General features: G+C 41.1%; 2 protein-coding genes and 1 pseudogene across 2 annotated transcripts in view; 2 read left to right on the top strand and 1 right to left on the bottom strand.

Moving 5' to 3' along the window:
- Nucleotides 1-18,101: 18,101 nt before the first annotated feature.
- On the top strand, nucleotides 18,102-18,585 carry LOC114040077 (annotated as a pseudogene).
- A 24,029-nt stretch (nucleotides 18,586-42,614) lies between these two features.
- Nucleotides 42,615-112,921, top strand: CNNM1 (cyclin and CBS domain divalent metal cation transport mediator 1). The gene is given in 14 exon segments (XM_027858056.1): nucleotides 42,615-42,725; nucleotides 48,453-48,548; nucleotides 48,551-50,291; nucleotides 65,534-65,677; nucleotides 71,192-71,332; nucleotides 72,604-72,773; nucleotides 80,265-80,364; nucleotides 80,608-80,655; nucleotides 84,918-84,980; nucleotides 93,935-94,095; nucleotides 107,877-108,064; nucleotides 108,230-108,375; nucleotides 110,666-110,788; nucleotides 112,347-112,921. Coding segments are annotated over 14 exon segments (3,312 nt in total). The 3' UTR covers nucleotides 112,427-112,921.
- A 12,917-nt stretch (nucleotides 112,922-125,838) lies between these two features.
- The window catches only part of GOT1 (glutamic-oxaloacetic transaminase 1), a 24,694-nt gene continuing 6,353 nt past the window's right edge, over nucleotides 125,839-144,179 (bottom strand). The window contains exons 2-9 of the mRNA XM_027860417.1: nucleotides 138,417-138,598; nucleotides 134,441-134,564; nucleotides 133,908-134,020; nucleotides 133,479-133,583; nucleotides 132,698-132,848; nucleotides 132,404-132,569; nucleotides 130,922-131,064; nucleotides 125,839-126,468 (exon numbers count right to left, since the gene is read on the bottom strand). Of these exons, the coding sequence (XP_027716218.1) occupies nucleotides 126,329-126,468; nucleotides 130,922-131,064; nucleotides 132,404-132,569; nucleotides 132,698-132,848; nucleotides 133,479-133,583; nucleotides 133,908-134,020; nucleotides 134,441-134,564; nucleotides 138,417-138,598 (1,124 nt within the window). The 3' untranslated portion in view covers nucleotides 125,839-126,328. The remainder of the gene's footprint in view (nucleotides 126,469-130,921; nucleotides 131,065-132,403; nucleotides 132,570-132,697; nucleotides 132,849-133,478; nucleotides 133,584-133,907; nucleotides 134,021-134,440; nucleotides 134,565-138,416; nucleotides 138,599-144,179) is intronic.

Raw genomic sequence — 144,179 nt, 5'->3', positions numbered from 1 at the left:
GAGCTCAGGGAACTGGCACCAAATGGAGTGGGAGGATCAGCAACAGCCATGCCAGTGGAGCCAACTAGTGGCTCTTGCCCTTCTGAGCGCTAGAGAAATTGGCACAGCAGCGAACCTTGAGCACTGACTAAGGAGCAGTCTAGTTCTATCCCTTTGTGGGTACTGAGAGTCAGACAGGTCAGACACCGTGGGTCCAGAGTCATTCATTCAGTCAACCAGCACTCATTGAGAGGTCGCCATGTGCTCCGAGGATATAAAAAAATGCAGAGAGAGTCATGGTTCCCGCCATCAAGAAGCTCACATTCTGATGGGAGGAGACATGCAACCACTTGTGTATGTGGAAGATCTATACAGTGTAAAAGGAAGGCACTAGCAGCTGGATGGGCTTCCAGTAGAAGTCGGGATTTGAGCTGAGTCTTAATGGAAGCCAGAGAAAGTAAGAGTTGGAGGTGAGAAGTGAGAGACTGCCATGGCAAAACCATCCAGTCAAGTGGTGGTAGTTTCATGTATGAGGAGTGAGCAACAAAGAAGCGGGTTTGTGCTTGTCTAAGGTCGCAAGGAAAGGAGTAGAGTGTAAGAAGATCAGGTTATTAAGGGTTGGAAATGCTAAACAGAAGATGACAAATTTGATTGAGGAGGTAATAGGAAGCCACTGACATTTCTTGAGTAGAGGGAGTGATATGGTCAGATCTGCCCTTTAGGAAAATCACCTTGGCAACTGAATGGAGGGTGGACTGGAGAGGTTTGAAGGAAGAGGAAAGTTTTGCTGACAGGTGAGAAGTCCATTCTGCATTTTTTGCCAGGTTAAATAAAAGCTTGTCCAGGTAGAAAACTACAGGTGTAAAATATTACATATAATATCATATCTGAATGATTCATTTACTGAACTGGGTTTTTACCTTTCTTTTCCTTTCTAATAAGGGGTGGTTCTCCGGGAAGGAAAAGTAATATATTGGGAAATGAAGGTGATATAAGAACAAAATATATCAATTGTATTTTAATTAATTGATATCCTAAATCAAATAGAAACCTACCCTACATTTCATGTCTTATTAGCCGGAATATTTGAAGGAGATCTGAAAGTCCTTTTAAAGAGAGCAAAATTAACGAGATAATCGTGTGCCCAGTGTTTTCTTAAGTAGAGGAATGAGCAAGAGACATTTTATAAGGTGATTCTCCCCTCCCAAAAAAAACTGTACCTGAATTGGTTGTATCAATGGCTGGAACCCAACACATTTGAGTAAAAATTCTTGAAAAATTATAGTCCAATCCAGAATTACCTCTAGAAATGCTGGAAATAACTCATGAAAATGCTTATGGTGCTTGGAACTGGAACAATAAAAACACAGCAAGCCCACCTGCCACTGTCTTAGCTCTGCCCATTATGTCTTCTGCCATATTAAGCCAATTTATCCCTCAAAAATTCAGGTGAGCCCTGGGAGTTCATCTATAGAAGTAAATACCATTTGCATGGATGGGGTTTTTGTGAATAGATAAGAATAGGTCATTCCCCTGAAGATTAAATATTTTATTAATGAGCATGAAAAATCACCAAACGAAGCAATAATAGCTTTCAAGTATTTTATTCCATTTTATCCTCACAACAATCCACAAAGAAGGGCAGACCATCTTTAAGTAAATAAAGAAAATTGGGCTACCAAAAGATTAAGTAAGAGAATTAGTACGATACTGGGGGGCTCAATTATTGTCTTTGTAACTTCTAACCTAGTAATCTCATTACACTATACTTCTAGTGAGTTCCCCTAATTAAACAAAAATAGAGGATACATATTTCAGATGCTCTTAAGATTATAGTTTCAATGTTCTGTGACTTCAAAAGCTTCTAATTAATATATCAGGCATGTAGTGGTTACTTAATAAATGTTAATTAATGCTAATGATTACTTGTATAATGTAAAATGTATGTCAGTCAGTTTGCATTTACATTACTGTAGTCATAACTAAAAATAACTCTAAGAAGCAGTTGAACTCAAATCAAGTCAATTCAATATAACAAGCATGTTTTTAAAATGTCATTGTGCTAGGTCCTGGAGAGTCCCTGCCCTCAAGGAGTTTATATTCAATGGGGGGGGGTAGCGGGAATGAAATAATCAATAATAATTCTACTGAACAGATAATGGAACACAGAATGGTGGGAGACAGCCAATGCCAAATACTGCATATAAATGAGGTTATTCTCTGTGTCAGTTGATTTTAGTGGAATGTTTTTCTCTGATCCGATAGAGTTCTGGGAGGAGGTCATGAGGGAGATCAGAAAATTTCTGTGGGATTTTAAAAAGGCATCAATTAATTGACAAACAACTAAATGTAAGGAGTACATGAGTCTGACTTCTTCAATTTTCATAATACTTTCTCGACCTTCTTAGGATCCTTTTGCATGACCACCAGCATTTTCAATCACTTGGAGTGGTTTGCCATTTCCTTGTCTGGCTCATTTTACAGATGAGGAACTGAGGCAAACAGGGTTAAGTGACTTGCCTAGGGTCACCCAGCTAGTGTCTGAGGTCAGGTTTGAACTCAGGTCTGTCCACTGTACCACCTAGCTGCCCCTCTTTGGAGCACATAGAGAAGAGCAATCTAGAATGAGAAGACATGAATGGTACTTGTGAATTCTATTCAATCAATGGCAAAGATTACATTTTTAAAAGCCTGTGGCTAAAGAAGTAATGAATATGATACATACAGAAAAACAGAAAGAATTACATGAACTAATGCAAAGTGAAATGAGCAGAACCAGGAAATTAATATACACTATGACTCCAACAATGCAAATGGAAACAGCAACAACCCAACCAAAATGAAATGCTATGAAACTCTAGGCACCGTATAAGTGAAATTATAAGGGGAGATTTAAAAAGGCCCCTTGCCCCTCTTTTTTGGTAAGGTAGGGGGCTACAGATAGAGAACGCTGCATATAATGTCAGACTATCCTCATTCAATTTTTTCCCTTCTTTTATATTCTTTGTTATAAGGGGTGGCTCTCTGAAAAGGGGATTCATTGGGAAATACAAATAATGAAAACATAAAAGGTGTCGATAAAAATTTTATTTAAGGAAATATTCTATGGGTGTGAACAGACTGTAATTGATTACCAGCAAAGAATTGTGCAGTATGGGGTGTCCCTAAAGTCTTGGTATACTTTTCTGCTATTAAATGTTAAAACTGCACCAAGACTTTTTTGGTAACCTGTATATCATTAAAGAAATAAATGAATGGAAAAGGCCACATAGCAAGAACAAGGGATAATAGATGTTCAGCCCACATGCTCCACTGTTACTCATGAAATGTCAAGAAATCTGGAGGAAGAGCCCTCCTAAGCACATTAGGTGGACCTCACTATGGAGAATTTATTGAAGGACACATTATTGTTGAATCGTTTTCCAGTTGTATCTGACTTTTCATGGCCCCATTTGGAGTTTTCTTGACAAAGATACTAGAGTGGTTTGCCATTTCCTTCTCCAGCTCATTTTACAGATAAGGAAACTGAGGTCAACAGGGTTAAGTGACTTGCCTGGGGTCACCCAGCTAGTAAATGTCTGAGGTTGGATTGGAACTCAGGTCTTCCTGACTCCAGGCCTGGTGCTCCACCACCTAGCTGCCTCCCATTGGAGGATATGGGCAAGAACTATTCAAGATGAGAAGACATGAATGGTTTTGGTCTATACTTTTGGAGGAAATACTCCCATAGATGAGCTCAAAAATCATGGAAGTATCTAACTCTGCTTTTCTGAAACCAAACCAGCACAGCTGCCAGGCAGTATTTCCCAGTGAATACCTACAAACAGTGTTTTCATTTATTTTCTTTATTATGTAGAATGAAAACAACTTGTGAATCTGAGTTAGCCTAGTGAAGTCATTTCAACCTTTTTCATAATCTACTATTGACTTCACTAATTCATTAAATAAGCATAAGGACTATATAATTACCGGGAAACGTACAGATAAATAAGCTATTGTCCCTGCCCTCCAAGAGCTTATCATCTACTAGGACAGATAAAGTATATACCCACGTGCCTAGGTAATAGAAAGTAGACTGCAGAGCAAGAGCTGGAGCTGGGAGTGATCCCAGAAGCCAGCTAGTTCAATCTCCTGTCCTTTGTTGTTGTTGGGCCATTTTCAGTCATGTTGGACTCTTTGTAAGCCCTTTGGGGGCTTTCTTGGCAAAAATAATGAAGTGCTTTGTCATTTCCTTCTCCAGCTTATTTTGAAGATGAAGAAACTGAGGCAAACAGGGTTAAGTGACTTGCCCGGGGTCACACAGCTAATAAGTGTCTGACACTAGATTTCAACCCAGGAAGATGAGTCTTCCTGACTTTAGGCTCAGCACTCTATCCACTGTACCACCTAGCTGCTCTTCCTTTCACAGCTGAGGAAACTGACCCAGGGAAGTTAAGTGACCTGTCCAAGTTAACACAAGTATTAATTATCAGAGGTAAGATTTGAACCCAGATCCTTTGATACTGAATTCAGTTTGTTTCACTTTACCGCACTTACCATGCATATAAATGCCTAGGAGAGGCAGGAAAAATATGAGAGCTCTTAGGAGGAAAAGATAATTTCTAACTGGAAGGATCAGTGGAGATTTTTGAGCAAAGGTGGCATTTAAGCAGAGATGAGAATGGGGGGAATGGGACATTCTGAGCAAAAAGATTGACATGATCAAAGGTGCCAAGACAAGGAGGGACAACAGAGGACATATTTGTGGAAGAGTAAGTAGGAATCTAAATTTGGTGGAGATTCTGCCCCCACCCAGAAGTCACTAGGATATAAAGACAGAAGGTTTCAATGAGATATCTTTAAAATACCTGATCACAGTTTTAGAAGGGACTTTACACTGGTCTGTTTGGGCTAAAGTAGAGCCCATGACAGAACGGACCTCAGTTTCCTCATTTAAAATAAAGGACTCGCACTGGACACTGTCTGAGGATCCTTCAGCTCCAAATTCTATGAGAACAGTACGGCCACAAACGGAGGGTGCATCTCCCGATTCTTACCTAGTTATCACAATTATAACTAGGGTGGGATGATCAGGATTTTATGCCAATGAACCAAAATTTACTAATACTCTCTAGCAGCATAGAAACAACTGAGCTTAGTCCTTGGTTAGCGACAATAATTGGGAATAAATAGTTGGCAGTTGGGGGGGCATGATCCAGCCTGGCTATCCCATTCCCACCTCTTTAGCTGGATCTCTTTCTCCTGACAACAGGATGCTGATTCAGCGTCTTTTCCCCAACATGGCCCTATCTCTTCCTGACCACTACCAATTTAACAGAATAGGTCTCATAAAATTGATTTGAGGGGGCAGCTAGATGGCACAGTGGATAGAGCACCAGCCCTGGAGTCAGGAGGACTTGAGTTCAAATCCGGCCTCAGCCACTTGATATTTACTAGTTGTGTGACCCTGGGCAAGTCACTTAACCTTGATTCCCTCACCAAAAAAAAAATTTGATTTGAGGGTGTATGTTGTGCTGCTATGCCAAAAATGTTTCTCCATTCAAATTGTGAACCAATGCTTCACCTGAGCAGGATGGAAAAGTAAATTATTTTACATGTTTATGCTATCCTCTTTATTGCTCAATCTGTTTATTCTAACTACTGTAGTCCTTTCCACTATTTCCATATCTATTCCCAGTCTCAGAGGGGCCACTCCCTCATCAGGTAGGGAAAATTTATTGCAATACATCTGTTAGAAGAGGCAAATAGAGTGCTTGATTTGGAGTTGTAGGATCTTCGATCGAGGACTAAAAGCCCTTTAAAGGTCATCTCGGTCCAACCTCCCCCATTTTAAAGATGAGTAAACTGAGACCCAGGGAGATTTAATGACTTAGCCAAAGTCATATGGCAAGTGTCAGAGGTGGTGTTTGAAACCAAGTCTTCTAACTCTAGAGTCAATGAGTCAGTAATGCCATACTCCCTGGGTTCAAATCCGAGCTCTGGCACTAGCCATGGACAAGTGATGACTCTCTCTCCTTAAGTTAGAGAGGAAATTCTAATAGCAGTGAAATCACAGGTCTTCGACCTTTGTCTGTTAGGGTTTCCAAGTACTAGGTCAATATTGACACATTATTTCTGATCCCCTCCTCTGTCCCTAACTTGTTTATCAAAGGAAAAGGGAAAAAGTCATTCAAGGGCATACAGCATCTCCTAGATGCCTGGGTATATCTATCACCATTATCTATGCTCCACTTTGAATGGTGCCTCCATTGCTAATATCTATTACCGTACATATAGGTGTATAACTGTATCAATATGTAATTTGCCATCAGATTGTGACTGCAGCATTTCATACATCCCCAGTTCATTTTTCCTTTTTGACCTGTTTCTCGTTTCACTGAGTTTCTCTTCTGGGAATAACCATCAAGGCTGGGTCTGTTAGTGTCTGTAAAAGTGAAAATCCTGGAGTGCCATCTGCTGGCCAAAATGCTTTAAGTCACCCTGGAACGCTTCCTAAAACTCTCCTTGCCTTCATCTCAACACTACAATGCTTCTGTTCACCGGCAAGTCAAGACGTCACCTTGTAATGTCATTGGTCCTCTTGGAAAACAAAAGACGAATAACAACAACCACTTATTTGCTATAAGAAAAACCACAAAAATAAGCACGAAAGGCGGAAGGAAGAGAAAGAGAGCTGGAACTGGAGTCAAGAGATCTTGGTTCCCACATTTCAGAGTCGATTGACTATAAGCTCTTCCCAGTCCTCATCTGTGCAATGGGTATAACAATCCAGGCCCTTCCAACCTCAAAAAAGAGGAAAAACGCCTTGCAAAACCTAGGCAAAAGTCAGCTATTCCCATTATTATTATTATTCCCTGACTCTCGCATGTTGTTCCCAGTTCATAGTAGTTACATCTAAAGACAGGAAACATAAGAAACATCATGGTGAGTGGAATGTCAGAGAATCAGAAAAGCTAAGTAGCTTTTCCAGAGTTGGGGAGCATGAAAGAGCCAGGATTCAAAATCAGACCTCTCCTAACTCTAATTCCAGTGTTCTTCCCACTACATCCCACTGCCTCTTTGTTGAATGACCCAATAAGTAATTTTGCTTCCCTAGAACTCAGTTTCCTCATCTGTAAAATAGTGATATGATATTTAAACTCTACTGACCTCATGAAGTTGATGTGGAGTGAGGGCTCTATAAACTTTAAAATCAACATGAGCTATTTTTTTAAAAAACACTGCTTGAAATAGACTGACAGGCTTAATCCATCTAAATCTTTTCCAAATAGATGAGAAGATATCCTATCTTAATGATCTCCATAAGAGATTCTATAACCTCTATGTGACACCAATTTCTATGTAAAATAAACCCTCACAGTCAGGAAATCCCTTATCTCTAGCTAAAACCCTATGTTATAGCAGAAATCTCTTGTTCCATCTTCTGGGAAGGTGGAGAAAAACTGATCACTGAAAGGGGTCAGGGGGCATAGGCAGGAATTTTGTGCTAATATGGCCCCAGAACTATTATAAAATATATAAAAATGTCAGCAACTGTAGGAGAGAAAAGCATCCAGTTGCAGCCTGAGTGCCCCTTTTCCTACATGAAAGTCCCCAAGTTTGGTTAAGGACCTACATCACTATTGCTTCAGGATTTCGAAAGATCCGTAATTTCATCAATTCTGTCATTCTCTCTAGCAGATCTGAACCCCTCTACACCTTAGTGGATGGCTTTCATAAGTTACTGGGACCAAGTCCCTCATCACTTCATCCATCTTCCACCAGCCCCAAAGTAATTTCCCTAAAGCACAGGCTGACCATATCACTCCCTTGTTCAAAAAACTCCAGTGCTCCTATCACTTCTAGGTTAAATATAAATACAAATTCTTCTGTTGATCATTTAAAGCCCTTCACAACTTATCTCCAGCCTACATTTCCAGCTTTATTATACATTATTCTCCTTTCTGTGCTCCATGGACTGGCCAAACTGGCCTTCTTACTTTTCCTCAAACACCACAACTCCCACGTCTATGTCTTTATACTGGCTTTCCTCTATGGAGGGAATGCATTTCTTTCTCATCTCTTCTTCTTAGAATACCTAGAACACCAGCTTTGCTTTATAAGGATGAAGGCGTCTTCCCGGATCCCTCCCCTCCCAGTTCCTAGTGTCTCCCCCACCCATATTACCTTGTATTTAGTTTTTATAGGGTACAAAGGACTAGCCAATGAACCCAGTCCTTCTGAGCATGTGCAGAACTATTTCTGGTCTTTACCATATGATGAAGAGGATGCTCTTTGGCAACTGCTGCCTACCTCAAACTGGATGGACAGTGGGAAGGATTGGAAAGGCACTCTCAACCTCGTCCTGCCTCTCTCTTAGTTTGGCCTTTATCTTCATTCGCCTTCTTTCTGGCTAACAGTGTCTAATGAAAGGCAATGCTGTGTGGAGGGAGGCCTCGGGCTATCTCCTCTTCTGAGGCCAATAAGCAACCGGTAAATATGAGCCTCAATTCTTTGCCTCTATGTTCTTTTGTTTTAAGAGAAGGGGATTAATCTGAAAGGCACAGGTGAGCGAACCATTTAGGTCTAGGAGTTGATTCTATGTCAGATTCTACTGGCAATCCAGCATTACTATCCTGAGGAATGAACCTTCAGGATCCAGCCTAAAGACTCATCTTGCAGCAACGCCATATTGAACATGAACTTGGTGGGACCCATACTATGCAGAAAATGTGTGACATTTGAGCCCACTCTCTCTCAAGGGACCAAAGTGGTAAACAGGAGCGAATGCTCCCAGGGTGTTGGGAGAAAATGTTTGTACCTCTGTTCTGGCTATATCTTTGAAATAAATTTCCTTTGTGAAATCTAATTGATGTTAATTGGTTAAATTAAACTGGGCACTAGTCAATAGTGGTTATCAGTAGGGGAAATACACTTGGGATGGGAGCTAGAGCTGATGGGGTTAGACAAGAGACGTCCCCTGCAACCCCCTAGTGCTATCCCTAGAACACTGGGGGGTAGGGGTGGGAGTTTTAGCCAACTTGGTTTTGGAATAGTGACTCCAGAGGGTGCTTACCCCAATAGCTGTATATCTCTACATGTTGTCTCCCCTGATAGAATGTAAACTACTTGAGAACCTGGAGTTTCATTTTTGAATTGGTGATTTGCATCCCCCAGGCCTCACACAGTGCCTGGCAAACAGTATTCAGTTAATAAATGCTTCTGATTGGTTGATTGATTGATGGACAGTCTTCTGATTGAGCCATTTAGCAGCCATCTTTTTTCCATTTGGTAAATAAGTCCAATGTTTATTGAGTAAGGAACTTTCTCCGCTTTTTTAGGCTCTGTGTTGTGGTGATTAATTTGCATTGGTTAATTGTTATTGTTCAGGAAGTGAACAGAATAGAGGGCAGGAAGGGGGTGTGATACAAAATAAAGCTGTAAAGATAGGTTGGGGTAAGGTGGTGAAGAGCTTTAAAAGTCAAACAGAAGGATTTATATTTTGTCCTAGAGGCAATTGAGAATCATTGTAGTTGATTAAATAGGGGAGTTGCATAATCAGATCTCCAGTAAGGAAAAGCACTTGTATGGAAGAGTGGATTGGAATGGGGAGAGACGGGTCAGGGAGACTACAGAAGAGGATATTAGAAAGCTCGGCTAGAGTGATGAGGGCTGCAAGGAAAGTGTCGGCTTTGTGAGTAGAGAATAGGAATTGGGTAAGAGAGATGTCATGGTATGGTGGTAGAAATGGTGAGATTTAGTATCTGGTTGGATATGGGAGTTGAGGGAGAGTGATGAAAACTGGAAGAATGATGGGGCTTCTTCTCTGGAGACAGAGAAATGAGGAAGAGAGGTAAGTTCGGAGGGAAAGATAATGAGTTCTGTTTTGGGCACCTGGAGCCTGAGGTGTGTCTGGGACACCCAGTTTGAAATATCTAATAAGCAGTCGGTCCAGCCCCCTTATTTATAGATAAAGAAATAGGCCCGGAGACATTGACTTGCCCAGGATTACACAGGCACTAAGTATCTGAGGAAGGATTTAGACTCAGGTCTTCCTGCCTTCAGCCCTAGGTCTCTATCCAATATTCCATTGTGCCTACAGGGATCATGAAACTGAGGCTCAGAAGAGGAAGCAATTTGCCCAACGTCATCACTAGAAAGAGTCAGAGCCAGTCCTGGAGACCAGGTTTTTCAGCTATGTTCAATGCTTTTGTTACTATACTGTGTAGGAAAATGCCCTGGGCACAAATTGTCAGAAGAACACAAAAAGCAAAAGGTATTTTTACATAACAAGTCTGAGTTGTTCCCGGCACCATTGTCAAGCATTTTTCTTTGAAAAAATTTAAGTATTTGCTCTTTGGTATTTATTGAAAATTAAAAAATCTACTTATCAACGCATTCTCTACGTTTGATAAGAATAGACATCAAGACAGATTGGTGAGGAGTGAAGGGGATAGGATGAAAATTGTAGGCTGGTGCATTAGTAGGACAAGCTGTTTTCGTGGAAAGAGCACTCACTGAATTTGGCACCAGAAGAACCGAGTTTTAAATCCTATCCCTGTCATTTACAAGTTCTGTGACTGAGCAAGTCCCACGGTCCCTCCCAGCCTCTACTTTCCCATCTGTAAAATGAGGACAACTCTTAATACTATCCTATTTACAGGGTAGTGGTGGGGCTCAAATGACATGATGTATGTAACGTGCTTTGTGATAAAAATGTAAACTGCAATTATTGTTAAAATGATTAGTACATACTTGTAATATAATTTATTTAACATATTATAGCATTATGGCATTATGTTCTATTATAGTATATTATGCTATATTAAATTTTTTGTTGTTCAGTTGTTTCAGTCATGTCCTACTCTTTGTGACCCCATTTGGGGTTTTCTTGGCAAATATGGGAGTGGTTTGTCATTTCCTTTTCCAGCTTGTTTTATAGATAAGGAAACTGAGGCAAATAGGGTTAAGTGACTTGCCTAGGGTCACATAGCTAGTAAATAGCTAGATTTGAACTCAGGAAGATGAGTCCTCATGACTCCAGACCTGGAATTTGATTCACTGTGCCACCTAGCTGTATTAAATTACTTTATGCCATATTCTATTGCATTTTATTGTATCATATCATGTCATGTCATATCATATCATATCATATCATATCACATATAACACAAAATCTGTGCTGAGCCCAAGGGAGGTGGGAGTAAGGTAGGGCACTTTCTCTCCCTGTAGAGGTAGCTAGGTGTCATAGTCAATAAAGGAGTTAATAAGACCTGAATTCAAATCTTACCTTGGACACTATGTTCCTAGGAATGTCTCTCTACCTTTCTCAGTTTCTCTTTCCTTATTTCTAAAACAAGGGATCATAATAGCACCTGTTTCACAGGGTTGTTGTGAAGATCAAATGAGATAATATATGTAAAGTGCTTTGCTTCCCATAAAACATTCTATGTATTATATGTTATTCTTATTAAAGGATCCCCTACCTCCAGACCCACCAGGAGCTTCTGGTGTGGGCTGGGTTCAAACTAACCTAAGTCTGAACCCTAAAAAGAGAGATCAGGATTTTGTTTCTCAAACTCTCCAGTTCTTTATAGAGCTATAGAGACCTGGAGACCTGTAGAAAAATCACTTAATGCTTAGATTTGACTTTTGTCTGGAGTCTCCCCAGAAAGGGAGTGAAAAGGCACTCAGTGTACAGTACGGATCAGGTAGAGGATGGTTATTTATTTCTTCTACACATAAGAAATGCCTAAAAGTTAAAAAAAGCAACCTAACAAGCACATATGGACTTAAACATGAGTGGTAATTTATAACTATTATTCTATTCTCCTTGGGGGTTGATACTTAAAATATCAAAACATAACACATTTACACATTCATCCTGGCATTGTATCATTTGAATAGCTCCCTCAAGCTAAATGTCTTCTGTCAGGTCAGGCCAGAGGTCGGGCTCCACCCAAGATTGGTGGTCATCTTCTCCAAGAAGCCCTGTAGTAACTGTATGGTACACTTTTATCAAGGGACCCAACAGAGGAAGGCCCAGGGTAAATATGTCAGCAGTAGGGGTACAGCTCCAAATACTTATGAGGCACCAGAATAAACCTAGCTCCAGGTATGGTCCAATGAGGTATACTCAGTGTACTCTAGCCAAAGCTATTGTCCTTCAAGGAAGGATTCTCTGATTATACTTATTACATATTAATTCAAAGATCTTATTTCATCAGTAATGGGTATTTTTTCCATGTTGATCAAATAGCACTTTTAAGCCAAAGTACAGTCATTGGGAATTGCCATAGAGGAGAAAAAGGAGAAGAAGTAAGAAGAATAAGTATTTATATTGTGCCTACTATGTGCCAGGCACTATACTAAGCATTTTTTTTTAAACAAATACTTTCTCATATCATCCTTATAACAACCATACCAGGTAGTATTGACAATTAGGCAGTAATTGGCTGTGATGGCCCACATCCTTTCCTTGGTTTATTCTGGTAGCAGGAAGAAAGAAACAAGCATTTATTAAGCACGTACTATGTGCCGAGCACTGTGCTAAACACTTTACAAATATTATCCCATTTGATCCAACAACCCTAGGAGATAGGTACTATTATTATTCCTATTTTGCAGTTGAGGAAACTGAGGCTAACAAAAGTTAAGTGACTTGCTCAGGGTCACATAGCTAGTAAGTGTCCGAGGTCAGATCTGAACTCAGGTCTTGTTGACTCTAGGCCAAGCACTCTATCCATTTCACCACCAGCTGCCTTTGAAGTGTTGAAAAACAAAATCATCTAGTGGCCAACTTCCTGAATGTTACTGAACTTTACTAGGCTCGTCCTCATATAGCTGGTATACAAGTACATCACCAGACCCATCTTCAAAACCTCTCCCATTTGGTAGGACTTGTCCAAGCTCTCAGTCCACTAGGGTAGCCTTTGAGAATGAAGGGTCACCGCCATCTTGCAGTGAGGTATAGGAACCATATCAGTGGATTCTGTGCTAATCTCCCATATATTTAAAGGACATCATTTGGTTCTGTTCTTTTCTTTGCTTGGGGAAGCATTAACTAAATTCTCTCCTGGACCCAGAGCAAAGACGCACAGTGCCTTGCTATATTTATGCCCTTTCCCAAATATAGGTTATCTTTTTTTCCTAGCCTAGTGGGAAATAGTTTTGTTTTAAAGCAGAATTGTTTCATTGCAGGACAGGCTGTGTGCACAACAAGCCCGAAGTGGTTCAGAAAATAAACAGAAGAATTACTGCAGCCACCCTGCTTATTTTTGCACCTTTCTAGGATTTCATAGGTCAAGTGACATATGCTCTGAGGCCACTGGATAGACTGTGCTGTGTTTGGGGAGGGACGGTGTGGTTTACATTACTCATCATGAGTGTAATGGCAGACTGGTCAATGATGGCTCAGTCCTGGGAGTGTGACAGCTTGGTGAGCCTACTTCTAGTAGTACCTGATGACAGGAAATGGAGGGATTCTGCTCTTCGCTTCAGAATATGTGCAGGTATTCTATGACTGTTTCCAGTCTGCTAAACACATTGTGAAGAATCTAACTTTTGAGTGGCTGCTAAGCTAGAACTGGGCCTGCATTAAAAAAAAGACTAACCAGACAAAGCAAGTCTCTCTTTTTCTTTCCTGCCTGGCTGTGTTTGAGTGAGGAGGCAAGAGCTACTGTAAGCCTTCAGGTGGAGGGTGGAGGAGGGGAGAGAAATAGAGAGGAAGAAGAAGAAGAAGGAGGAGGAGGAGGAGGAGAAGGAGGAGAGAGGAGAGGAGAGGAGAGGAGAGGAGAGGAGAGGAGAGGAGAGGAGAGGAGAGGAGAGGAGAGGAGAGGAGAGGAGAGGAGAGGAGAGAGTTATATAAGAATCCTGAAAGCATCAACTCCCCCTATAACTTCCACACTCAATCTTTTGCTCTCCAGTCTTGGTACTGCCAGTTTCTTCAGTCTTTTCTTGAAGGTCCCATTATCAACTCCTTGAGCCATTCTTTGTGTTCTTCTCCAAGACTGTACCAAATCCAAATCTGTTCATTAATAAGGGTTTTGGTGCAATATATCCTCAAAAGGAGTCAACAGTGAAATATAGCAGCCAAGAAACTATTGCAATCCTAGACCATGTGTAGAAGGAAGTACGGTACCTAGTATATGACAGTCTTGCTGTTTTTTGCCCTGGTCAGACCACATCTGGAATACTGTGTTTATTTCTGGGCACTTTATTTTAGGATGGACACTGATGAGCTGGAGAATATCTGGGGAGAGGGAAGGGTCAACCAGGATAGTGAAGGGCCTTGAGATATCTTAAAAGGATTGGTTAAAGAAACTAGAGGTGTTTAGCCTAGAGAAGACTTGGGGGGACATGATAGTGGTCTCCAAGTATTTGAAGGGTTGTCATATGGTGGAGGATTAGACATGCTCTCTTAATCACAGAGGTTAGAACTGGGACAAAGGATGGATGTTGCAGAGAGGTAGATTTTGACTCTAGGTAAAGCAAAAATTCCTAACCATTAGAGCCATCGAAGGTATAATGGGCTACCTTAGCAAGTAGTGGGTTCCTCCTCACTTAGAGTCTTCAGTAGAACCCGAATGACTATTGGAGATCTGTCAAGTAGAGATTTTGCCTCTAAGGTCTCTTAAGAATTTGAGATTCTGTGAATAAGTCATACATTGAACCATTTGGAAATAAAGACCATCTTTTTTTCAATCACAATTTTTTCAAATATGTTGTTTCTCAACCCTTCTTATAAACTTCATTGTCTTTTTATAAGTAAAAAGTAAAAATTTAAAAAAAGGAATCAGGTTTAAAATAACTCTTAAAAGTAGGTATTGCTAAATGTATCAGATTAAAATCTTTGTCTCTCTAATAACTTTGTCCTTCCCCTTGCATAGTCACAAAAATCACAGGTTTTGAGCTCCTTTTTTTCTAATTGCTTTTCTCAACAGTGCTGTAAATTTTTCATAATTTACATGGAATGGGATGACAGGGGAAAACTGATTCTCTTCTCCTAGCTTTAGAGGCACCAGCCAGGAGGGATGGAGAAAAGAAAGACTGAAGAGGAGAGATTGATGTGTTCCTGGGAAAGCAGGCTTCTCTTGGTCTGTATCTTCGCCTCATGTCATAGAGCATGTTGGGGGTAATGGGAAAGCAGCGGCTCTGACACTGCCTCTTGAACTAGAAATGGGGAGTTTTACAGCCCTTCTGGTTTTGTAAAAATGCCCTCATAAACCGTAAGGGAAAAACCTTCATTTGCTTGACAAATGTGTTGGAGTTAGGCTTTGGGGTCTGACTGTAAAAACCCCTAAATGAGAAGTCCCTGTTATCTGCCTGGGAAAGTGGAAATGAGTCAGGGAGGGAACATGTTTCCATTATAGAGTAAATGTCTCCTCTGCTTCTTACTGTGGGAGTGAAGCCTCCAGCAGACTCTGCCTTTACATCCTCAAACCAATGTTTTAAGGATAACTGACATTTATAGAGGGTTTTAATATTAGCAAAGTGCCTAATTCAAGGTTTACAGCAACCATTAGGGGAAAAAAAAGGAAGGAAACAAGCCTTTGTATTGCACCTACTATGTGCCAGACACTGTACTAAGAGCTTTATAATTATTATCTCTTTTGATTGTCACAACCACCCTGTGAGGTAGGTGCTGTAATTATCCCCATTTTACAGATAAGAAAACTGAGCCAGGTGGAAGTTAAATGACTTGCCCAAGGTCACAAAGCTAGTTAGTGTCAAGCCTGGATCTGAATTCAGGTCCTCACCTGACTCCAGGCACAGCCCTTGAGATTATCGTTATTATCAACCACATTTTTTAGATGAAGCTTCCTGAGGGTAGGTATTGTTTCATCCTTTGACCTTTACCCTTAGCACTGACACAGAGCCTGGCACATAGTAGGTGCTTAATAAAGACTTTTTGATTGATTGATTGATCCTATCCTATCCTACATAGAGGACGGAAGGCAGGATTGGAATACATGCTAGCTGTGTAACCATAGGCAAGTGCCCCAGGCAACCAGAAATTATGGATGGTTTCCATTTAGGGAGGGCATTCCCAAGCGTGGAATGAAGGCTATCCCATGGAACACTCGGTGACTCCTGATTGGTCCTCCTGTGTCTCTATGTCCAAGGGCCATTCACAAGCCCAAACCCATGCATGTGTACTCTATAGATGCCAGTGAATTCCCTGTACCAAAGAAACCATAGGTACTTACTCCAAAACATCTGCACTATATATTATGTGCTGTGTACCTCAGTGCATTCTTTCTTTTTCTGGGCTCCCAATGACTACAGAGCCTACTTAGGTAATAAGATTTAGGACTTATAGATTAGGTAAACTAAACCTTCATTTTACAGATGAGGAAACTGAGGCCCTGAGAGTCAGATTTGAACCAGTGTCTTCTGCTTCCAAGTCCTATGCATTTTCCCTTTCTTCAGCTTCACTAATCTTTGGGTAATTCCTCAGGGCAGTCACCTGGAATTTCCTAATCTTAGAGAAAATATATTTCAGAGCCTTTTTTATGTACCCTAGAGTTAACGAAAAATCTCTATTGTCATTCATATCTGTTCTGAGGATCTGAAAAATCCCCTAACTAGGAGATGGGATAAACTGCTACCTTTGGTAGCAGCAGATCAGACATTATATTGGATCTTTCCTCTTTGGTGCTTAGGAAGGCTCTGCCAGTATCTTCAGTGCATGACAGGCAAAGCTTTTCTTTGATTCAGGCTTTGAGAGTGCCATTGAGGTCCTTCTGTGCTCCCACCCAAGTGCACCTTATTAGCTGCTGGGGAGTGACTGAGGCAACAGAGAGAATTGTTATAATGAGAAAATACTGTACTGTTAATAGCAGGAGAGTGTCTGTACATTTTAAATTAAACAGAAATGGCAGTGACTATGACCATTTAGCACTTTTATTATACGATAATGTGCTGGGAATGAAAATCGTAAATTTTACTGCCATATTAGCCCAAATCCTCTTTAAACTGCCAGGATACTCTCCAGTGAGTGAAATTCACTAGCAAGAATGTGGACAGAGATTGCCATCTTGTGGACAATGAAGTAATTACAGGGAAAAATCCTTAAAACAGATAGAAGATGGCTGAAGGTTAATTTGTCCTCCATGCAAACCAAAGACGATCACTCTGGGGGAAAATGGCATAAAAATGATCAACTCTATCATCTTTATGGCTTTGGAAGAGAACAACCCCACAAGATTTACATAGCAGTGTCAATAATAAATTAGAAGTGTCTTGTGATGGAGGGAGAATCATCTTGCTAGCATTCTGTAGCCAACTAAAACCTGTCTCTATCAGTAAAATATGTTTCTGTACTTTCCTGTAGAGAAACTGCTGGTCTGAATTTAAAACTCATGGGCGTATTGACCTGAAGCAGTAAATACTAGCTCTAAGCTCTTTTTTTCTTTGCAAATAACCTTTAAGAACTGAGGAAATAAATAAGGTACCTAGATGCCTTCCTTTGCTCAAATATTTTTCCATTCATTGTGTTGTTGCCAAATCTGGACCAGTGAAGAGAATAGAGAGAAAATAGTGAATAGACATTGTTCAATGTGTAGTACAATTTAATCACAAGAAAATAAATGGAAAATTCCTTTCTATATTTGAGACCAGGCTATAACTAGTTTAAATTGTAATGTGTCGATCTTCTATGTATGAATTATATATTTTAATTTTGTAGTAATAAAACATGCGTTTAAATTGAATAAGATTCAACAATAACTTGAAGGAATTATTAAAGTCATTTTTATAGAATTTGTTAATGATGAAAAGCTGAGAAAGATAGCTAATCCAAGCAGATTGTAGGGCTTTGAACTGGAAGGAAACTTAGATATGCAGGTGACACAGAGCTGGTAGAGGCAGCTGACACACTGGATGGCAGAGATAGGATTTAATATGACCTTGGCAGTCTAGAAGTTTGGGATGAATCTAATTACATGGGATACAAAGAGGATTTCTTACATTTGGGACCAACTTCACAAATACGAGATGGGGAGTACCTAGGGGTTTTAGTGGACTGCACTCTCACTATGAGTCAATAATGTGATATGGCAGCCAAAAAAAAGCTAATGTGAACTTGAGTTGTTTTAAGAGAAGCATAAAGAGGATGATTGAGGAACCTTGCAGGCTTCAGCATGGCAGTGGTACCCTCTGATTCCTGGCAACCAGCCAAAGTCTTCTTGGAAACCAGCATGGGCACTATGATGTTGAAACCATATTGGAAGCATGTCTCCAAGACCTCGAAGGACTTTGTGATTTCTATAATGGTGATGAGTTTCATAGGATCATCAAAGACATCATAGTTCAGGATAGTGATCCAAATGGAACAGGCAGAGGTGGTGCATCTGTCTATGGCAAGCACTTTGCAGATGAACTTATTCAGAGTTGAAATTCACAAGGGATGAAATTCTTGCAATGGTTAATGCATGGCCAAACAACAATGCCAGTCAATTCTTTGTGACTTTGGCCCCCACCCAATGGCTTGATGAGAAGCACACCATTTTTGGCCATGTGTGCCAAGGCATGGGGATGGTGAATCAAGTGGATAAGGTAAACTCAAATGCCCAGAACTATTCTGCTAATGATATGAAGATTATCAAAGCTTACCCATCTGAATAAAATCAGAGTCTAGGCAGATGTTTCCAGTCCTAATAAGTCACATTGTCAGTTCCTTGGAGATGACTCAGCTGGCCAGTCCCTAGGAGACCTATGGATATCAGGATAAAATGACCTCCTCACTCTGACTTATTTGTTCTTCATTAAAATCATCATTGGATTTAGCTACATAGTTTCAGTTTTGTCCTGCAAATTTAGCCCAGTGTCTCACATACACCAGAGATGAGAGTGAATTTTAATAAGGCACTTCTTTCCTTCTTCTCAGCACATAAATGTCAAAACATTTGTACATACACACATTACTGCAATTGACCAGAACTGTTCTCTCCTGTACTTGTCACTTCTGATTCATCTGAAGAAGAATTAAAAAGAATCAGTAGATATTGAGAGAGAGAGAGAGAGAGAGAGAGAGAGAGAAAGAGAGAGAGAGGGAGGGAGGGATGGAGGGAGAAGTGTGGCTTCCAATTGTAAAGAAGCTAAGGGACTAACTTCCATTTCTAAATCTATGACCCTATAATCCTATGATGAATATTAGGAAGACCCACAGTTAATTTTCTTTCACTTGGGGAAATCAGTTCTAATCCCAGCTATTCCAGGAGCTCATTGTGGGCAATCCAACAGTCTCAATATACTCTGCCAGAAGTATGTTGAGCCACTTCTGGACTATTGTGTTTAGTCTGGGGCACTAAAGTTGATGAAAGACATTGATAAGATGGAAAGTGACCAGAGGAAGAAAGCCTGAATGATGAATGGTCTTGAATCCATATCATACAATGCTTGACTAAAGACACTGGAGATGTTTAGACTTGGGAAGGACATGAGAGTTGTCTTCAAGTAGAGGGATTAGACTCGTGCCTGGCCCCATAGGGCAGAATTAAGAATAACTAGTGGGAGCTGCAAAGAGGCAAATATAGCATTGGTGTCCTAACAGTTAGAGGGATCCATTGGTGGAAATGGATGCCTTGAAAAGTAATGGCTTTCCACTCCTTAGAAGACTGCAAGTAGAGGCTGAATGACTAGTTGTCAAGTATGTTGAACTCAAGATTCCTTTTGGGGTATGGATTAAACTAGATAGGCGTGGGGGTCCTCTCCAGTTCTCACATTCTGTGATTCTGTGAGGGTCTAACTCCTTTATTTCATAGTTGAGAAAACTATGGCTCAGAATTAAAATTCAGAATGGTAAGGGCAGGCTGAAACTGTGGGCCAAGATGAAATTGAACAAGGACAAATGTAAAGTCCTACCCTGAGGCTCAAAGAATCAATTGCACAAGTAGAACTGTAATACCTAACATTTATATGGCTCTCTAAGATTTGCAAAGAGCTTTACAAATATTATTGCATTTTATCCTTGCAACAATCCTGGGAGGTAGATGCTATTATAATTATATTATTATAACATAATGTAACATAATATAATATAGTAATAGATAAAATGATATATGATTATAATATATAATTAATTGTTTTATTATTATATAATCATTTTATTATATTTTAATTATTAATTTAATTATACCTTATTAACATTATTGCTATATTATGTATAATTATTAATATAGTTACATACTATAATAACTATAAATAGGAATTTGTTCTCTTAAGGAAATAAGAGGTGAGGGTGGCAAGCTTACCTGGGGTACAGATGTTTAAGGGAGGAGACTTGAACTGGCCACTGTTGATGGACTGGCCATGATTGTAGAAGGGATCAGTGAAGTAAGGGGAAGGGGCTAGTGATAGTGATGACCAAGAGGAAAAAGCATGCATCAGGAGGAAGCCATTGCCAGTGAGAGTGGTTCCAGATGGGGAGAAGCTCACCTGCAATGTAAAGACAGAAGGAGAACTGCTCAGGACATTGCTCTCAGCACTTTCTAAGTGTCAGCATCCTGGGGCAAAGTGTCAATCATTCTGCCCTAGTTATATAGCTCTGGGCACACATGCAAATTGAAGCAGGTCTAACTTAGAAGCAGTTTATGTGAAAAAGATCTGGTGGGCCTGGTTTGCTGCAAGTTCATTGTGAATAATTGGTGTGATATGGCTACTAAAAAACTAACATGATCTTAGGACGCAATAGTGGCCAGACTGCAGGAAGTAAGAGTGTCATTGTACTCTATGGTGGTCTGGGGGCCATGTTTTAAAGTAGCTTGGACAAATTGAATCCAGAAGAGGGTGATGAGAATGGTGAGCAGCCAGGTGACTGTATCAGATGAAGAATGATTGAAGGCACTCAGGATGTTTAGCCTGGAAAAATAAAGAGTTATTGGGGGAGAGGACAGCCATCTTTGAATAGCTAAAGTGCTATCATGTCTTACCATGTGAAAGAGGGAATAGACGCTGGGTCTGAAGTCAGGAAGAACTGGGTTCAAAGTCAGCTTCAGATACTTACTAGCTGTGTTGTCCTGGGCGAGTAACTTAACCTCTGTTTGCCTCAGTTTCTTCATTTGTAAAATGGGGATAATAACAGCACCCACCTCAAAGGGATCAGATGAGATAATATTTGTAAAAAGCCCTTAGCACAGTGCCTAGCACATAATAGGCACTATATAAACGCTTATTCCTCTCCCTTTCTCTACACCAATTCTGCGTAGCTACAAATGACAGACTCAGAATTAAGGAACAGATACCGCATTGTAGAAAGCTGGGTTTACCTGTACATGTCCTTTGCAGAATGTGTTGTGCAGAAGAAAGAACACTGGATCTGGTATCCTAGACCTGGGTTTGAGTCTTTACCCTTACCCTGGTATTTGCCACTGGTGTGACCTTAGACAAGTCATTTAATCTCTCTGGGTCTCAGTTTCCTCATCTGTAAAATGAGGTTTAATGATATGATCTCTAAAGGCCCTTCCATTTCTAAATCTATGACCCTCTGATCCTATGATGAATATGAGGAAGACCCACAGTTAATTTTCTTTCACTTGGGAAAATCAGTTCTGGCCCCAGCAAGGCTAGGAACTCGTTGTGGACCGCCAGGCGATCCATCATTTCCTTGGTTCTAGTCCCAAATCTGCCACCAGCTTGCCATGAGACCTTAGTCAAATCACTTCTCCAGGCCTCAGTCTCCTCATCTGCAAAGTGAAAGGGAGTCACCAAATAATCTCTAAGCCCCTTCCAGCTCTAACATTCCGGGGTTAAGTCCGTGCAATGATTCTCTTCTCCTGGGTGGCTGCCTCTTTTCCTGATAGGCCAGAACATAAGACACCCAGAGTAGCTCATTGGCCTTTCAGGATGCTGGCTTACCACTCACATCAGCAGTTAATTGACTGGCATTGACATTTGTAATGACCAGTGCATGGCCAGACAACAATGGCAGCCAATTCTCTGTGACTTTAGTTGCCACCCAGTGGCTTGGTGGGCGGTACGCCTTTTTTGGCCAAGTGCTCCAGGACATGGGGGTGGTCAATCAAGTGGGTAGGGTAGACTCAAATGCCTAGAATTTTCCAGTTAATTGACTGGTACTGACATTTATATGACACTTTGAAGGTTTGCAAAGCACTCTATATCCTTCATGTCCTTTGATTCTCCCCATATTCCTGTGATGGAGGTGCTACAGTTAGTAGTATCTCCATTCTACGGATGAAAAGACTAAGGTTCAGAAATTTTAAATAGTTTGTCCATGATCACACAGCTAAGAAAGTCAGTATTTGAACCCAGATCTTCTGTCTTCAAATCCAGAATTCTTTGCCCTATACCACAAAAGTGTTAGTTGTGTTACCGTTGTAAGGTTCAAGTAGTGAAACAACATCTTAGCCCTTTTTAAGCCCTCCACTATCCTGATATAGTTAAATCCTCCCTTTTGCCTCCTTGTCTGATGTGAATAGCAGACAGAGGGTGAAGACCCTCAGAAGATTCACAAGGGGCCAGGATGCCTCTCAGAGCACTTCAAGATTGGCTAGACTCCCACTCCCTTATTTTATAGATGAGGAAACTGAGTCCTGGAGAGGTTAACTGACTTGCCATAATACAGGTAGTACCACAGTTATATTAGAGCCCATCTCCTCTGCCCCCAAATCCTGTACCAAATCCTGACACGTAGTTGCTTAATAAATATTTATTGATGGACTGACTGAGGGCCTGAAAGAGCTAATGCACTTCCATGAGCAAACTTACTAAATATTTGTACTAAAGAGAGACTTCGGTCCTGGGTGTCTGGGGGATGAATCCCTAGCCTGAAAGAGTTACAGAGGAGCAGGGCCCTAAGGTTTTGTTCCAATAAAATGCTTAGCTTAGATTCCAAGGATTGAAACAACAGTAACTGATAAAGTCATCAGAAAACACAACTTAGCCGGGTAAACTGTACTTATCTGTTAGCAATTCGGCAATTTGGCTGGCCTAAATCCCCAAGATCTTCATTTATCACCAGAAAAAAATATCTCATTTCAGAACAATAGTCCTGGAATTGTCAAGCGAGCCCCTGTGTTAAACTCAGGTTTCTTGGTAGACAACAATACCAATTAAGGAAAGGAAGGGACCCAGAAAGAGCTTCTTTTCATCATGGGGCTGCGTTGTTCTCTGCTGATAATGCAGAACGTGATGGCACATATATGGGCTATCGGAGAGAAATGGCACGAGGAAATTACCCAAAGAAAGACAAGAGCTTCGACCCCAAGCATCCATCCTGATGAAGAAGCCTTTGGCACCACAAAAAGAGAGGTGGACCAGAGTTTAATGTTCTCATTAAAGAATCAAGCCTTTCTTCCTTCACCTCGGGGAGATGTCTCAGCTCACAGAGTTTCCGAGATTGCAAGGAAGAGCCAATTTTCAATTTATTAACATGTCTGAAAGACTTGTCTTCCATTTGTGAGTGCTGTGATGTGTTAGAACACCCAAAAAAGCAATTTGTGAGGGGAGCATTAAAGCAAATACTAGAAGGCAAAGGAGAGTGGAAATTGCTGGTTACCATAATTATCAAAGCCATATGTATAAAGTGGGGAAGCCATGGCATCATGGATAGAGAGTTGGTCTCAGAGTCAGGAAGACCCAGGTTCAAATCCATCTCCGAAATATGACATTTGAAGACAGCCATAATTGGCCTCCAACCTGCCTTCCCAAATAACAACAAATCCTCTGAAGTGGTTGCATTATTCCAATTCACTCTCTTTATTTCCACTGGGCTGGAACCACTTAGCATATTTTATATCATTATAACTTCAAATAGTGCAAATGCAAATATATGCAAGCGCTCTGGGGGATTCATTATTTATACTAATCAGGACCTAGCTATAATCATAATAATAGCTAAGATTTAAATTGCCCTTACTATGTGCCAGGCACTGTGCTAAGCTCTTTACAAATATCTCATTTGATCCTCACAACGACTTGGGTAGGCGGTATTATCATCCCCATTTTAGGGATGAGGAAACTGAGACAAATAGAGGTGAAGTGACTTCCTTGCCCAGGGTCACACGGTTAGGAAGTGTCTGAGGTCCTATGTGAACTCAGGTCTTCCTTACTCCAGGTTTGGTACTCTATTCACTGAGCTACCTAGCTGGACACTCCTTTATGAAAAGCCATGTGGTGGGTAGGAAGATGCTGCTGTTGGTAGAGTACTGGAGTTGGAATCTGGAACATATGAGTCCAAATTCTATCTCTAACATTATTGCTGTGCAATCCTGGGCTTAACCTCTTAGTGCACCTAGACAATTCTCTAAAACTATGTTACAGGTACATATAGGTAGAGGAAGTTACCTACCAGAAGGTCCCTACTCAGATGAGCTCAAAGATCCAGTCAATAGGAAATGCATCTATAAGGCGGAGGTATTTCATAAGCTTTCAGTCATGTCCCATGAGGGTACATTGTAGAATTAGGAAAACAACAAAGAGAAGAGTCATAACTAAGGTAAGGTAAATGAGTTTTTATCCCAAGGTGCTGAAATTTATAAGGTACTGACAACACTTTCAGTCCTGCATTAGTGTAGAAACAACTCATCTCAGCAATGAGTTGGCAAGAATGATTAAACTAAGAAGCTACGGACAGGGATTCTCCCTTCCTGTTGGTAGCTGTACCCTAGATGAGCTCCAATCTAGCCTGGTTCCATCTTGATCCTTCCTTCCCCCACAATAGAGGCCTCATAATGTTGCAGAGTCCCTTCCCACATCACTGCCCACAGAATTAAAAAAAATTGTGCTGCTTGCCCCATGCATAAAAAGTTTTAGTTATGGCTCTAGCATGGAACATCAACTTGGGAGTTAGACAAACTGGGTTCTTATTCTGACTCTGAGACCAATAAACTGTGTGTAATCTTGAGCAAATAATTTCATTTCTCTGGGCATCCGTTTCCTCCTCTTTAAAATAAGGGAATTAAGACAAGGTAGCCCAAATCCAGCATTTTCTGTTTACTTTCATTTTGTGAAATTGGGTTATTTCATCTTAAATCCAGGGAGAAACAATCCAGAAAAAATAATGGAGAAAAATAAATTCATTGTTAAATTTGGGAACTTGATTTTGACTAGAGGAAGTTGAGAGCACCATCTGCTAGGCCATATAACCTAATGTACAGAGTATTGCTTCAAGTTCCAGCTCTGACACTAACTCTTTGATCACAGGCAAGTCATTTGATTATGCTGAGCCTATCTTCTGATCAGTAAAATGAGGTGTTAAGAAAAACAACCTCATGGGGGGAGGGGGCGGAGCCCACAGTTAATTTCTAGGAATAATATTATGCTACGAATGGACAACTGAACCAACCACGTCACTGCATGGTCTTACAGTGCTGTGACATGGCACAGTAACAGCAACGTGGTGTGATGACCATCTTTGTTAGACTTAGCTCTTCTCAGCAACGCAATGATTTTAGACAATTCCAAAAGACTCGTGATGGAAAATGCTATCCAGATCCAGAGAAAGAACCATGGAGTCTGAATGCAGATTGAAGAATACTATTTTCACTTATTTTGTTTTTTGTTTTTTCTTTCTTGTGGTTTTTCCCTTTTGTTCTGTTTCTTCTTTCACAACATGACTAATGTGGAGATATGTTTAATATGATTGTACATGGATAACCTATACCAGATTTCATGCCATCTTGGGGAGGGGAGAGGGGAGAGAGGGAGGGAGGAAAGAATTTGGAACTCAAAATCTTATAAAAGTGAATGCTGAAAACTATCTTTACATATAATTGGAAAAAATAAAATACTATTAAGTAGGAAAAATACTATTAAGTAGGAAAAAAAGATGTTACACCAGATAAGAGATAGAGAACAAGAAATGCAAAATGGATAATTTTTATTACATTTAATTGAAAAGTTTTTGCACAAACAAAGCCAATGCATTCAAGATTAGGAGGGAAGCAGAAAACTGGGAAAGAATTTTTACAACCAGTGTCTCTGATAAAGGCCTCATTTCTAAAATATATAGAGAACTGAGTCAAATTTGCAAGAATTCAAGTCATTCCCCGATTGATAAATGGTCAAATGATATGAATAGGCAGTTTTCATAGAAAGAAATTAAAGCTACTTGTAGTCATACGAAAAAATGTTATAAATCACTATTGATTAGAGAAATGTATATCAAAATAACTCTGAGGTACCACATCACACCTATCAGATTGGCTAACATGACAAAACAAGACAATGATAAATGTTGGAGAAGATGTGGAAAAATTGGAACACTGATGCATTGTTAGTGGAGTTGTGAACTGATCCAACCATTCTGGAAAGCAATTTGGAACTATGCCCAAAGGGCTATAAAACTCTGCATACCCTAAAGGGTATCCAGCAATACCACTACTATGTCTGTATCCCAAAGAGATCATAAAAATGGGAAAAGGACCCACATGTACAAAATATTTGTAGTAGCTCTTATTGTGGTAGAAAAGAATTGGAAATTGAGGGAATGTCCATCAATTGGGGAATGACAACAAGTTGTCATATATGAATGTAATGGAATGCTATTGTGCCATAAGAAATGATGAGCAGGCAGACTTCAGAAAAACCTGAAAAGACTTATATGAACTGATGCTGAGTGAAGTGAGCAGAACCAGGAGAACATTATACACAGTAACAGTCACACTGTGTGATGACTGACTTTGAGAGACTTGACTCTTCTCAGCAATGCCAGGATCTAAGACAACTCCAAAAGACTTACAATGGAAAATGCTATCCACATCTAGAGAAAGAACTATGGAGTCTGAATGCAGATGGAAGCATACTATTTGCTCTCCTTTTCTTTTGCTGTTTTGTTTTGTTGTTTCACTCTCATGGTGCCTCCCTTTAGTTCTAATTGTTCTTTACATCATGACTAATGGGAAAATATGCTTAATATGAACGTGTAAGTAGAGCCGATATCAGAATCCATGGTGAGTGGGGGGGGCAGAAGGGACAGGGAGAAAATTTAAAACTCAAAATCTTATGGAAGTGAATGTTGAAAACTAAAAATTAATTAATTATTTTAAAAAAAGATGTTACAAATGTTAAATGAAATAAAGTATGTAATAGCACTTTGAAGAAGCACACTGTTATACCAAAAACAACAACAACAACAACAACAATGTTGTGACATGGGACTTGGTTAAACTGTATGGGCATTTCAAAGTAATGCCATAGGTTGGGGAAATGTTATATGCAATCTGCCTGTTGAACCTAATAAGGAAAGTAAGGCAAACGGAACAAGAATATAAGTGGAAATGCAAAACACAAAGAGAGAGGTGAGAAGTCCTATGGAGAGTTCAGATTTCCATATCTTTTCAGTTGGCAGAGCGCTTTCCCCATGACAACCTTGTGAGATACGAAGGACAATTCTCATGTTTTCTCATTTTGTCGTTGTGTTGTTCAATTACGCCCTTTTCTTCCTGACCCCATTTAGGGTTTTCTTGTCAAGCAAACGGTGTGGTTAGCCATTTTCTTCTTCAGCTCATTTTATAGATGAGGAAACTGAGGCAAACAGGGTTAAATGACTTGCTCAGGGCCACAGTTGGTGTCTGAGTTCAGTTTTGAACTACCAAAGATGAGACTTCCTGACTCTAGGTCTAGCTGTCTAGCTACCTATTTCACATATGAGTAAACTGAGGCTCAGAGTTATCTGAGGAGAGGCAGCATGGCATAGTGGATAGAACACTTAGCTTGCAGTTAAGAAGATCTGGGTTCAAATTCCACCTCAGACACGCATTAGCTGTGTGGTCCAGGGTGCCTCCTTTAATCGCTTTGTGCCTCAGTTTCTTCATATGTAAAATGAGGTCATTGGAATTGATGTCCTCAAAGGTTCCTTCTAGCTCTAAATCTATGATCTTATCACAGAGCTGGGACGCAACCCTAAACCTTCTGACTCCTGGTTAAATGTTTTCTATCACACTACAATTAGATAGCGAGACTGGGTGCCGGGATGGGTTATCTGGAAATTCCCTGTCGGCAAGCCTTGATCAATTGATTTTCCACAAACTAATTGAGGACAAGGACCAGTCATTTTGCACCTTCATTTCCTCAGCATCCACCAAGGTCTCTTGCATATAGTAAACACCCAACTTACATTTGTTGAATTGTTCATTTCCTCAGCAGTCTCTTATTATTACCAATCCAGTGGGCATCTCATCTTACTTCTGCCATCTAGTGGTGAAAGAGAGAAGCTGCAGGGCAGTAAACCTTTCCAAACCCAAAAGGAGGGGACAGGAGCAGAGAATCATGAATTCAGAGTTGGAAGAGCCCTTCCGGGTCACCTTGTCCAAAGCTTAGTGACCTACACAAGGTCTCTCACAGGGGACAGAAAAGGGCAGAGGGGAAATTCAAATCCAGGTCATCCTCTCTGACTGCACACTTTCCAGTGCCCTGTGGTTTGGTCATTTTTCAGTCGTGTTCAACTCTTCATGACCCCATTTAGGGTTTTCTTGGCAAAGATACTGGAGTGGTTTTCCGTTTCCTTCTCCAACTCATTTTACAAATGAGGAAACTGAGGTAAACAGATTAAAAGTCTTGCCCAGGGTCACACAGCTAGTAAGTGTCTGAGAGCAGATTTGAACTCAGAAAGATGAGTCTTCCTGACTATAAGTCAGACACTCTACCCACTGTGCCACCTAACTGCCCCATATTCTATACACATTATATGTGTATTTTTGCATATATACGCAGAATGGCTAGTTGATACTCTAACCCGCACATGGAAAACAAAGGGTCTCAGAGCAGTACTGCCTGGTCATCGGGGCATCTGGGTGTGCAGTGGAGAGAGCACTCAACCTAGCGTCAAGAAGGCCTGAGTTCAAACAAACAAACAAAAAACAAGCCAGAGGTTGAAAGTAACAGAGAAAGTGGCAGTGATGGACATGATGAAGAGGTATGTAGTATAAAGTATAAAATCTGATGATCCAAAGTAATAATACATAAAAATACCACTCGATGATCACAAAATGTTTCCTCCTATATCATCTCAATGGTCTGTGCAACACTGTGAATGAAGAAGGTTAGGTATTATTATCCTTATTTTACAAGTGAGAAAAATGGGTTTCAGAGAAGTCCTTTGAATTGCCCCAGGTCATACAGCTAAGTGACAAGAACCAGAACTCCAACCTAGGGTGTCTAAACAGAGCTGCAGCTAAGGTTGGGTGACAGGGCCTCTGTCCGGGCACATTAACATTTAGAGTGCATTGATAATAACTGTACTCCTTCAGCAGGTAGAATCAACTATACTTAGAGTTAAGTTAGCAAAATAAAATAGTTAAGATAGGAATCTATCATATGACTATACCCAGGGGTGTGCTGGTAAATGTGTAACAACCACCTCAACCCCCCCCCCAAAAAGTATGGTTTGACACACTTTTAAGTTTAATCTGAATTATCAACACTTTGTCACTTTCTTAAGTCCAAACAATCAATAAAACAACAAATCAAGCCCTGATTTTGTGGTATTTGCCCATTTCTGAGATGCAAATGCTCACACTGAAAATTTAACAATTGCTTCTTAAGAGATGCTTCTAGCTAGTGCCAGCACACCCCTGGATATTCCCCAACCCAGTGAACTTTTCCCCAGCTCAAATTCTTTCTGCTCCTTTCCCCAGCAGGACCCCACCTTGTGCCTCAAGGCTTCAGGCATGTTTCATAGTATGTACCCCATTCTCCTGAAGTTATAATTACAGTTCTGCTTCTGATTTCAACTCCCATGGTCTTTCAGTTACACCATTCCCTTTTCAAAATGAGAACAGAACCAAGCTCTTCAAGCAAGCCAAGGGCTAGTGGAAAATTGTGTATCTTAATTGTGTATCGAGTACAAGTATATACTAAAAATAAAATTATTCCCCCTCTTTTCAGGGAGGTCACTTTATATTCACATTTGCCTTAATTTCAGGTCAACATGGCATTGCCAGGGACTCTGATTATAAGTTAATAATGTTGTAAGTTAATAATAAGTTATAATCAGGGACCCTGATTATCAGCTAATCATGTTCAGCTCCAAGTGGTTCAGAAGCCAGGGTACCATTAAGTATACTTGACTAGCTTCTTATTTGGTTAAAGGACAGTGGGGCTGATAGATGAGAAAGCAAAGACTCAAGAAGGTAAGTGACTGCTCCACAGTCACATGGCAAAGTATCTGAATCCAGGTTTCCAAACTTTGAGTCTGGCTCTTTTTCCTGGTTACACGTTAAGGATGACATCTATTAATTAGCACACAGATGGAACCAGTGGGATAGGCAGACACTGAGTCCATTATTCAGGGTTAGTTTTTATTAGGGCCCCTTCTCCAGCCCCTCCCTTACTTCTCATTCCCCACTTTACAAAGATTCTCTTCTCTGTTTTTGTGTTCCGGCTTACTCTTTCTTTTGTCTTCATCCTCTGATTCGCACTTCCATTTGGCTACAAATTTATGAGAGGTCTAAAAAAAAAAAAAAGGTTGTGTATGTCTATGCTGTGACCTGGGAAATGTCCCACTCTTCTCAAAAATCACCCCTCAAAAAGCATCCTGTACAGGTGTCTGGGTGGAGAAAGAAACGCTAGATCCACTCTCAAAATCACCAGTAAGCTCCATTCCCCCTTCATTAGTTGAAATTGACCAAATGGATTGGAAAAAAATCCAAGAATAACATAAAAGGACCGAAGGACAGGATCTTGAAATAACAACAGAAGACTGTCATAGCCTGCATACCATGTTGGATTGAAGAGATCCTTCCCCAAAATAGAAGACTTTTTTTAAAAGTAAGGATTTGAAAACATCCATATTATTACCCAAATACCTCCCTGGAATTCTCCTGCAGAGTAAGAGTCTTGTGAACTTGGAATCTTTTGAATTTGGCAATAGCACATCTTGGCAGATTGAACCCAATAAATCGTACACACAGTTTTCTCCTTGAGAACAGGGGTATAAATATATTGAACACAAAGGATTAAAACATACAATAATTACTTTGGGGAAATTTTAGAGATCCATTGAAGAAAAATTCATCCAGGACAGTTTGGTTTCTCACTCGTGGGTGAGGGGTTGACTCTTAATCATCTCCAAGTCCCAGATCTCTTTTGGTAAAACATCACATGCCTTGGGAACTAGGCTAGGACTAGACTTCCCTTCTGAGGAGAGAAGTTTGGGTTTTTTCATCTTTTTCTTTTCTTTTTTTCCCTTTTTTGCTATTGTTAGTTTTTTTCTTAATAGTTTTCCTGGGATGGGACAGGCCCTTACAAGCACCATGGCAGGCAGGCACCTATACAAAATTTGGATAATTGCATTTGATTGTTGAATTTGTGATTTTTTTTTTTGTTTGGGGGTGGTGGTGTGAGTGTAGCCTCCAAGTTCAACAGCTATGGAAGATCTGAACCCTCAAAAAAAACCCCTATTAGTTTGAGGAGTATCTCAGAACTGTATATAATGGACATTGTTGAAACTCAGTGCATGACACTAAGGGAGATAATCAGAAACTCTGCCTAGCAGACAACTGCTGGACTAATGTGTCCCAAAGCTACTCAGTTTGGTTTAATGGGACTGATCTATTTGCCCAATCCTAACCTCTCTTCTAACTGCCAGTATCATATCTCTAACTGCCCATTGGACATCTCCAACTGGATGCCTCATAGATGCCTTAAAATCAACATGTCCAATGAATTCCTTATCATTCCTCCCAAATCCATCCCACATCCCAACTTTCCTTCGACTGTGGAGGACACCCTCATCCTCCCAGTCACCCAGGCCCACAATCTGGGAGTTATCCTCAAACTCCGCACTCTCTCATACTCATCATGTCCAATCTATTGCCAAGTTCTGTCAATTTTACCTTCACAACATCTCTCGTATATGTCCCCTTCTCTCCTCTGACACTACCATGGTGTGTCAAGGGTGAAAGAGGAAATGCCTGCAGAAACAAAGGTTTGAGCTTTGGAGCATACCATTTATTAAACAGTGCACGCCAATTGCATAACAAATGGGGACCAGGCCTCCTCAACTTTGGCACTAGATCCAGAATACAGGGGGAAATAGATTTTTATGCATTGAAAACAGTCAAATAAGACAAATTAATTAAAAGAAAACAATTAACCAGGATACAAAATTAGGTAATCTGATTTCTAACTGGAGGAAAGATTAGGGACTTTCCAAATCAGGAGGGAGAGAGCCAACCAAGTGCAATTCCCTGAAATTAGTAAAAGAAGTGTCCCACCCTCCCCACCCCATGTGTCTATAGTTAATCAAAGGAAATAATAATTGATTGACCAATTTGGGGCCAGTTTTCAGATAAAACATAAGGGTTGCTTAAGATGTACGATTGTGAGAAAACTCCTTGCATCAGTCTTTTGATCTGACCAGGTTTCTGGTCAGCATAAGGACTAGTCAGTCCTTAATTAAGGGACTCTAAGCAGCAGGTGGAGGGGGTCCATCTTCTCAGTCACTCAGGGCTAGGTTCAAACAATGCAATAAAGTTTTCTCACAATTCCGACAACTGAATACAGTTTTCTCACAGGACAGAAATTAGACTGAGTGGAAAGGGAACTGAGCTAGCTCCAGAACTGAGTCACAAAATGGAGTCAGTGTGATTTGCTCAACTCCCCCAGGCATATGCCCTCATCATCTCATGCCTTCTGGTTGGTCTAAGTATCTCCCTACTCTAATCCATCTTCCAATAAGCTATCAACATGATCTTCCTAAAACACAGGTCTGACCATGTTATCCCCCTATTCGGTAAGCTCTGCTGGCTCCTTGTTACCCCCAGGCTCAAATGTCAAATACTCTTGGCTTTTCAAACCCTTCATAACCTTGGCCCTTCTTACCTTTCCAGTATTCTTACACCGTACTACCCTCCACATACTCATCAATCCAGTGACACTGGCCTCCTTGCTATTCCTTGACCGTGACACTCCACCTCCAGCCTCCAGATGTTTTCACTGATTGTTTCTCGTGCCTGGAATGCTCTTCCTCCTCATCTTCACCTCCTGGCTTCCCTAGCCTCCTTCAAATCTCTGCTAACATCCCACTTTCTGCAAGAAAACCTTATCAGTCCTCTTCGATTTCACTTCCTTCCCACTGGGAATGCTCCCAATCAATCTTGTTCACAACATGTCTACATAGTTGTTTGCATATTGTCTTTCCCATTAGACTCTGGGCTCCTTAAGAGCAGACATTGTATTTTTGCCTTTCTGTGTATTCCCAGTGCTTAGGACAGGAGATACAAAATATCCCCTAAATAGACATTTAAATAAATGCTAGTTGACTGGACTGATTTATATGAAAAATACTTCTAGGAACTCTTTGTGGTGGTGAAGAACTGAAAACTAAAGGGTGCATATCAGCTGGGGAATTGGCTGAACAAATTGTGATATATGAATGCAATGAAATAGTATTGTGCTGTAAGAAATTATGGAGAAAGTTTCATAGAAACCTGGGAAGGTCTCTATGATCTGACACAGATCAGAATGAGAACAATTTATAAGAAAACAACATTTTACAAACAAATAATTCTAAAGGTTTAACTCTGATCAATGCAATGACCAGCCATGATTCCAGAGATCTCATGATGAGATATGCTATTCACCTCCTGATAGACAGGTGATGGACTCAGATTGAGACATACATGGTGAATAAGAGACTTAATTCTGCTTGACTATGCTTATTTTTGCAAGAATTTTGTTTATCTTTTTTTCCTTTTTTGGGGTGGGGGAACATACATTTTTGTTAATAGGATGTTATGCACGTATAACCTATATCAGATTGCTTACCATCTCAGGAAGGGGAGCAGGAAGGGAGGGAGGGATAGAATTTGGAATTCAAAACTTTTAAAAAATGTTAAAGAAAATTTTTACATGTAATTGGTGGGGGTGGGAATAAAATATTATTTTTGAAAAGAGGATATGTTTCAGTAATGGAGGCTACCCCCAAATTGAATTGCTTGCTTTCCACTATTGTGGGATGGATGTTATAGGAGAAGCCAGCCTTTGCACTGGCCTATAAGAGGGAATCTTCACTGTGGACTCACTCTCTTTCTCATTCACTTCTCTAAAGACATCCTGAGAATATGGCAAAATTAGGTCCAGGGCAAGAGAGCTCCCCCAAACAGGAGCTGTTAATAGAAGCCTTGGGCCAGAAGCATACAGAAGCTCTAGATGTTCTCACATACGTGGTCCAAGAGGAGGGTTTCTTCATAAAGTCAAATTCCTGGGCCTAGCCTTGGAAAAGCAATGGTGAAGCCTTTCAAATCCCATGGTAGCCATGAAAAGGGGAATCGTGTAGCCCAATGGTAAGAGTTCCTGGCTGCTTCTCTAGCAATCCCAAGTTGGAGTCCTAGAATCCAACCTTCTATCTAAAGAATGGAGATTTCTTTAACAGCGTGGTCCCAGAGTCTGGATTTCTAGCCACAGATGGGGGATTTCTTGAGCAGTACTGAGCTCAAAACTTACTTCTAGTCTATTAAGAGGAGGGGAATTTCCTGAGGTATGTGCCTCTTGGCAAGAGGCTAGTATAATATACAGGGTTACCCTGGTGCTGGGAGAACTAGCATCAGGGAATAAAGTCATGATATAGGAGAGCAAGGGCCCTGGACTTTCTCTTCCAGTATCAACATGAATTACTCAGGGGTCCAATAGGAATCGGAGGGTTTCCTGTTTAGTAGCTTCAAGGGAATTTCCCTTTCAGGGGAAATTTAGTTTCCCAGGACAGTATTATAAGACTTATATGGATCTCTGTGGGGTAAAGGAGAAACTCACCAAAATGTCAAGGGTTCTTTCCAGGAAACTCAAGTTCATTTCCCTTTTGGGGGGAGTCTAAACTGCAGGGTAACAATAAATCTAAGGGGCTTTAGGAACCTAAAGAAAGTAGGACTCACTAGAGAGGGAAGAGAATTGTACTGATTACTCACGGTTAGTGTGAGTCATTCTACAATCTGTGTTTTCAACATTTGTTTATGTGATCCTGTTGGTCCTTTGCATCTTCTGTATTTTGCATGGGATGGGAATAAATGTTATCCCACACCCAGTAAATGCAATGTTAAGTCAAGTTGTTAGGTAGCATCTAGGTGGACGGTACCCTTTTTGTCCACAGCCATGGAGAGCTAGACATGAGGTATATTTGGAGACTTTGCCTAGTAAATTCTGAGTTACAAAATAACAATGATTTGGGAGACTGCCCCACAAATCAACTTGAATCACATAAAACCAGAGCTTGGGGCCCTTGGCTATGGGTTATAGGTTATAGGCCAGGGGAATTCATAATCCTTAGCCAAGAAATGTCTTTAAGGCTGGTGGGTCAAAATAAGAACTCTTCTAAGGGAGATATAAAGTTTAAATTAGACAGGTCCAGACTTTTGAGGAGTTTAGAGATGATCTAACAAATACAGACTTCCAGACTCAGGTGCTAAAGCAATTAAATTGTATGTACAATTCCATAATTTTTTGGGGGGGGGCATAGCTCCAAATTATTATCTGGAATGGTTGGACCAATTCACAATTCTACCAATGGCACATCAATGTGCCTGTTTTCCCACAGTCCCTTCAGCATTTCTCATTTTCCAATTTTTTTTCTTGGCCGGTCTGCTGGGCATGAGGTAGAACCTCAGAGTTCCTTTAATTTTACTTTTCTCTAATTATTATCACTTTACTATTTTGAAATCCTTATGAATAGTGATAATGTGCTATTATTTATTGTTCACTCACTAGACTTATGTAGACCATCAGGTAGAATTTTTTTAAGAGTACCTTTTCCTTACAGTTTGCCATTTATCTTAGAGTTTGCACTTTCTATTTTGGATAAATGACTACATCTGAACTTACCAAATGAGATGATATTTGTAAAGCATTTAGCACAGTACCTGGCACATAGTAGGTATAAATGCTTTGTGGAGTATACCTTATCTTTGCAGGTCTGACTGAAGATGTGTGGGGTTCTTTCTGTTCTAAGAGCAGCGAAATATCTTGTCACAGCACAATTCTTGAAGGTCCAAGGGACTGCTTGTATCGCTTTCTGCCTACCACTTGCTTGTTTCCAGGTGTTATGAATTAAGACAGTATGCCATGGCCTCTTGGTTGCCAGGGAATTATAGCAGTAACTTGACTTAGGCATTCTCAGGAGAATCCACACGTGCTCAGGAATGGTCAAGGTGGCAGCCATCACCGACCTTCTGACACAAATTCATCACTCCTCAAACTCAGTGGTCTTCTCTCTGCTCTAGAGCTTCTGCTGTCTCTCTGTGTCCTTAACAAGTTTCTCAGCTGTAGAGCAGGTACTGAGATGTATGCTTTGGTAGGAGATGTCCATCACGGGAAGTTCCTTATCCAGTGGTTCTCAAAGTATGGTATAAGAACCTTCCAAGGGATCTGTGAGGTCAAACTATTTTCATAATAATGCTAAGATGTTTTGATTTCTAATACAATACATTTTAACAGACATAACCCACAAATAATTAAGCTCTTTGAGATGGGGAAGAGGTCCTCGTTAATTTTTGAGAGTGTAAAGGAGTCCCAAGACCAAAAAGTTTGTGAACCACTGCCCTAAGTCAATAAAATCACAGCTCAAGTTTCAAAAATGTTTTAAAAGAATTTGGGTAGCTTACAGCAGAGGTGTCAAACACAGGGCGATCTGGCTGCATGTGATACCCCCTCTCCACCCTCATCCCCACCCCAGTGTGGCAGAACCAGTTTAAAATGTAATTAGGAAATAATAAAATAAAAATACAACAGACACAGATAATGTTAATATGTGGTTTCTAAGTCAATATGCAGCCCACAAGGATCCTTATGTTTGATTTAGCTCCCCTCCCCACCCCGCTCCCATTTCTATTTGGGTTCAACCCCACTGATCTTGTCTAATCCCAAATGCATTTTTCTACACTCCTTCACTGGCGTGGTCACACCTAACACTGCACCAACTCTCATAATTATTCTACCTCCAAAGGGAGAGAAGGTGCTGGATTTGAAGTCAGAGGATTTGGGTTCAAATCCTGGCTTTGCTACTTACTACTCCATGTGATCTTTGGGCTGGAGTTTCCTTGTCTGTGAAATGATGGGGTTGGACTCAATGACTGAGATATGCCGGTAAATACTTAACAACCAGCTGTGGTGGGGGAGGGGCAGGGAAGGGGAGGATACTGTAAGAGGACATACTTTCACGTTTTTTTCTGCATCATTAGCCTTTTCCCCATCACTTTAAATCTAGACAATCAACCAAGCAATACATCAAGCCCTGATGCGTAGCGTTCACTGATTTGCAAGGCATAAATGTCCACATTTGACAATTTAACCATTGGCTCTCGAGAAGCTGGCTCTAGATCACCCCTGCCTCTAAACACTCCATAACTATGATCTATGATGTAGATCTTTAAAATTCCACTCTCCATTTGCAGTCTTCTACACTTCCATCTCTTCCACTCCCTCATCCTCAGCCTTCTCATCGCCTTTATCATGACCTTCAGTCCCATCTCTCAGCCCTATTCTTCCAGTCCACCTCCTTGTAATCTAGCTTTCTTTGCCTCAACCCCATGGCTGCTCCCTCCCCTTCAAGACTCACCCAGGGGTATATACAATGCAGAAGAATGAAGCTGCATATGGGAGAAGCCATGTAGATACTAGTACAGATACACATACAGATTCCTAGTACTACCCCCTTCTTAATTTTCTCACTTCCTAATTCTTTTTTCTAAAATAAACATCTTTTATACAAAGGGCCCTTGCTATCTTTCAGATGCTGGACAAATCACTTAATTTCTCTGGACCTCACTCTCCTAATCTGTAAAATAAAGGGACCGAATAAAGGGCATGATTTGTAAAATGTTCTTTCCAGTTCTAAATCCATGCTGATGCAAAGATGGGACTCCTGCCTGCAAAGAATTTAGTCTGGTAGGGGAGCTGGCAGGCACACAAATAACTACTTTATAAAGTAAATTTGGCTAAGCACATAAGAGAGTTACAAAGTGCTTTGTGAGGTGAGAGGAATAAATAATCACTTCTGATTGGAGGATTCAAGGAAAGATTCACTTTGTTGCTGACATTTAGGCAGCTTCTTGACAGATGGAGGTGGCATTTCAAGAGATGGAGGTAGGGCAAGGAAGGTATTATTAGTACATAGAACAACAGCACAGGCAAATTTGAGAGAGAGAAGTTGGTTCATAGGTCAGGTTCGCTATATTATTTTTAATATATAATCTCACAATAACCCTGTAAGATCCATACTTTTATCCCCATTTTACAGATGAAGACACTGAGATTTAGAGCCTAAGTAAGTTGGGAGCAGTGGGAATAGAAAGGAGGCCCCAGAGAGAACAGGCAGCTGATTGGATACGGCAGCTGAGGGTTGAGTCAAGGAACACTGACCTGCAATGTGGACAGACGTGGTGTTGATTGGTTTCCACTAACTGACCTTCTCATGGGGAAGAGCTGGAAAGGGCAATAAAGAGGGTGGAAGATGAGAAAATCTTCATCCCTTTCTCACCACTCCTTAGGGCTAGCCCTGGTCACAAAAATGAAAGCCATTGAGAGAGTTCTGTGAGGTTCTGAGATGCACAATTGAGTTTACACGCTCTATCCAGAAACTTTGCCGTAATGATTGTCCAGAAGCACAATTTGGATCACATCACTCTTTCTGTGGCTCCCTATTGTCCACTGAATAAAGTCTGACTCCTTAGCATGACATCTGGAATATAACTCCTATAATTGACTGCCGGGCTTACCTTCATGAGAATAAATGTGGTATAGTGGGTTGAGTGCTGGACTGGGCTGGAAGGTCTGAGTCCGCACCCTATCTCTGACACATAAGCTATGTAACCATCGATAAGTCATTTGTTTCATTTGATTCATCTATAAAATGGTGATAACCTTACCTTATGGAGTTATTGTGAAGTTCAAATGAGATAATGCATTTAAAGTACTAGATGAATGGTAGCTATTATTATTACTCCAGACTTCAGCCAAACTGGACTATGGGCCATGGCATGAAACTGAACTATGAGCTTGGCTCTGTGTGATCATTCCTCTGTCTCCCCCTTCCTTCCCAATCTTTATGTCTGACGGTTAGTTGGGCCAGCAGGGGACACATTAACTAAGAGACTCCTTCTCACCCTCTAAGGCTTTGGGAGAAAGCCCACTTTGCTCAGAAGGGTGCAGGCAGACATTCAGGCCACTTCACAGGCCACATTCACCAGCAGGAACTTATCCTGTTTAGTTGCCCTGGAGCAATATATATATGGCATATTTCATTAGGAAATAAAATTCTGAGTTTAGCCCTCCTAGATAAAAAATGTTTTACTGGGCTTTTTCTTAGCCCAGAAGTTAGACTCAAAAGGACCTCTAGGTCTTCTTCTTAGCGCCATCTTGTCGACTTCCATTGTTCCATGAGAGCCAAGTGGAGGAAGAAGCAAATGCATAGGCTGAAACGCAAGAGGAGAAAGATGAGACAGAGGTCCAAGTAACCAGACTGTGCTGACCACGGAAGCCACAGGAGCAGAGATGGAATGAGCTTTGGTGACATTCTCAGGAAGGCAGAAACCTTTGGGAGACATCACCCCACCCTACGAAGTGTCTCCTAGCTCTACCATCATCTGATAAGGACTCTTACCACCATCTGAAGACCTCCCTGACAAAAGGACATGCCATCATTTAATGCAAATTCCATCTACCTGCCTCTGGACTTTGTGCCATGGGACTTTTGTCATTCTGGACTGATTGTTTTCTTTGTGGAATAAGTGTAGCACGCCTGTATAATAAATCCTCACTACCTTCTTGTTTAAAAAAAAAAAGACCTCTGGAACTAGACATCTTGTAAGTAAGTAATCTAGTTCCTGCAGGAAGGATTCTGGGAACAGGAATGAGCACTAAGAGCCATTAAGGATGGGTGGTGCCACTTTTGATTGAAATGTAGAATGAATAAATGGAGCAATATGAAATCAATCTAGGAAGGGGTTGGTGCCAGATTGTAAAAGACTTTAAAAGACAGAGTAGCTTGTATTTTATCCTTGAGGCAATAGGGAGCCACTGCCATTTTTAGAGCAGGAGAACAACATTGTTAGGCTTTCAGAATATTATTTTGGCAGCTGTGTGGAAAATAGAATAGTGAGGAAAGAGACTGGAAGCAGGAAGACCAATTAGAACACAAATTCTTAATCTGGGCTCCACAAGAAATCCATGGATAGATTTCAGGAGGTCCATGAAGTTGGGGAAGGAAAAAAATAACATCTTTATTTTTATTAACCTTTGGTTGTCTTTGTAATCCTATATATTTTATTTTATGCATTTTAAAAACACGATTTTGTAACTGTGGAAAATACTAAATAAGTAAAAATTCATTAACAAAAAAAACATGATTCTAAAAAGGGGTTCATGGGTTTTCCCAGACTGCCAAAGTCGTCTATGGCCCAAAAAAAGATTAAGAACCCCTCAATTAGAAGATCATAGAAATAATATAAGGAAGAGATGATGAAAGCCTTAACTGCCCAATGAGTAGAAAGACATTGGCCGATGTGAGACTGGTTTTGGAGGCAGAATCCAGAAGACTTGGCAACTGATTGGGGGTGGGGGTCAGAGAAGAGTGGTAAGGGAGAATGAACAGGAGAGGAGAACTGTGAAAAGATGGTAGTAGACTCAACAGAAACAGGTAAGCTAGAAAGAAGGGTAGGTTTGGGTGAAATAATCATAAATAATAACTCCCATTTATGTGGCCCTTGGAGGTTTGTAAAGCACTTTGCATCCATGATTTCATTTGATCCTCACACCCACCCTGTGAAGGAGGTGCTTATCTCCCTCCTTCTACAAATAAGGAAGACCAGCCAGTTCCTCCTTCAGGTTTATCGTTATCTTCCAGGACATCTGGAATATTGCAACAGCCTTCTGGTTGGTCTGCCTGCCTCAAGTTTCTCCCCACTCCACAGATTCATCTGCCGAGCTGATTTTTCTAAAGCTCAGGGCTGACCATGTCATCACTTTCTCCCTATTTCCTCCAGGACCAACTATACTCTTGGTTTTGGCTTTTGCCCCTTCCTGTCTATCCTGTCTCCTTATACTTTTCTCCCCTTTCCCTGTAGCGATCAATCCACCTCCAGTGGCCTTGTTCCCATTCCTTGAACATACCAGCCCACGTCCTGGCTCCTGCCTTTGTAAGGGCTGGGCCCCACACCTGCAGTGTTCTGCTCCTTTATCTCTACCTTTTAGCTTCCACGACTTCCTTCAAGATTCAGCTCAAATCCTGCCTTTTGCTAAGAGGCCTTAAAATGTCCTCCTCTGCTCCCAAATTGCTAGCACCTTCACCTCTGACATCACCTCCCATCTACTCTTTATACATGTTGTATGTATCTAGTGATTTACACGTTTGTCTCACCATTAGAATGTAAGCTGCTTGAGGGCAGGCGCTGTTTTTTGCCTTTCTTTGCCCCAGCACAGTACTAAGGCATACTTCCTGGCACACGGTGCTTGTTGACTGACTGACACTTCTACCCAGTCACACTAGGAGTGGAAGGTAAAAATGGAGCTTGGAGCCTTCCTGGAGGTAGAACATAGAGGGAACTAGGGGCAAAGTGAGGTCTGGGAGCTCAGAGCCCAGGCAACGACCTTGACCAGGGGTGAGGACGAAGCACAGATCAAACAAGTGTCAGAGCCGATAGGAACCACAGAGGTCATGTGGTCTAATCCACTCATTTCACAGATGGGGAAACTGAGGCCCTGAGAGGGGCAAATGGCTTATGGAGGCACCGAAATTGGGTCTACCTTTTAGGTTTGGGACAGTTGCCCTAGTCAGGAGTGAGACAGAAGAGGCAAGAAGAGCGATAGGTGGGTGTGTGCGGGGTCCAGATGTGAATTCTGCCACTGCTGTGTCCTCTTCAATTGACATGACTAGCTTTGGGAGCCCAGCCTTAGTACTTGATAAGGGAGCAAGGCCTGGGCCCAAATGGAATACTCGAGGACCCATCCAAAGTGTTCTCACCTAGTGCTATGTGCCCCATATAACGGGATATGTGAGAGGAAGGGAAGAGTCCATGAGGGAAAGAGTGGAATGTAATGACCCGAGCTCTGGATCTGAAGTCAGGACCTCTTCTCATCCCCTTAGTCTCCTCCTGAAACGAGGCATACTTACCTGATCTCATGTAACGTGGAATATAAATTTCTTGAGGCCAGGAATGATTTTTCCCTTTGCCTTTGTATCCCCAGCATGTAGCACAGGGCTTTGTTTAATAAATGTTTATTAAATTATTAAGTGTTTAAAAAATGCTGGTTGGGAGCACTGGCCCTGAAGTCAGGAGGACCTGAGTTCAAATCCGGCCTCAGACCAAACACTTGACACTTACTAGCTGTTTGACCCTGGGTAAGTCACTTAACCCCAATTGCCTAAAATAAATAAATAAACAAACAAATGAATAGATAGATAGATAGCTGAATGAATGAATAAATGAATGCTGGTTGGATTGCATTAGACTCATCTAGGCTCATACTATGTGTCTGAGGTGGGATTAATACCCAGTTCCTTCTTGCTCTGAGGTTAGCACTGCCACACTTCTTTCTATCCCTCCCTTGGATTTAGATCTCCCTAAATCCTCTCCTACCACTGACAGAGTGGCCTTGGATATTGTGAACATCTCCCAAAAATCTTGAAATACCTGCCACATGGGTAATGAGCACCAGATTCACAAAGAAACAGGCTGTGCAAAGGGCGAGGAGTGCACATACACAGGCACATGCTAGGTGCTCTGCTGGAAGTGGACGAGACGGAAACCGCCATGACCACAAAAGTGTACAGAGGCTGGAACGTGTTGGACCCAATTGTCGATCTGAGAGGATGCTGGCCAGTAAGAGATGTGGGCATTTTGTGCTGAGAGGAAACAAGAAGAGAAAGGAGCCAAATGATCCAGTTCTAAGCTTCATCTTTTTTTAAAATAATAAAAACAATTAAAATATCAAAACTATTAAATTTTTAAAAAAGAATCTTTCCTTGGGTCCAAGCATCTGCATGACTACCCCTCAAAAAAAACCCCACAAAACAAAACAAAACAGAAACAATTAATTTTGCATGCTACAGTGGAAAGAACCTTAGTCTTAGAGTCAGATGTCGGGTTGAAGCAAAGCCAGAACTAGCAGAGAGTAGCAGGGGCCTTGCCCCAGTTGCTGCCATTCAGAGTGAGGTGTGGGCTTCCTCTCCCTGGTAGAGTGCCAGCTAGCCTCAGGTTGCTTCCTAAATCAGCCCAGGGCTGCCATCCCTCAGGGTTCCATGGGCATCCCACCTTTCCCCTGGGGCCAGCCTTCCCACTAGGACAGGCTGCTTCTGATGTATCGCTTGGAATAGGGACCCCCACCATGAGGAAGAACTGGACCCAGCATAAGATGAGTGGTAATGGGGAAGATCCCTTGCCCCCACACCCTCAGTAGTAAATTCCTCTCAAAATCTTCTTATACATCTCTGCCTTGCATTTCCACTGTATCCTCTGTCCCATCCTCTATGGTCATCAAACTCAGCTTGCTTGGATCAAAATCCTACCCCTGAAGCTTACTGCCTGTGTGACCTTGGGCAAGTCACCTCTTTGGGTGTCAGTTTCCTCATCTGCAAAATGAAAGAGTTGGACTTAATGACTTCTAGAGTTGGCTGAGATGGGTTCAGAAATCTCTAGCTCTCTGACCCCATCATCTCTTCCTCTCACTAGCTCTCTCCTGAAGGCCAATATATCTTTGAACCCTCTCCAAGACTGTTCTTTCCCTCACCCTCTTATGGGATAGGCTCTTTCAGACGCTCCCTCTGCCACTGCCCCTCAACAATGTCCTCCTCTCCCCTAAAGTTCACTCCATTCTGTCTAGATCTTGATTCTTTTCTCTGGACCCCCTGGTTACCATCCTCCTCCTCAAACACGTGGCTCATGGTTTTCTTATCTACTTTGGACCCCTGTCTCCTTTGAACATCCAAGACTCAGCCCTTCCAACTTCCTTTGCATTCATTTCCTCAGCCTTTCCAACTTCCATGACCGCAGTTTCTAATCTATCCCTTCTCCTCCTATCAACTAACTTTGCCCCAAGTGCCAAAATTCTTAGTTATAGCTCTGAATTCAAGTCCTGGCTCCCATACTGACTATGTGATCTTAGGGAAGTCACTTAATCTGAGCTTTAGTTTCCTTATATCTAACATGGGAATAATAAGACCTGGGCTATGGGCCTCCCGGGGCTACTGGGATAATCAAATGAGATAATGGATGGAAAGCAGCTCTTTCTAATTGTCCTGTTAGCCATGCAGGTGCTGAAACTGTAGTGGGAGAAAAGACCTTTAAAAACCATGAACAAAAATACCCTTTCCATTTCCTCCCCCATTTATGAACTAAATACAACTGTCTTTTTCTACCTCTGACTCCCTTCCCTCCTTTGCTTTTATTTTGTTGAACCATGTCAACCAGCTTTAAATTGTTCTTATGACTCTTCTCCAAATTCCCTCCTGTTAATCGGTGTTTTTCTGGTAATGAGGTGTCCAAAACGGAACGCAGTCGTCCAGGTGCTGTCTCCCTAGGACTCCACAGAGAGGGCAGTCATCTCCACACTTTGTGACATGAGGCTGGTCTGCTGCAGTCATAATTTTCTTGCAAGATCCTGCTGTAGACGTGTATCTAATTTGCTGCTTAGCAGCACCCAGAGGGCCTCTTTCAGGCATTACTCTTTTCCAGGTGTTGCCCTCCCAATGAAAATTTGCCTTAATGATTATTTTCCCCTAGATGCCTGTGTATATTTTTTTCCCAAGTTCAGTATCATTTTCTTTCCCATATTTCTAATCTTAAAAAAATTTTTTTCACTTGGGTTTTATTGGCACTTATAACATGGCTTAATTGAGTGTCATCTGCAAATTTAATTAACACATTTGAGACAGGATGTTGGAGAAAGGGGTTACTAAGGGACCCTCTTGCTATTCCTTTATGACTAGGTGCCGGCATCTAAAGTGAGAGACTGAACCCCTTTCACAGATGTAGTACACAGGTGCTCTTTTCATTTGCTTAAAAAATTAAAACTACATCCGGTTTCCTGAACAAATCTTCCTGCATAATCAGCCTGAGTCCCTCCCCTAAATGAAAACCATTGGAATCCCCACCCCTAGCCTTTGACTCCATTAAATTGTCTTCTTTTCCTAAGATTATCCTCCTGGAGACTGGATGGTCATGAGGACAATCAATTCCTGTTCAGCCACCACATCGGTGACTCTGAGATTTTCTGTCTTATTTCTACTAAATGCAATTCCATGCACTTCCCCTAGCAATTGGCTAGAGGCTATCTGACCTCCCATCTCTAGCCTTTTCTTTACTCAATTCTAGCCTGGCACCGTGCAAAGGTTTATTTGGACCATACACTCAATGAATTGATTGGCTAGTAGCCAGGTTGGGCCTGGCCTTCTGCCTCCCTCATCCCTCTTACTCCCCATTTCCCCTATTTAGAAGTACCCAAGTATCTATCTTTGGGCAAAAGGGACACATCTTTGCAACACCCAGGCAGTGACAGGTGACAAAATGTCACATGACTAGACCATTATTGGCTAGGAAAGACCACTGGATTTGGTGTCAGAAGAACAGAGTGAGTGCCACCTGTGGCAATTATTAGTCATAGCTGTGAGAAATCAATCAATCAATAAATATGTATTAAGCACCTGCTATGTGTCAGGCAATGTGCTAAACACTGGAAAGTCACTAACATCTCTAAGCCTCAGTTTCCTCACCTATAAAAATGAGGATGCTGGTATTTTGCACTTTTTACTTCACAGGGGAACATGTTACCACCATGGAAATATGAATAATTATTACTTTCACAATCAGAGGGTTGGCCAATGGATGATAAAAATTTTTGGTCATAGAGACTCACAAAGCCTCATGGCAATTAGCAGAGGTTACAGATTTCCCTCTGCTTAGGTGCAGAACATCTGTACCCATAGTAGTGATATTGTGAACTCTTGAAGTAGTTTATGTATTATTTTTATCATGAACCTAAAATCCCTAAGTTTCCGTACTGAAGTGCTTAGCACTGGGTTTTTGTTTTTGTTTTTGTTTTTGTGTTTTGCATTTAGCATATAAAGTCAGAAAGAGCTGAGTTCACATTCTGTCTGACACTTACTAACTGTGGAATCTTTGGCTAGTCATTTAACCTGTCTGCCTTAGTTTCCTCATCTGTAAAATGGGGATAATATTAGCAACCACCTTCCAGGGTTTATTGTGAGGATATTTGTGAGATACTTTGCTAGCTAGTATCATCACCAGGCTTCTTGGTAACCCAAACAGTTGACTTATGATAATACGTCCCATCCTTCTTGCCACTCCCTCCTTCCCCCCCAAAAAAGTGAAAAGTCAGAGAGAACAGCAGATATGCTTTAAATGCCATACCAATTTTGAGTTCCAGTCCATCACTTCCAGCAGTTTGCCCTTTGATGACCTACATAATATGACTCAGCCTTGGGTTTCCCTCTGCACCCACCCAGGTCAAGTAAGAGGCTTCAACTCTCCCTGATTTGGATTTAGTAACAAGGCATGCCTTGAACAAGACCTATTTAATGTTCATATAGAGTAAAATCATAAGCTTCTTGAGAAACTATTTTTGTCTCTATACCATCAGTTACCTAGCACAGTGCCCAGTATACAGTAAGAGCTTAATAAATGAGTTAAATGAAATTGAATGTGAAATATGTAATACAAGATACAGGGAAGGGTGGTACTTTCAACCCAGACAGTATCATTCTCCTAGGTTCTAAATACGTGGACTTTCATTTTCACCATAGCCCAAGAGCTGGTTAGGGGACAGCTATTCACTCTAGCTCACTGATAAATCTGCCAATTTATCCTCCATCACATATTACATGATCCCATAGTAAGCTAGAAGTGTATTGTACATCTTTTTTTTTTTTTTTTTTGGTAGCATGCTCACTCTCACTAAGTCTCTAGAGTGCTCTCAGTTATATCAGTTCATTGGAAACTCAGGAACCTTCTAGGACTCAGACAAAGGTAAAGGTATTTGATTCCTCTTTACTATCAGAAGGCACACCAGTTTTTTCCATTGTTCACTTAAAAAAAGTACAAGTTTTCTTTCTAAAGAAGATTCTCAAGCATACTATCCACCTCCAGAGAAAGAATTGATACTATCTGAATACAAACTAAAGCACACTATTTTTCACTTTCTTTCATTCATTCCTTTCATTTATTCAAGTCTTCTTGTACAAAATGACTAATATAGAAATGTTTTACATGATTGCATATGCATAAACTATATTGGATTGCTTACAGTTTCAGGGAAGGAGAAGGGCAGGAGGGAAGGATAGAATTTGGAACTCAAAACTTGAAAAAAAGTTGTTAAAATTGTTTTAACATGTAATCGGAAGAAAAAATAAAATATTATTTAAAAATGAAGAAAATTCTGAGATTGTGATCGGAGATTGTGAGAGATCTTGTCTTTAATCCCTTAGTCAAGGCCATGGATGTTGGAAGGATGAGAGAATGCCTTGAATTTCAGGTGCTTTTGCCTTTTGGAGATGGAGGTGGAGAGATGAGGTTGGGGGAAAAGAAAGTAAGGTTGGGTCATTGTGCATGCCCCTGTCCCAAAATCTCCTTTTCCTTTACCTTTCAAATGGTAATGCTGAGGCACCAATGGGCCCCTCTCAGATTTAGCCTCCCTTCTGCCTCCTATCCAAAACCTGCACAGGAGTTGTGTTTGGGGCCTGGCTCCCCTCTGTTTTAAGGCTATCAGGTTTGCTGCACAGAGCCCAATATGGAATATTGTATATTTATCATAGATGTGTTGCTTAATTTTGATGAATTGCTTTCCCCTCCCTCCTTTATTTTTGAGGTAGAGGTTGAAGGAGGATTATATTCAGAAATAAAAGGTAAGAACAAAAGGTTTCATTAAATTATTTTTTTTAATTGTTTGCTTCCTATACCTTCTGGTGACAGAGAATTGAAGCCAGATACCTGACTTCGATCTAGTTACAAAGGTGAGGAGAACCAGTTTTCACTACTGATGGGAAAAGTGATAAAAAGGAGAGAAACTAACAGATAAGACAGCTGGTTAGTATGCTTTTCTATTTATGTAGGAAAAGCAAGGCCATACTATTGAAGTAATTTTAAACAATGAACATGAAAGACTATTTGAAGAGTCTAGCCCAAGTACCAAAGTTTGCACCCAAAATACAAATTATTATTCCCAGAATCTCTTGCAAATACGGGAAGGAATGCGACTGATGGGTAGATCTCAAACGAGGCAAATTGCAAAACAATTTAACTTGCCAAAAGAAAGCTGTAGAATGCACTTGGCTGAGCTGACAGCGAAAACAGCTAGGATGGATAAAGGGCCAGTTTCGTTATTTTAGGCCGTTATCAGAGGGAATGAACTAGTTGGAGCCTTTGCCTGACTGATCACTTCACTTGGTCTAGTTGTACTTAGAGAGGCCAGAGGCTGAACAAATACCTCAGACAATTCTAATACACACACACACACACACACACACACACACACACACACACACACACACACACACTTTACACTAGGCTGCACATTCAACTACCTTTTGCTTTTAGGGTTGCCCCTACTTGGTCCACGGAGATCGGAGCCCACAAGCAGTGCAGGGACCACCCTTGAAGCTGTGCCAGGTGGACATGGGCATCGCCCGGGGGTGGGGGTCGGGGAGGAGGCCACCACCGCCTCCTGCCAGCGAAGCGCACACGTGGTGACCCGTTTGGGGCCGGGTTCCCAGCTCCCGGCTCCTCCTCTCGGTCCGCGGTCCCCTCACTGCAGTATCACGTGCGCCCGGGCCGGGTGCAGGATGGCGGCGGCGGCAGCGGCGGCGGCGGCGGCGGCGGCGGCGGCAGCAGTGGCTGGTGCCAGTCTTCGGTGCTGCTGCAGCCGGGGTGCAGTGTTCTTGCTGTTTTTCTCCCTGTCCCCTCAACCTCCGGCCTCGGCCGCTTGGCTGCTGGGGTTGAGGCCGGAGGACACCGCGGGAGGCCGCGTCTCCCTGGAGGGGGGCACCCTGCGCGCTGCCGAGGGGACCAGTTTCCTATTGCGGGTCTATTTTCAGCCGGGCGCAGCGACGAGCGCAGCGCTGCTCCCTGCCCCGACCCGCTCCTCGGGGGAGAATGACACCAGCGACTGGGCCCCGAGGCTCGTGTTTATCGAAGAACCCCCCGGAAGCGGTGTCGTGGCCCCCAGCTCCCTCCCGAGCCGACCCCCGGGGCCTCAGAGGTGCCGCGAGCAGAGCGGCTGGGCATCGGACGTGGAGGTCCTGGGTCCCCTGCGGCCGGGCGGCGCAGCGGGTTCGGCTCTGGTCGAGGTGCGGGTGCGAGAGCTGCGCAAGGGGGAGGCGGAGCGGGCCGGCTCAGGAGGCCGCGGGAAGCTCTTTTCGTTGTGCGCCTGGGACGGGCGCGCTTGGCACCACCACGGCGCGGCTGGCGGCTTTCTGCTGCGAGTCAGGCCGAGGCTGTACGGCCCGGGCGGGGAGCTGCTGCCCCCGGTCTGGCTGCGGGCTTTAGGGGCGGTCCTGCTGCTCGCCCTGTCGGCCCTCTTCAGCGGCCTGCGCCTGAGCCTGCTCTCTCTGGACCCGGTGGAGTTACGGGTGCTGAGGAACAGCGGCTCGGCGACCGAGCAGGAGCAGGCGCGCCGCGTGCAGGCGGTGCGGGGCCGCGGGACGCATCTGCTGTGCACCCTGCTGCTGGGGCAGGCCGGAGCCAACGCAGCCCTGGCTGGCTGGCTGTGCGCCTCGTTGCCCCCGAGTGTCGGGGATGAAGGGGAAGAAGACTGGGGCGGGGGAAGTCACTTTCCCTGGCTGCCCACGCTGCTGTGCACCGGCGCGGTGTTTCTGGGCGCCGAGATCTGCCCGTACTCCGTGTGTTCCCGGCACGGGCTGGCCATCGCCTCCCACAGTGTCTGCCTGACCCGGCTCTTAATGGCTGCTGCCTTCCCGGTGTGCTATCCGCTCGGCCGCTTGCTGGACTGGGCACTGCGCCAGGAGATCAGCACCTTCTACACCCGCGAGAAACTACTGGAGACGCTGAGGGCCGCAGACCCTTACAACGATTTGGTCAAGGAAGAGTTGAACATGATCCAGGGCGCCCTGGAGCTGCGGACCAAGGTGGTGGAGGAGGTGCTGACCCCTCTGGGGGACTGTTTTATGCTCCGCTCGGACGCCGTGCTAGATTTCTCCACCGTCTCCGAGATCCTGCGCAGCGGCTACACGCGCATCCCAGTGTACGAAGGCGACCAGAGGCACAACATCGTGGACATCCTATTTGTTAAGGACTTGGCTTTTGTAGACCCTGATGACTGTACCCCACTTCTTACTGTCACCCGCTTCTACAACCGGCCCCTTCACTGCGTCTTCAATGACACTCGACTGGACATGGTGCTGGAGGAGTTTAAGAAGGGTGAGAACCCTCCCCTCCCCGTCCCCTGATCTCTAGAATTGTCTCCCTGGGCCCAGAAAGTCACCTGTCCTAGGGCCGTATGGGTTCGCTGCCTCCCCAAGTACATTCCCTTCAGTTTGTCCAACAGAGCATCTTCTAGCCCTTTCCAAACTTTTGCCTCCCCCCCAACCTCATGGCTCCACTGTGTTCTCTTAATACTGCTCCATCAAGCTGAATGGGCCTCTCTGGTTCCCCTTGTATCTAAGTTTGATATCGTCCCTCATCTTTGCATCTTCCAGAGTTTAACATCATAGATTTAGTACTGGAAGAGACCTTAGAGATCAAAGAACCCAGATCCTTCATTTTACAGGTAAGTAAACTGAGGCCCAGAGAGCTTGTGACTTGCCCAAGGTCACACTCCCCACTAAGTAGCAGAGCTAGGATTTGAATCCAAATTCTCTCACTTCAAATCCCAAGCCCTTTCCGCTGTTCCCTCCTTCCCTTTCAGCCCCCTATCTTCCAAAGCCTAACATAGTCTCTTTCCTTGTATTATGTAAGGAATACTCTTCACTCAAATTCCTCCCACACCTATCCTTATTGCCTCAGCTTAATTATGTTGAAAATAAATTTCTGTCTCCCTAATTGTCAAAGGCTGCTTTAGAGCTTCAGGAAGATGAGAACTGGGCATTTCAGAAGAGCCAGGAAAGAATTAGTTGCCTGGGGCAACAGCAGTGTAGCTATGGACTGAGCATGATGATAACAATAACTGTATAATTATAGCAGTAACAATAACCATTGATATGTATATAGTGCTTTAAAGTGTGCAAAGCAATCTACATACATTAACCCATCTGGACCTTGCAACAACCTTGTGAGGTAAATCGAGATGGTATTTTTATTCCCATGCCACAGTTCAGTTATTCAGCCAATAAACATTTATTAAGTGCCAACCATGTGCTAGGCAACTATGCTATTCGCTGTAGATAAAAATGAGAAAAAGAAAGATAGTCCTTGCCCTCCAGGAGCTTGCAGTCTAAGAGAGGAAGGCAACACACAAAAAGATGTTGAAAGGGCAGGGGAGGGGGAAGTACCCAGCTCAGGGGCTTGATGAAGTCTAGTGCAAGGAGTGGGGAATGAAGAGTTGCTGAAGTGAGGAAACGGAGGATTTCTATAGTTCTTTTCACAGACCACTATTACATACATCATCCCAGTTAGTCCTCACAATGATCTTGTCAGCTAGATAGTACAAGTATTATTTATTCTGAGTTTTATATCTCTTCTCTTGGCCTACTGAATAGACCTTAGTGAAATCCCCATGACAGATTTCCTTAATCAGATCCAGAGAGGCATCCGCAGGCAACTTCTGTTAGCAGTCTATTGGCAGTGAAGAAATCCAGTGACAGGCAGTATAGATTCGAATCACAGTGAATACCCTTCCAAAGAAGTCTTCTTTATAATAGAGTAATTGCTCTGTCCTTTAGCCAGACCTTAGTAATAGGACTTTGTTCTGGTAACAATGGGTTACTGTATCAAGTGAATATAATATAAAAGCACAGTTCTCTGACTCTGCTCCCCAGCTCAGTCACTTTTTTCAGGTTATGTGCTGGTTACATTGTGGGTGGGGGGAGGAGAGCTGAGTCACGCTCTCCTGCTCTCCTTTTGTGGTTGCCATTCAGTTTTCTCACTTCTTCCCACTTCAAATGTCTTGACCATCTAAACAAAATCCTACCCAAACACCCCATGGGAGACCTGTTTGGTTGAGTTCTGAGCTGTCTTTTCTTTGATAATTCACTGCTAAGATGTTTTTGGGCACCTAGATGGTGCAGCGGATAGAGTGCCAGTCATGGAGTCAGAAAGATTCATCTTCCTGAGTTCAAATCCTGCCTCAGACACTTACGAGCTTTGTGACCCTGAGCAAGTCACTTCATCCTATTTGCCTCAGTTTCCTCATCTGTAATATGGATAAGGAATGGCAAACCATTCCAGTATCTTTGCCAAGAAAACTGCAAACGAGGTCACAAAAAGTTGGAAGATGATCTGAGGCAACTGAACAACAAAAGATGCTTCATTTTCAGGACCTGTAGCCTAGGATTTCTACACACAGAATTTCAGAATGAGAAGGGATGTCAGCAACATCTAAGTCTAACCTGTATCTAAACAAGAATACCTCTGCAACATCCTCAGTGCATGGCCATCTAGCCTTTGCTTGAAGACCTCTGACAAGGAAGAGCTGGGAGCTTCCTGAGGCAGCTCATTACAATTTGGATAGCTTTAATGGTTGAGGAGATTTTCCATACCCCAAACTCCTCTTCGCACCTTCTTTTTGTCCTTCCTGATTCTGTCCTCTGGGTCTAAGCAGAAAAACATTTCATTTTTCTATTTGACAGCTTTTCAGATACTTGGAAGCATTGATCAAAGGTCCCCAAAAGCCTTCTTTTCTCCAGGCTAACAGCCCTCTCCCCTAGTTCCTTCAGACAGGTTCTCCTATGGTATGATTTTAGGGCCACTCACCATAACTATTGCCCTCTTCTAGATTCTGATCTTTGTAGAATGAAGCATGCAGAACTGGACATGGTGCTTCAGATGTGGTGAAGAGCACAGTCATCTCCCCAGTGCTGGTCACTGCGCTTCTTTTAATGCAGCCCAGGATCATGTTAGAGTTTCTTGATTATCCTATACCTGATGGACCTGTTGACCTATGTTGAGCTTCCAGTTCATTCAAACCCATAGATCTTTTTATAAACTACTCCCTAGTCTTGTTTCACCCCATTTTGAATTTGTGGGGTTGATTTTTTGAACCCAAGTATAAGGAGTTACATTTATCCTTATATGAATTTCATATTATCAGATTCAGGTCAATGTTCTAAACTATTGAGATCTTTTGTGGATTCTAACTTTATCATCCAACATGTTAGCTAGCCTTCCAAGCATTGTGCCATCTGCAAATCTGATCAGTATACCATCTCTGCCTTCATCCAAGTCATCAGTTGTTTAGTCTTTTAGTCATGTCCAACTGTTCATGACCCCATTTGGGGTTTTCTTGGCAAAGATTTTGAAGTGATATGCCATTTCCTTCTCCAGCTCATTTTTTTACAGATGAGGAACTGAGACAAACAGGGTTAAGTGATTTGCCCAGGGTCACACAGTTAGTAACTGTCTGAGGTCAGATTTGAATTCAGGAAGATGAGTCTTCCTTATTCCAGGCCCAGTGCTCTATTCACTCCACCGCCTAGCTGCCCTAAGTCATCAATAAAATTGTTAAATAGCATAGACCTCTGCTAGAGACCTCCTTCTGAGTGACTTCTAGCCATGTGATAATATTCACAAAAATTCATTTAAACAAAATAATTTAGATAGTGTAGAGGAGTTTCATGCTTATCCCTATTTTACAGGTGAGATCTGGAAGTTCTTGAGAAGGTGTGTCTTGCCCACAAGGTTTTTCTATCACTGTATTTCGGTTGGATTCAAATCCAGATCTTCTGATACCAAATCTAGTATTCTTTCCTTTATATCCTCTACATCCCAGTCCCTTTTAAGTACTAAGTGAGGGGAGGGTTACTCTAGATCCATGGTTCTTAACCTTTTTTGTGGAGCTGATGAAGCACTTCTCAGAATCATGTTTCCAGATGCATAAAAATAGATCCAGGATTACAATGGAAGCCAGTTTTATTGAAATACAGACACATCAAAATCTTTTTGGTTCATGGAACCCAATTTAAGAAGCCCTGCCCTAAATAGATGACATCCATAGTCCCTTCTAACTTTATAAGATTTTCTGATTCTGTAATATGAGGAGTTGATCAAGGAAGGATTTGGGAGCAGGGAACATCAAATGCCAAAGGAGGGCACCAGGCCCTGACTATGTCTACAAATGGGAGCACTCTAATCCTTTGCAGGATATCTTGGTGGTCCAGTGAGGGTGAGCCTGATAGGAGCATAAGTAGGCAGAATTCTTTTTTCTTTTTAATAGAAAACATTTTAGTAATATTTTATTTCCCTCTAATTACACATAAAAACAATTTTAACATTATTTTTTTTAAGTTTTGAGTACCAAATTCTATTCCTCCCTCCCGTCCTCCTTCCCCCCCAAGATGGTAAGTAATCTGATATAGGTTATACATGTGCAATCATGTAAAATATTTCCATCTTAGTCATTTTCTGCAAGAAAACTTGAAAAAGAAAGAAAGACAGAAAGAAAGACAGAAAGAAAGAAAGAAAGAAAGAAAGAAAGAAAGAAAGAAAGAAAGAAAGAAAGAAAAGAAAAGAAAAGAAAAGAAAGAGAGAAAGAAAGTTTCAGTCTGTATTCAGACAACATCAGTTCTTCCTGGAGAGGATAGCATTTGGAGGCAGATAGCATTTTTCATCTTGAGTCCTTTGGAATTGTCTTGCATCATTGTGTTGTTGAGAATAACCAAGTCATTCACAGTTCTTTATCGTACAAGGTTGCTGTTACTGTGTACAATGTTCTTCTGGCTCTGCTCACTTTACTTTGTATCAATTCATGTATATCTTTCCTGGTTTTCTGAAATTATTCTGCTTGTCATTTCTTATAATCATATACCACAGCTTGTTCAGCCATTCCTCAATTGATGGGCATCACTTCAATTTCCAATTCTTAGCCATAGAGGCAGCACTCTTGATCAGTCTTTATTGTAATGGGAGGCATATCCTGTGTTTCTCCAGGAAATCTAATTAGTCATCCTCAATCTTTGCATCATGGGCTGTTGCACAGAATCAAATGAGATTTTTAAAGTATTAGAAAAAAGTGCATTGAGATTATTAAGGCCCAGCATCCTCCATGTGCCTCTACTTGGATAGCATGGTGTGAAATTTTTGGAAATTACTTCTGCCTTCAGTGGTTTGACACTTTCAGAAGAAAAAGAATTCTGTAATGACAGTAGAGGAACTGAGTCTTGGAAGCATAGACAAATTTAGAGCTGAGAATGGAACACTGAGATCACTTTGTCATTCATTCATTTGTCCAACAAACGTCTATAATGTACCTACTCTGTGCAAAGTCAGACTTTCTCAGACTTTTGGCTAGGCTTAAATGTAATGAGACATTTTATCCACTGCATTCAGAGTAATATGTTATGAGGTCAAAGGCCTTTTGGATGCTGGTTAATGCCCTATGTGTGGTGGAAGAATAATGGATAATCTTAAGCACTTAATCTCTCTGGTCCTCAATTTTTTTCCTCTGTACAATGAAGGAATTGGATTAGATGATTTCTAAGGGACTGTTGATTTAAAATCATATGATATTAAAGCCATCTTTCTGTAGGAAGAATAACATTTAAAAATAGTATCAAGTAACTGTCTACAAGTTAGCCTGGCCATAAGATGCAATTTTGCAGATTTGTACATTTAACCAAGTTATCATCTTACTTTTTTGTTCTACTGTTTATAGTCTCCCCCAAGTAGAATATAAACTCCTTGAGGGCAGGATGGTGTTTCCATTTTGTCATTGTTTCCCCATCACCTAGCAGATTGCCTTGCATTCAGTAGGCACTTAGTAAATGCTTGAGAGATAGAACTGGATTGGAGTAAATAACCCTTCCCCTAGAAGTCATTTCCCCTCTCTGGGCCTAAGTTTACTGATTTATAAAATCGGAGGTTAGATTAGATAACCTCTTGTGTTCTGTGATTAAGACCATTCAGTATAGCATTTATTAGAGTAATACCCCTTCCAAACCTGCCCTCCCCACCCCACCACCCGAACTACAACATTTTCTATTCTTTTCCCTCTGGCAGAGCATAAAGGTAGCAGGAAGTGAGCTGTTGAAAATGCCAAAGCAATTTTTCTAATACCTTCTTTATCCAACATCTTGAGAAATAAAGTGAGATAAGGTATTCTACTATAATGCATTTTCTAGATGACTAAAATTTTCCTCTTCAAGGCCCAAAACTTTGTTTATTTTCACTGTGTGACAGGGAAATCTTGCCAAAACAGATTATACACATCTCTGCTTTCTTGGACATAGGATGGGGAATATAATTACTTTTTTCTTGATAACTAGGGGTCATCATTTTGAATATCCATTCCTATGCTGCACCATAGTGCAGCCCAATAATGCATCTCCTTTTAAGTTTTTCTGCCTATCGGGCTAAAAGCTGACACTTCTTGCTGCTGCCCGTGGGTCTGCCAGTCTACCACTCCCCACCTCACTTGAATCTTGCTGCTTCAAATTAGCTAGGAAATCAGACACATAAACCTGTTCAAGATTGTATATAAGTGTAGATTTGGTGGTAGAGCTCAAGGGCAGGCTGCTACTACTGGGAGCTTTTGACAACTGTTTGTGTGTGCTCAGAGATCTGCCCCCCACTTCTCAGTTAGGGGCTGTGAGTGACCCTGACTGAATGAGTGGGACATTGCTGGGAAATGCTTTACAGCCCTGCCCAGAGAGATTGATGGTTAGACCTAGCTTTACTTCTCTCCAATGAGTCATAGCAATTTTATCAAGTCTTGGTAATGCTGGTAACCATGGTTTCCTTGATGGTAGGGTTAGGGGGGTTTTCTGTTTTTGTGTAGTGACTTAAGAATTCTCCTTCAGATGATGAACACATGAAGGAGGGAAATGACTAAAAAGTACAACCTAACAAGAGTAGAAAGGGATGGGTGTATTTTTATTCTTTAAGACAGACTGTTAGAGGATTATCAGGATAACATCTGTATCTTTCTTTTCCTTCTATGGGGCAGGGCAGAGTAATTCTTTAAACTGGATGTGCAGTCCCATCTCTCTGTCTCTGTCGCTGTCTCTGTCTCTCTCTCTTTGTCTCTCTCTCTCTCTCTCTCTCTCTCACACACACACACACACACACACACACACACACTTTCCCTGCTATTCCAATGCTGTTGGAGAGTTCATAGCACTTTACCAAGATGTAAGAGGCTGTAACACAGCATTGCTGTTGCAATAGCGAGATACAAGTACCATTCTACTCCTCATCTACTCAGAGTAACCCCTCTCTCACCTATTACTTGGGGAAGGACTGTGATGTAAAAGAAAGAACTCTGGAGTTGGTATTGGAAGATCTAGGTTTGAATCCTGCCCAGAGATGCCAGGATTGTAGACTTAGAGCCAGAAGGCTCCTCAAAGGCCATCTAGGCCAGCCCTCTCATTTTACAAGTCAAGCCAAGGCCACAAGCATTTATCAAGTACTTACGATGTGCCCGGCACTATATTTCTGGGAATATAAATACAGGATGTCCCCAAAATCTTAGTGTACCAAGACTTGTATAAAAAAGGAAGAAAGTCCCTGCCCTCAACGAACTTACATTCTTTTTTTTTTCATCTGCAGCACATTCTAATGGGGAAGACAACATAGAAAAGGGGAGGAGGAAGGGCACACATATGGGCAAAGAGTCAGGAGTGGAGCCCAAAGCGAAATGGAGTAAACATGGCAGGCCTGGGCACTTTCCTCAAAATGGAGGTTCTAGAACCACCAGTGGAGAGTGAGACTGCCCCTCCCCCCAGGGAAACTCACAGATTAGCTCACATGCTTTTCCTCCATGTGTAAAATAATGGAGTTGGTCGCTCTGATGCTCTGTTTCCTAAGTGGTAAATCCTTCACAATAGTTTACTTTGATGCCAGTTGTCTGAGTGCAACATAAACTTTTTGTAGGCTGAGACATCATAAAAATGATACCTTTTTGGTTCAGTTGTATCTGACTCTTCATGACGCTGTTTGGGGTTTTCTTGGTAAAGATACTGGAGTGGTTTGCCATTTCCTTCTCCAGCTCATTTTACAGATGAGGAAACTGAAGCAAACAGGGTTAAGTGACTTGCCTAGGGTCACACAGCTAGTCAGTGTCTGAGGAGAGATTTGAATTCGGGAATATGAGTCCTCCTGACTCCAGGTCCAGCACACTATCCACTGTGCCACCTAGCTGCCTTGTTTATTTCACTCTAAATCAGTTCATATATCTTCCCATGCTTTCCTGAATTCTTTATAGTCATAACTTCTTACAAGGTGATAATACTCCATTACATTCATGTGCTGCAGTTTATTAAGCCATTCCCCAATTGGTGAGCACCTACTTTGTTCATACTTCTTTGCCGTCACAAAAAATACTGTTATGAATAATTTGGTGCATTTGGGACCTTTCTGTTTCTGACTTCATTAGGGTATATGCCTAATAGTAGGATTTCTGGATTGAAGGACATTTGAGTAAACTGCATACTGCAAATTATTTTCCAGAGTGGTTGTATCAATTCACAGTTTCACCAACAATGTATTAGCGTACTGTCTTTCTGCATTTGTTTTGTTGTGCATTTCTGGTATTATCAGTGACCTAGAGCAATCTTTCATATAGTTTTATGGTGAAGAGTTGATTGGGGAATCCCTGAATAATTGAGTCCTTCCCAACTCACTTGAAATTACAGGATGTGAGGGGCAAATGACAGAAGTTGTACGGGGGTAGGCCAGAGTGGGAACATGAGCTATAACTCCACAGAAAAATGAAAACTACCTTTAATAAATGTAAACAGCAAAAGAAGCTCCAGCTATACCACAGGGAAACTTGCACGTGACCCTGGGCCATCCTGGCACTGTGCCTTCTTTGTTCTGTTTTGCTATGATACCTGACCTGGCCTACAGTTGGTGCAGAGATCCATGATGTCACTTTGTCCTGCTGCTGTCAGAAGAGCAAAAGAACAACTGGCCTCTTGTGAATAAACTCCCCCAATTAACCTAATTAGCCCTAATAAAACCTATTAATAACCAAGTCAGTATGAGCCCCTCTTTCTTTGGTATCTCAGTATTGTCTCAGAGGATATGCCACCCTACAATTGGCATAATTAGGGCAGAGCAGATCTTCCTCTTTACATTTGGCATAGTTGGCAGAATAGTCTGCCCCATTACAGGAGTATAATGTTTTTTCCTTTTCAGACTCTAAGTGATTTTGTTTGCAGCTTTTAAGGGGCAAGTGCAGGTTGAGGGGGCAACGCAGAACACCTTGCACCCTTGCACTTTATTACCTCTCTTACCTGCCCCTTATATCTTAAAAATGCAACAACTGAAAATCCAGAAGGTACCAAACTTTGTACTTTATTGTTTCTATTACCTGCCTATTACCTCTTCTAATTTCATGATGTGAGTTGAGAACTCAATGGATCAGGGGTCCACTGATCAGTGCTCCATTCCAGATACACTGGTTAGTATTTTATAATTCTTCTTTTGAGAAGTGTTTGTTCATGTCCTTTGATGATTTAATTATTGAGGATGGTTCTTGGTATTATGTATTTATGTTAATTCTATATATATTAAATATAAAGTATAGGTATATTATATATAATCTTTGCATCACATACAAGGATCTCATCCAAATGCATATATAAAGTAGTATATAGATGAAATCCTTATATTCATATAGAAATTTTTGTCATATATGTAAATATGTGTGTGTGTTTGTGTGTGTGTATATATAAATGAGATCCTTAACAAAGATATGGGGTGCAAAGATTTTCTACCATCTGTAATTTCCTTATTATTCTAGTTGCATTGATTTTGTTCATGTAAAAACTTTTCAATTTCATGTAATTGAAATTAACAGTAGACTGACTTTCAATACCCCTTCTAATCTAGTTATTTATGGTTAATATCAGAAGCAAATTAATTCTCTTCTCTCCTATTCAAAATTAGCTATTTTGGTGAGTTAATTGTTCTCTGTGCAGTAATGTGTAGTAGAAGAATTAACATAGATAATCAATAATTAGTTGTACTATAATAAGAATGTAGAGCAAGAAGGCTAATTAAAAACTTTAAAGAAAAAGGAATTAGAAGGTAAGTCATGACTTGACTGATTAAACTTTAAAGTTTAAAAGTGTGATAAGACAAAATCATGACTAGAATATGAGAGTAACAGCAGAGAGAAGAAACCTAGAAGTGCCCTTAGAGGTTAACCATTTCATTCCCTGCCTCTAACACACATGTGTGTACACACACACACACACACACACTATTTTAAAGATAAAGAAGAAAGCACCAATAGGGGAAGAGGTGGTAGTACATGTGAACCTCATTATTTGCCTCTGTAAAATGAAGAGGCTAGACTCTGATATTCTGTGATCAGCTAATTTTAGACAGAGCTCCAAAGTCACAAGATGTAAAGAACCTGAGAGACCATATAAGTCTAACCCTCTCATATTAGAGCTCCTTGAGAGCAGGGACTCTCATTTTTTCTATTTGTATTTATACACTTAGCATAGTGCTTAGTTAACAGGGGTGGGGAACCTGCAGCCTCAAGGCCACATGTGGCCCTCTAGGTCACACCTAGACTGAATCCAAACTTCACAGAACAAATCTTGGATTCAGTCAAAGGGCCACATACTAGGACCTAGAGAGTGGCCTCAAGGCTGCAGGTTCCCCATCCCTGGTAATATATAGTAAATGCTTAGCAAAAAAAAAATTTTTTGTTCATTCATTCATTTATATCATAGATAAGAATACTGAGGTGACATTTCTTCTTCAGGGTCACATATTTACAGTCCATAGTTAGTTGCCCTTGAATCCAGATCTGCTAAGGCCAAGTCCAGTGTTCTTTTTATTAAGATACTACATAGGAAGAAACTATGAACACAGTTCTAGGTCCAAAATAGAGAGTACCAGAGGATACTTGTATGACTCAGTGGCTAGAGCACCAGATGTGGAGTCAGGAAAGGCTTTAGGTGCAAGTGGCTCTTGGGCTGATGTTGAAGGTTAGCTACAGATTATGTGAGACTCCTTCATCTTTAGAACCACAAACCCTGAAGCCTGAATCCCCATAAGCTTTGGTCCTAGAATTCAAGAGCAACAGTGCACAGAAACCACACAGTTGCTCAAATTGAGCAGAAGTGATACCTAACAGGGCCTGGTTTTTTCTCCAGGGTTGGGAGGATTTATTGAGGTGGGATGGGCCTTCTCATTGGACGTCTTCCTCATTTCTAACAGAGGCATGACTGTTCCCAGCATCCTTAGCACAGGGATTTGCCCGCCCCATCTTGTATCAGATGAATGAATAATAGGTACATCTATCAGCAAAACACATTAAAAAAATAAAATAAACAGGAAGACCATTTAAATTTACAAGAGAGACTAGTATAATACTGTAGCCAATTTTCACATTGGATTCTGGGTCAGAGTAACAATGCCTCATTCAGCTCTTCCAAAGCAGTGAAAGAAAGTCACCCTCTTAACTCACTTGAAATTCTCCAGTGCCAGAGAAGAGCCTTTTGTCACAATGGTCTGAGGATGTGTCTAGAGAGTATTTTAAATGAACCATTGGAGCCACAATAAGAAATGACCAGCAAAGACTAGCTAACTCTTGACTTGACCCTCAATCGAAACCAGATCCTTGGAGTTTCCTGGGAGTGTGCCATTTGTATGAAGTAGCTATTATCCTGGGATTTAAAGACAGACCTGGTAGGACTGAAGTTTAGCAGAGAGATTAGATAGACACATGTGGCAATTGTGTGCAGAGAAGAAAATTGAAGGAATGGGAACTGATGAGAGCATTTTAAGAGAGAAATTATAAAGAGAAAAGAGAAGAGGACCCAGTACAGAGTATGTTACACTTAGGAGTCAGGAGTAGATCATAAATTCCTTGACTGTCAGGGTCTGAGTTTTTTTTTTTCTTTGTGTTCCTAGCATCCATCATAGTGCCTGGCACATAATGGGTGCTTCATAAATGCTTGTCTAATTAAATTGCATTGTAGAATTAGGCCAGCCATTCAATGCAGAACAATAGGCTTTTATATGGCACATTTAGGAAGGGATATGTGGCTTAATTGGAGATACCCAAGGTTGGAAACTTGTAAATGGAGGCCAGGACAATGAGGGAAAGGCATTAGGGATAGTACCCATCCCCAAACCATGGAAACATCTGATATGTCTGAAGAAGGATTGGGCAAGGAGTAGAGAATGGCTACAACATGGATATTACTAGAGGGTTGCCATCCATCTTGGGTTTGATGATGGGAGTGTCTGATGTATTATCACTCTATGTCAGGGACTACCTGCAGAGATGTAGAGGAAACTGGGGTTTCATTCAGGTGAATACTCTTTGGTTCCCCACCTCTGATATCTAGCCAGGTACATAGGAGATAGAAGTTTTCATCATGGAAGTTTCTGAGTCAAGGAGTTTCCAAAAAAATGAGGGGGTGCCATGTAGGGGAAGAGACCTATCTAGAGCACAGATAGCCTGTCTCAGGAAAAATTAGGTATTTAGACTTCCACAGAGAAGTGAAAAAGGCTCACAGTCATAAAATCATGGTGCTTTCCATTTCATGGTCCTATGCCAAAGGTAGCTTTAATTATAGATACATCAGAACTAAAAAGATCTTGGTGAAATGAAAAAAGTGATTCTTGGGCCTCTGCCCCAGCTTTATGTGGTTCTAAATTATTTAAACAGCAGCCTTCTTTTCCGGGGATACTCTCAGTCATCATGTGGGGGGAAGCTGAAATCAATGCAGTTATATTCTTGGGGACGCTTTTTTGAAATTCTGCTGGTTTTCACACAGCTAGAAGAACCACTGTTCCCATCCATACCTATAAATGTTTCTGCTTCAAGAGCTAATTTCTCAGACCATCCCAAGAAAGGAGAGAGAAAAGGGCACAGTCAGGATTCAAGCCACTTCCCCCATTATTGCCATTAAGGATAAAGATACAAACGTTATAGATAGGAAGATCAATAATTTGTGTTTTAAAGCAGCATCTACCCAAAGGAAAATGAAGATGCTTGCAAAATTAGGACCAATGTGACACCAACATGTTCCAGTTCTAAATACTTGTAAAATGTATCTGGCAAGCTAGTTCAATAAAGGATCGAAGGAATTGCGGGTCCAAGGGCCACAGTTCATGGTCCTAGGACCTTTCCAAATCCAGTCGACAGAGACCCAAGTTTACCACTCAGATGTGTGGGGACCATCATTTCCCCATTGCCATCACCAAAGATTGCCACCAGATGGAACTCTTACACCTCGTTTGGGTTAGGCTGTGACTATATACTGTTCACCCACTCACTGGACCTTTGTACAACAGACTGCATAAGCCAGGACTGATTTATTATTTTTGAATCTTTGGTTTTTATGTAGAATTCATTCCTCCCAATGGAATATCACCTTTTCCCATCATCCTCCCTTTTTGCCTCCCCCATAGAAGTGTGACTTTTTTTATTATTTTTATTTTTTTTGCTAGGCAATGGGCTTAAATGACTTGCCTAGGATCACACAGCTAGTGTTATGTGTCGGAGGCTGGATTTGAACTCAGGTCCTCCTGAATCCAGGGCCAGTGCTCTATACACTGCACCATTTAGCTGCCCCAAAGTATGACTTTTTAAAAAAAAATCACTAAGGAAAATCACTTTCTGATTTTTTTTTAACATAGAATTTTTCAGTTCATGAGACATTTACTGAGCCCTACTATGTGCAAGGGCCTATGTTAGGATCTAGGGATGCAAAGAAATCATAGTTTCTGTTTTTCTAAAACTTAAAGTCTAGTAAAGGAGATAAAGGAGACCACTGATTCAGAGCTGGAAGGGAACCTTAGAATGTGTCTAGCCCAATCTTCCCATTTCATAGATGAAAAAACTGAGGCTCCAGAGAGGTTCACTGACTTCCCTGAGATCTCTCAGGCAGCAAGTGACAGAGCTAGCATTCGAACCCAGAGATCTGGTGCTCTTTCTCCTATACCATAAAGAATAATGTAGGTACAGAGACATTTGCATCAAAAGTCATAAAATATCTTCTTTTAGAGCTCTCAATTCCTACCTTAATTTATTCCTTATTGTTTCTGACATGAAACTTTTCTTATCTTCATGTTTAGGTTTCAGACTGGAAAGTGGGACAGGCGTTATGTCCCAACAGAAACAGACAATGGCCAGAATTTCTTCTGGCAGGGGTGTTCATATATGTAAATGGTCACTTCTCATTTTGTCCCTAACTGCTCTGGCCTTTTCCACATCTATGGTTTCCGTTTTTATGGATTTTCCTTGGCCAACCACTTAAAAGGGCTTTAAACTGTAGAACTTGACATTTTTCTCCTGCTAGATTCATATTTGGACAAGTACCTTTATTTACTTTACTGTATTTACCTCCAATGATCTCTGGATTATTTTGGACAAAGTAAGGAAACAACCTACATCCAGGGAATGGCACTGCCTACCACAACTGGGACAAGGCATTTGTACACCCTAGGCCTGCAAGTTTTGAAAAATCACACCCCATAGGTGCATCCTATTGCTAGCGACTAGAAGGTTTTCATAGAACAAATGTGACTTAGCATTAAATAAATCCCCATGTGCCACAGAGAGCAGACTTTTCTAGCATTAAAAATTGTGCATTTATAAAAAATTAATATTAAAATGTTTCCCTGCCCCCCACCAAGTGTTGTACCTTAAGCCACTATCCCTAGGTTCAGTACTGTTGTAAATATCTGCCACTAGACTTGTATTTTTGAAAGGGTAATTTGTCTAGACAGAAGGGAAAAGCAAAGCTAATTGTGGTCCTGCTCTCAGGGAACCCAGATATTGCAGACATGATGCCTGGGATATTGGTCTCAACCTTTTCTTAGAAGCAGAAAATTTTAGCATAAAGAATTCTGGTCTTCAACTGGAAAGGTTGTTGGAGAAAGAGTCAAGGGTTTAAAAGGTTTGACTCCTACCTAAATCCAGGTCCTTGGATGGCACATCTAGCACTCATTGCATTGAGTCATGCTGTGTGGAAGAATATAGAAAAGAATAACTTCCACGAAAACTACCATATGCGAAGAGGGTTCAAAATGGGTTAATATGTATAATCATTTATTTCAGATCAGGACTTCAATGAGCACGAAAGCATAGGATCGTTTTTGTTTTGTTTTGTCTTGTTTTGTTTTGTTTTGTTTTACAGCTACAGAAATGAAATGTTGCATGCATTTTCAGATGAGGTTACTGTATTGTTAGTTTTACTTAATTGCTTCACTTTGTTCCTAGAGACTTGTCCTGGAGTGGGGGTGGAGGAGGATAATCTGTAATTGTTTGTAACGTAATTGAGCTCCTTGGGGTCAGGGAGTAGTTTTTGTCTTTCTTTGAGTCTCCAGAGTTTAGCCCTGTAACTGGCCCATGGTAGGCACTTAATAACTGCTTCTTGATTGATTGATTGATTTAAAAAAATTTAAAAAGTAAAGCCTGGTGAGCACCTGACCAAAATAAAAACTGTGTGCTACTTCTTGACAGCAGGATAATTTAAGCAACTCTCCTGGAGCCTCAAATCAATGTGACTACATTTCGAATTTCTTTGCCTCAACAGGAAAATCTCATCTAGCCATCGTCCAGAGGGTGAATAATGAGGGAGAAGGAGATCCCTTTTACGAGGTGATGGGCATCGTTACTCTAGAGGATATCATAGAGGAGATCATCAAATCAGAGATCCTGGATGAAACTGACCTGTACAGTAAGAGCTGAATGTTTGCTTTTATCTCTATTTTCTATTAGTCCCCTTGGAACCTCCGTGAAAAGAGAGTCAATTTGAGAAAAGTGTCGGCCTGGATTGTTTCTTCAACTTTGGACAATGTCCACATGGCTATATTGGCCATGTTTCCGAGGCAGATCCTGGCCCAATTTGAGTTTTCCCCTGAGGTGTCATTAATGTAATGTAATAATAATCACCTTTGAACAATATGCTCAATGACTACCAATAATGTAAATGAAAAGAATACTAAAAGGAAACCAAGCTTTGAGTAATTGGTCCTAGACAATATATAATGAAATGCCCTCCCTTCTTTCATCAGAGAGATAAGGGACCTTGGAGGCAGAATGTCGTATGCATTGTCAAACATGGTCACTGAATTATTTATTTTTGCTTTATTTACCTTTTTTTATTTTTGAGAAGGAGGGTTTATTTTAAGGTAGTATTCAGTTGTGGGGGGAAGGGAGAAGGAGTAAGGGGTGGATTACTCCAGAAATGACTATGATCTAAAACCAAAAAGCATCAATACAATTTATTGTGTAAATCACCTGTATGACATATTGAGGATTAGTGAGTTCCCTTTTTAGGTATTGGGATAGCATGGCTTAGTGAATAGGGCACTGGACTTGGAGTCAGGAGTGATCAGGACTTGATTTCTTGTTTTGTTGATTGTTCAAACTTAGGAAAATGATGAAGAAAATGTTAATAATGAAGATTAAACTTAATAGTGTGTTGTGTGTACATTTTTAAAAATTTCCTGAAGAACCAGTTGTTAAACATTTACCATCATGCCACTGAATGCAGCTGCTCAGAACTACAGTGATGTCTGGAACAGCTGTGGGACAGCTCCAGTGGAGACCTTCCCATTGAGTCCTTGTCCTGAGTAAAGACCTGGCTGTTGTGTGTGTACTGGCTCCACATTGCCTAGATGTTAAGCTGCTGTAGGGCTATGAGGAGAAGAGACACAGGTGCCGCTACATGTAGGATGTAGCGAACATTCTCTACTTCTGTCCTCCAGTCCTCACCATCTCAGAGTAAAGTGGGACAGAGAGCAAGTAATCAAAATTCTGTACCACAGTGCCTAACACAGAGTAGGTACCAAACACATCAGTCAGTAAACACTGATTAAGCACCTACTGTGTGTCAGGCACTGTGCTGAGAGCTTGTTGGATTGGATTTACATAGGCTCATTGCTGGAAGAGTTGAGAATATGGCAGATTGAAACTGTCCAGGGCACTAGAAGCATTAGAACATGGAAGAAGAATCACTGGTTTTGATGAGTGTGCCTTCCAGCATGAGAGGAGAGAGTGGATGAAAGAAGGTGAGGAAAGGCTGGACACCAGGGAAGCCCTATGGGTGCTTGTCTTTCCACTCTGTGTGGTGAGATAAGAGATGTGTGAGGATGTTTCTTACCCAGGGTCTGGGGCTTGCTTGCAGTATTCCTCACAAAGCAGGTAAGTTGAAACAGTGGGAAAGAGTAGATTTGGAGTCTGAGGGCCTGAGTTCAAAAACTGACTCTGCTATCTATATGACCTTGGGCAATTCACTACTCCTTTCTGGGTATTAGCTTCTTCATCTGTCAAATGATGGGGTTGCACTCAATAATCTCTAAGATTCCTTCCAACTTTTAGTCTGTGTTGCTATGACTGGTATGGAATAAGCAATGTTGAGAACCATCAGGTAATATTCTGTCTAGTCGAGCTTCTATGGATGGTGGGAATGGTTGAGTTTGTTTCTGTGTTTTCCGTCCTCAAAGGAGAATGTGTGAGCAGACTAGAATATTTAATGACAGATGTGTGGCCAATGAAACCCCCTTTCACAAGGTCAGGGGTCTTCTACATTCTCTGATGGCTCCTGGCTAGCCTGCTATGACAAAGCCTTAGCCCTCTATTTCCTTTCCCCTCTGGGGTATGTGAAGGCAGGGATGGAGGGGAATAGACCCCTGCCTGTAAATTTCCTTTCTGGGAGGGAGTGACCCATTTATAGATGACCTTGGGTAATGGCTCCTACTGCTGATATTGACAAATGCCCTCAACCACCTCTAATGGTGGCTAGATTGTTATAAGATTCTGAGGCTTTAGGAGTGATAGAGGAAGTGGCTTCTTCTGGGAACCCACAGGCTTAGGTTTTATTTTTAACTTCAAAACAACCTGAAGATTTTGTTTCCCAAGGACACAGTGTATGTAGAAGGAAAAACAGCTAGGGGAAAAAATGTAGTATTGTTGGGAGAAGCAGAGGAGTCCATTTTAATCTGCCATTGGTTCGAGATCTAGGTCATGGGTTCTTAACCTCGGGGCTGTAAACTTTTAAAAATTATTTTGAAAGCTATGTTTCAGTATGATTTCAGGTAGAGAGTCTTCCACATTCTCTGATGGTGTAATTATGCCATTCTCTAATGGTAAAAAATTGGTTTCCTTTGTAATCTTCTGTTTTATTTTGTGCATTTAAAAACCTTATTCTGATTGACCCAGCAATATCACTTCTAGGACTGTACTACAAAGAGATCATAAAAATGGGGAAAAGACCTATATGTACAAAAATGTTTATAGCAGCTCTTTTTGTGGTGGCCAAGAATTGGAAATTGAGGGGATGCCCATCAGTTGGGGAGTGGCTGAACAAGTTGTGGTATATGAAAGTAATGGAATACTATTGTGCTATAAGAAATGATGAGCAGGCAGACTTCAGAAAAACCTGGGAGGATTTATATGAACTTTTGCTGAGTGAAGTGAGCAGAACCAGGAGAATGTTGGACACAGTAATAGCCACACTGTGTGATGACTGATTGTGATAGACTTAGCTCTTCTCAGCAATACAAGGATCTAAGACAACTCCAAAAGACTCATGATGGAAAATGTTATCCACATCCATAGAAAAACCCTGGAGTCTAAATGCAGATTGAAGAATGCTATTTCCTCTCTCTCTCTCTCTCTTTTTTTTTGGTTTTGTTTTGTTTCTTCTTTTTCATGGTTCCTCCCATTCATTCTGATTCTTCTTTACAACATGACTAATGTGAAAACATGTTTAATAAGAATGTATATGTAGAGCCTATATCAGATTGCATGCTGTCTTGGGGAGGAGGGAAGGGAGGGAGGTGGAGAAAATTTAAAACTCAAAAGCTTGTGGAAGTGAATGTTGAAAACTGAAAATAAATGAATTAATTTAAAATTTAAAAAAAATTTTTAAAAACCTTATCCTGAGAAGGTTACCAAAGGTTTTGCTAGATATTGCCAAAAGGGGTCCATGACACAAAATGGGCTTAGAACCCTTAGTCTGGGCCGACTACAGGGACTCCAAGTAATAATGATAGTTAACAATAGCTAAAATTTATATAGCACTTACTATGTGCCAGGCACTGTGCTAAATATTTTACAAATATCTCATTTGATCCTCACAACAGCCCTGGGAGGCAGGTGCTATTTTTATCCTGATTTTACAGATGAAGAAACTGAAGCAAAAAGAAGTTAACTGACTTGCCCAGGGTCATACAACCACTAAGGATCTGAGCCTGATTTGAACTCAGGTCTTCCTGACTCCAGGCCAGTGCTCTATCCTGTACCACCGAGCTGCCCCTCTAACTTCCAGTGATCTAATTACACACTGACAGATTTGGGGCTCCTAGCCGGTGGTGGTGCCAGAATTCAAAGGCCATCATGACTGGCTTCTCTCCATTCTTAATGCTGAATTCTGTTGGGGTAGGAATTTCTTCAGGGAAGCAATATTCAGGGACAAAGCAAGGGGGCAAAGACAGCATTAATGAAATTAGCTTTTCTGCTGCTAGAGTCTTATTAGAACCAGTGCCTTTAGACTGTGCTTTAATGTTCTCTGGATTCTAAGAGGCGAGGTGAGGCACCCCCCAACACCCTACCCTCATATTTGTAGAATGACCCATTTTGGCCAGAGCTGAGATGAGGCATTTGAGTGTGAGGCTTGAAATTGTTATCCCAGGCCCACTTTTCTCACCTGAGACTAGAAACCTTCCCTGAAAAAGGTGCAACTTACTATTATTATTTTTTAAACAATCTCTACGTGCCATGGAGAGCAGAGTTTTCCAGAACTAAAAATATGCGTACTTATACAAAGTAATAGTAAAAAGGCTCTCACAGTATATCCATCCTTTGCTCCCATGTGTTGTACTTTAGGCAGCTACCTAAGTGAAGGCTACCCTGCTATGGCAGAAAATAGCTGTGTTCTGCTGTCTAGCTTTCCATCTGGGATATGTAAAGGCAAGGATGGAGATATAATAGACCCTGAGTTGTGAATTTCCTTCCCAGGAGGGAGGACCCTATCTAGGTATTGGTTTCTTCAATCTCAGCTCTGCTGCCAACTTGCCTTTAGACTTGTATTTTAGGAAAAGAACCAGGGTGATGGAAAAAGAAGGAGGAGGAAGAAGAGGAGGAGGAAGAGGAGGAGGAGGAGGAGAAGAAGAAGAAGAAGAAGAAGAAGAAGTAGTACTAGCAGTAGCAGTAGTAGTAGTAGTAGTAGTAGTAGTAGTAGTAGTAGTTATTGTTGTTGTTGTCATTGAAGCATTTATTACAAGTGCACAGTCTGGGAGAGGATGGCCCTGATAGCAGTATTGGGGGTATCAACCTCTAAAATCAAAAGTGAGGGTCAGTCATAGGAAGTTCAAGTTCAAGTCATGGTCTGGACAGGAAGTTTACCCACAAAAGTGGTATAGAGGGAAACATGAGTGTGGGGTATCCTATATTGATTCAACTTACTACATTCCCCCTTTCTAAGCCAGGGTCTTGGCAAGGATTCAATCCATGTGATGTGAAAAGGGAATCCCAGGGCAGCATACTGAAAGATTCAGATCAAAAGAATTTGTTTGGTGAAGGTCAAGGAACCAAGGTCAAGGACACCAGAATCAGAGGAGGGTCTAAAAAACAGCTGTAGCAGAGGATTGTTGGGAGATATCTGCTCCTCAACTCTGCATCATCTATAGTGGGTGAGCCTCAGCTGGGCCTGATACCTTTTCCTCTGAGTTAAAAGGAAGCTCACAAAATACCATGTAGGGTATGATTGAAAGATCTTTCTAGGAGATGGGAAGAAAAGTAACTAGTTTCTAAAGTTGACCTCCTTGTACTTGATGGTAAACCTGTTATTAGAAATCACATAGGCTTTGGGTTCCTCTCCCATCTTTTATCCCATTTTATACCCAAAGAAATAAGATCAGAGTTTTAGAGCTGTCAAGGGTCTTATAGACCATGTGGTTGAACTTCCTTATTTTACAGATGAGGAGGCTGAAATCCAGAGATGATATGACTTGCCTAGGCTCACATAGCTATTAAGTGCAAGAGCCAAGATTCAACTCAGGCCCTCTACCTCCTAATTCTGTGCTTTTCCCACTGCACCTGAATATGGTAAAGTAATGTCATTTGTCTGTTTTCCATTGCAAGAGGTTTGTATGTAACTTCTCAAGGACCGGACCTGTTGGTGAGACAGGTGGAGTTTGCCCTGTATGCTGGTACACACATCCTTTGTCTCCTTGTGGTTCTTTAGCAGACAATCGGAAAAAGCAGCAGGTCCCTCATCGGGAGAGGAAGAGACACGATTTCTCCCTTTTCAAGCTTTCAGACTCCGAAATGAAAGTGAAGATTTCCCCACAGCTTCTGTTGGCAACACATCGATTTATGGCCACAGGTACGTCTGTCTCTCTGGAGCACCAGGTCCCTCTGAGTCCTCCACATCAAAGGCTGCTTTGGGATGAGCCACAGTAATTGGCAGAAAGGGGCTGCCAATTCTAATAGTAATGTGTGCTCATTCATTGTGCTCCTTGGCCAATCACATGACTTCTGTTCAAGTCCCTTCGAGGGGTAGTATGGTTTGATGATTAGAGCTGCTGGACTTGAGTCAAGATGCTTGGTCTGTAATCTTGCTTTAGATACTCACTGGACACTGGACCATGGATAGGTCACATAATTAAACTCTCAGAGTCCTAGTTTTCTCATCTGCAAAATGGGGATAAAATACCTGTATTACTAACCTCTCAGGGTAGGTAGGAAAGTGCTTTGTAGAGTGCTATAAACTGTGACTATTGCCTCTGCTTTTCCAAGGAAAAGCAAAATTTTCCTATTAAGAGGTCAAAGCAGAAGATTTTCCCCCTGCCTAGCTCCCAGGAAGTGCAGCCATGGGTAGCTGCTGGAACAGAAACTACTGAAACCAGAACTAGGGTGGGGTGACTGGAACTTTGTCCAGGGGCACCACATTTAAAAGGTGCTGAGAATACTTGCAGGCCTTCCACTGAATTTGGAATAACACAGCTGTAACCTAGCTAGTAATAATAATTAATGATGAGGATGATGATGATGATGATGATGATGATGATGATGATGATAATGGCTATAATTTACATAGTGCTTTAAGGTTTGCAAAGCACTTTACAAATATTATCTAATTTTATCCTTACAACAAACTTGGGAGGTGGGTTTTATCATTATCCCCATTTTACAGATGAGAAAACTAAGGCTGAGTGAGGTTAACTGACTTAGTCAGGGTCACACAGCTAGTAAATGCTTGAGGCCGCATTTGAACTCAGGTCTTCTTGATTCTACACTAACAGATGAGTTCCAGGGGGTCTTTTGATGGTGACACTCACTTTTTTTTTTGCTAAGGTGGGCTATTTCTTCTGTGGTCATAACCTAGGGACCTGTATTTCCAGCTTGTCATACACCCCAAAGTGAATGTCTAGGGGGACCTGCACATACGTATCAATTTAGGGTCCAGTGCTTTTGTGACTGGCCTGTCAGGGGTAACCAAAGAAACAGGACTGTGGTTGTACAGACTTGTTGTGCAGTCCATATCCAATGGTGCTGAAATTGTTAGCCCTGACTCCTTCTGGGATCAGTGCTGGGGCCAAATGGGATATCTCTGCCCTACTCATGCTTAATTTAGCCCAGCCTCCTTTCTTCCAGAAGTGGAACCCTTTAAGTCTCTGTACCTTTCGGAGAAGATCCTGCTTCGGCTCCTGAAACATCCCAACGTGATCCAAGAGCTGAAATTTGATGAAAAGAACAAGAAAGCACCCGAGCACTACCTCTACCAGCGCAACCGCCCCGTGGATTATTTTGTGCTCCTTTTGCAGGTGAATAGACCAAGAAGGCAAAGGAGGCCCCTCCATTCCTGTGGAGTAATCAGTGCATGAGGGGAGCCCTTCAGGCTCAGCAGCAATGATTGCACCTTACACAGGGCAGAATTTAATTCAGTTCAGTCAGCATTTGGTTTTTAATGTTACTTTAAAAAAACTTTGTTTTTATGTTACATTCTTACTGTCCAAACATATTTTCTCACTTTTAACAGAGAGAAAAAGGATAGAGAAAAGGCAGCAGCAAAATTAGCCGATACCTTCCCTATTAAAAGGTTAACGCTCGATTCTGTGTCTAGGCACCAGTCTGCTAAAAACAATTTTAAGATTATTCTAATTCTGAGTTATTTCTGACACACACAGAAAGAGAGACAAAGAGGGAGAGAGAGGGACAGAGAGAAACAGAGACAAAGACAGAGAGAGAGACAGAGGCAGAGACAGAGAGACACAGAGAGAGAGAGAGAGAGAGAGAGAGAGAGAGAGAGAGAGAGGGAGAGAGAGAGAGATTCAAAATAGCAACATTTTCCCATGCCTTCTGACATGTTTCTGCTCCAAGACAATATTGAGGTAACATTTATAGAAAACTTAAACAAAGAAAAAGGTGATAATTTGTTAACATGTAATAATATTCCAGAATAGTCTGGAATTTCTTTCCTGGACCACTTCCCCTTAGGAGTTCTTTCTTGTGATCAGTATTGTAACCTAGATTTTCTTTTTCTTTTTCTTTTTTTTTTTTTGGCTAGGCAATGGGATTAAATGACTTGCCCAGGGTCATACAGCTAGTAAGTGTCAAGTGTCTGAGGCTGGATTTGAACTCAAGTCCTCCTGACTCCAGGGCCGGTATTCTATTCACTGCACCACCTAGCTGCCCTTAACCTAGATTTTCAAGAGAAAAGATAGTCTCCCCAGTTGGGTACTGGCACCAATCACTGGGGGCAATTTCATCTAAACAAAAGAAGTTTGATTATAACCCTTACTCCATTTCATAGGGAAAAACTAAGGGCTTTGTTCTTCTTATTTTTCCAAGAGAAAAGTCTGGAAAGGGTTGTAGGCTGGAGAATATTATTTCCATAATATTTTCAGTTTTACAATTATATTTTTAAAAATACATTTCCACATAGTATATGGAATATTCCATACCCGTACTCTCCCACTTCTACAGCAGCAGCAGCAACAACAACAAAAATGGAGGGAGGTTCATAGATTCACAGGTTCAGAGCTGGAAGGGACCTCAAAGGCCATCTAAGTCCTCATTCCCTCATCTCTTCTCTGGGGCCAAGCATGGTCATAATAATCACAAAGCCTTCTGGTATATTCTTTTCTTCTCAGTTTCACCAGCTTTTCTGAAGTCTTTATATTCATCATTTCTTGTAGGACAATAATATTCCATTGCATGAATATTCCTCCATTTGGTTGACTGTTTCCCAATTGGTGGAATCTACCTGTTCCCAGGTAGAGCCGAGGATAATAGAGTTTTTCTCATGATACCCACTGAATTGTGTCAGTGGCCACCATTCCCATGATAGCTCAAGTTCCTGATATAGATAGATAGACCGATGGACAGATAGATGATAGATAGACAGGTAGACATATAGATGAAAGATAGACAGATGGACAGATAGATGATAGATAGACATGGGCAGATAAATGATAGATAGGCAGATAATAGAATTTCAGACATATGATAGATAGATAATAGATAGATGAAGAGATGGATGTACAGACACATGTACAGCATCCCTTAAGCACCTACTATGTATCAGGTACTATGCTAAGCAGCATTGGGGATAGAAAAACAAGCAAGTAGGACAGTCCCCAGCCTCAAGGAGATTGCATTCAAGTGGGAGAGGACAGTGTATAAAAGGGATAATTCCCTGAAGTCAGGAGTCCTTGTATCATAGCTGGATGCTCAGAGACACAGCATATAGGTTTAAGAGTTCACTCATTCGACATTTATTAAATATGCCAAGCACTGTGTTCAATGTTGGAGACACAAGGATAGATGAAGCACAGTCCCCAATCTCAAGGAGCTCATAGTGTAAAGAAGGGAAAGATGTATGTACAAATAACCATGATTCGGATCAACTAGGTGGCAGAGTGGATAGAGCACCAGCCCTGAAGTTGGGAGGACCTGAGTTCAAATCTGGCCTCAGACCAAACACTTGACACTTACTAGCTGTGTGACCCTAGGCAAGTCACTTAACCCCAATTGCCTAAAAACAAACAAACAAACAAACATACAAATAACCATGACGGAAGGAAGAGTGAGGTAAATGCAGAGGAGATAACCAGGCAGAGTATTGTGGGAATTCTGAGGAGGGAGAAACATGTTCACCCTGTGTTGAAAGGGTAGGGGGAAAGGGTGTAAGGTGAAGGGTCAGGGAAGAGTTCATGGGTAAGATGACCCTTGAGGAGGCATTTTGACAGAGATTGAAGGAGGCAGTGTGAAGACTCCCTTCTGGGCATGGGAGACAGGCTGATCCAAGACCAAGACACAGAAAGGAAGGGACGAGATAGGAAAGGAGGGTGGTGGTGCAAGGGGGATTTGTATGAGATAGGACTGGATAGCCATATCATGGAGGGCCTTGGATGTTGGGATTGGGGTGTGCATACTTTATTTGTCAAACCAGTAGAAACTTTTGAGGGTTTCATAATCAGAAAAATCCCTTGTAGCCACTCGCTTGGCATGAAGGGAAAGGAGGCTTTGTGATTCAGTGAAAAGTGCTACATTTGGAGTCAGTTAATGAACAAATGAATGGGGGAAAAATTTATAAAGCACTCTCTATATACCAAACATTTTGCAAAGTACTGGGGATACAAATACAAAAGCTAAGACAGTCCCTGCCCTCAAGGATTCCATATTCTAAAGAGGGCGATGACATTCATAGGGTGATAAGTAGCTGGGGAGGAGTAGTTTGGTTTCCAAAGTTAGAGGGGTGGTCAGTGGGGTCATAGGAGGCCAGTGACGCATCCTTTCCAGTAGCTGTGAAAGTATGCATTTGATTATGGCTCCAGGTTTGGTTTAAATTCTGACTTCACCTTGTGACCTTAGGCAAGCAACATAAGCTCTCTGGTCCTCAGTTTCCCCATCCATGAAATGAAGAGGTTGAACCAGATGGTCTTTCTAAGGTCCCTTACAGCTCTAGACCAAAGATACCTGAGACCTTAGGCAAATGTCTCAAGCTGGTTTCTCTGCCTTTAAAGTAGGAGAGCCCTATTTTAATCTTTAGCGTCATGTTATGATGGAATTATTAATTCTATCTTCTCTTACAAATAAAAGGAATAGTATGTAATCACTATTGCTTTACTTTACATTGACATTAGGATGATATTGTAGCACTGTATAGGGGCAGCTAGGTGGCACTGTAGATAGAGTGCTAGGCCTGGAGTCAGGAAGACTCATCTTCCCCAGTTCAAATCCGGCCTCAGACACTAACTTTATGGCTCTGGACAAGTCACTTAGCCCTGTTTGTCTCAGTTTCCTCATCTGTGAAATGAGCTTGGAGAAGGAAATGGCAAACGCTCCAGTATCTTTGCCAAGAAAACTCCAAATGGGGTCATGAAGAGTTGGACACAACTGAAATGACTGAACAATAACATAGTATTATAAAGTATGGATAGACAGATAGATGGGTAGGTGTAGTTACCAATGGAGAAGTTATCAGCAACAGCAAACAAGTTGGGCCAACCCCATGTCATCTCTGTGATTATTCCAGGGATTGGATGAGTGAATGTCAAAGGTCTAGAGGACTCTTGAAGAGGTGAGCCTGAATTGGCCCTGTTCATCTGCAGGCCCACCAGTGGAACATCCATCTCAGCAATGCAATCCCATAATGTGACATGCATGGTGTCATTATTGTTTGTTTGTGTGAGTTTCCTCTTGACTTGCTAATCTAAGAATATTGTTGCTACAGCCTCTCCAGGTACTCACAAGAGCCATGGGTAGCTAAGCAACCCATGTCACTTGAGAATTTGTTTGAATTAGACATGAAGAGAAGACATAAATTAGAAAAAGTCTCTTTAAAATTTATTAAAAGAAGTTTAACAGTTTATTTATTCATAGCAAAAAATATAGTAGTAAAAAATAATTCATAGGAAAACCCAAGCTTTATTGACTTTTCCTATGAATTAATGTTTACTACCATATTTTTATTTTTTAAGTGATGTTAAAACTGTTCTCTTTTCAACAAACTTCTTAAGAACTTATTTCTCTTCAAATCATAGATCTGTAAGCCAGTGTTATTCACTCCATGACTTCCTGACCTGAACACTCCTTACCCAATTCTAGACAAGATTTTGACAGTTCCTAGAATCTGTTGTTGCCCTAATATTCAAATATATTTTCAGTCTAGTTAAGCTTATATTTTTTGGAGGGGGGAAGGTCTTGATCTGTGATTTCATTAGGAAATGGAAATTCCTTCCAGGGCTGTGGACTGGCCACTGTCTATAACTTAAGAGTCCTAGAGAGTTGTGAGGGGCACTGACGTTAAGTGACTTGCCCATGGTTAAACAATTAGGGTTTGTAAGAGGAAAGACTCGAACTCAGATACCCCTAATTCTCAGGCCTGACCTCTAGCCACTACTCCACACTGCCTCTCTAGGTTGTATTAACCTAATTGTTAATAATGATGATAATTATAACTTTATCACACAATGTGATAGCAATGGATTTGCCAAATGTAACCAAAAATAAATTACCTTGGTGCCCATGAAACAATTATGATCCGAGAGTAGAATTAAAAGGCTCTCTGTGGGCAGTGTTTATTACGTGAACTCAGTCCATAACATATTGACAAAGAAGCTTCCAAAAATGTCTGACTTGTGTATATTTGCTTGTTTAAATAAAAGGGTTTTATGATAGCAATCAGGGGCCCAAATCATTGCCATAAGAAATTATAGAAGGATTAACTTTAAGGACCCCAAACTTGATGATCTATGCAGATTGTGCAAAAAAAAATGGTGGAGACTATGTATGTAACTGCAGGCTGCAAAACTTTAACATCTGTGGAATGCCTAGCAAAACATGACCTGGTGTGACTTGAATTATACAACATCAGAATCTTGCTATCTTCTATAGAAAGATAGGCAACAAGTCTATACAGGCATTGAAATATCTTGGAGAACTCAACACAAACTATATTGGAACCAGATCATGATCACAGCAGACTAAAGTGTTGTCCACAATCTCCTGGATATAGCACTGATGCATTAAAACTTAAAAATAGCATTTTCATAGATAACATCATCCCAAATATTCATATTCTCCAAGATTTATAGAATAAAGAGTTTTCAAAGTATAGAGACTTGGCTGGGGAGATAAAAACCACATAAGGATAGGATGAGGTCCATATCATCCCCTGTGTCCTATCTGCTATTGGAGTTGTACCAAGGATGTTTTCAGTGAGCCTCCAGAGGATAAGCTTACGTTCTGATAATTTTATTCAACTACAAAAAGCAAGTTTTTAATATGCCTATACAATAGTCTGTGGAACATGGAACATAAAGGAATAATAGCAAAGTAGAGACTTATGCCATAACAGTTTCTATCTAAACACTTTTATAAAAGGTAAGAAGAATAAGATTACATCAACAAGAGTCATAATTGTAGTGATATAGTATATTATCATTCCATTGTGATCAATCTCCATCCCAGAACTATAATCTTCCTCTTAAATCTCCTTTTAGCTACTGTCTCTCCATCAATAGTTTTGGTCAGAAGGTCTCTTCTCTTCTCCACTGAAGAGGTGTATTCTAAAGTATTCCAGTTCTTTAAAGGACCCTAAAGCATTATCTAGACATAATAAGAGCCTGGGGTCAAGAAGACCTGATTTTAAATCCCGCCTCAGACACTTGCTAGCTGTGTGACCTTGGGCAAATCACTAAACCTCTATTTGCCTTGAACCAGTGGAGCAGGAAATGGCAAAACCACTCCAGTATCTTTGCCAAGAAAACTCCATTTACAGTATGGTCCATGAGGTCGTGAAGAATTGGACATGACTGAATGACTGAACAACAATGTGTAATAAGAAGGAGAGAAAGGGAATAAGCATATATAGGGTGCCTACTACATGCCAGGTACTGTGCTAAATACCTTACAAATATTAACCATTTAATAAATAAATGAGTTAATAAGAAATATATCCGTTTTCAAATAATAAAACAAAATCCACACTAAACTGAGCCAGACTTAGACAAGACTCTGGGACTATATTCAGTTCCTCGGTGTCAAAAGAACATTTAGACACAAATCTCTAGTGCTGCCTTAGAGATGACCTGGCTGCAGGTAGCATATTATATGCAAGATGTCCCAAAAGTCTTAGTGCAGTTTTATCCTGGATTAACCTTTAATAACCTAGAAGTATAAATGCTGCAGACTTACAAAAAATAACATTTGAGAAGCTAATCATGCAAAGTTTAATTATTATTGTGTTTATTATTAAAAATTCAACATAACCACAGTCTTGTGCTATATATCACTCTAGTTAGTTTTTTAGCTTCATAAAAGCTTTCATTAGGTGAGACAATCCAAAGAATGATGTTTTGATGCATACTGGAAAGTTTTGGTGTAAGCCCACGCTGGAAAAAAGTCTAGCGGAGTTAGGTCAGATGACTGAGGTGGCTGAGCATGAGGTCCTCCTCTACCAAACCACTGCAGAAACTGTCATACACAAAATGCATAATGACAAGTGGCACTGTCTTGTGAAAATTAAAATTTAAAATGCCTCATTCAAAATTCACAAACCTAACTAAGTATAAAAGAAATTTAAATAAGTGAACTCTCAAATAACATTTTTGGTAAGTTCATAGCATTTATATTTCTGAAGTTAGCAAAAATTAAAACCACACTAAGATTTTTGGAATGCAGTGTATAACTCACTCTGATTCACTGGGACAACGCACGAGGACCTAGACAATTTGGAATGCTGCACTGCTGTATGTAGATTAAGTACTTGGCATAGTGGATAGCATGGAGTTGGAATAAGGAAGGCTTGGGTTTGAATTCTGCCTCCAACACTTACTTAAGCAAATCATTCAACCTCAGTTTTCACATCTGTAAAATGGAGCTACTAACAGCACCTACCTCACAGGCTTGTTGTGATGACCATATAAGATAATATGTATTAAGCACTTTGTAAACCTCAAAATGCTATATAAAATCGGCTGTTATTATTACTCTCATCATTGTCATGTATGATAATTATCTGTATGTCTTTTCCCCTTATTAGACTATAAGCTCGATGAAGTCAGGTACTGTGCTTTATCTCAATTTTGCATGGCCCTCCAACAGCTAGTACAGTAGTCTGGCAACTGCCTAGAACTTAGACTTTGCATATAGTAAGCACCTGGTTGATATCTGTCTATTTGAGCTCACACCTATGCAAGAAACATTGAATCTGCTTAATGTTAGTTAAGTCAGGTGCTTCTCTGTCCAGTAACTCATCTAGGCTGCGACCAACAAGATAGAAGCTATGTCCTTTCTTCTTTCCCTAGGGTAAAGTGGAAGTAGAAGTTGGTAAAGAAGGCCTTCGCTTTGAGAATGGAGCCTTCACTTACTACGGTGTGCCAGCTATCATGACCACTGTGTGCTCAGGTACCTCACTGACCCCACCACAGTCTGTTCAACATCAAAGGGTCTGAATCCAGTGACAACCTAGGGGTTCGACTCTTGAGTTTATCCCCATCTTCTTCCCTGCCCCTCTCCATCCTAATCCTCAGTATGTTTTCTCAGTTTTTGTGGTTCTAGGTGGAGCTAGGGATAAGAGAGAGGTAAGATTCAGTACAAAGATGTGTTTTCTGAGTTACCAGTGACTACATTTCCCACTTCTTTCCTCAGATAATGATGTGCGGAAGGTTGGAAGTCTGGCTGGATCCTCTGTCTTTTGTATGTATCTCTTGATTCCTCTTCTCACATATGGTGATATGCGCCTGCCTCAGATACATTGCACGTGGGCTATAGACTGAGCAGTTCAGGCCCCAAGCTTGGAATGAACACAAGTTGTCTTGTCCTCCTGTTGCTGGGCAGCTCCTGCTTATTTTCTGTGTGACTAAAATGCTTCCTGCTTATCTACATACCACTGAAATATTGAAGGGCGGAATTATCATTATTTATTTTCAAGTACCAGGAAGTCAGGTTATATTCATGCTTCTTTTAAAAAAGGGGGGGGGGGCTAAAGTTTTTCTTTTTGTACTAGATGGGGAGATGTTTGGTGTAGTGAAAAGAGTATTGGAGTCCAAAAACCTGGGTTTGAATCAGGGCCCCTGTGTGACCCTGGATAAGTCACTTAATCTCTCTTGGCCTCAGTTTCCTCAGCTATAAAATGAGGAGGTTTGACTAAATGACTTGTAAAGTTTCTTCTACCTCTAAATTTGTAAAACCTCATAAGTTAGGCCTTTACTTAAAGACCACTAGACACCATTAATGTGTTTGTTGGTCTTGGACCATGGTAAGAAGTAGTGAAGGTGCTCTGAGGAAGTCACTGTTGAGTTGGTGTGACAGATCACTTTGCTTCTCAGTGAAATCTGTCTAAGTAGTGATGTGCCTTCTATTGGGAAGTGCATGCAATCTGGGCATTGCTGATAGGAGGCTGATTGCTGCTAAGCTGCAAATAACATGGTGGCTACTTGTCTTCTCTCCATACTGTTGGCCTGCTTTTGTCCATTTAGTTCTTACATTTGGAAGTAGGTGCATGGATATGGCATATGTGATCCAGGACATATTTTTCTCTTGTGTGCTCTTGGGTTCCCTAGTCTAAATTTTGTGTTATTTTAGGCCATTGACTCTCATTGTAGCCATTTATATATCCAGGGAAGACATTTTCTTCCTTTCCTTTGTTTTTTTTTTAACATAAAATAGAATAGCACTTGGTTTTTATACTTTCATCAAAAGATCCCAAAGCACTGGATTATCATATTTCCTGGTGAGTGTATTCCTCTGTGTGTGTGTTTACATTGCTATGAATTACATCACTATTACATTACTATTAGTAATCAGGGTAATGTAACCTACTTCACAGGAAGAAATTGAAAAAGTGATTTGTCTGAAATCATACAGAAAGTCAACAGCCCAGCTGGAACTAGAGTCCCAACACAGAGCCCTGACTAGCTCATACTGCATCAGGGAGATTCAGAATTTATGTCTCTTACTCTGCGTCAGGAAACTGAATTTTCACAGAATCATTTGCTGTATAATTTTACTTCACAGCCATAACAGAAATGGAAAGGAAAGTGAACTTCCCATAGGCACACCCTGAGCTGATGGCAAAGCACTAGCTGTAGCAGATCCCTAAAATGAGGACAGAACACTTCAGTCTTGCTTAATTTGGTAGGTGAGGGTCATAAAGCTTTAGTGTGATTGGGGAAGTCTTCAGCTAAGGGAGGTGGAATCATTAAGTAGGAACACAGTGAAAGCTTTCAGTGCATCTGGGTGAGGTCATGTTCCAGTGGGAGCTACACCATAGTACTCCCAATCCTCTGTGAGTTGAATGATTGACACCTGGGTTTCATTAGTGTAGTTGTAATGGGTGGTAAATGGTTCAGGGAGACCTGCAGAGCCAGGAAGAGATGACAAGAACTTTTTTCCCCTAGGGTGAGCTCCAGAGCTCACTTCCCCTTGAAGAACTATGGAATTTAGGGAAGAGTGACCTTTAGAAATCTAAAGAGCTATAAAAAGATCTCCCAAAACTATTACACTTCCAAAATTCCAGAATAGGTAGGAGAATTGAAGACTAGTTCAGAATCCTCTCTCTTCCCATCAACCCAGGCTACTTTCATTCTCTCAAAAACATGTGAGAAAAGATATAATACATCTAGTATCTTCCTTTCATTTGTCTTATATTTTTAAAAGTTTTGTCCCATTTTAAAAGTTTTTAAAGTATTATCCCACTCATTTAGTGAGGCAGGAGTATATTTGTGCCTGACCTGTGTGGTACCTTCTGAGTTCACATTGGTCTAATCATTGACCCCAGTATCAAAATCGTATTGTCATTTTGGTCCTCTTCAACAACAGCGGTGAGTGAGGCAAAAGCATAATCCTCAACACTATCTGACTGAATGAAAGTTTCGGTCACTGTTGAAGGCACTGTTGTGTTGGTGTGACAGGTAACTTTTGCTTCTTCTCAGTGAAGTCCCAGCAAGTAGCAATGCACCACTGATTTGGGTAAATGCATAGCCCACCAAAACAAAACCAAAAGCCCTTTATATAATCCTTTAGGAGAAAAAAAAACTTACAGGCTAGTGAATAATCTCTACCCAGTGAATAAAATGCAAACAAAGTCGGTGATAACCTACTTATGGGGTGGTTGTTTAGAAGGAAGCGTCCACTGAGAATATGATCCAACAAAGCCATCTCCCTTCACAAGCCAAGCTGTGACCCAAATGGGAAAGGCTTTGGTTGGATCATAATGCATATTGAACTGGTCGATGAGCCCTTGATTTGCGTAGTTTCCTATATTATGACTCATGATTAGATTGAAACCATACCAGCCAATAAGGGTAAGGACTAAATACGACAAGCTGGCAGAAGAGTTTGCCCCATGGCCATCATACAAAATCAGGCTTGATAGGGAACCTCACTTTGCTTGATAGTCATAGGGCAGGAGACTTTCTAAAAGACTCCTCTACCTTTGGGAAGCCAGCTTATAGTGCAATGATGAACTTAATAAGATCATAGGTTCATAGAGTAGAGCTGGAAAGGGTCTTGGAGACCATTGAGTCCATTTGTGAAGTTGGCTTCCCCATCAGATACTACTTAGTATCTCAGATGTCGATTACTCTGATGTTAACTGCATCCCTCCTGTCCCCTGAAGCAGCCTTAATGTTGCTGCAAGTGTGGAAATGAAGGACTTCAAGATTAACTCACCTCTGGTTAATTGCTCTGGCAAGTAGAGGCTGTCAGTTTCAATGTGTGTTCACCTGTAGCTAATGTCCAGTCTACTCCTGGAAAGGCCTCAAGTTAGGTTCCCTTGACCCACTTTAATTTTGTGGGAAAGAAGGGAGAAATGAAAAGGGGAGAGAAGAGTGGAGCAGGGGAGGACAAGGAGTGCTCTTATGCCTGTTGGGAAGTAGATGCATGGAATTAAGGCTGCTACAGAATTGCTCCTCCACCCCAGCCTCTAGCCTTCATTATTTATTAAATAGCACTGTTATCCATGGGGAGGGAGCTCCTAGTTCAGATCCAAGGAGTGTACAACTACTTAATATATTTCCCACATAAGTTACTATTTGCAAAAGCAAGGGTACCAGATATAACTAGGGCAAGGTGATCAGGGCTCTGCCTCCAATGGGTCAAAATTTAGAAGAGGGGCACTGGGCATGTTTAGCCCTTCAGAAACTTGGAAACAACTGAGTTTGGCACCAAGTTACCCAGAGTAACTAGTTAAGATAAGATCCTAATAGAGAGCAGCTTCCTTCCCCCTAGACCAGGTAAACTGTGGCCTAGGTTAGAGCCTTCTCAGTAGCCAGGCTGGAGGAGTCCTAGGGTCTCTTCTAGCTTAACTTAATTGAATTGGGGGTTTGTTTGGTGATACTTGCCTGGCGTGTGTTTTGTCTAGCTTGTCTGGGCTACAAAAAGTGTTCATTTTATATCTTTAATGGAACCATCTTCAGTAGCTGCTTTTTTTCTTACAAGACTCTAAGAAATGGTATGAGCTTCCTCAATTAGGAAGAGAAGTGAAGTACTTGTGTGGTAGCTAAAATTCAGTGTTAAGGTGCTAAGGTTTGAGCTGCCCCAGAATTGGAACCTCAGAGACGATTCTACTCATAGATTTCTTCCATTAGGGCATTGTCTTTTTTTATAGTTGGTATTTCCACTTTAATCACCAAGATTATTTACATCATTGAAGACGGCCTATTTACTTACCTAGAAGCCAAAGGCTTCATTTAAAAATATGGTAGTAGCAGACCTAGCTCTAACCATTGGGCTCCCATGACAATCCCCTCTCCATTTCTCTGTTTGGGGGCAGATTGGTTCTAGCTGAGGGTGAGTCATCAGTGGATGCAGACACAGGCTTACTTCAAACAGAGTAATGTAATGTTGTGAAGTTCTAGGAACAGACTGTCTTACACTTTTTCCTCTTCCTTTGTTTTTCTCCTTGTGTTTATCTTTCCTTTCTTCTACCCACATCTCCTTGACCACTGCCTCTCTAGTGCCTGTCTCAGTGTCCCGTACCTTCGCCTTCAGCAGAGGGGAATCCTTGGCAGGCTCCCCAGGTAATCGTGCATGGCTGTCTCAGGGGACACTGTGGAACTTAGGGGACTGAAAGGCACTGGTTGCCCTGGCCTGCCTTGTATGAGGAGCTGGTCTGTACCTCTGTGCCAGGATAGGAAGTGGGTCCAGTGTCTGGATTGAGTGCATTCATGGTTACACCATAGAATGTTACATACTCGTACATGCAAAAATATAATAATTTACATGTGCAACTCAGAATTTAACAGTATAATGTAGTCCAGGATTTACCAGTATAATGATGTTGTTCAAGAACTTAACTCCACAGAGTACATCTATGAAATACACACAAAGTCCTAGAAAAGCTACTCTAGGTAACCTGCCATAATGGATATGGAGTCAGGAGAACCTGTGTCCAAGACATGCTTGTAACACCTACTAGCTATGTAACTGTGGTAAATCATTCAGCCTGTCAGGCAACCCTCTGTATTCACAGAGCATCTGTTGCCTTAGGTTATGCCAGAATGAAGCTCCTGTCTCAGGAGAGTTCCTGATTCACACTGATGGAGGAAGTTTAGCAGTTCCCTGAACCAATAACATCACAGGTTCAGACCAAAAAGAAAACAAAAAACCTTGGAGCAACTTTTCCAATTAATTCCATGTCTCCTATAAAATAATTAAACATTATTGTGCTTATCACTTTTTTGCAAATAAAGTAAAACCTTATAAGTACACGGTTCAGTAAAACTTTGATCAGCCAGAATCCAGTTCATCAGAAATCTTAATGGACTGGACTTTTTGGCGGGGCGGGTGAAGAAGCAAATGACAAACAAACTTTCAGATTCCAGAGTATGCCCAGGGATTACTTAATATTCAGCCCAATCTCTAAATCCTCTTTATCTCCAGAGGCCCTATGATTATCATCATAGAAGGATGCCCTGGATTCCCTGAAAGAATCTCAGACATTAGCGAGGGAGGTCACTGAATACCATAGAACACTGAATACTGAGTACTGAAAATTAGAAAAGTGAACTCAGAGATTAGACTTTTCATCAACAAGGACTGAAATTGAAAGGATTATCTGCTTAACCCTCAGGTAACCAGAAAATTTTATTAACTAAAACATTCTCTAGACATTCTGTTTGATCAACATTTTCCTGTTCAAGCTTCACAATCAATCAGGGTCAGGCTGGGGTTCCAAATCACAGGTTCTTACTTGCACAGATCTCTTCACTAACACTTGGCTGATGCACGTCTGTGGGTTCCCTTCCCATTTTTTTCATCCCCATTCTTCATCCCTAACTTGGATCTTAGATGTCTAGACATGGAAAGAAATGGGAGATATCCAGTTGGAGCAGGATGAATTGTTTTTCCCCCACTCTATATAACAGAAGTAAGGAATGATGACAGTAACCGAAGAAAAACAGGAAGAAATGTGGGAATGCTATTCTTTCTTCCTACCAGCCTTCCTTCCTGTTGCCTCATTTTAGCCAGTCACTTCTTCTGGGCATCTAGGCTCCCCTACTGAAGGTACTAATTGATCACCCCTCTTGCTATGTTTCTACCTGAGGCCAACAATAGATTATATAAAAAAGAGGTCTCCTTCCCATTTGGTCTCCCTCTTGGACTGACAGCACTCTGGAAATGTTATCTTATATTTTCATTTGCTATTTCCCTTTGCAAGGTGGGATTGACATATGCACAGCATTTCTTTTTTTTTTTTAAATGAATTTTCCTCCTATATGAATCTCCTGCTCACATATGGTATGAGAATCTAGCATTCTCAACCATCTTTTCCACTTCTTAGACTATCGCTAAGTACAGCTGAGTTGATGTCAGAAGGATGTGGGTCCAGTGTCTGGAATGAGGACATTCATGGCCACATCATAGAATGTTACACCATAGAATGTTGCTCATGTTGTTCATAATGCTTGTTTCTCTTTGAGTTAAGAGTTTGAGTTGAGAAAGAATGGTGTAGAGTGGTGTAAAAATTTACATATATTTTTGGAAATCCATCAAGATCAGACATTCTCATGCCCCTGCTAGAGTTGTATGGGCCCCACAACCTTCTGCAATGTCATTGCCCCTCCTAGTCATTTACCCTTTCTTTTCCTGTCCTGAAGAGTATCTATCTCTGACAGATGTGAGTCCTTCACTGATGCAGAGCCTTATGGAAACAAAACAAAAACAGAACTTTCAGGAGAGGCAGACAACTGAATTTTAAGTTTCTTTTTGGATACCTGGGTTCAAGGCTTGTCTCTGGTCAATAATAACCATGTGACTGTGGGCAAGTTAACAGCTTTCAGGACTAGATCTTTTCTCCCAAGACTGGATTCAGTGCTTTGAAATCCTCAGGTAAAATGTTATTAATTAGCACTTTCTCTGAGTACATGAGCAGCCTAAAACAAATGTGTTTTTTTCTTTTGTGAAATATGGTCAGTGGAAATGTTCCTGTTTTCATCAGTTCTGCTAGAGTGAACACTGGCATGTGAACAATTTGATCTAAGGTCATAACTGGGATCAACTTGAAGAATTTAGATTATGGCCAGAAGTTGCTTTACCAAAGGTTTTGGCAGATTCTTTTTCCAGTTCTGCATATTTGTGCTACCAAATAATGGGTCCTAAAATTCTAACTTTTGCTCTTTCAGGGTCATGTAGCTATATGCAGTCCCAATAATTTTGGCAAAGAGAAGGCATAGCTCAATGACAATAGCCAAATTCAATTCATTCTCTGTCTCTGTCTCTGTTTGTCTCTGTCTCTGTCTCTCTCTCTTTCTGTCTCTCTCCCTCCCCCATCTCTCTTTTCCTTTCTTTCTCCCTCTTTCAGTCTGTTTCTATCTCTGTCTATCTCTCTGACTCTGTCTCTGTTCCTATCTCAATTAGAAGGAAACTCAGAGATCATCTAGTCCAACAGTTTCCTGACCCAAGAATCCCCTCTACAAATTTTGTCAGCAACTGTGATCACTAATAGGTCATGGGCCTCACTACTGAGGATCCCGCAGGAATAACAAATGGACATCATCTCAGACTTCTGCTTCACATCCCTATCCGTGTACACTAAGGGAAAGTACCACCTCTGTACCACCCAAGCTTTGGGACTGACTGATTCTATACCCAGGACACAGTTGGGAGGAACCATAATTTCTTCATTTTCACTCATTCCTGGTTTGTAGATACAGGTGCTACAACTAAAGCAGGAGTCATAATTGCCGTGGGGTCTTAGAGTTCCTACCTGTTAACTGTGATGGGGAGAACTTCCAAAACACTGAAGAATTCTCATCCATGTCCACATACCAATTGTGCCTGTCATGATTTTTGATCCCACACCCCCCCCTTTAGTCAGAGCCAACTCAGGTAGTCTTTCCTTTCCTACTTCATATAACAAGTTCCTCTGTAATTCCCTTCCAGCATTAAGGTGTGTGATAGCAGGTTATGTTCACCAACTTAGCCCTAGCTGCTTATAATAGGTAGGGCTCCCAGACTTGGACATCCTTTGACTGAAACCTTTGATCAGGGTTCTATTCCATCCTCCTTGAAATGTACTAGGCTTTCACTCCATCCTGTATTTCCTGAGTCTGTGCCTCTGTGTTCTTAGGAAATACCAAAGGGAACTAGAAAAGGTGAAATTGTTTGCCATGTTCATGATCATGATAACCTCATGATTCTTCTTTTTGTTAAAAGCATTTCCATGTCCCTTGCTCAGAAGTCCCTAAGTATATGCACACACTTACTTAGAATGCAGAGTCATCAGTGTTCTATCTAGTGAGGAATGTCAGACTGGAGAAACAAAACAGGATTTTACACAGAATTTAGACTAGCTGGGGCTCGGTCTTATCAGAAGGAGCATTTTTTTTTCTTAAAAATAATTTCCCCACAAAAGAAAAGTAGATAGCAATTATGCCTTTAAAAAAATAAAAAGAGGGGCAGCTAGATGGCGCAGAGGATAGAGCACCGGCCCTGGAGTCAGGAGGACCTGAGTTCAAATCTGGCCTCAGACACTTGACACTTACTAGCTGTGTGATCCTGGGCAAGTCATTTAAACCCATTGCCTAGCCAAAAAGAGAGAGAGAGAGAGAGAGAGGGAGGACTGGCCCTCTGATCTCAGAGATTTGATCAGTCCATGCCTTGCTTCACGCTTACAAAGTCCAAGAGTTAGAAGAGAACTCAGAAACCACTGATACTTAACTGTATTTTGTGTTATGGATCTTTTTAGAAGTCTGCCTAGACCAATGAAACTTTTCTCAGAATCATATTTTAAATGCATAAAATAAAATCCATAGAATTTCAAAGAAACTAATAATACAGAAATGCAGTTATCAAAATACCTTTTTAAAAATAAGTTAATGGACACCAGGTTACGAATTTCTGATATAGTCCAACCCAAACCTCACCAAGGGTCCCCTCTATGATATTGCTGACAAGTCAACAGTCTGTTGAATTTTGTTTTATAACTGGAGGTGGGTGCTGCTGCCCATCTACCACATATGACTTGGGTTATAACATCACCCTGATCTCTGGTTCCACAATGTGTCGGTCCTACCTCCCAGAGTCACAGGGCAGAAAATCTTTTAAGGGGAGGTGGTAGGAGATGGTAGGGAATGGAGCAACCACCTCTCCCTGTTTACAGAGAGAAAAGAGTTGGGACCAGTAGTAGCCACAGAAGCAAGTGGAAAGAGTTCTTTTAGAGCCAGAAAGGATATGGGAGATCAGCCTGTTCAACTCTGTCCCTTCTCAGAAGAAGGAAATACTACATCTCTCTTATTATGAACCAAGAGGTAAAGAAGCAACACCTAGCCCAGTGCCCTTCCTAACCTATGGTTGGGTGAGTCACATATTAACATAGCAAAAGCCAGAGGTTATCAAGCAGATTGAGAGGTTTCTAAAGGCATTGCCCCCAACACACCCTGTTTCCCCATTGGCTGTGTACATATCAGTTGGGGTTAGGACCCTTCAGCTGAGCCTGGTGCTTTAGATCCAGATACCACCCTGAAAGAGAGGCTTCTCCCGGACAGATTGCCCTACTTTCCACAATTACACAAGACTGAGTTAGGGGGAGACATAAGCACGGGTCACTATGGAACCAGTCATGACTGGGGAGCAGAGCAGAAAATGAAGTAATAAATGTTTTTCTGCTGAATGTCTCTGCCATTAATACGAGTTGTTGTTTTGATGGCACCCTTGAAAATGGCCTCCGACATCCCAGTCCCCTCTCTTGTTAGAGAGGCGGCATGGGACGGTGGAAAGAAAACTGACTTCTGAGTCAGAGGATCCGGGTTCAAATCTTATCTCAGGCACTTCCTACCTAAATGACCTTTTGAACTCTGAATCTAAATCTAAATAAATGTAAATTGGTTCTTAAGAACCAATGAGCTGCTCCCCTCAGTCCTTATAATCATCACTAAGTTAAGCAGGTGAGAAGGAGTTGTACCCAGCCCTTTGGGGAGCTAGGATCTCGTTGGTTTGGGGGATTTCCTCCGGGGCAGATTGTGGCTCCTCCATAACTCTGTAGATGGTTGTTAAGAGCTGTTGTGGCTGAACATATCATTACCCTTCTTCCAGTCTGGTGATGAGCCTCGAATTTATTAGGCAGCTACTTGGAGTCAGGAAAATGAGTTTGAATTCTGCCTCAAACCGTTACTAGCTGTGTAACCTTGGGCAAGACACAACCTATTTCAGATTTAGTTTCCTCATCTATAAAATGGGGATAATAATAGCCCTACCTCACAGGGCAGTTGTGAGATCAAATAAGAACACACATACACACACACACATACGTTGTGTTTATATATGTATGTGTTTTCTAGCTCTTATTAACAAGTACCTATTACGTTCCAGGCACTGTGTTAGATGCTAGAGATACAAAGACAGAAATGATTTCACTAGTATAGGTACTCCCAGATGAAGAACTCCCTCTACTAAGGAAAATCAGCACCTTCTCTGAAACTTTGTAGCCTTAGAGTGAAGGTAGGTCAGTGAAAGGTTGTGCCAAGTTTCTCTGGCTTCGAGGCCAGCCCTCTCTTCACTAAACCCTGCTGCCTCTGCTCATTTAAAGGTGGATACAAAGCAGCTGTCAGGCAGTCATGGAGGGGAAAGCCCTAACAGCCAACAGAAAAGCTTCCATGCACTAGGTGGTGTTCCAGCTGAGTCTTGAAGGAAATCAAGGATTACAAGAGGAGGAAGTGGGAGATGGGGAGGGGAAATTAAGCCTTAAAAGAAACATCTAGCTTACCTTCATCCAGTGAGAGAGGAAAATGCCATTAAGGTCGGGAAAACATCTACGGGACTGACCTTCATCCAAGTTCCTAGGCCAGTGATCGTCCAGATACACGGCACCATAGTGCGCAGAGTGTTGGGCCCAGAGTCAGGAAGACTCCTCTTCCTAAGTTCAAACAGGGCCTCAGACACTTATGAGCTGTGTGACCCTGGGCAGGTCACTTCACCCTGTTTGCCTCAGTTTTCTCATCTGTCAAATGAGATGGAGAAGTGAATGGCAAACCAATCCAGTATCTTTACCAAGAAAACCCCAAATAGGGTCACAAAGAGTTGGATATGACAACAACAAAGGCCTGTGATAATTTCCTTTGCCAAGGACAGCCCTCTTTAGAAGTTTCTAAGTCACATCTCAGGGAAATCCTAGGTCTTTACCCATGAGCCATTCAGGCCCTGAAGGCCTCATGGTCACAGGAACCCAGTTTTGCCCCAAGATATTCACTCTAGGAGAATGACCTGCTTGTTTCCATTGGGTCCAAGGCTTTAGAGCTGATGCCTTTAAATGACATGTGTCTCAGTTAGTGAGTGTAAGAGTGTGGTTAAGAAAGGGACTCAGACTGCACTTTACTATTACTTCTGGTGCATGTTTTGTAAGATGGATTCAAATCCTTTTCATCAAGGCGCTAACCTCCTGTACATGGTAGGTACTCGATACAATATACATTTTAATTGGATGATGACCACCCTCACTCATCGTTTGGTGAGTTGGGATACAGGAATTAAATTTCCCAAGATTAATCATCAGTAGAACTAGAACCAGAGTCCACAAGCTTCTGATTGCTCTACTCCTTAGTCCACATTATAAATGCCCCTCATTGTAAGCTGCTACCCTCTCCTCTTTGACAGTCATTTGGGGAGAGCTCAAGGATAGACTTCAGATGGAAATGGGAAAAGGCTTGCCTTATCTTGTGTGGGCTGCTTTACACGTCAGCACTTTCATGAGGTCCCCACTGAGGCAGATTGTAAGTCCTCTTACACCACAGTAGACAGTCCTCCTAAGTAGCTATAGCTAAAAACTAGATTGATTGTGGCCAACTTTCTGGTGACAAGGTTCTCTTAAGTCAGATAGTCTGGGCCTTGGACAGCAGACCCTTCAGCAGGTGCATAGCCAGAGCTTATGCTCTGCTTGCCTAGCCTTGGACAAATCAGGGTCACCTCTGTGTTATCTTGAGGCATCAAGGTAATATTTGTTAAAGTTCATAGTTGAGAAAATCTGAGAGCCACCTGCAGAAGTCAGCTCTCTAGGTGGCACAGTGGATAGAACACATGTCTTAGATTCTGAGTGACGAGAGTTCCAGTTTTGCCTCAGACACTTACTAGCTATGTGACCCTGGGCAAATCACTTTACTTCTGACTGCCTCAGGTTTGTCTTCTATGAAATGGGAATAATAATAGCACCTACTTATCTCACAATACAGTAAGAGCAAATGAAATATTTGTAAAGTATTTTGTGAACCTTAAAATGATACATAAATGCCAGCTATTATAATTATTGTCACCTTCTGGGTGACTTTGCAATGGTAAGTACAATGAATACTTAGATCAAAGAAGCTAGTTTTGAAACCAACTGACTATATTTTCTTTTCCTTTATTTTTTTGTTTGTTTTTGTTTTTTGGAGGCAATCAGGATTAAGTGACTTGCCTAGGGTCACACAGTTAGTAAGTGTCTGAGGCAAAATTGGAACACAGGTCACCCAGATTCCAAGTCATATGCTCCATCCACTGGGCCACCTAGCTGCCCATTTTTCTTGGAGTTCCCCAGCAAGAGAGGTAGTGTAACAAGTGGGTAGAGAGTTGGTCTTAAAGCCAAGACCTGAGTTCAAGTCCTGCCCCGATACATATTGACTGCATGATCCTGGGTATATCACTTAAGTTCTCAGCTCTCTAGGCAGTTTTTTGTCTTAGAAGTTGTACAGATGGTGCTGACCTGTATTGGTCCATGAGGTTTCTATACCAAGGAGTTCCCTATATCAGTGAGATCACAGGTCCAGTCCCTATCCCCCACCCCCCAATAAACGTATCTTTGCATAGGAAACTTATGGAGATCTCCTGGAAAGTTAGGAGCCAGTGAAATCAGGGGATTAGAACAGGAGGCCTGTGGGTAACCATAACCAAATGATCAGTCACTGGGAAGCTGGCAATTCTGTATGCTGGGAATGATGGGTCTGTGAGAACCTCAGTGCCACACCTGGTATAAGATTCATTCCAGTTAATAAATAAATCGCTTGGTCCTGTAAGGCAATTAGTACTCCCAGCACTGTCTTTCATCTTCTTATTCTGGTCCTTCTTTGCAGCTACATGAAACCAACAAGGGATGATTGCAGTCCTGTGGATAGCCTCAGCATCCTTCCTGACAAAATGCCCCAACTTCTTCTCTTTAGAAGTTGTAAAGGAAAGGAGCATGAAAAAAAGGAAAAGAATATTTACCCATTCAGTTGTTTGTGTCAGGGGTTTCCTCTCTAAGGCTATTGACCCCTTGTATAAATAATCTGACACTTCCCCCAAGATTGTGCTCAGGTTGAGTGGAAAGTACAAGGGGCATATTAGCACTACCCAGTGTGACCATTGCTTAAAAGTCCAGAGGTATTCAGTAAACGCCTCTCTTTGTCTCTTTTCCATTTTCCACCCCTTTCCCTCCACCCTACCCCACCTCCATCTTTTCTCCCCCTTCTTCCTTCACCCTCTCCTCTTCCTCCTCCTCTTTCTCCTCCTTTGTCAATATCTGCAGTAAACCGATCCCCTTCTCGCTGCAGTGGGTTGAACCGCTCTGAGTCTCCAAACCGAGAGCGCAGTGACTATGGGGGCAGCACCACCCAGCTGTACAGCAGCAACAACCTCTACACGCCTGACTACTCAGTCCACATCCTCAGTGATGTGCAGTTTGTGAAGGTAACCCTCCAGGAGGGCTTTCCATTCCTGTCGCCTGGCCCTCCTCCACTTTGCACAGACCCCAAGAGGCTAGGCAGCTGCCCCGAGGCCAGAGAGAAAACAATCAAGCATCAAGGATCGTCCTTTAGACTGTGTTACCCTATAATAAACAATAAGTGTCAGAGAAGCAATCCACATTCCAGCAATGAGCTAGGAGGTAGTCATTTTCTGATACTCATGAAGACATTTTTTCATTAACCTTCATTATTCCTCATGTTTAACCCAGCAGCATTCTCATAAGGTAGGTCTCTTCTCTTTCTTTCACATGGAGAAACTGAGGCACAGAGCAAGATAAAACAGTTTTCCCTGGGGCATAACACAATTCCAAACTTTTGGTTCCCTAGTCAACATGGTTCAGTTTTGCTTGTGTGTGTTCCTTCGATATTATAAATTTAAAGAGAGGCCATGTTGCCTAGTGGATAGAAAGCCAGATTTAGCATCAGGAAGATCTGGGTTTGAGTTATATCTCTAATATATACAATCTGTATGACCCATGACAAGTCATTAACTTCCTTGGGTCATAGGCAACTCTCTAAGACTGTAAGTTGCAGAGTAGGTGTTGACATGCATTGACAAAGGGAGGTTCCCCACTGGAAAACCAATGTGAATATGCCAGTTAAATATTGAATATGAGTTTGAATCTTGGATCCACTATCAATCAGTCAATCAATGAACAAACATTTATTAAGCACTTACTATGTGCCAAGTACCATGCTAAGCATTGGGGATCTGAAGAAAGGCAAAAATAGTCCCAGCCTTCAAGGAGCTGTATATATTTAATACCTATACCAATTAAATAACAAATCTGGACAAAATAGCCATAATAATATCAATAATAATAAAAGCAGATGCTTTTGGGGCCATGTGTATGGAAGAGAAAGCATTATGATTTCATAATCAGAATGGCTTAATATTTATAACCTAAAAAAGAAGTTGACCATATTTGCCCAAAACCCTTTTTATTATCCTATATTACTCTATGTCAGTAGGATATGATGGGGGGAAAAAGTATTCTTCAAATGTCACATAAAACAGATCACCACCACAACTGTATGTATAATTAGAGAAAAACAAGGCTTATCATATGCCTTATTTAAGTTGGTGTTGACACAAAAACTTCTCAGTAAATATCCTTTTTCTTCTCCTAGTCTGTTCTCCTTCTCCTTCTCCTTCTCCCCCCAACACCTTCCCCCCCTCCTCAACTTCCTTGCACTTATATTCTGCAAACTGTTTAAAATCTGTTGCTGATCTGGGCATAGTGTAGGGAGAAAAGCACTGGAATCTGAAGATCTGAGTTTAAATCTTGGATCTACTATCAATCAATCAATCAATGAACAAACATTTATTAAGCACTTACTATGTGCCAAGTACCATGCTAAGCACTGGGGATACGAAGAGAGGCAAAAATAGTCCCTGCCCTCAAGGATGTTACAACTGAATTTGGGAGAGAGTGTGTAATTAATTCGGTAATAAATAAATAACATAAAAGTTACATTCAGAGCAGATGGAAAATAACCTTAGAAGGGAAGGCTCTAGCATCTTTACCATCCATCCTAGGGCAAACCACTTAACCTTTCCTGGCCATTACTTTCTCATCAGCACACTGGCAAAAGGAAGATTTTTGCCAGCTGGCTGCCAGGGTTATTGTGAGAATCAAATGAGTTAATGATGGCAAAGCCCTTTGCAACTGTAAAGTGCTTTATAAATACAAGTTATTATGTCTAGCAGCAGCAACAACAGTAACATCATTATCACTGTGCCTGGCTGCCCTTTTAAACCAGCGTGACTGAGAGCAACAGATTATCTCAAGGGTGCTCACTCACATGGTAGCCTTCGCCATGGTGCTCACCATATTAGGGTTTCAAAGGAGGCATTTTGGAATCACAGATATAAGAAGAAAAAAAAATGTCTTTGCACTGTTGTAGCAAAGGCACAGACAATGTCTAATGTTTTACAAAGGAGAGTGGTCTCTTGGGCATGTCTCTGGGCCCCTGGGAAACACCACATTAAAACTACAATCAGTCATTCAAACTACATCGTATGGGGGAAGGTTAGAGGATGAGTATGTATGAAAACAAACAAGGTATATGTGTAGCAGAGCAAAGGAACATCGATGTAGAGCTGGTCATCTAGTCCAAGCCACTCCTTTTACTGGTCAGGAAACTGAGACCCAGAAGGGTAAATAAAATGACTTGTCTGCAATCAGGCAACTAGCAGGGAGGAGAGCTGGAATTTGAACTCAGGACCTCAGACTCGCAAACCAGTGCTATTTCCACCACACCATTGCTTCAACCATTGAGACCCTCAAAAAATGGGTATGGAAGCTAGACAGGAAAGCACTTAAAAATGACAGATTTAGTTGAATTACATAATGCATCTGCTTTTTCATGAGATAATTCTCCACAACTGTCCTCTCCACTCTGGAACCATTTCACTGTTAATACAAACCTTCATCAGAGTTGAATAAGACAAATGAAAGATGCTAAGATCTGAGCTGCCAATTCTTTTTTTATTTGTTGGCAGAGATGGTAAAAGTTTTGGCAGCAAGGGAAGTTGGGAGGAAAGGCAAGAAGTCTTTGGATTATTTGAGGGTTTTATCCATTTTTCCCTCCTTCACCATTGTTGGTGATCAGGAGGTGATTATGGTAGAGTTTGGCTGCTGCTTGGAGTAGAGCATCCCATGTTTGTGGAGACATTTTTGGTGGGTGTGCACTTGGTACTGTAAGCCAAGAGACTTCTTAGCAACATGAAATGGGGAATAAGAATTCTGTGGTTCCTCAAAAAGCAGCAAGTACAGTGGCTAGTTCCATCAGGTCTATCATGGGGAGACACTATGGATCCTTGGAAAAAAATGCTAACCAGAGAATCTAAAAATAGCTCTTAGCTAGGTGTCTTTCTTAGTGAATTTTTGAAAGGTCTATGCATGTTGCCTCAAGTCATCACCTGGAGCATGTAAAGAAGGGTGGAAAGGAAGGTAGTATTGGCATAAGCCTCATTTTGCAGATAATGAAAAGCCCAGGTATCTTTACTAGGAAAAGATCAAAATTAGTATCACCTTGAGTTTCTACTTGTCTTGATTCTACCATATAATTGATTCTATGATGTATTAATTTTGTAACTGAGTCTACATCTGCCTAAAGCCGCATTGCTGTATTCTTGAGTTAAGCTCAAGAATTCAACTTTCCTTGAGTTAGTTTAAAAGTATAATTTTAAAAAAAGTTTTCATCTCATACCAGTAGCCCTAGGAATACTATCAGAATATCTGATTGTCATCTTTAAGCTCCACAAGTTAGCTTGGTACCATCCCCAAAAGATGTGCTGTCTGTCCTTGACAATCCTTGTGAATTTAGGGGAGATTTTATCTCTTCCAAGGAGACAGTAAGTCTGGTAGTTTTGATCCCCTAGCAAAGTTTGCAAGATGCAGATGGGTCCCATAAAAACAATGAACATATCTTAATTGTCAGAGAGAGGTGTGAATAGCCTCACCTGAATGCCAGCCCACGGCTGGTCATAATGTTCCACAACTACCAAGACTCCTTCTTTCTTGTGTGTCAATAAAGAGGGCTCCCTCCTTCTCATTGGGGTAGCTGGCTTTATTAAGGTGACCAGTCTGACCTGCTTTGTTTACAGTTTTGTGCATCACTGTAATAAACTGATTTTGCTGAGAGTATGTACTTCAGTTTACCTTTATTAAATTTACTTCAGACAAGTGAAGTATTGGAAGAGCCCTGGTAGAATCCATGTTTACTGAGTCATGGGCCAACAACAAAGGTGAATGTCCCCTTTCCAAATCTTAGGGCCACCCTTTCACTGCACATACATAGCTGAATAACTAAAATGTTTTCTTCCACTGAGGAATCTAAGACAAAGTATCACATGTGTAGGAACTTGAGAAAAGCAGAGACCAGTTACATCTGCATTCAAAAACCTTGTTTAAATGTTTTATTTGAAATGCTCTATTTTATTATAAGATTTATAATAATGCTTTGCAAAAAAAACTGCTATTGCCAAAATATTACTTTTTGGTAGATTCACATTCTATCTGGCAAGCAGCTACCACAGGCAGTAACCATTGGATGATAGGATGTTTTAGTCAAGTCATGTCAACAAGCATTTATTAAGCACTTACTGTGTGCTGGAGACTGTGCTTTTTATTCTCCCTTACGGATGTGCTTTTTATTCTCCCTTAGAGCATTGCTTCCATCTCTAGGCAGCTCCTTCATTTCTCTTCCTTTTCCCCATAGAAGGGAGGAATGAGGACTCTGAGGCAATCTGTGAGTAATAACAGCAGAAGAGAATGAAAGAGGGTGGTCCCCAGAATGATTCCATAGCTGGAGTGGCCATAGCGAATTGCTAAGAGAACCAGCTGCAAGGACTCATGATACCCAATTGCCCAGAAGTCCCAGTGGTGCCCCTGGAAGGGGCAAGAACCTTTTCTGGGACAAAGAATAGCATTAGATTAAGCTGTGATTAATTTGAGTTGAGGATTAACGAGTAACTAACGAGTGAAAAAAAGAGCACTTAGATATTTATATAATTTTAAAAGATAGCTCTGTGTTTTTCAGGGGTGGGCACACTATGGTGCAAACACCAAATCTGACCCCCAGCCTCTTTTTGTACAACCTCTGAGCTCAGAATGGTTTTTACATTTTTGAATAAAGTTTTATTGTATTTATATACTGCATATGTACATATATGTACATATGTGTGTGCATAAACACACACATGGTTTGCCAATCCCTGCTTTCTATCTTTAATTGCCTTATTGGTTACTGTTGTTTAGGTCTTTTGACAAAGAGATATATTATTTATGAAAAAAGGATAAAAGGTATGTTTGCCTAGCCAAAAAAAGAAAACAAATAAAAAAAAAAACCCTTGTGTTTAAACCACAGGACCTTAAACTTATCATTTTATCACCACCTAGTATAAGAAGACTTAATATTATAGGGTCTGTTTTTATTACAGGGTATATTTATTTACTATTTATTATTATTTATAATGTCTATTTGACTATATATTAATATTTAATATATTTATTATATTATGGGGCTGATTAAACACCTTGAAAGCTGCAACCTTAAAGTTATATACTAACAGACAATATAAAGAAGGTATTCAAGCTTAATAAAATTATTTTTTCCAAAGATTGAAGATTAGTCTCTGGTCTCTCTAGCTGTCAAACTAAACTTCCTGAAAATTCCTCTTGGTTGTTATTAGTTGCGAAATAATAGCAGCCCCGTAGCCCCTGACAAAATGTAAGGGATTGCTTAGTTAGTATTTACTTCTGTGGAAAGAGAAAAGGAAGCAGGAACCGTTTCTGTTTGTTGGAAATAAATGGGGTTGGGAAAGCCTGGTTGGGTAACTCCGGGAAAAAAACACTTTGCAGCAGTAATCTCCAAGGTCCTCCTGCCCCACCCTGCCTGTATAACCAATCACATCTATTAATCAGTCCCACCCTTGAACAAGGTCTTATACAAGTCCTTTGTGTCCTGTCATCCTCTCCTCTCCCTTTTGCTACCTCTCCTCCTTTCCCCTCCCCTCCCCTTTCCTTCCTTCTCCTCCCCTCCCCTCCTCCAGTTCTCCTTTCCTTTTCCCTCATCTCTTCCCCTTACTCTTCTTTATTGTCTTCCTTTTTTCTTCATTTTCTTCATCAAGCATTTACCTTTCAAAAGCCTCCCCCCACCTCCACCAGCATGCCCATCACCCTTAGCCCTCACGTCCATGGTATTACGAAAAGGGACACCACTCCTCCCTCTAAAATCTCTACCCTAATCATGGTGTGTCGTTGACAATGTAGACATCTAGGCCTCACAGGAAGAGTAGTTCACATTTAATTGCTAAACTAACAGGACCCAGAACTAGCTGTTTCCCCACTGTTGTTTCTAAGCCTAGTCCAGGTTTGTCATTTTTTTGAACGAAGACTAAAATTGAACCATACTTAGTTTGGTAATGTAGAGGTCAGAAAATATATTTTAAATTATGCACTTCAGGGAGGCACCAGGGAAAGGCTTCACTTGTGGAAAAATCTGTTGGTTCCATTTTGGAAGCAGGTTTTGATTATGAGCTTTGGTTCAATGCCTGTATACCAGACTTCTTTTCTGTCTTATAGATGTCCAGAGGTGCCAACCAGGTGAAGGTGACCCCAACACTATAAAGCAGTAGTTGGAGCACTGAGTCTCGTTTGAGTCACCTCCCCTAAAGAGATTGAGAAAGGCCACCTAAGTGGGATTATGGAGGGCAGCCTAATGTGGCCAGGTACGTTGGTAGCATGGACAGCCACACCTTGGATGCTTTTACTGGGAAAGGAATAGTAAAGGTACCAGAAACAGTCCAGTACAAAAGGACATAAGGATGACCAGCTGGTAAATTCTGGTATTCCACCTCCTAATAATTATCTGAGTCACAGTGCTCACCTGGTGGGGGGAACTGCATTCCCAGATCTATCAGGGTTCCCCAAATATGAATGCCAGCTTTCCTTGAAAGCATGTCACACTTTTGGAGGCCTCTGTGAATTTTGAAGACTGAACATAGTAGACAGTCAATCATGTTTTTTGAGCTGAATTAAAGTAAGGAAAACTTGTCTTCATCATTCTTTAATCTTCTAAAAGCACAGGCTGCCTCTTTGGGTCAGGGTGCCCTGCTTTGGTGCTCCACTCTTCCTCCACAGGACTCCAGGCTCCAGATGTCTCTAGCCCAGGCCTTCTTGACATCAAAATTACTAGTCCTGTGTCCCACTTGGTATCATTTTAGAAGAGGCTTTCAGCACCTTAACCCTAAATTCCAACTAATTAGTTAAGGCCTCATGGCATAATTAGTAGAGACAGAGAAGGGACCTATGATTCCACTGGTATAAGGAACTCCCAGGGGAGGGAACTCCTTCTACCAGTGCAAGCTGGCACCTTCTCTGCAAAGCATAGTCTTAGAGAGTTGCCCAAAACACTCAGAGGCTAAGTGACTTGCCCAGGGTCACACAGCCAGTATGTTTCAGAGAACTGATTTGTCTACTCTGGCTGGCTAGGTGAGCATCAACTGAATTTGTCCCTTGCCACTGCATCTGTATCCTTCACAAGGCTACAAGCTCAGTGGAAGAGTATGGCCTTTTCTGACAGAGGAATAATTAGTATGGCAGCTGTTTTGAGTGAAGAGGTCCTTCTAGGCTTTCTAAAGTATCCCACATAAAAATAGCCTTTGTTCCAATAAGAATGGACAGAAAATAACAAAGACAAGAGAAAAGGGGTGGGGGAAATACAAAATGGTAAGACCAAGGAAGGCGGTACAGTAGAGGGGAAAGAATGCTGACCTAGGAGTCAACACACCTGAGATAATGCATATGAAGCATTTTGGAAAAGGGCTATAAAAATGTAACTCACCTTCTCCAGCTCATTTTACAGATGAAGAAACTGAGGCAAAAAAGTGACTTGCCCAGGGTCACACAGCTAGTAAGTGTCTGAGGCTGGGTTTGAACTCATGGAGATAAGGCTTCCTGATTCCAGGCCTGGCACTCTATCCACTGTGCCACCTAGCCACATTGTTATTGTTTGTGTATATAGCTGCTCAACTTTAGGCAGGTCACTTGGCTTCTCAGTTGCCTTCTCTGTAAAATAAGGGGGTTGAGATAGATGGTTCTTGAGGTCCCTTTCATCTCTTCTCTTCTTTGGTAAGAGATTTCACCAGAGTTGAAAAATATAAACCTGTTTACAAAACATCATTTTACCCGGAGATAGTATAGTAGAAAAGAACACTGCTTCTAACATCAAAAGACCTTGGTTCAAATCCTGCCGCTGACACTTCCTACTACCTGTGTGACCTTAGCAAGTCACTTCAGCTCCCTAGCTCTCAGTCTCCTCATCAGTTAAATGAGGGGATTGGCTCCTATGATCTCATTGCAGGTGCAAAAACATTGCATGCAGATTTATCTACCGTAACAGACTCAGAGAGCTAGAAAGACCCTTGGAGATTATCTAGAGTTCTGGACCAAGCCTCTTGTTTTATAGATGAAGTCACTGAGGTCCATGGAGATTGACTGCATTCATTTCCCTAGGAAGAATTCGTAGGAACATAGATTTAGAGCTGCTAGAGACCTTTGAGGCCAGCAAGTCTACTCCCTTCCCATTTTGCAGATGAGGAAACTGAGGCCCAGAGAGATTTTGTTGAATTGAATTGAAAAGTAATTTTATTCAAGTCACACAGAACATACCACCTGGTACAGTGGGGATTTGAACTGAGGTTCACTGGTTCCAAATTCAGAGGTCTTTTCATGCACTGTGCTGCCTCCCATTGTCTCATAAAAGATTCTTCTCAAATTATTAATTGGTCTTCCTGTGACCATGTTGAATTGATTAAAGGCCATGGATGGCCTTCCCACCTTGTATGTTCCTTTCTCAAGAGTTTATTGTTGCTGTTCAGTAGTGACTGGCTTTTTGTTAGAACCCATTTGGGGTTTTCTTGGCAAAGATACTGGACTGGTTTGCCATTTCTTTCTCCAGCTCATTTTACAGATGAGGAAACTGAGGCAAACAGGGTTAAGCGACTTTTCCAGGGTCATACAGCTAATAAGTATCTGAGGCCAGATTTGAACTCAGGTCTTCCTGACACCAGGTCCAGCACTCTATCCACTCCGCTACCTAGTTGCACTTTCCAAGGGTTTGAGTCTGAGTAAATAGAATACAAGCAGAAGAGAAGAAAGGAATGGCAAAATTGGTGGTAAGGGCTGAAAATTCAGCTCTAGGGAACAGGAAGCCCATGTATAACCTGAAAGTGACTGCGGCTAATAGGGCACCTTCAGCTCTAATCTTTGTTGTGCCCTGCCCTCCTCCCTTGACCTTGGGCCCTGTCCAGTCATCCTTCATTGTTTCCTAATTGCAGTTGTTCTGTGTACCCAAATGAAGAAGTCAGGGAAAGGCATGTTGTGTCACTGTAGAATTTGGGGATGATTCTGGGCGTATCGCTACCCACTCAGGCAGCTGTGAGTATGGGGAAAGATCTTCCCTGTGTTTCCCTGAAGCTTTGCTTGCTAGCAAAGTCATGCAAATTCAAAATATCTGAACCTTATCCTTAGAAACGGTTGTTCCAAATTGTGTTGAACAGGAAAGTGATTCAACTTTTCCCTAACCAGGACTTGTGCAATTAGAAACTCCCAGAGACTATGTTTGCTCAGGGATGAGGCTGGGGCTCTGGCCTGACAGGAGGTCTCAGCCAGAGATGGAGACAGCAGGAAATCAGTCAGTGACTCACAGGAGACTAAGAAACCACTCAGATTTGGATGAACCAGAAAATCCCTAGGAGCTAACTAGGAAAGACCACACCTACGCTCTTGAAATAGGTCATTTTCTGACTCAGGAAAGTCCTTTCACATGGAGCCAGCCCCAAAGAATTTTGAAGTGCAAGCTCAAAGATGTTCCTGAGGGTGACCTAATGCTTGCCACTTTTCAAGAGTGTGACTTCAGTTTTGCCCAAAGAAATCTAGTAGAATCCTGAAACCCTAAGGCTCAGAGAGGTTATTTACCTATAGTCACACAGCTAATTAGTGCCACATGATAGTCAATGTCTTGGATAAGAAGTGCCACATCGTTAAGCAGATGCTAGTAACTGCTTCCCACCTAGCTGAAAGCCTTTTATCACTCTTATTCCAAGTCTCTCTTTAAAATGACTCAAGATGTGCATTGTGACATAAGCACTACTTTAATTGATCAGTAAATATTTATTAAATGCCCACTATGTGCCTGGCATTGTTCCACTATCGTTTCTATTTGAATCTGGAAATATTGCACCTCAAAAATTATAACCCAAAAAACTGCAAAGGGGAGAAAGAAACTATGTATTAAAAATAAGTTACAAGAAAAATTTCAAGGTTAAAAAAAATCTGTAAGCACAAAGGGACATAACAGAAAAAGAATGCTACCCTTGGAGTTAGGAAAGACCTGGGTTTGAATCATACCTCTGACATGACTTGGATTCTCAGTGTTCTCATTTGCAAAACAGGGAGACTAATACTTGCACAGTGACAGCTGGAGGCATAATTATAGGGCAGTGGCCCTGTTGTGTTCTTTCTGTTTGTAAGGTAGTTGGAAGGACGGAAGGTGTGTGGTTTTTTAATTATAAAACTCTATGTAAATATGTGTTACATCATAGTTTGGACCTATGGGATGATAACCTGGAGGGGGCTATGTTGGTTTTGACTCCCCTATGCCACTTTTGATTTTTTTTGATCCAATCATTTCCCCTCTAGAAGCCTCAGTTTCCTTATCTGTAAAAATTAGAAGAGTTTGACTAGGTCCAATCACTGAAAGTCCCTTCCAGCCCTGGCATTTCTTTGTGTCTGTGAGGTTATTGGTTTTTTGTTGTTGCTGTGAACCAGAAAGAGACCAAAATGATTTCCCAAAACAAGGGTGTTGCAGGGGGTGTGGTAAGGGTGACACATGCTACAGACTAGGTGGGGCCTGGGTGCTTTATGGTTAAGTGGTGACTTAGATGAAAGATCAGAATCACAGGCTCTCAGAGCTAAAACAGACCTCAGTGGCCATCAACCTATTCCTGAAAAAGGTTTCCCTCCACAACGTGCCTGGCAAATGGCGGTCCAGCCTTTGCTGGAAAGATCCACATTGAGAGAAGAGCCTAGACGTCCCTAGTTCCTTTCACAGAGACTCTTGGGGCATGAACTTGAGGCCTATCACCACTTCGGCTGCCTTCCTCTGAATGATCTCCATTTAATCAGTGTTCTCTCTGAACTATGACAGCCAACCAACCAGTTCATTGGTTTATTCTTCCAATCCTAGGTTCCCTCTCAGCAAAATAGGAAGTCTCCTGATTTAATGGTGGGGTGTTGATTTAATGTTACAACTCTAAATGTGGTGGGGTATGACCAGGGCAGAGTAAAGTGAAACTATCACCTCCTTATTTCTGAAAAACGTGCCTCTCTTGATTCAGCCTAAGATGGCGATAGCCATCCAAGACGGCCTCTGTGCTTCACTACTGAGTCATATTGGCCTTTAAGTCCAGTAAAACTCCCATGTTTTTCAGGGGATAGAGAACAGAGAGGAAAGAAATACTTCCACAGGCTAATGAATATCCAAACACACTTTTGCTTTCAAGTTCATTCTGGAGCCCACCTCCATCTTGCTGATGCATTAGAAGGGTCTATTGTGAGCAAAATTGTGTCCAATGTACAGGATGCTTTGGGTGTATCTGGAAATTCAACATCAAATGTGCTGTACTATATACTTTGGAGAAGCCAAAACACTATCCCCAGCAGGCATAGATCACCCCTCCCACCTACCCATCATCCTTTGCTTACTGCATCCTTCAGAGGACCTACATCCCCCAACCTAAAAGCAGATTCTGGATTATGATAATTCATCAACAGCCCAGGCAGAACTAAAATAGGACTTCTGGGTAAAGATTCTTTGGAGCCTTTCTTGACATAACACCAAGCCTTAGTACTTAGCCAGACCTTGTACATAGTAAAGAAAATGAGTCTCTTTTTTTATAGACTCAGAAAAAAAAAAAAGGAATTTTGTTCTTCAGTGTCAAAACATTTTTTTTCTTTTCTAGAGCTCACAAATGTGGGGTCATAGAAATCCAATATAGCAAAAACTGCTGATCCCATAGGATTTTCTTTCTTAAAAGAAAAAAGATTTCCGATGAATTCCTTTGTAGCTGCTTTCCCTCTAACACCATAATTCCTAAACAGCAAAATTCCCAGGCTTCTTGAAGAACTTCAAAGCTTAAATTTATCATCTGAGGCAGCTGTGGTATAGTGGAGAAAGTATTGGATTGGGCATTGAGATCAGGATGCCAAGGCCTAGCTGTTCCACTAACTTTCTGTGTGACTTTAAGCAAATCAGTTCCCCTCTGGGCCTCGTTTCCTCATCTGTAAAATGGGGTGGTCAGCCTATATCAAGGATTCTCAACCTTTTGTGTCCCACAGACTCCTTTGACATTCTTGTGAAGACTGGGGACTCCTCACAATAATGTGGTGTGTATTTTTTTTAAATCATCATTGAAGGAAATACTATATTTCAGTGAGAGGTTAATGGAAATTAAGATGTAATTTTTTTCCCATCCAAATTTACTGACCTCTTGAAATCTATTGTGGATCTAAGTTTAAGAACCATGCAGATCCCTAAAACTGTATCAGAGAGCCCCGTGTGACCTGGAAATTGTTTGAAGCTAAATTTATGGTCAAGTATTTTCCCAAGTAAGTAAAGGGAAGAAATAGTCAGGGCCTAGGCGTGGTCATCCTTAAGAGCCATAAAAGGGATTTTCTGGTTTCTCCAAACCCAGGTGACTTCCTGTTCCCCTGTGAATCATTATCTACTTCTATCTATCTAAGACGGAACCATTGTAGACAAGAATTTCTCAAATTGCTACTCCAAGAGAGTTTGAAAGGCCAGAGCCCTAGCTGTATCTTAAGCAAATTTCTACTAAATCTTTAGTCTAATAGAACTTAGCCCTTGACAAGATTGTGAAGTAGGGGAAGTTTGTTTTCTGTGTCTTTCCATCCTTCATTCAGCTGACCTCTCTTCATAAGTCCTTCATAGTCCTCATTATTACAGTATATTATTCATTCACCTAGGGAATCTAGGTGGCTCCATGGTTAGAACACTGGACTTGGAGTCAGGAACTTCTGAGTTCAAATCTGGGCTCAGAGAATTACTAGCCATGTGACCCTAAGCAAGCCACTTCACCTCTGTCTGCCTCAGTGTCCTCATCTGTAAAACAGGGATAATAATAGCACCAACCTTCCTAAGTTGTTATGAAGATAAATGAGATCATCTTTTTAAAGTAAACCTCAAAGTCCTATAGAAATGCTAGCTGTTATTATATTATACCTCGCCTGCCAAAGCACATCCCTCTCCCTCCCCCCACCTCACTGCAGCTCCAGGTCAACCTTTCCCAGATGGTTTAACTGGTGGGGAAGATCGGCTTATGCTTAAGACTCTCCCTGCCCCATTAACACTTCTCTTCTGTTATAATTTACTTATTTAAAAAAATTTATTTATCACACAGTCTCGGAGCTGGAAAGAATTTCAGGGGCCAACTGGTCCAACTCATAACCTGAACAGTTATATAACATTTATCAATCAATCAACATTGATTGATTGATATGTTGTATGACTACAACATATCTGACAAGTGGTCATCTGGCCTTTGCTTGAAGACTTTTGGTGAGTGAGAATCCTGCTCTTCTCAAGGGAAGACATTCCACTCTTTGATATTCCAAATTGTTAGGAAGTTTTCCTTTATAAAATCTAAATTTATCTATTGGCAATGGCTGTCTGTTTCTCCTGGCTTGGCCTTCTGTGGCCAAAGAGAAAAGTCTAATTCCTCCTCTACAGGAGAGCCCCTTGAAGCCAGCTCTCAGGATCCTTTTTCTTCTTTTTAGAATTTTTCTTATTACCTTAGTGCTTGTCTAATTAATTAGCACGAAAGTATTAAAGGTTGATAGTAGTATTGAGTTACTGCTCAGAAAATATGTATATTTTAAGGCTTGCTCTAGACTTGGCTACTAGCTCAGGAAGAATTTGTCACCAATTGAAGAGATATTTTTGAACAGGGTGTCCTGGCTCATCTGGGTGTTCCTCAACCCATTGTGTAGTCCATACGCCAGGTGGTAGATATTCAAAATGGTGCTGCCTCTTGGCCTAGGATGCTATGGTTGCTTACACCAGTGATGGGCTCCATAGGTTGAGGTCTGATTAGCCCATCCTGAACTGTCTGTCCCTCTCTCTGCTTTCTCTTAGATCACTCGACAACAGTATCAGAATGCACTCACCGCTTGCCACATGGACAGCTCCCCTCAGTCTCCAGACATGGAGGCCTTTGCCGATGGAGATTCCACCAAGGCACCAACTTCTCGTGGAACCCCACAGACCCCTAAAGATGACCCTGCCATCACCCTTCTCAATGACAGGAACAGCCTTCAGTGTAAGTTAATGGGGCAGGTCATGGGGGCAGCATCCGTAGGAGACTGCCAAGTAATTAAGAGTCTCCAGTCTCTCTGGCTGCCAGCCCATCACTGAGATCCTGGACCTCAAGCAGGGCCTCTGGACCACTCCTGATCAAAGCAGTAGTTTAGTGTCTCTTCTACAGGCAGCCGGACAGATGGTTTAAAGAGCCCTAGTGAAGCAGTGTACCTGAAGATGGAAGAGATCTCCTTCGTACAGGAGGGAGTGAATGCCAAGGAGGAGTGCAGAAGCCCTCAGTTTGTGCTCCCAGCCACTGCTCTTCCACCCAGACCAGGTCAGATGGGGTTGTGGTTCACAGGATTTTAGAACGGGAAGGGCACTTAGAGATCGGCTATTGTACCATGTTCTCCCCCATTTTACAAGGGAGAAAACCAAGGCTCTGACAAAATGACTTTCTCAGATCATAGTCATAATAACTAACATTTCATATAGTATTTTAAGGTTTGCTATTCACTTTATGTATCCTGCCTCATTTGATCATCACAACAACCCTGTGAGGTAGGTACTGTTTTCATTCCCATTTTGAAGATGGAGAAACTGAGGGCAAGAGAAGCTAACTAATTTTCCTAAGGTCACACAGCTAGTTAGTGTCAGGGGCCGGATTTAAATTCAGGTCTTCGAGTCTCCTAAATGCAGCATTCTATCCAATCTATACTGCCTGGCTAGTAAGTGGCAGAGCAGTGGTTGGAACCTGGGAGTCTTTCTACCAGAAAAGGAATATGGGAATGATCACCTGTTAGTAGGAGAGTGGCCAGTGAGGCTGAGCAAAGGGAACATTGGGATTTGACTTAATTCTTATGCCCAGGTGAGAAGTTCATTTCCCTTCATTCTGCAGGTGCTTTAGGTAGTCACTATCCTGACTTGCCAAGCCCTGGACCTTCTTCCAGCTCTTAATAGTGCTGTCCACCCAGAATTAACCTTCCAGACACTAGCTCCTCTGACTGTAATGCACTCAGGGGACTTGTACCCATAGGGCTTTCACCTCTACTTTCTAAATCTCCATAATCACAGAACCTTAACCTGAGACACTAGGCCTCCTGGATCTGCCTGGCCCCTGAGCCACTTCGGGATCAATGATATCAACACCACCACCATATCTGGCCCAGCTTCCACCTCCTCCTTGACATTCTTCCCCCTTATACAGATCCAGACCACCAGATTATTTAGAAGGGAAAACAATATGTAGATGTGTCTGTATGTATATGCATACATACATATATGTATTGTGTTGTGCTATATAAATATACACATACATGTGTACATGTCTATAAATGCATATACATATATTCAGAAATAACACATCAGGAAGAGGTAAGTATAATAGTTTATAAAATAAATCTGAATAATTCAAGTGAGAGGTTCTTTAGCTTTGATCCTTAACTAAAATTGTCCAACCCCAACCCTAACCTAGCCCTTCTAGGTGAGGTGGTCTATTCATGGTTCTCAAGCTTTTGGGTCTCGGGATCCCTTTATACTCTTAACAATTATGAGGCCCTCCCTCACCAAAGAGTTTGTGTTTGTTATATCTATTGGTATTTACCAGATTGGACATTAAAACATCATAGGACTATTACAAAATGTTTTTACCCCATGAACCCCCTGAAAGGCCTTAGGGACTCCCAGGAAAATGACACCCATCCAGAAATCTTCCACCTGGACTCTTTAGATCAAAATATTTGGTTCATTCTTCTAATCCCAGGTTCCCTCTCAGCAAAACAGGAAGTCTCCTGATTCAATGGCACAGTTTGGTATTCCAGGCATATTGCTGCTACATAATCACTTAGCTAACCACTCATTCTGTGCTCATACTGTGTACAGACTATTGCTATGCCCTGGGGATGTAGAAAGTTTAAACAAGACCCTGCTTTCATTGATGTTAAAGTCTTTGAGAGGACAGGAAAGAACCTGCAAAAGTTCTCTCCATCAGAATAATTCAACCCAACCCACAGGTCAACGCTCTAGATTCACAACAGGTGACCTTGTTTCCTTCACTGCTGACAGCAATTACTCTGGCCAGTCATTTTACCATACTTAATGGGATAAGTGTTGTGCTAGTCTCTCTGGGGGTGCGTGCCCACCAAATCAGCCCATTGTTACTGGAACTCCTAACCGCACTGCCTAAGCTCCTAGGATTCAGCTTATGAGCCTGTTTTCATCTCCCTCACATTTTGAAACTGATACCAAACCATAGCATGGGGTCCTTTATATTTTAAGATTAACCCTGAGATGCATTCCTCCAGGTGTAAGTACCTACCTTGCTAAGACCAGAAGAGAGCCAGCTGATTTTGTTTGGTTCCCAAAGTGGAGTGGGTTTGGTGGGAAAGAGAATCAGTGGAGTACAGTGGAAAGCATACTGCACTTAAAATCAAAGGACCAGGGTTTGAATCTCATCCATGTTATTTACTAATTATGTAACCTTAGCAGCTCCATCCCTCTGGGCCATTTCCTCATCGTAAAGAAAGGGGGGGTTGTAGTGAGTGCTCTCTTAGATTGATTGCTTCCAGCACTAAATCTCTGATCCTAAAGTTATTTCCCATTTTTTCTCCTCCCTCCTCATTTCTTAGAAACAGACAGTGAATGTTGTAATCTCATCTTGGACTCAGATGACCCTAACCTGGGGAGTGTGACCAGCCCCTCCAGCAGTGACTTTGAGGAGACACTGGGCAAGAAGTTGCTGAGAACTTTAAGTGAGTAGATCCCCACTCATCTGAAAAGTCTCTTGGTGGGCAAAGCCTAGAAGTTGCAGGGTAGGATCGGTCTCCAAGATGAAATCATTGGGGGCAGTGAGGTGGCACAGAGGATAGAGCACCGGCTGTGGAGTCAAGAGGCCCTGAGTTCAAATCCGGATTCAGACACATAACACTTACTAGCCGTGTGACTCTGGGCAAATCACTTAACACCAATTGCCTCGACAAGAAAAAAAAGATGGAATCATTGGATGACTTTGAAAGGGCCAGAACTAGGACCATTATTTTCACCAGTGGGCTTAGGACTATTGCTATTCCATTAGGGAAGTATCCCATTCAGTAAGTACCCAGAATTCATTAGCCAACTTGCCAAGCAAACTAAAAGAAATAAATTCAACATAAATAAAAACCAAGGTTAAATACAGTCCATTCCTATAAATGATAATTACAGTTTTAGAGCTGGAAGAGACTTTAGAGGTCATGTAGTCCAATCATCCCATTTTATTGATATAGATATTGAGGCCCAGAGAGGTTAAATAATTTGCCCAAGATCACACAGGTAGTAATGTTGTAGTCATGGTGTGTTGTGGGGTTGTCTCAAAGAGTTCAGAGTCAGACCACCTCTAATCCAAATATAGGCATTTATTGAGAATGATGCCTCCAACTGGCTGAGTTCTAAGAGGAACCAGCAACTTCAGTGAAAGCAAGATGGATTTTTATAGGGTAAAGATGCAATTATGTAACAGAAATTATGAATATGAACAAGGCAGGAGGGGTTTGTTAAGGGATTAGGTAATGGGGGAGGGGTCCCAGCCTCAGTGGAACTGCAATTGCCCCCAATGCATACAGAAAAACCCAGTTGGGGGGCAAGGATTATGATAATGATATTATAATAAGCCTCTCTACATCGTAAGTTCACCTAAAGGACAGCTTTTGCTATCACAGCTCAGGTGCCTACTTAGGGAAAGTCCCTTCTACTGTTTTGGGGTCCACATCCTGCTTGGGCATCCTGGTGATGCTGCTGCTTTCTGATGGGTTGACTATTGTGGTCCTGTCTGAGATTAGATGGATGTGGTTGTGGTTGAGTGTGTGGACACACCTGCTGTTTCTGTGGGAAATATGAGGAATGGATCTGGGGGCAGTGGCTAGCTAGAGGCACATGGATACGCTTGCTGTTTCTGTGAGAGATAGTTCATAGACACATCTGTTCATTTCAGTGATCAGCAGCTGCCATTTCTTGAACTAGGGGTCATTTCATTTTGTCGTCCTCCTCCTCTTCAGAGACAAGCACTTACTTAATCCTAAGAAGAAACCCCCCATCCCCCTCCAAAATGCTTATAATGGCAAATGTGATGATTACTCCCTCATTTTACTGAACTGGAATTTAACTTTCCCCCCAAGTTAGGATTATTTCACTCTAGTCCAACCTGCCATTTTTTTTTACTTCTTTTGTTTATCTTCTGAAGAATGTATTCTAGTAAATATGGATTCTTTTAAAATAATATAAGGTTTTGAAATGCTTCACAAATGGATCTTGAATCTTGTAACATCTTTGCAGGTGTTGGAAAAAGGAAGAGGTCGTCAGATGGGGAGAGGACCCCAGAGGAGAATTCCAATTTAACACCTCTAATCACATGACAGGAAGTGATGCTTGAACATTAGGTGGGTGGATGGTTTTCCACACGCTTTGGGAAAGACCATCCTTCTATCATCTCCTCCATCTCCAGAGACCTGCCAAAGGCAATAAGGCACCATGTTTTTTTTCCTCCATGTTTCCTAGCCGTCAATTTCAGCAAATATTTCCTCTCACCTCCATCCTGGCTCAGAGCCTTGCTGTTGTTATAAAGGAAACCAGTGCCTTGAATGGAATATTATGGAAATGGTTCTGACACCACGAAGTAAAGAAGTGACCACAGCTTGCCAGCTCTCCCTTCCCCATCTCTTCCAGTTCCCTGGGGGATCTTTGGGATCCCCTGATGCTGGGTTAGGCCATCTGTTTTCACTTCATCGGCCCTTTCTCTAGGAAAGAAAGCCATTGTTGACCCAATTGAAACATCTACACATGACTCAGCTCCAGGTGGGCCAGAGGCTGGAGAGGCAGGTGAGAGAATTGGCCCAGGAGAGGGAGTAGAAGATGAGGTTTCAAAGCATTATTTGAATAAATTTTATATATACATATAATATATATATACACACACATGTGTACATGTGTATATGTGTCTATATATATTTATATATTTCAATATAGTCTTCAGGCACTTAAAACCTCTTCCAGTGGTCCATTTCCTGCTTATGAAGGATTCTGGTGGCAGAGATATGCGTGTATCCAAGCTGGTTTGGGCAATGGTAGAGAAGGACCCTTGAATAACTATTCTCTCCCAGGAATAGAGTGCTGGGACTGGACCACCCCTTCTGTATACCTTGTGCAGCACCCAGCAGTCACCAATCAGTTTGTAGGTCTGTGCTGGGAGACAGGCTTATGTGCATTGGCCAAATCCCAGGTGGAAGCCAAGAGATGAAATTTCAGCCTTTAAGGAAAGTAGCAAGAAACTTGTAAACAGTTATGGGAATGAGTTTTGCTATTTAAGAAACCAAAGAGTGCCAGGTCAGTCAAAGACAATGACCCATAGGTATGTTTTTTTCTCAAGGAACTGCAGTGTGCATCCCCAGGAATGTCGGAGAATCACTTCTCACACTCTCTTTTCTTTCTCTCCTCCTCCTCTTACTGCTAGACTGGCCGGCCAGCTTGGCAGCCTCGCTCATTTTCTGCTCTTTCTCAAGGGATACTGAGGAAGGGCAATTTTCACAAATAGCCACATGGTGGTGCAAAGACTATATCTTGGTATGCCCTGGCATCCCAGGTCAGAAATGTGTGCCTATAAAGAGGTCTTTTGTCTTTGGTCCCCTTCTTCAGTTCTGGCCCATCTCCTTCCTAATTGTTGCCCTCAGGGCCTGGTGCCCTTAAGGTGCCCAAAGTTTACTCCCTCCTTAAGTTCTTCACCAACACTAGCCCTCCCTAAGTGCTCCATTTTCCAGAATTACCTCTCCTTACTTCTTTTCCCACACCACCCATCCACTCAAAACTTCTCATCCCTCAGATGATCTCAGCTGAGTGCTAAGAGGACACCAATCACATTTACCTAGTTCATACTAAAACGTAAAGTGCTTAGAAATAGCCCTGTGTATGTGCATTTTTAAAAAGAGTGCTAGTTCACCCAAATAAATGTGTTACTGTTAAGACCTCAGAAACCTTAAGGCAAAGTGAAGGAAAGGATTTCATCAGCTTTGAGGGAGAGTATGGGAAATGGCATTGGGGTGTAGGTGGGGTATCCATTTCAACATCCCTTAAATTGCACCACACAGACAACCCCCCACTTTGCTCATGAATAAAGCCAGGCTCTTGAAGACTGTCAGAGACTCCTGGAAAATGCCAGAGGTTACAAGCCTGTTTACTGCCAGATTCCTCCCTCTCTTCCCCCAAACCAGGACCAATTTCCCAGTGAAGTGGGGGTCACGAAAGCCTCACCTCTAAGTGAGGTGAAGGAGAATTAGGAGGCTCAATGTGTGAGCTATGGCCCTACACAATGTGGCATTGATCTTTTCCTTCCAAGCATGGCTGGCAGCCCAGTGGTGCATGACCTCGCATAAACCCTCTTGCCTCATAAGAATATATGTAGTGTCTAATAATTATCCCAGGGCTTTCAGTGCCACTGGCCAGGACTAGAAAGCCTTGTTTAGGTCTGTCAGGAGGTTTGAGTCAGAGCAGCTATTTACCCATTCTTCTTACCTTTCATGCATGGGCCAGAGGGACCTAGATCTAGGCCACAAATTCTTCCCTTTCACACACTGTCCACCTGGCTCCTCACTCCCTCCTTCCCTTCACTAATCAGGCCTTGGGTCCCAGCTCTTGGCTATGCTTCTACTCCATTGAAGAGATCAGAGGGAGAGCCTGTCATCAATCCCCTCTTCTGACCTCATTCCTCACCCCCAACTTGCTAGCCAATAGTTCATTTTTCTTCAGGTAAAAGTACTCTATGCGAGGATTTTAGATAAAGTATTTACGAAGGGTCAAATAAATTGTAAATAGTTTTTAAATAAAATGGAAATGCCTTCCCTGAATTGTGGCTGATTATTCTTCCCTGTAATCTATCTGACCTTCAGAATAGGCCACACTGGTGGGAAAAGTCCATGTCTGCAATATACAGGAAGACTTGGAATGTCCGTTTTTTGTCTTGTGTGTACATTTAAACAAAATTCCCAAACAACAAAGTAATTTGGGTGCTCCCAATATCCCACAAAGGGATTGTGCCTGAATTTCTTAGAGTAGTGCTTTCCTAAAGCACTCTGACCATCCTAGAACAAGTCAGGTTGCGTCAAGTTCCTAGATATGATTTTTAAATGACTTTGGATCTGAAGCTGCCGGTAGGGAGCACACACAGCTACTCTAATGCCAGTTCTGGTGAGGACACCTGAGAATGCTAGAATGGATCCATCCACCTCTTCAATTAAGGCTGGATAGAGTCTTTGTCTGCTCCATTTGCCATTGTTAGGTGAGCTTTAACACCTGCTAGTTGTCCTAATTGCTAATACTCTACTGGATTAGTTACCTAGGGAGAGGAGAGGGGAGGGAAGGGAAGGGAAGGGAAGGGAAGGGAAGGGAAGGGAAGAACAGAACAAGAATGGGGGAAGAGGGAAGGATTGGGGAGAGAAGAAAAAGGGAGGGGTGAAGGAGAGGAAGAGGAGGGGAGGGAAAAGGAAGGAGAGTTGAAGGGGAGAACTTGTCCTGGGCAATCCAACTTAAAAAGGATTCCCAAGGGCCCCAGCTGAGTGGAACAGCCACAAAGGATGCATAAAGAGAGAATCAAGTGACTTGTAAGGTAAGAACTAAGCTTGTCTTCCTTCCTCCTTCCTAAGATGGTCACCAGTTAGATGAAAGAGTGAAAAACACTTCTTAACACTGATTTATCAGGGGGTACCAGGGTTTCTCAGGATACAAAAAGCAATCCATAAAGAAAAAGATTACGAGGGAACAGAGGGAAATTCAAACCATTGTCAAAAGTAGGGAGACGGGACACAGCAGAGAAATAAAAGCACCACCCCTGGAGTTCCTAGGGATGAGGTTCTTCTCTATGGGGAATGATTCTGGTCCTGTCTACTTTGTAAGACACTAACAAGAGACACAGTGACTAGCAAACCTAAGGAATCTTGCAGCTAACCTCAAGAGGAACATAGGATACTTTGTAGAAGTAGATGAGCTTGGATATTAGGAGTCTGGGAAAAACATCTCTCAAGAAGAAAAGAACCTTAGAGATCAAAGAAATGGAACTGTGCAGCTCTTAGCTGGCAAGCACAAGATGAACTCCATGGATTTCCATCCTGAGGGAGACCTCTGCTATCTTAGACATTCTCTGCCCTACCAGGATATTCTGATGAGATTAACTACAAAGAAAATATCTCCACTGTAATGGACCTGATCTTGGGGAACTCCTGAAGGCTCCAGGGTTAACTAACATTACAGTACCAAGGTTAGCACATTCTCCCCCAAATCACCTGACATCCTGTCCCTGTTACTCAACTTCCCAAATAAAGTAACAGAACTTTACCACCTCGTAGGCCAATTTAAACTTTTCATTTTCCCGTGTAATGTCACCCCAGAACTGTGCAGCAGCCTACATATGTGAGCATTCTTTCTTGGCTTGAAGTCATTGCCATCCACCTGATCCACCAGCTAGTTACACTATTAAAACCCATTTTCTTATCTTTTAGCTTTGCCTTTTGATTGAGTGACCTCCACCCAGATGGACCAAGGTTGGAGTAATTATTCCCCAAGAGGGTCTTAGACCTTCTGGGTTGAGAAATTCCCCAGTAATCTCATGGTGACCCCATTGAGTGCATAGAGGTGATCAAATCTAGACTTGATATTGCTAGAAGGAAATGTGCTCTTTGCGGAGCCATTACCCAAGATGGTGCTGAGAACCTAATTCATCAAGCACGGTGACCACCACTTGGTAAATCAGAAAGAATCTGGAATGAGCAAATGAGAAGTCCTGGAGAAAAAAGCACTTCGAGACCCAGGTGGTTTGAGCTTTTCTTCCATCAGATGGTCATGACCTTATGGGAAGGGAACTGCTGGCTGTGTAGTGAAAAAGAACAGGATTTGGTTTCTTGGAACATGCCTTACATATTAGATAAAAATAAACAGAATGGGGGCAACTAGGTGGCACAGTGGATAGAGCTCTGGCCTTGGAGTCAGGAGTACCTGAGTTCAAATCCAGCCTCAGACACTTGACACTTATTAGCTATGTGACCCTGGGCAAGTCACTTAACCTCAATTGCCTCACTGCCCCCCCCAAAAAAAGTACAAAGAAAAATAAATAGAATAGACAGAATCAGGATCTCCAAATTAGAAGGGACCTCAGAGGCCTAGGCATTTTCCAACCTATATCTGAACAAGAACCCCTCTAAAACATATCCAACAGGTGGCCATGCAGCCTTCAAACATTCAAAGGCAGGCTGCCCCACTCTTAGATAATTCTAATTGACAGAAAATGGTTTCCCATAAGCCTATGCCTGCCTCACTGTAAGTCTACTCATTACTCCTAGTATTGAATGCTGGGCAAACAGAAGAAGCTTAATCCTTCTCCCACAAGGCAAACTTTAAAAGTCTTGAAAATAGCTATCATGGGTCCTATCAAGTAAGACTTTTATACTACAATTCTTTTTCAATCAATCAACAAGCATTTAAGCATCTAAAATGTACCAGGCACTGTGCTAGGCATTGGGAATACAAGTATAAGGAATGAAACAATCCTTACTCCCAAGGAGCTTATATTATAATAGGGGAGAGAAATATACACACATACATACATACATACATGACATGTGACATATTTATGTATATATGTGTGTGTATGTGTATATATATATATTATATAATATATATATGTCACTATAAATATAAATAAATACAAAAAATAGTTCCAATACAAGTAGTTTGGGTAAAGAGCATTAGCAGTTGGAGGAATCAGGAAAGATTTCATGCAGACTTTGCCTGAGCTGTGTCTTAAAGGAAGAGAAGGGCTCTAAGGTAAGGAGGGAGAGCTTTCCTGGCATGTGGAAATTAGATAATGCTGAAGTACAAAGACAGAAAATGGAGTGTTCTGTCTGAGGAACAGAGAAGGCTGATTTGGCCAAATTGTAGAATATGGAAAGGAGTATAATGTCCAACAAGGCTGAGAAAACAGGTTGGGCAAGTTGGCTTTAAAACTAAAATGAGGGGTTTATATTTTATCCTAGATGCAATAGGAAGCAACAGTTGTTGAAAGAGTGGGAAATCACACGGTTAGATCTGTGCTTAAGAAGGATTATTTTGGCAACAGCATTTGGGATGGAGTAGACTGGTAGAAGAGTGAGGCAGTGAGACCATTAAGGAAGCTGTTGTAATAATCTAGTTGAAAGATGACGAGAGTCTGAACTAAAGTATTAGTTGGGTGACTGTTGACAGAGTTGGATACAAGAAATTGTGGAGGTAGAAATAGCAATATTTGGAAACTGTTTCAATGTGTTGCAGTTTGGTAGAATGTGGAGTCAAGAATGATGTCAAGGTTACAAACATGGGAGACTGCATGGTGGTGCCTTTACCAGAAAATGGGAAGTTTAGAAGAAGGAAGAATTGGGGTGGAAGTGGGGAAGATAAATTCCGTCTTGGGCATGTTGAATTTGAGATGGCATCCAGTTTGAAATGTTCAATAGGCAGATGATGGTGCAGTACTGAAGCTTAGCAAGGACTGAGGCTGAATATACAGACCTGAGTCATCTTCAAAGAGATGATATTTAAAGCAATAGGAGATGATGAGTTACTAAGCAAGAGTATGTAGAGGGAGGAGAGCCTGGGACAGAGAACCCCGAGGGACACCCAGACTTGGGGACATGATATGGATGAGTCAGCAAAGGAGATTGAGAATAGAATCAGAGGGAGGAGTGTCATGAAAACCCAGAGTGTCCAATTTTCTACCAATCCTTACGTGCCATTTTCTTGAGAACCTTCACCATCTTGTTTGCCTTCCTCTAGCTTCTCTCCAGCTTATCAGTGTCTGACCAAAAACATGATGCCCCAAATGGAACCCAGTAGTCTATATGTAGTCTGGCCGGGGAGGAATACAGCAGGACTATTGCCCTCCTTCAGTCCTGGGACATTATGCTTTCTGAATGTAGCCTAAGACTGCATTAGGGTTTCTGGTGGCCCTATCATATTCTAGATTCATATTGACCTTGCAAGGACACTAAAACCTCCAGATCCTTTTTGGCCCAACTGCGATCTAGACATACCTTCCCCATCTTGTGCTTGTGAAAATGTTTTCGGGAAAAAAAAGTTAAAGACTTTATGTTTATTAAATTTAATCTTTTTAAAAATATGGACCAGTGATCTTGCCTGCTGAGATCTTATTGGATCCTGATTCTGAAATCCAGCATATTAGCTATCCTTCTCAGCTTTGTATCATGTGCAAATGTGGTAAACAAGAAGAATGGGAAGATCCTATCTGGCAAATTACAAAACTAGATTCTATGAAGAAAAAAAATGTACTCCATAAAGCACTGGAGTAGAGAAACCACTCAAGTCCTATGCCAATACTTTGTCAGGGGAAAAGGTAACCTTGAATACTCAAAGTTCAAGCTGGTGGACCATGATGTTCTGGCAAGTCCTACCAAGTCAGAAGAACTTCAAGTATAGAATATATGTTCAAGTCAAATTTGAAAAGGTACATCAATAGGTTAACAGGAGAAATGAACTCTGAAATTCAGACCATTAAGGTTGGTGTCATGAAAGTAATGGACTTCTAGGATAAAGGGACTATCTCCTTGGAATTTGTAACTGTGAAGGAAGAGAACACTGGGTGTGGTTAGGTGTGTACCCTCAACTTTAAAAAAGCAGGTGGCAAGGAATTCATGGAAACTGATCTCGTGGTCACTGTCTCTAAAAGGGAATTCTGCTTAAAATAATAGCATTTATATAGCCCATTTAAGATTTGCAAAATACTTTCCGTGGTATCTTGTTTGGCCTTCACAATAACCCTGTGAGGTAGGTGTTATCATCCCCACTTTAGGGATGAGGAAACTGAGCTTCAGAGATTAAGTGATTTGCCCAGACTGTATCTGAGGCAGAATTTGAACACAGGTCTTCCAGAATATAAGTCCAGCACTCTATCCACAGCACCACCTAGCTGTCTCTAAAAGGGTTAGGTGGGCTCAAAAAAAAAAAGTTTTAACTGCAATTGTGAATAAGCCTAATGCAAAAAAAAAAGGGGGGGGAGGAAATCTAAAGAAACTAATATAGCTACATGGAGAGTTCTCTTATGAGCTCAAATTTTTAAAAAGGCACTATGAAGAAATGGAAAGAGGGGCTTTTAGCCTAAGACCAATGCAAGAGTAGCGTGAACCCCTAAAGATGATGTAAGTAAGCTCCAAGCTCAAGGACCAATGAGCTAAGTCTGGACTTGTAGAGATGCTATGGACAATGAAAGAGAAGACACAGGGGCAAGCATTGGGTATTTGGAGGAAGTCTATGTAGCATTCTCAAATGGAGTGAGGGCACAATTATGTAACTACTATTTTGCTTCCATTTTCTTCAGCAAGGAAAACAATCTTTAATCTGGAAAAGCAGAAAAAAAACCCTAAAAATAAAAACTAAAGGCTGAGAAAGGTGACTGGATAGTGGTTAAATCACCTGGCCACTTTATAACATTTGGAGTTCAAACTTCTAGGCCTAAACATAGTAATTCTGAATACTCAAAAAGAACTTGCAGCTAGATGTAACCACAGTACTATGAGAAATCATGAAGAATGGGAGAAATATTAGAAGTCTGGAAAAAGCAAGTGTTGCTAGTTTTCAAAACAGGACAAAAAATGGACACAAACTACAGAAAAGTATGCCTGATGCCAATTCTAGATGGTGGCAAGCTCTATAGACTATGTTATTAAAAAGGAATGTATACACACAGAAAAGAAAGTGATGGAGCCAGTATGGGTTCATTCAAAATAAGTCATCAAATAACTTCATTTTCTTTTTAGATAGGATTACTGGGACTGATTAGTACATCAGGCTACTGCTAAAGACAGTAAATTTTGATTTCATTCAAGTGTGATACTTTTGGAGGCAAAATGGAAGAATGTGGGCTGGATAAGTTTGTTGGGTGGTTTAATTGCTAACCATACTCCAATGTTGATTAACAGAACCGTCAACCTAGACAAAATTCTCTGGTGATTCATTAAAGTTATTCATTTAAGCTCATTTATCTTAATAAATGTCTACTATGTCCAAGGGATTAGTAATACAAAGACAAAAATGAAGCAGTCCATGCCCTCAAGAAACTTATGTTCTATTAGGGAATTTACATGTATGCAAAGGGAAGTAAATACAAGTTTACTTAAGGGAGGAGAGTACACTAATCACTGAGGATGTCAAGAAAGGATTTATAGAAGGGATGACACCTAAGCTGAGCTTTAAGTAAGGATAATGAGGATTATGAGAGGCAGAAGTTTGTGCAAATTCATGGAGTCTTGGGATGGAACTAAGTTTAAAGACTAGCTAAAAGTCCAGGTGTTTGACACAGAGAATTTTAAAGTGAATGTAAAGTAAAACTGAAAAGGTAAATTGGAACCAGTTTTTGGAGGGCTTGAGATACCAATTCACAGTTTATCCTAGAGGCGATGAGAAGCTGAAGGGTTTTAAGCCAGGTAGTGGCATGGTTCAACTTTTTGGCCTTCCCAATTACTTTGATGGAAAGATTGAAGGCAAGAAAGTCAATAAAATTGCAATTATAATAGTCTAAGCAAGAGGTGATAAAGGTATGAACTAGGACGGTGGCCACAAAAAAGGAAGTATTGAGATGTTACAGAGCTAAAATCAAGATTTGGCGAATTAGATATGACAGTTCGAGACAAAGGAAGAGCCAAAGATGACAGTGAGGCTATGAACCTGAGTGACTGGAAGGAATTAATAAAGCTGGAAGATGGGTGGTTCCATTTTGGAAATGTTTGGGCACTTAAGACAGCTAGGTGACATGATGGATGGAGTACTGGGCTTGGAGCCAGGAAGCGCTAAGTTCAAATCCTATCTCTGACTTAGCTATGTGATCCTGGCCAAGTCACTTAACTTTTCTCAGTCTTAGTTCCCTCATCTGTAAAATGTGGATAATAGCATCATCTACTTCACAAGGTAGATACAAAGGTCAAACGAAATACTGTATAAAGCAATTTGCAAACCTTAAAACACTATGTAAATGTTAGCATCATTATGCTGAAACCAAGATATCCATGGGCCATCCAGGAGGCAGTTGGCAATATGGTACTAAAGTGGTTATGACATCATCTAATTAGAAAGGATTTTGAACTCATGACAACAAAGGAGATCACCAAGGAAGACAGAGGAGAGAAGACATAGGCCTTTGTCACTTATCCATCCACTATAATGGAAAAAGGGGTGCTCTTCGAACAAAGAACTGAGGACAAATACCAACTTCCACACCAGCTATATGATCTTGGGGAAGTCACTTAACCCGAGTGTTTCATCTATAACATGGAGAATTTTATTACCTGTAATAACCACCTCCTCACAGAGTTTTTGTAAGGCTCACATGATTTTTTTTTAATTTTTGTTACATTTTGAGTTCTGTGTTGTCTCCCCCCGCTTCCTCCAAATCACTAGAAAAGGCCAATATCTGACAGATACATATATATATGTGTGTGTGTGTGTGTGTGTGTGAAACCATACATTACACATTTCTATATATTAGTTCTTTCTCTGGAGGTAGATAGCATCTTCCTTCATAGGTCTTTTGTAGTTGATTTTAATATTCATATTACTCAGAATAATTTAGTCATTCACAGTTATTCTTTGAATATTGCTATTACTGTATACATCCTCTTGGTTCTGCTCATTTCACTCTTCATTATTTCATGCAAGTATTTCCATGTTTTTCTAAAATCAACCTGCTCATCATTTCTTACAGCACAATAGTATTCAATCATTATTATATACAATTTATTCAGCCATTCCCCATTTGATGGGCATCCCCTCAATTTCTAGTTCTCTGCCACTACAAAGAAGAGTGACTATAAATATTTTAGAACATATAGGTTCTTTTCCTTTTCCCTGAACACCTTGTGAAACAGATCTAATAGTGGTAATGCTGGGTCAAAGGGTATACGCAGTTTTGACTCTTTAGGCATAGTCCCAGATTGCTCTCCAAAATGGATCAGTTCATAGTTGCGCCAAAAATCTTCTAGAGTCCCAATTTTTCCACATCCTTTCCAACATTTGTCATTTTCCCCTTCTACCAGTTTAGCCAATCTGATAGGTATGAGATGGCATGTCAAAGATGTTTTAGTTTCTCTAATCAATAATGATTTAGAACATTTTTTCTTATAAGTATATATGGCTTTGATTTCCTCTCCCAAAAACTGCCTGCTCATATCCTTTGACCATTTATCAATTGGGGAATGACTTATTCTTATAAAGTTGACAAAGTTCTATGTATTTGAGATGAGACCTTAATCTGAGAAACTAATTTCCCCTCCAATTTTCTACTTTCTTTCTAATCTTGGCTACATTGGCTTTATTTGTACAAAACCCTTTTAATTTAACGTAATCAGAATTATCCATTTTACATCTCACAATGCTCTCCTGTTTATTCATAAATTATTCTATCCATAAATCTGATAGGTAATAAGTTCCATGTTCTTCTAATTTACTTTTATCTCCCTTTATGTGTAGGTCATGTACTCATTTTGACCATGGTACATGATGAGATATTGTTCTATACCTAGTTTCTGCCAGATTGCTTTCAGTTTTCCCAACAAATTTTTTTTAACCAAATACTGAATTCTTATTCCCAAACCTAAAATGTATCAAATATATGGTTACTATAATCATTTACTATATATCTACTCTCTTCCACTGAACCACCTTTCCATTTCTTGGCCAGGACCAGATAGTTTTGATAATTAGCACTTTCTGCCCCCTGAACTATCTCTTCTTGAAGGGCTTTGTTGGTAATATATAAAAATGCTGATGATTTATGTGGGTTTGGTTTATATCCTGCTACCTTGCTAAAATTGTTTCCATTAACTTTTTAGTTGAATCTCTAGGATTTTCCAAGCATACCTAATCTTATCATCTGCAAAAACAGATAGTTTGATTACTTCACTGCCTACTCTGATTCCTTCAGTTTTTCTTCTCTTACTGCTATTGCTAGCATTTCTAGTACAATACTGAATAATATCGATGATAATGGACGTCCATCTTTCACTACTACTGATCTCACATGATAATTTCTGTAGTGCTTTGCAAACTTTTAAGTGCTACATAAATGTCTGTTACTATTGTTCTTATTGCCACATTTAGGGAGAGGTAGCTAAAGCTTCCACATAGGAAGAGAACTGGGAGAAAGCAATATCATAGAAGCCAAGCAAAGGATGGTGTTAGAAGCAGCAAAAACCTCAATAAAGACTGAGAAAAGGCCATTGGATTTAAGAGCTCACTAGTAAACATCGAGTTTAGTGGTAGGATCAGAAGCCAGATTGCAAGAGGTTCAGAAGTTGAGTACATGATAAACAAGTAGAGTCAACAAGTGTAGACAACTCTTTCAAGAAGCTTGTCAAGAATAGGGAAGAGGAGAAATAAAGGATGGTGTGCATAATACTGTGCTAAGTTTTGAAGGTGATAGAGATACATGTCATAATCCCTACATACAAGGAGTTTATGGTATAGAATTAATTTTACCAACAATATGAAGTTCTAAAAGGCATACTTATTAGGTAGGGAAATAATAAAAAAACAAGATTTAAATTGATCTCAACAGGCAGAAATGCCAAACTAAAATGCAGAGGATAAAATTTTAAGAGTTAAAGTGTAAGGTCTTCCATTTTGATTTTAAGAAAATAATTATGTCATGTGTAAAAGTGTACTTCTTTAAAGAATAATATTTGAGAATTAAAAGTTTTTTCAGAAATGAAAAAAAAATACATGAATGCAGAATGGGGGAAGGTATAATTTGAAAAAAATTCAACTGAAAAAGATACAGGCAATCTAGGTGAGTAGTCAGCTTGATATGCCGGGGGGGGGGGGGGAAGGGGAGTAAACCAAAACATTCTCAGGCTGCATTCATAGATGACATAAAATTAGATAATTACAGTATTCTGCACTGATGAGACTACATTTGGAGTATTCTGTTCTGGGTGTCATATTTTAGGAGAAATGTTGATAAATTAGTATGACCCATCTAGTGAGTTGTCTAGAAACCACATCCTATGAGAAAAGATTAAAAGAACTGTAAATGTTTAGCCTAAAGGAGAGGATGGGGAGAAAAGGAAAGTGGTGGGGGAGGACTGTTATCTTCAGAAACAACCTGTTAAAATGGGAAAAACACTGAATTTGGAGTCAGAAGACCTGGGTTTGAACACTGGTTCTACTATTTACTAGGTATATATGGCAATGGCCTTCACTTCACCCCTGGGACTGAGTACCCTCATCTATAAAATGGGGGTAATTTGGCTCTCCAAGAACTCCACTCATTCCAAATCCTGTAATTCCCTAGAGAGTTAGAAGATTTATCAGTTAGAAGATTAGACTTACTGAGATTTATGGAATCTGATGTAATTATGGTATTGGCCTATGGGTTAGGTAGCTATAATTGGGTTTGAGACAATGGTAAGAAGTGGTGCCATAGTCTCCGGAAGAAACATATTGGCTCTCAATGGAAAAAGGGTTCTCTTCTCTAGATGCCCCAACATGGCCACATTGAGATACAGCATTTCTTCTTTTGGTTTCAGTATCTTAATTTGCACAAAGAAATCATACTTGTATCAGTTGAAATTCACAGGGCTACCATAATTTAGTGTACTGGATCTTGACATAGCTTAAGGATGTGGAGGTACCATGAGATAAAGGGGAGAAACACTCTTTTTGCCTTGGAAAACCACCAAGGCATCAGAGCTGAGAGTGCAGGGATAACCAAGGGGAGAAAACAACAGGAAAAGAAACAGAAAGAAAGCCTGTGCAGAGATAAGAGGTTGGTTGTTGTTTTTTTTTTTTAATGGCATTGCCGATGGCTACAATCACATAGCTCTTCTGCTGACTTGATCTTTGGGGTTAGGCTTTGCTCCGAGAATAAATGATTTGACATAATCTATCCTTTACAACACTCCCACAGAAGCAAATGAACTATGAACACTCTAACTAGGGGAAGGTGGGTCAACATGCTTAACTAACATGATGATAGAAATAATACGGGAGTTTCTTCTCCTTCTTTTTTTTTTTTGCCTTTAAATCAAAAATGTTCATTTTGCATGGGTCTGCAGAAGGGCCTAATCCTGGGCAATCTCAAATCACATCAACTCCAAACACTGGTATCCCGCCACTGTAGTCATTTCAGTCCTTTGATTGTCACTACTACACTATATAGATAATGGGTTTGTACAAGCAGGGGATACACACACATGATAAACAGCAGCTGTGGTGGTACTGGGTGGGTTGGTGCTTCTTCACTGGATTTTAGTGACGGCTTCATAGATGGAGGCAGCCACGTAATCCAGATTCTTTGTGGTCAGGCCACACATGTTGATCCGGCCACTTGGCAGTAGGTAGATGTGCTTTTCATTAATCAGATATTCCACTTGCTTAGCTGTTGAAAAGACAAAAGTCATAGTTAAAATAGCAAGGACTTGGTTCACAAAATAAGCTGAGTATTTAAGGAAATTGTCACTTTTCCTTCCTCTACTCCCCAGAAGAGATACCAAATGTCAAAGGAGATAGTCTATTCAACTTATACAAGAAAAACTGAAGGCATTAGGCTCTGAGGAAGTAGCATTTTATTAATCTTTACCCCCAGGAAACTACATTTTGCTAAAAAGTACCTTAGACAAAGAACATTTTCACAGCAAGAAATTTTTACAATAAGTTTCTCTGATGGGGCCTCGATTCTCACATACGTAGAGAACTGAGTCAAATTTATAAAAATAGAAGTCATTCCCCAATTGATAAATGGTCAAGGGATATGAACAGGCAGTTTTCAGAAAAAGAAATCAAAGCGATTTCATTATATAAAAAATGTTCTAAATGACTATTGATTAGAGAAATGCAAATTAAAACAGCTCTGAGGTACCATCTCATACCTATCAGAAAAGACAAATGCTGGAGGGGATGTGGGAAAACAAGTATGCTAATAAATTAGTGCTGGAGTTATGAACTGGTCCAACCATTTTGGAAAACAACTTGGAACTGTAGCCAAAGGGCTATGAAACTGTGCATACCATTTGACCCAGCAATACCACAACTAGGTCTATATCCCAAAGAGATCAAAGAAAAAGAAAAAGGACCAATGTGTACAAAAACATTTATAGCAGCTATTTTTGTGCTGTCCATCAATTGAAGAATGGCTGAACAAATTGTAGTCTATGATTGTGATGGAATACCACTGTGCTATATGGTTGCAGAAAAACCTGGGGAGATCTATACTAACTGATGATGCAAAGTAAAGTGAGCAGAGCCAAGGAGAACAGTGTACCCAATAACAGCAATATTGTAATGATGATTGACTGTGAAAGATTTAGCTACTCTGAGCAATACAATGATAAAAGATAATAAAGAAGGACTCACGATGGAAAAGCTATCCACATCAGAACTGATGAACTCTGAGTGCAAACTGAAGCATAATTTTCTTATTTTATTTTTCTTGCTTTTTTAAGTGACATGGCTAATATAAAAATTTGATTTGCATGATTTCACATGTATAATAGGTATCATATTCATTGCCTTCTTAGTGGGTGGGGAAGAGGGTAGAGGGAGGAAGAGAACTTGGAACTCAATTTTTTTAAAATTTCATTTAATATTTAATTTTTTTTTAAAGGCAATTGGGGTTAGGTGACTTGCCCAGAATCACACAGCTGATAAGTATTATGTGTCTGAAGCAGAATTTGAACTCAGGTCCTCCTGGCTCCAGGGCTGGTGCTCTATCCACTGCACCACCCAGTTGCCCCTAAACCTATTTTTAAGGTGGAGATTGCCTCCATTACACTTTAGCTAGTTCCGAAAATGGCCCAAAGCTTACTTGACCTTAGGCTTTGTCTTCCAGAACACAAAGGTGAAGTTTCTTCCATATTATAAGATGCAATGTAGTTATCAGCCAGCACAGAGAACTGTATCAACAGATACAGGTCCTCTCTCCCATTATAAGCTCCCCAAAACTTCTTAGGTTTTCCCAGAACTCTGAGATGTAGTCAGCCATAAGCTTATCTGTCCCAAAGAAGCCCCTTTTATTAGAAAATTTATTACAATTGAACTGATCTTCCTATTTAGCTGTATAGCAGCTTAAGGTCTTTCACAAGTTAAGTTGGGTCCTAAATATTAAAAATGAATTCTGATAATTATGTAAAAACTCTATAACCTTAAGTAAGAGATTCAAAACAACAGAAACTATTTTATCAAAGTTCTGGTTTTATGCTCATTAAGACAGGGGCAGACCACCTCATTTTAGGATAAAATATTTCTAGTAGCTCTTTTGCTTCACCCCAATGTATTTCCTAGATTTGCATTTGAATAAACTAATGTTTTTGAAGGCAGAATTCACAGGCCAGAGTTGCTGAAGATCTGATAGCATAAGGCCTAATTTCTATACTCAATAACTGCTTGACTAAAACATAGAAAAATGAAGACTAAATTGAAACAGAAGACTAAAAAATGTCATTTATAAATTATCATGTGAAATTAAGGTCCAGTAGAATTCCATTTATCCATTTAACTATCATTTATATTCAGAACAACACCTGGGACCCGCAATGCTTCTAAGAGCAAGTAGTGACAAAAATATTCGACAATACAGATGTTATTTTTTAAGGTGAATGATTTCCTTCAATGTCTTTGGTAAAATATGTGTGAATTCTTATTTTTATTTCTTGTTGTGTTTGAATAATTGGGAGTTAAGCACAAGTAAGAATCAAAGACATTTCCATTGATGCTTCCTGGTATAATGGAAAGAATGCTGGCTCTGGACTCAGAAGGCCTGATTTCAAATCCTGGTTCTGTCATTAAACACCAAGTGACCTTGGGCATGTTACTTATACTTCTAGACTTCTGTTTTTTTAAATACAAAATGAAGTTGAATTACAAGGTCTCTTCCAGCTCAATTTAAGGCTTTATGATTCTTCTCAGAAAATAATAATGTGAAAAAGTCACATCAAGCTTCTAAGTGATATAGTATATAAAAATGGCACTGGACTAGGAGTCAGAGGACCTGGATTTTAGTACTTACTTTATACACACTAAGCAATGTGACACTGTACCCTAGGAGGTATAGTTCTAAATAATTAGATGCAACTGCTTATTTTTGGAAGAAAAAAGCACAATTGTACAGACTTTAATAATTTTTTAGAAAAGTAAACAATGATGGAATCTGCTGAAACAGATGCTAAAAATTCTACCTTGGTTTTGTAAGCGCAAATATGAATGAAATAACTTCCCTTTTCTCTATCTCCCTAATTTTCAAATGAAAAGAAAACCCTGAAAATAGGTAACTACTACACTTAACAGATCCTCATCTGAAGCATACAAAGTATTGGAGGGCTCAAGATCACAAAATATTTCCTGAGATCCATAACAATAAAATTGTTGTCTTTTTCTTTTTTTTTAAGTTTACCCTGTGTCTTTAAATTTAAACTTCATCTAGTAATACTCCTCTTCCCCTGAATCCATTATCTCCCAATAAATTGCCAACACTGGCAGCTACACCCCATCGTCTTTAGAAATGCTTGTTATCATTACTTATAATAGAGTTGAGGTTTCTATAATACCTTATGAAGCCCTTTCTACAAAATCTCATTTATCATTATTAATATTATTATTGCTAAAAGGATCATAGGATTTTAGAGCTAGAAAGGGACGGTAGAGATAGTCTAACCACTTCATTTTATAGATTAGTAAACTAAAGCTGTATGAGTGGCTTGCCTGAGGTCACACAGGAAATCAGTAGCAAAGCCAGAAATCTAACTTCACTCTTGTGACTCCAAGCCCTCTTTTCATAATACCACTCTGCCTCCAATATTAATGGTTCACATTTTTAGTGTTTTAAGGTTCACAAAGTACCTTACTCACAACAATCAAAATATCAAAATGAAGCAACAGTCTTAAGAGAGGTGAAACTGTTTTCCCAGGATCATAGAGGCCCAGATATAATAAAGAACTTGCCTAGGATCATATTGCTGGTAAGTGGCAAAGGTCTTTCCAATTCCCAAGTCCAAGTTTCTTTTCACTGTAACACTTTGTGAGTGCCTCTAGGGCAAGTAAATATTAGCTCTCCTAACTCTTTCCTTCCTATCATGAATCTCTAGGACTTAAGGAGAGTTCTTTCTACCTGCTGGTTGACAAAAATTCCATATAATTGATTGTTATGTTTTTAAATGATTAAGTCCTCTACCATATCGCAAAAGATGATTTTTTAAAAATCTCTATGACCAATGAAGCTCCATCATGAAATTTTTTTCTCCAAACAAATCGTGTAGAGAATTGTGGGGAAGCTAAAAGATAATGGGAAGCATGTACAAGGGTTCAACATTAGACTTTGGTCTGAAAGTTAGAAGTGAAATCTGATGCCCCTCTTAATTTCCTTATATCCTTTGCTTATACCTATTTCAAGCCCACATGGCTAAAAAAAGTCCAACCATCTGTCAGCTGCTAAGATACCAACTCAGGCTATTGGAACCCTCACGGGATCTCAAAAGATTTAAGCAGCAAACAGTGAGAAAATTGCACTTGTTCTAGGTCACTCTAGGTCACTAAGTTCCCTAGAGTTTACCTACACTGACCAACTAGGCTGCTTTAACTGCTTAGTTGATGACCAATTAAAAAGGCAGTCTATTAGAGAAGAATTATAGGAGGCTATGATGGAAGGAGTATTGGAATAAATGACAAGTGCATGTAAGAAGAAATGGAAAAGAAATTGGAAGAGATGAATAAAGGCTAGTAAGGAACAATGCTGGAGGAGGTTACAATAGCAGTTCAGCAAACTTATTTGCTATGAAGTCAACCTCAGAAATCAACAGTTGCAAATGGACAACCCAAGAGGCAGCATGCTTTGTACTTACCAGTTAACCCTGTGAAACTGAACATTCCGATCTGTTCAGTGATGTGATTCCAGGTTCCTGGGGTGCCAAGGGCTTCGAGGCGAGATCTGAGTTCAGCTCTCATTAACAGAATTCGGTCAGCCATTGTCTTAACATTTTCTTTCCTGTGAGAGTGGGAAATGAAGTAAATTATTATCTAGATAAAAGGAAACATATTAAATACCCCTACCAACTTAGCTAGCAAACATTAAAAATAGCCAGAAAAATGGATTCAGAGGAGGATTGGTCTGCTTTATTGTAAAGATAATGCTTTAACTCATGCAATGGGTTAAAAATGGAAATTTAAACAGGATTAAACAGGAAACGATAACTATTGACTCTACAAAATGGTTATATAAGGTGTCTCAAAAGTCTTAGTGCAGTCTTAAGATTTAATACCCTGTCTCTCAGAGTGGGCACTAATCAAGCTAAGAACCATTTGGTCATTTAATTACTTTGAAAAAATTCTATGTATTATCACTCTCGTGTGATACAACTAGATATTCTGCTCTACTAAGGGTTTCTTCCTGACTTCTCACTCCAGGAAGACAGCATGGATAGACCAAGCATAGATCAAAAGAGCAAATCAACATTGCTACCAGGGGTAGTAGAATACCACGAGATATTAGAACATTTTATTTAGTTCTTCCCACTAGGTCCCACAGTTCAATGCCTATATTAACCCTGCAGTAATTAATATTTGACTTGGCAGCTAAGTGGTGCAATGGATAGAGCACTGAGCCTAGAGTCAAGAAGACCTAAGTTCAAATCAAACCTCAGACACTTACTAGCTGTGTGACCCTGGGCAAGTCACTTAACCCTGTTTGCCTCAGTTTTCTCATCTCTAAAATGAGATGGAGAAAGAAATGGCAAACCACTCCAGTATCTTTGCCAAGAAAACTCTAAGTGGGGTCCCCAAGAGCCAGGCACCACTGAACAACAACAAATATTTGACTTAGGTAATATTTTCACTTTTTAAAAATTTGGTTACATGTTTGTTCAAAACACATCCCTTTTGGATGTGTAGCCAAATAAGATGAGAGTCAAGAAGTCTGTTTTGTTGGAAATGAAGTACTAGGATGCTCCATGTATCCTCTATTCTCTGGAATACTGGATTTTAGGATGAAAGGGAATTTGAGAGTTTGATTAGCACATCCCCCTGCTTTAGTTTCCTAAGAGATTCTCAGGTCCACAGAAATGCTGAAAGACAGGGCTCCTTGAGAGCAAGAAGCATGTAAACATCTTGGTTCCCCAACCCAACCTTACCTTCAACCAGACACTTAGTACCTTACGTGTATAACAGCAGGCGATAAATACTTGATAAATGAATCCTTAATACTAATAACTATTTGTCTGGTTATTCGTTATTAACATAAAAGAAAATCATCTCATTTATGTAATGGGATAGGTTATGTATAAAGCCCCCAGTCCTCTAATTCTTTGATTTCTACCTGGGAACCTTACCACATAGTAAAGTGCTCAGGGCTGGAAAGGGTAGTGGCCACTATCCGAGCTCCCTGAGCAGGAGGGTTGGACCACAAGACACGCACAATCTTCTCCATCTGGGAAAGGACACGCAGGACGTTATCACCATCTTTCCCAACCACGGTCAGGTTCCCCACCCGCTCATCTAAAGAGAGAGACATAGATCAGCTCTAAATCCAGTGACCCTTCCGCCCACAAAAGCTTCCAACCCAGCCAAGCCGCTTGCGTGGTGCAGCCCAGCATGCTAACAGTGCTTATTTGGGGGGCACTCACTGTAGAGCCCGAAGTTCTTGGAGAAGGACTGTGCGCAGAAGAGCTCAAAGCCCTCACTCACAAAATAACGGACGGCCCAGGCATCCCTGTCCAGGTCCCCAGATGCAAAGCCTTGATAGGCTGAGTCGAAGAAAGGGAACAGAAATCGGCGCTGCAAGGAGGGAAAGAGAGTTAGAAAAGGGGAACTTGCCCTTGTCTCGATAAGCCCAACCAAAGCAGCCCATCTTCTCAGAATGAGCACCTGACAATATGTTCGTAGATCATCACTTTCTTTCCCTAAACTCCTACAGCTGTAACTGCTGCCCTCTGTTCATCTATGAGCAGAGTAGCAAGCCAGAACCCAGGAGCTGGACAGGCCCATGGACAATGTGGGAGAAGCCAGAGGATCATCCCACCACATACATCAGAATATGAGAGCACTAAAGGGGAAATCCTCTGTGCTCCTGCGATTGATTCTCTTCAGAGAGATCCCAGTTGGTTAGTTCTTAGTCAACACATTTTCACATTGTTTTTCTCAGGAGCTCTTAAGGGGATGATCACAACCCCAACTTTAGTGCACACGGAGTATCTTTCAACGTTGATATTTAATGCCAACTGTACCAGTACAACAAGGTTCTAAAAACATTAAGATGGATTTTGCTGAGAGAGATGATTCTCTGGATTGACTGATGCCTTTATGCCATCAATCAAGTGGGTTTTGGAATCATACCAGTACATGCATTAAAAAGGTATTTGGTTGTATCAACAGCATCATGGACAGATGTCTGAAAGTAGCAGTTACCTTCATGACAGAAGCAATCTTCTCCCATTGCTCTGGAGTTGGATCAGTGCCAGTGGGGTTATGTGCACAGGCATGAAGGACAAAGATAGAGAACTCTGGAGCATTCTGAAGAAAAGTAATATGCATCAGTTCTGGCTGGCATCAACAAGAAATATCAGGAAGTAGAATCAGTATTGGTTTGGTAAGCCAATGAAGGAAATGAGGAAGCTGGATTTGTTCCATACGTGTAATTAAACCCCAGAAAACACCACCTGATTTGAGGAAAGTGGCTCAAGCCCTTCTCAACCCAAAGACAAGATCCCTTCTTTCTCCTAGAAAGCCTTCCTAATGCCACAAGGCTCCCTGTAACTTTCCATTAAGTTAGATAAGAGAAGACAGATAGGTAGATAGATAAAAGTGTATCAGTGGATGAATAAATAAGTCTCCCACCTCCATATCTTGCAGCAGGCCCTGAAGGTCAAGCCCTCTCTTAGCCGCATCCCAGTAATGATATGTTCGGATGTCCGTAAAGCCAGCAGCACCAAACACACCATTATGATTTTCTGAAAATACAAAGTTAAAGTGTTTCACAAACACCGCTTGCTATAATTTAAAATTCCACAATAAATACAGACCTTTTCTTAGAAGTCTTGAAGACTTCTTTCTTATTATGAGACTTCCTGGGACAGGGTCATTGATAAGAATTTTTTATATAAATTCTACTAGTTACATTACAATTGCAATTCCAATTTATTGTAGTGGTATGTCCGGCTACCAAGTTATCTGCCTGTCCAGTATTCTGATTTCACATTTTTACCATTTATTCTTGGTGAAATCTGAAGTCTAGCATCAGGTTACTGACACATAACCCACAAGTCAACTCAAGGTTTTGTTAACATTCTCTCTGTGACCAATAACGAAGTCAAAAGGATCATTCTTTCCTGTTCTCTCTTTACATCCTTCCCGGACAATGGAAAACCCACCCCAGGTTGGAGAAGACACATAGACAGGAGTGGCTGCGTTGTTCGTTCCATTGTACCACTTGCGTAAGAACTCGGCTCCAACTCGAAGGGCGCCTGTTCCCCCCAAAGATTGCACACTTCCTATCTGAAACAGAGAAAGATGATCAGTGGTTGGGTAGTGAAGTTCTGATATTTTCCAGAGACTAAAAATCACTGTAGGATGTTTCTCTGCTGCAGAATCTGAACCCAGAGTTCTCAATTCCTTAGAAAACACATGAAATGAAATGGTTTCAACTTGTCAGACTGATCCATCTTGTAGTAATGTGTCCCATGTTTTTCAGAGACATTCTGACATCATATGTTATACTCCTTTAATCCTTCCCTCTGCTCAGTTTCATCTCCTCTTAAGAGTTGCATCATAAGTCACATCAGTTCAGTGAAATATAGGGTGGATTAGTTTTCAGATTGAGCATCCTCACACATGCACACACACATTTTCCTATTAATGCGTGGATCCTTTAATTCTGAGATGCCAGAATACCAATAACTGTTTAGCAGAGAAAGGAAAAAGCTCTGCTGCCTAAGTCTATCTTTATTGGTAGAGTACACCAGATTAAGAATTAAATCTACCTAATGTTTTAAGCTAACAAGCTTGAATCAGAGTATTTGCAAATTAAACGTGAATGACCATACACTAATCAGTTATTAAGAAAACAAGAATAGAAGAGCCAAAGCCACCTTCCAATTGTTAAATGGTCAAAGAATATGAACACACAACAGTTATCAAAAGAATTGCAAATTATTAACAACCATGCAAAAGAATTTTTGAGATCACTAATAGAAATACAAATGAAAACAACTATGAGGTTTCATCTAACACATAGCAAATTGGCAAAGATGACAAAAGAAGAGAATCTTTTTTTTTTTTTTAGGCAATTGGGGTTAAGTGACTTGCCCAGGGTCACACAGCTAGTAAGTGTCAAGTGTTTGGTCTGAGGCCAGATTTGAACTCAGGTCCATCCTGACTCCAGAGCCCGTGCTCTATCCACTGCACCACCTAGCTGCCCCAAAAGAAGAGAATCTTGAAGAGCTTACAGAAAGACTGACACATTAATGCACTGCTGGTACATCTATGAATTGCTCCAATCCTTTTGGAAAACAATTTGGAATTATGTGAAGTGACTAAAATGTCTATATCCCTTGACCTGGAGATTACACTGATAGGCATGACCCCAAGGAGGCTAATGACAAAATGACAGACCCCATATACAAGAATATATTTATAGCAGTACTTTTTTTATAGTACCAAAAAACTGCAAACAAAGTAGATACCCATTGACTGGAGAATAGCTAACAAGTTGTGGCGCATGGAATATGCATGGAATATAACAGATCATTAGTGTTCTGTAAGAAACAATTACTACCGTAATTACAATAAGCATGAGAAAACTATTTCTCTTCTTTACAGAAGTAGGGGCCTACAAGTGTAAAATACTGTAAGTTAGAGACTTTTTTTATGTGTAAGGTAGTTTTGCTGAACTTTTTTTTTTTTTGCAATAAGAAATAATGGGTCTGGGAGAGGAGAAAATGTAGGCGATATAAAAATGAAAGATATTAATAAAACCTGAAAGACAAACAATGAAAAAGTGAATGCCCCAAAACATGGGTCTTAGCTCATAAATTCTTATATTGATATGTGTGTGCATGTATGTATCTTAAATTGCTATAGATTAATTAAGGCTTTATTGCTGTGGCTGAAAAATTTAATTACCCTGTGGCTAAGCTAGTGATGAGTCTCTCTCAACTAAGATAAGCTGACCCTTGATATGCCTATATTGAAAAGTATACAGATACTAACAAAAACCATGCAGCTCGTTCCCTTTTCACTAATTTTCACCGATCCCATGGGACCTGAAACAGCAACACCAGGTCTATGTCTATTTAATATACTTAGCAGAAGAATTTGCTGTTGGCAATAGCCACAGTCTTAACCCACTAAGTGTTTTCAAATCATACAATCTCTGATTTCTTCTTACAATAAAAATGTTGCTTTCAAATTAAGGCTATGAAAACAATCTGACTGGTGTCCCTCAATATGTATTTATTTCTTGACTGATGCCTTGTACCTGATTAGAAGTGATTTCTCTAAACCTACTTGGCAGCTCAGTCACTGCAGCAGAAAAAGAGCCAAGATGCCTAACTCTCAATCTGGTTCTTTAGGTTTCTAGTGCTTCTCAGACAGTGATGTTATGTAACAACTTTCCTATCTCATCCATCACACACTGCCAGCTTTTTCTTGTATTGTCTTGTATCCATGAGACAAATAAATCACATCTAAACTAAGCCAATACTCGTAACAAGAAATACAAAAAATTCCTCACTGACCTTGGTTCCCAAGAACCCTCCCTCCTCAGATCTTACCAGATCCTCAAGGAAGGAAAGCATAACTCTACCCTGAAATTCTGCTTATTACTCATGTGAGCAACTGTCTGTCAAGAAGGAAATTAGAGAGTGGCCAGAATGTTGGCGCTCCAAATGCAGGATTCCTAGATCTGTTTGCTTCTCTTAGGTGTTACTTATGACCTGGAAAAAGCTAGATGCCTACATTGTGGGTACTCTATGCCAAGAACTGGCAACTCTTTCCAACCCTTCCCTCCCCCCACACATAGAAAAGGGCAGCCTAGAAATGGCAACAGATATAACTAGACTATTGCAAAAGCCTCTTCGCCGTATTCCCACGCTCCTCTTCTCCAATGCACTCTATAATGTACTGTTCAAATTCATTTAGCAATCCTGTTCAATTAAAATCTTCAATTAATAATTCTTTAGTAAATTGACTTCAACAAATATTTGTTAAGTGGTTACTACGTGCAAGGCACAGGACCAGGCACCAGGGTTATAAAAACCAAACTCGTCCCAAGGCTTGGCACTAGTCTACCTGCTCGAACTTATTTCCCCAAACTACCTCGGTAACATGTTCTTTGTTACAAACTCCAGTTAGGCAAAAGACAGTAGCGCATTATCACACAATTATGCTGTGTTTAGTTCTGCTTTCTTGACTTAATTTGTCCTGTTCCCTTAAATGGAAATGCTCTCCTTTTCCCTATACAAATCTTTTATTTGTTTGTTCATTCATTCATTCATTTATCTGGGGGGTTGGGGGTGGGGGGGAAGAAGGCCCTGGATTTGTTATTTTGTCAGCACGAGAAATTCCTAGTATGGAAACTCCATCCAGAAAAGCAGATTTGTCATTAAGAGTTGCAGCTAGCCATACAATAGTTATCAAAGACAGGATTTGAACCCAGATCCTGTTTCATCTCTTCAGATTTTGCCCATCCTCAAAGGCCCTCAAGTTTTAATTGTATTAAGTCTTTTTTAATCAGCTCTTGAAGATTTCTTCTACTTTGGAACTCGTAATGTAACATTTGTTGTTCAGTCATTTTCAGTTATGTCTTGACTCTTCATGACACTTGGCAAAGATACTGAAGTAGTTTGCCATTTGCTTTTCCAGTTCATTTTACAGATGAGAAAACTGAGGCAAACAAGGTTAAGTGACTTGCGCAGGGTCACACAACTAGTAAGTGGTTGTGGCCAGATCTGAACCTCAGAAAGATGAATCTTCCTGATTCCAGGCCTAGCACTCTCTCCACTGCACCACCTAGCTACCCCTTAGTGCTCAGCATCATAAACACAAAATAGGGACTGTCAGACACTTGTTTGATTAGTAACTTCCTAATGTGCTGAAATTAACAACTAGGTGACCAAATGGAATTGGATGTTTGCAAAATTAGAAGGGAGTGGTATGATCAAAGTTAATTCATATAAAGTGTTAGTCAGCCAAGAAGGTATACCAAAGGACATGCTTTCTACATAGTAGCCTACAGTTATTTGATCTGGTCTTGCTTATCGTTAGCATTTTGTTTGCTTCAAAGTATCATTTGTGTGAATTTCCTGCACAAGTTGTTAAAGGATAAATGATTCCTTACCCAGAACTTACCCGCTTCTCCTTGATAGCTGGGCTGTCATCCCCAAGAGCAATTCGGGAAGCATTGCTCCGGAACTCTGGCAATCCCAAGATAGGCAAGTACTCATGGTTTAAAGCGTCATTTCTAGCAATCTGATGTTCCACCTTTCTCACTACTGGCAAAACCCAGGGCTGGCAATCATCTGTGCGATATGCTGCAAGACAGAGAGGAATATCTTACTAGAATCCCCCTTTGTATGAAAGTTTGGCATGACGGAAAGGCTTCTCACCTCCTTCTTCAATACAGTACAGAAAACTATTAATAAAGTCCTATAGTAAAGTGATCACCATAAAGAAACCTTACACATTCTGCTGAGGCCATAGTGTCGTTGGGTTCACTTTCTTGATGTTTCATTCCTATCATTAAAAATCAGGGATCTTTTCTCCCTTTGTGTATTATCTAGCCCCTCATGTCCAGTATTTCTCCTTACATCTAGTGGTGGAAATCAATGTTCTCAAACTGGGCCAAATGTGCCTAAGAAATTTGACCACAAAGGGAAAAATTCAGGCACCAGATACACTCTGCTCCTACAAATTTATACGCGAATGCAGAAAGGGGTAGAAGAAACAATATCTCATTTCTCTAGAGTATGCATTACTAGTTAATAACCAAAGATAACTTAGGAATACACCTATATTTCAAAAACAGGTAGCTAGCTGCTACTGCCATCAATTCCTCCTCCAAGTAAGGGTCAAGGTACAAAAACTCCTAGAATCATTGAACTGCAGAGTTGGAAGGGACCTATTTCAAAATAGCCCAACTTGAACATGAACAGAATTCCCTTGGATATCCCACAGGCATCTTAAAATGTGAAAAAAGAGGACTGTTTCCCTCCCCTCCCCCTGCCCAGTCCCCTAACGCTACCTACCCCTCCTCCAAACTTTACTATATATTTTTGAGAATACTACAACTCTTCCAGGTATGGAGTTTGGCAACCGCAGAATCATTCTCAATTCCTTTCTCCCTCAAACCACCATATCCAAGGAGTTACTGGTCTTGTTGATTGTACCTTCTCTTGCACCTGTCTTCCTCTCTACTCACACAGTCACTACCCTCATTTAGGCCATCACAACCTCTCATAAGGACTATTCCAATAGATTTTTAATTGGTTTCCCCATTTCCATTCTTAACCTCTCTGATCCATCATCCATATAGCAGTTAAAATAATCTTAGACCAAACCACACCACTTTCCTACTCAAGATTCTTCAATGGCTCCCCATTACTTCTAAGTTAAATGGATTCTTCAGCATGGCATATAAAATTCTTTACAATATACCAATACTCTTTTAATCTACCTTTCTAGATTCATTTCACATTACTCCCCTTCATTCGCTCTTTGTTCCAACTAAACTAGCCTACTTTGCTGTTCCCATAACAAATATGCCATCTTCTACTTCCATTCATTTGGACAGGCAGTTCTTCATGCCAAAAATGTATTCCCTCTTTGAACCTCCAACTTCCCCTAAGACTCAACTCAAGTTTCCCCTCTTTGAGTCTTCAGCAAACCTTATTCCACCTGAGGACTGGCCAAAGTCTGAATACTCCAAGAATTCATACCATTCATTCCCACCTACCCCTATTACATGTGCTTCCAGGCTGAGGCAAGTTAGTGTCTTAAAATCTTTCTGGCTTGGCTTTATTACCTCCATTTGCCTAAAATGGCAGCTCACATTACTAGCTGGAGCCTGCAGAATTTAGGTGAGACCTCAAAGTTTAGCTCAGGTGATTAAATGGTTAGGGATGCCAGAATTTTTACCTCTATTTAATTAAGATGTCAAAGAACTAGTGATAGCTCCAGTGTCAATGGTTAGTCCACAAATTCCAGTTTTATCCCCAATAGTTATTCATTTTCATAATTTTACCTGATACAGATCTTCCCTTTTTGCTATTTGTTCTTTAATGTGTAAATCTTGTGCCTTCCCCTTTGGTCCCAGGTCAAATTCCATGGTATTCATCATGCTGATGATGTGCCTAAGACTTATATGATGTTGCTGAAACTGCTGCTCCCAGCCCACTGTGTCCTTGGGTCTATGCTCTGAGCATAGCAATAAATTAGTTTTTTAAAATGTTTCAGTGTGTTGCTAAGTATGATTGGCAGGAATACCATCAATGAGGTTTGACAATTTTTTTGTCATTAAGTAGTAAGCCCTCCTTAGAGCTAAGTACCCATGACAAAAGGAAAAGACACATGAACTGCTTTAACCACGTAACTGCCATTTCTCATCCAGGCTGCATTTGTACCACAGATTAATCAATACTGTACCAACCCCTCTAACCCTCACAAACCTCATATAATTGATGTTTACCAAACACCTAAGAAATTAAGGGCAGCTTAATGGAACAAACCCATTCCACCTGATAGAACCAAGGCCCAATGGCTTAGTCACTAAGCCTTAGTGCAGGGGTGGGGAACCTCGAGGCCACAAGTGGCCCTCTAGGTCCTCAAATGCGACCCTTGGCCAGAATATGTGAAGTCTGGATTCAGTCAAAGGGTCACACTTGAAGATTCTGAGGGCCACATGTGGCCGGGAGGCCACAGGTTCCCCACCCCTGCCTTAAAGGACACTAAAAGCACAGAAAGTCAGGCACAAGTCTGAGGGACAAGCAAAGCCATTCAATTCTTACCTCTTAAAGGGTATAAGGACATAGAAAGACAAAGGAAGCTCCTTCCAGTCCTGGGGGGAGGGGGGCTTATATTCTACAGAAGGAAGGTTAAAAGTTCACAGATAAGTAGTAAAGCGCCCTAGGAATATCTAGAAGAAAGAAAGCACTATAGGCTAGTTGGGTGAAGGGCACTTCTGAAGTAGGCACAAAATGCACCTTTAGGGGAAAATTGCTCTTGTAACATGGGAGAAGGTAAAGTACATTATAGGTAGTAATACAAAAAAAGTTTAGAAAGGTAGCCAGATTGTGAGTTGCCTTAAATGACAGTCTGAATTTTATTGCAGAGGCATCAGTCAACAAGTATTTATTAAGGGCCTACTATGTGCCAGGTACTATGGTAAACTACTGACAGGAATGTTGTTAATATCAGATGTAATATTAACTCCTCTGTCAAAAGGCCATACTGACACCGTGAGAAGGCCCCTCCCTCTGAACAATCCTAGTAATGTCAGGATTCTAGTTATGTCCTTGCATTCCTAGTCTTGGCGGCATTTACTCTCAATCAGGTTGTGCTAAACCCCACCCTACCTGTAAACAAAGCCAGCTCCAACCAGATCTGCAGCCAAAGTGGCCTCTGAAGTCCTGGCCTTGCTTGTGGGGATTTATGAGGATATTATCAGAGCACAAAGACCATCCACTGGTTATCTTTGCTCTTACCAGCCCATAAAACTGACTGAGCCTAATACAACTACCTGAAACTGTTTCAATAAGAGAAATCTTTACTTCCATACTCCCTTCCAAATATATTAGAAATTTCCTATGATTACTCTGAAGTATAGCTGATAATGAGTCACTAAACATGTTACCTATTTCGGGGTGAATAGAGAAAAGATGCATGAACATGATAAAATAGTTCAGATGTACCCTCACCAAAATGAAAGCTTTCCAATTTTCAGAAAAGGATTGCTACCTTTTTGGGGTGGATTTTGTTCCTATGAATATGAAAACAGTAGGTGGGGGCAGAGAAGTTTTAGAAGGCAATGAACAACTCGTTGGCCATACATAGTTAGCACCTACTAGAATCAATCGTGAGCAAAGCCCTTTGACAAAAACCCTCCAATGAGGCATTATTCAATCATCCAAGGCTTCACTTCCACAAACAGTTCTAGTCCTGCTGCATTTTCTTATATTCCAGTGTCTGTTGATCCTTGGCTGTTTATTTGTTAATTTAAATTACGTTTATTTCACCATTTTCGCCGAAGGGCAAATTCCTGCTTATTACTTTACTTTCCGGAGTAGTTGTGACAGTTATGATTTATATAATCTATTAATATATCTTAGAGTTAGATGACAGCCAGGATCTTTTCTGGAGCATCCTAACAAATGGTACTCTAGTGGATGCTTGTGAGGCCTTAAAGACAATAGTCCATTACCTCATTCGGTGGAGTGTGATGGAAAAGATTGTGTCAAAAGGTCACAGAACTAGAGTTAGAAGGAATTGCAGAGGTCATCCAGTCCAAGCCCTCATTTCAGAAGTGATTTTCCCAAGGTCACAAAGGGGTAAGTGGTAGAGGCAGGGTTACCAACCCAAGTTCTCTGACTGCAAGTCCAGCATACTTTCCAGTGCACCAAGCTACCTCTAAGTTTTAGATGCTTTTCACACTACCTGCCACCTGTGTGACCTTGGCTACGTCATTCAAGTTCTCTGAGGCTCGGTTTCCTTATTTGTAAAATGAAGGGGTTGAATTAGATAACCTCTGGTCTAAGGTTCTTTCTGAGGCAGACAGGTGGCCCCATAGTGCACAGAGTGCCAGGCTTGGAGTCAGGAAGACTCCTCTTCCAGAGGAGTTACTAGCTGTGTGACCCTAGGCGAGTCACTTAACCCTATCTGCCTCACTTCCTCATCTGTAAAATGAGCTGGAGAAGGAAAGGGCAAAACACTTCAGCACCTTTGCCAAGAAAAGGGGTCATGAAGAGTTGGACACAAATGAAACAACTGACTAAGGTTCTTTCTAGTCCTAAGGCTCTATGAGGTTGCTTATTGCACTGTTAAGACCACTGTAATTATAAGAAAAAATTCTTTTAAATATAATTTGAGAATGTTCCCCCTCAAAACTTCTGTTCTTAATTCTGACATCTACAGCAATACAGAACCCAAGTACACACCATCTTCCTCTGTGTGACTCCCTTTCTAATACCCAAAAAAAAGACAACAAAAAAAACAAAAAACGAGTCATTCTATTCCCCTTGCTCTTGTCTTCTTCCAGATCTCCTTATCATCTTAATCTTCCACCTCTGGTTTAGCAATGTCACTGTTCAGGTGCAGCCCCCAGAATTGAGTCCAATGTTCCAGATGTGCACTGAGCAGCATGAAAAACAATGGGCCTACTGTTCCCCATGATCTCGATGCAATGTTTTTATTAATGGAGCCTAAGATTGTATCAGCTTTCCTAGTAGCTGCATTATAGTCTGATTCACATTAAGCTGGTGAAAAAATAAACCCCTCAAATCTTTTTCAAATGAACAGCTGAGTAGTCATGCATGTCCTACCTTGTACTTACACAACTGATTTTTTTAATCTAAATGAAGTCTTTTATACTTACCCCTATCAAATTTCATGTACTCAACCCAAGCCTGGGTTTTAGCCTGTTAGAAACGCTCTGAATCATTATGCTATCACCTATCCAATTAGCTCTTCTCCCCAGTTCTGTTACCTGCACAGTTATAAGCATGCCTTCATCCAAATTATTGATTAAAATGTTGAAAAGAGTAGGGCCTACAGCACGGGAGGCACAAGATGCCTTTCCATGCACGCACCACATTAGTTCCCTACCTGTGTGACCTCCTTTCCCCAAATGTATGCCCAGCCACGGGCATGTTTACTCCTCTGTGCATGTCCTTAGGTGAGTACTCTGTTCCCAGTGACAGGTACGTGTCTCTGGGGGTGGGAGAGCATGACCCAGATTTAGAGGGGCAATATTCTATTCCCATTTTTTTTTGGAAACCACATTACTTCACTAAGAGCCTTTTTGCTTGGAAATGTTTTCTCTGGCTGACTAATAAAAGTAAACATACTGATAAGAGAGGAAAAGGAAAAGAAAGAATAGGCCCAAAGTCCCTGCGGAATCCC

This window comes from Vombatus ursinus, unplaced genomic scaffold (genome assembly GCF_900497805.2).
Source record: "Vombatus ursinus unplaced genomic scaffold, bare-nosed wombat genome assembly UNPS02000749.1, whole genome shotgun sequence".
Taxonomy (NCBI): Eukaryota; Metazoa; Chordata; class Mammalia; order Diprotodontia; family Vombatidae; genus Vombatus; species Vombatus ursinus.
The sequence above is the reverse complement of the archived record's forward strand: the minus strand, read 5'-3'. Positions and strand labels throughout refer to the sequence as shown.